The sequence below is a fragment of the Carassius gibelio genome, chromosome B22 (assembly GCF_023724105.1).
Source record: "Carassius gibelio isolate Cgi1373 ecotype wild population from Czech Republic chromosome B22, carGib1.2-hapl.c, whole genome shotgun sequence".
In the NCBI taxonomy this organism is placed as follows: domain Eukaryota; kingdom Metazoa; phylum Chordata; class Actinopteri; order Cypriniformes; family Cyprinidae; genus Carassius; species Carassius gibelio.
The window spans coordinates 33,180,189-33,324,367 of record NC_068417.1 but is presented as its reverse complement, the minus strand read 5'-3'; the positions used below and the strand labels follow the sequence as shown (position 1 = coordinate 33,324,367).

Below are 144,179 nucleotides of genomic sequence, written 5' to 3'. Positions count from 1 at the left end.
TTTACAGTATTACCTTTGTTACTATTTTACAGTAATAAATGGGTTACTGTAACAGTTATTCTATCAATATGTATAGTTAATAAGAATAAGTTAAATGCTCAAAATGTTGATCTTGAAAGATCATTAACATTATAAAAGTTATTCGAGATAAAGGCGGACATTTTGGAAATTATATTAAAAGTCCTTCGGCTTCTTGAAAAGCATTAATAATCCAGTCTAAGTATACAATAATATGTAAACATACGATTTTGTGGAAAGTATCGATCATATCATTGACGCAAATGTCTCAGAAAGCCACATGATGCTACACGCAGCACTGTAGGTTTAAGTTGATGTAGGCCAAAGGCTTTTAACGTCAATAAAATGACACGCTCAAAAAGCAAAAAGTAAATGAACTCCATCACCTTAACTTTCTCCACAATCCATAACCAATGCAAAAGTGTCAGCAATACTGGGCCTGACTAAAGTGAATCTCAAGAGAGACTCTGGTGTGACACATTGACGTCGTAGCTTTAGGCTGAGCCTTGATTGACGTGCATTGATCAACTGCGACCAAAAAAAAAAAAAAACGCAGCATCCAGCTCAAGTTTGCCCTCCATATCACTATTTTCTAGTGCTTTCCTTCCCCTAACAGTAAATTATGGTCTCCTAAGATGAATTTATACACCACGAAATGTAAATGTGTACACACGCAAAAGGTCACTACAGTTACATCAGCGTCTTGGGAATGTGGAAATCTACATGTACATCTGAGAAGAGGCTGAGAGGCGGTATATTCCACATCCCGTCTCCACAGGCGTCAGAAGGGCATGACGGAGGAGTTTTAGCGCCGGGGGATTCATTACGGACCGTCCTCAGCCGGCAAATGTAAGGGAAAAAAAGAAGAAAGTTGACCACAAAAGACAATTATCTGAAAATGGTGGAATATGAGGCATTAACTCACCATTGTGAGTCGAATCCAATTCTCAGGTGTTTAATTTGAGCGCTGGAAGTACGTTTGTGGTTTTGAATGCCAGCCCTCTTCCGCAGGAAACACAAAGGGAGGAATCGTTACGGCCTTGTAATGACGTGTTTGAGTTCGCGCTTATGGAAAAAGCCTTTATTCCACGCCTCATATTCCTCTTTTTCTTCTGTTCATGATGAGTTCTGCTGTACCGTGAGCTTTGTTCGAGATAATGATGTCTTATTAAAGGGTACTTCTATTTTCCACGCTAGGTTAAGTAGCTCTCTTCTCATAAGTACTGAGATGCGGACTTCACGATTTTAGCTTCGCCGAGTAAATCAGCCATTTTAAAATTGAATTAGTAAAACTAATGAACATGCTGAGAGTTTGTACACTTATGAGGTACCGTTGTATTTTTTATATGTAGCTATATGTAGAAACGTAGCGAATTTACTCACTCCTGCGTCATCCAAAATGTAGATGAGGTTGTTTCTTCATCAGATTTGGAGAAATTCATTATTAAGTCACTTGCTCGCCAATGGACAAATGATTTACTCAAGGGGTGCAAATGATCTTGTTACTTGGATATCAGGATTTTTCTTTTCTGTCCATGTATTTGACCCAAAAACTATGCAAACATCAATTGGAACTGAAACATGATTTTTCATTGAACTGAGAAAAAAAAAAAAAGAAAAGAAAGAAAGTGGACTTTGCCTCCTCATTTCAGGAGTTCAGAAGCAAACCCCATGCCACTGATGTGTTTGTACCCCTGTGAGCATGACTCCCTCTTTAAATCAAAGACCTGCTACAGCTGCTGCACACACAAACACAGCAGTGAGTCACTCACCTGATGGATGCTGACAGAATGAAAGATTCATGCAAGCAGCTGGGAAATACAGCCGAAGCCGCCACCTTCACATCTCACCCTTCACAAAGAGGCCATCCAAGATGTCTTCAGTAGAGCAGTGAAGATTTTTAGCTGAAACCGTAGCCCTTGGTGATTTATAAAATGAAAGCCAATGGCTACCATCTCAATAAGAGTAACAAGAGTCATGCAGTCGAGGTCAAAAGTTGACATCCCCCTTTCATAATCTGCAAAATGTTAATTATTTTGACCAAAATAAGAGGTATCATACAAAATGAATGTTATTGTTTATTTAGTCCAGACCTGAATATTTCACATACTGTAGAAGATGTTTACATATAGTCCATAAGAGAAAATAGCAGCTGAATTAAAAAAAAAAATGAAAAATGAACCTGTTGAAAAGTTTAATAATTAATAATGTGTTGTTACCTGAATGATCCACAGCATTTTTTTCCATTTCTTTTTTAATTTATTTTTTGTGATAGTTTTTCATGAGTCCATTGTTTGTCCTGAACAGTTAAACTGTGTGATGTTCTTCAGAAAAATCCTTCAGGTCCCACAAATTCATGGTTTTAAGTTTTGTGTATTTGAACCTTTTCCAAAAATGACTGTATGATTTTGAGGTACATCTTTTCACACTGAGGACAACTGAGGGACTCATATGTAACTATTACTGAAGGTTCAAATGCTCACTAATGCTCCAGAAGGAAAAACCATGCATTAGAAACCTGGGGTTGAAAACTTTTGAACAGAATGGATACGTGTATATTTTTCATGTTTTGTCTAAATATAATTTGCTAAAATCAATTCATTAAGTGCTGCCCTTCAAATGCTACATAAGTTAGATAGTTAAAATGAAAATAAAAATATAAAAATAAGTTAATTTCAGCCTGATCTTCAAATTCAAAAAGTTTTCACGTAGACTAGTCTAAACCAAAAACATTGTTAACCATAAAAGTCATAATTTTTACCCCTTCATTAAAGCATGCGTATATCAGTTGCTCATCTGTAGAAAGACGGGATGAGAAGGTGAAGAATTGTTGAATACATTTTTTGGTTACACTTTATTTCGATAGTCCACTTTAGACATTCTACTGACTGTAAGTAACTTTTTAACTACATGTCAACTACATATCAACTAAATCTCAGAATTTTGCAACTACATGTCTGCTAACTCTCAGAGTAGACTGTTAGGGTAGGTTTAGGGTTAGTGTTAGGGGTAGGTTTAGGCTTAGTATTAGTTGACAAAGAAAGTTTTAGAAGATATTAAGCAGACAGTCTACTAATATTCTACTAACTGCTAGTTGAATTTCTAAAGTGGACTATCAAAATAAAGTGTTACCCATTTTTTTTTTCTTTGCACAGAAAAAGTATTCTCATAGCTCTGTAAAATTACGGATCAACCTATGATGTAACATGGACAATTTTTCCAATGTCCTCGCTACATTTCTGGGCTTGGGAACATTGCAGTTGTGTTGCTGTCTATGCAGGGTCTGGGAGCTCTCGGATTATATCAAAAGTATCTTAATTTGTGTTCTGAAGATGAACAAAGGTCTGACATGAGGGTGAGTAATTAATGACATGAGTTTTCATTGTTGGGTAAACTAACCATTTAAGCTGTGAACTGTTTAAGATGGTTCAGTCCAATTTGGTAAAGTGGTTCAACTAGTTCATCTAAATTAACCAGTTCAAAACAATGCTTCGTTCGCAAACTGGACCTCACTCCAGACCATTTGCCTGAGGCTCTGGATTACAGGTAATAATGTTGTAAATAATGTTACATTTCTTGCACAGACCAGTTTTTTCACTTCATAAGACCTCAATATATTGTCAGGAGTCAATGGTATTAATTTTATGTTTCTTGATACGCTTTTTTTGACTCTCAAAGTGGCGATAGCCATTGATTTGCAGTTTATGAATCACCAAAATCCACAGTGTCATTTAAAAAAATGTTCTTAGTAAAAGTAATGATAATCAAACAGTGAATCTATGTTATTTCGTGGATATTCAGATTTTCTTTTTCATGTGGTCCTTGCTTGGCCTCATATGACCAAACATTACCAAACATTAAGCATTAGTCTCAACATGATGCAGTGTGCCAGTGATTCTGCTTTGATGTACCATGGCAGAGTGGAAAATCTGGGCCGACGTGAACACAGACGGCGATATCAAACGAATAAACAAAATAAAGAGTTTTAGTTTCTTATGACCGCCAAATGGTCGCTGTAAACCACAAGGCAATATTGCTGTCGGTGGTGTGTCTTATACACATCCAATGAGATGGAGAATTGCCAGGCAGGGAGAAACTGCAATGAGAGGGAAGCAATTCACCCCAACTGTCTTGTCCCATTTGAGGAAGTGTAGTTGGGTTTGGCTTGGGAGAGGTGATTTGGTCTTCTACTATGCCACAGACTCCTCTGCCTGTAATAGTCTTCAGACACACTGACATTGCCCGTACATCTGGATCCTGCCGCGCTTTTCCTCATAAGCAGGCCTGTATTGAAGCCACATGAATCGACTAGAAAGTTATGCAAATTTCCAACATCAGTGAAGTTCTTTGCATCCTTTGCTCTGTTCATTTATGAAACATTTATATCCATTGATTAAAAAATTAATTAATTAGATATATGCATGACAAGGGAAGAGCTGACATGGATTTTATGTCAAAGCAAATAAATTCAGGAAATGCTATTACCATTGGTCTCAACAGAAAAGGTTAGGGACCGATTTCTGGTTCAGATTCATTCACTCTTTCATTTAAGACAACATCACAGCATTCATTCACACTCAGAACACCGACAACATATAAACTGGTTCAGATTTATTCACTTTTTTAGCATATAGTTGCACCATGTGTTCAATATAAACCACGAATGATATTTCATAAATTATTTCAAAATCATTTACTGATTTGTTTAATGCATGATCAGAACACCTTTTCAGTGTTAAAACACCAAATAAATTTGTAAAGATTTATTAACTGATTTGTTTAGCACATCATTGCAGCATTCATTCAGACATAAAACACCAACAATACTTTATGTATATAAACTGGTTCAGATTTATTTGCCGTATCATGGCAGCATTTGTTCAGACTCAAAACACCAACTATATTTTTCATAAAATGGTACAGAATTATTCACAGATTTATTTAGCACATCATTGAAGTATTTGTTCAGACTCAAAACAACAGTTATATTTTATAAGCTAGTTCAGATACTGTACATTCAGTGATTTGTTTAGTGCACAATTCACAGTATTTGCTCATACTCAAAACACCAACTATATAAATGGGTTCAGATTCATTAAATTGTTAGCTTAGTGCATCATTTTATCATTCATTTAGACTCAAAACTCCAACAATATATAAAATGGTTCAGATTCATTCACTGATTCATTTAGTGTAGCATCATCACAACATTCATTCAGACTCAAAGCACCAACTATATAAACTGTTTCAGATTAATTCAATGATTAGCTTAGTACAACATCGCAACATCCATTAAGTCTCAAAACTCTGACTATACAACCCGATCTCACGGCAATTCGTACATATCTTACAAGGTGGCTTATTCGTACGAATTTGTAAGACCCCACTCATGCAATTTCATACGATTTTTGCCAAATCGTACGTATTTTACGAGTTTTACGAATGACCTACACCTAACCCCTCCCCTAAACCTAACCGTTAGACAAATCGTATAAAATCTGAGGTCATACAAATTCGTTCGAATAAGCCACCTCGTAAAAGATGTACGAATTGGTCGTGAGATAGCGTTGGACTATATAAAAACTGGTTCAGATTTATTCACTGATTCATTTAGTACAATGCAGCATCTGTCACAACATTTGTTTAGACTTAAAAACACTAACTACATTAGCTTACAGATTCAATTCTCTACTCAGTCCACATAATCAATCAGTATAGGGGCATATTTGCTCAGCAGGATTCTTCAGTCAATGATATTATTTTTCACAGCCTGACATATAACATACTATAATCTGTGAAGGCAAGAAAAATCCAAAGAAATCCAGAAAGAAATTCCACTGTGCATAAAAGCTGAAGAAAAAAAAAACTAACACAGCAGGTAACAAAACAAACATAATTTCAGCAAATACATTTGGTGACACTAGTCGGAAATGACACAAGTCACCTTTAACACATGCTTTGTTCGGTTTACAGGAAACAAACAAGCAGTATGGAAAAATGCAAGATGGGGCAGATTTGGCCTCTTGTACATGGGGATTCAACCAGGTAAAAGAGGCTGGGAGATAGGATATGTGTATTTACAAATGTCTCTGCATAATAGAATGGCAGTGTGGTGGGGTAGGCTAGGTTGAGTCCAAGGGCCCAAAGAGGGAAAGGGGGCCCAGAATGTGATTTATATATTTGTAATTATGGAATAACAGTATTCTATCAGTAGCATATAAATTAAATTAAAATATCATGGTTGTTCCACGTGACATTTTACATCCTGAAAATGACCTTGCATGTCAAAAAATAAATTAAATACAAAATAACCTTGTATTTTAGAATACTTGTTTTAGGGTATGTAAGGGTCCTCTCTCTTTTTTATAATGCATGCTTCTGCATGTTGATTGCACCACGTGACTTCTATTTCTCAAAAAGGGGAAAAAAAGTTTTTAATATATATTATATATATATATTAGTGATTTATAAATACAATATAAACATATGGGTGGTTGTATCACATTTTACAACCTGAATGTAACCTTGCCAAGTCATACAAATAAAATGATCAAACATTTTTGGAGACATTTTTAAGGGTCTGTAAGGATCCTCTCTCTTTGTTTTGCATGATTCTGCATGTTTGTTGCACCACGTGAGTTTTATTTGTCAGGGGGGAAAAAACACCTGCTATTAACGTATATTAATAAAATTTTAATATCTGCGTGGTTGTACCGCATGACATTTTACAATCTGAAAATAGTCTTGATGTATCACAAAAGTAATATGATTTGATATTTTAGTATACTATTTTTAAGGGTCTGTTAGGGTCCTCTCTCTTTCTTTTAATGCATGTTTCTGCATGTTGGTTGCACCACATGACTTTTATTTGACAAAGAATTTCATATTTTAACAAAACAGGTTTACCTTTTTCCTCTAAGATATGATTTAGTTCATGCAAAACTACATGTATCATCTTCCTACCACCCTGACAGACTATCAAAATTCATTTGGATTTGGAAATTTAAAGCAAATCCAAGTTCTTATATAAAACTAATGTAACTAATAAACCAATGAATATATTAACAGATCTGAAATAAAAGTGCATCAGACACAAAAACCTGCAAATGTTCCTTAATGAGTGAATCTGTTTCAATTCCCAGTCAAAACATCCAAGCATCACTAGATTTTGGAGCAGAGTCAACACCAGCGGTACCATCACACGCTATTAAGAAGCGTCTAGCTGGAGAGAAGAAAATGAGAGGAGAGTTGCTCTACAAGCACTCTATTGCCTTCTTTCATTAAACTGGCTAATGAAGCCTCTAGTGACCATGTGCGCTCTCTTGAGAAGCAAATTTATCTTCATGCACTCCTGACGTGCCGCATGATCCGCATGAAGAGTACTCATTTTTGGTAATGCAAAATATTGTACTACAAACTTCACTTCCGCCTGGCCTTGAGTAATTGTTATTAATTAAATTAGCAGTTTTCATGTGTCTTGATTACATCTACATATGATAAAACATCGGTGGCTCGCCATACGTCCATGTGTCCCGGGATGAACCCCTACAGCAAAATTGCACTCAAGTTACCCACCACCACAATGGCAGCTAAAGTTCCCATAATGTGTTTCCTGACAATAGAACGAAAGGCAGAAAAAGGGAGTGACGGAGTGAGGAGGTGACAAACGAGCACCTTAGGAGCGATGATTTCATGAATTTTAAAAGCAGGTGTGCTGCCCGGAGGGGAAGTGAAGGGTTGGGGCTTTGTGACATATATCAGAGGTGGTGCCTGACCTTCCCCGGCCTGAGTGATCGATGTTACGGCCTAAGAGCTGCTGGCGGCTTCAGATTGTGGTAGCACATCCGTTTGAGTCGCGTTCCTGGAAGTCTCATCGGGCCAAAAGCACCTTTGCCCAAAGAATTCTGGATCTTTCTAATGGAGAAGGGCTCCTGGGGGAAGATGTGGTAATCTAAAGGAGTAGTAATGTGTTAAGATGATAAACGGCGGAACATGTCAAGAAGACAGATACCTCCGAAATGAGAAACTGGAGCTGAACGATGCTTTATTTCTAGTCTCGCCAAATGGAAATATGGCACATTTCTTGAATAAACCCTTAAGCCTAAGAATTAAATGAGGTTTGGGACTCATCCCAACATAAATGATGGCTCTGAATGGTATGCTATTACTTTTTCTAACAAATAAACACAATTCTTGCCATTTGGAAAATAAACTGGCAGAAAAAGAGTCCCATAGACTTAAGGTGTGCACATTTATCGATGTTCATTGAGAGTTGTGGCCTATACCCAGTAATTTCAATTGGAATCCAAACAAATTGGCGAAAAAATTTCCCATGCGGATTTCACAATGGGTTCAAGTTGGTTGCGTAGATTCGCCGTGTTGACCAGCTGAAAGCTGCTCGGTTTGAACGTGATTTGTGTGTGTGCTTTATACATCACTACACTTCCAACACTATTTCCCTGTTTAATAATATAAAGCTGCTTTGACACAATCTGCATTGTGAAAAGCGCTATCTAATAAATGTTGACTTTACTTGACTTGACAATAGACCTTTTTTGGCTGCAAAATTTTGCTGATGTGACGCACACTAAAGGAAGATGCTGAGCTATATATAGAGACCAGAGTATCATAAAGAAAATTTTATTTGAACTTGTAAACCTGCCAGATCACCCTTCCAACTGCAAGACCCTTAAACCTGGCAGTGATTTTTGGACACCTTCAGAAAATGTTAAAAATCAAGTAAAAACTAAGTTTAGTGAGCAGACGTAGATTATTTAGAAATTGTTGAGGTATGGAATAACTAGAGCAACCAATAAAAATGCGACACAAAATCAACACGACATGGAGCTAAAACATAAAAACACGGATTGCCTCAAGCTCTTATCCCTTCCGCTTTCGCCGCTTTCACTTTTTTTTCAGCACACATTAAAATATAAAACTGTCAAAGTGTGATTTATCTTGCTCTTTTTGTTTACCACTATTGCATAGTATATCTTATATAGTAACGTGTCATACGAGTCAGTAGGTGTCATAATCGTAGTCTGCACACTTCAGCCAAGTTTATTAGATCCATGTCGCACGGTGTGACATGCAGAAATCTTATAGGATTGCTAAACTTGTGCAGTTTGTTTTGGGCCTTAGAAGATGCAACAGCCATTTCAGTAGAAAACGGCAGAGTAAACCTAAATTAGATTTTATTGTAGATGCACAATGCACATGTAATGACAAATAAAACAAGAAATGTTAGTAAAATGCACAATATTGCACTTTAAATCACTGCTAAAAAGCCAGTTTGCTGCTTTAAGCACCACTCTGAACAGTATCTGCTAGTTTTACTGTATTCTCGTGTTAATGGCAGCGCGTGATGTGTTGTGTGACTCTCTGGCCAACACGACAGCCTCGGGCTAATGGCCCCATCTTAGAGCTGCGCTCAGGGTTATTCGTTATTTTCACATCAGAGCTATTAATGCCTCTGCATGCTTCCACATTAACAGCCTCGGAGATCCACTATCACTCACACACACACACACACACACACGCTAGTCAGCTAGCATAGCCTCACAGTGACACTAATCTCTCCTGCGCACTTCTCTCTCTTCTCCATTCTCTCTCCACCATCACTTTCCATTATTGTAATAACCGTCATGAGTAAAAACAAGGGTCGACTGTGTGAGATCGGGCCATAAACAACAATCTCAAATCGCCCGTTGTCGTCATCACTGGATTATCATAAACTGTTTTGGAATCTGATTTTGCATTTATTTGTTTTTCCTTTTCTTTTTTGGAAAGATAAGACTAAAGAAGGTGCAGGATGACAAGATCAAGGGTTCCTGCATCACTGGTGACGTCCCGCAGCCTGAAAATCTCAGGATTGAATCTGGGTTTGAAAAAGAGAGATCGTTTATTGCATGCGCAATACTGCCAACTCATTATCCCTGACTATTATTATTGCATTTTTTTAATTTGATAAATTATTCTGTGCTACATTATTTCTCAAATGATCTAATCACGGTTTTGAGAGGAACCCAGAAACCAAAAAAACATTATATTTTTGTACATATAATTATAAACAATATTTAAAAAATATATAAACAAATAAAAAAATAAACCATTAAAGAGGCAGTTCTTGTGATTTAAACTTTCAATTTTGAGTTTACGTCTCACAATTCAGTTTTTCGTCATTTTCACATTAAATACAAGAATGCAATTTTATCGAATAAAAGATTACTTTAGATTACTAGAACTAGAAGATTATTCCAAAATATTTCATATCAAAAGTCAAAAATGTAATAAAATGTAATGAAATAAAATAATCATTCACTGAAATAAAATTAATTTCAGCAGATTTCAGCTAATTGCCTAACATTTCTTATTATCATTCAGTGTGCGCCGAAGTACTCAAATAACGAAAATTAAATACACTAAAAAATTTTACTTTACAAAAACTATACAGACCAACAGTTAATATATAACAAATAATAATAATTACTGAAACTAAATCAAATTGTAATGAAACAGAAAATAAAACAATATCTAAAAAAGATTAACAAAAACTCCAATAGAGTATGTGATACTAAAATAACATTGTTCTACATACAGAAAATTTGCATACATTGCAGAAATATTAGCTTGTAGGTTAGTAAGTGATTCCAAACATAGCCTCTTTGTCTCCAGAGGCTGCATTGTGTTTTGAACAGCACAGGAAATGGTTTGATGGATTCAGAACACATGCATATAAATGAATCTATTAGCGATGAGATTGTATGCAGGTTGCGTGTCTAACATAAACCCTGTAAAACAGGTTCCCATCACACATTTGGACATCACAAGCTCAGTAATTCTTCTCTGTCACACACATTTGAGTCTGGTTATTGCTGTGATGTGATGGTAAATAATTTAAAAGGTTTTAGAGGATGGGATTTTCTGAAAACGTTTACTAGGGAGAAAAATCAAGGACAAAACATGTATATTCTGATAAATACATATTTGAATAAAATACATAAAGTTAAATTATGAAATAAAAGTGGTGGACTATCTGGAAAGAATCACATTGTATTTCAAGTATCATATGTACAAACTTTTCCAAACTTGATATTTTCCAAACACTGTGAAAACATCAGCTGCTTTCCAAACTTATTACAATTTAAATTTAGTTTAACAAAGTTGCTAAAATATATAAAACTGAAACAAAAAAGCTACTGTATATAGGAACTGAAAAATACTAAACCTTTAATTAAAATAAAAATAAAAAAGAGAATAAAAAATATACAAGAGCATTATATTTATTATATATAAACTATATTTATATTCAGAATATCAATAAAATCTATTAGATTTCATCTGATACTAAAATAATGCTGAATTTATATATATATATATATATATATATATATGAAATTATATATAAAATAATATCACACATTTGAGACTTTCCAACAGAATGATTCAAGAGCGATTCAAGGAGGGTTCTCATTATTTAACTCCCTAATCTAATTGAAGACCTTAATCTCTGTTATTTAAGCATTATTAAGTTGAAATCCCACTTTGAAAGCTTGAAGCACTGAAATGCATGTTTGGAATAATTTGGGAGATTTGGTTTCCAGCACTGGGAAAACATGATTTGCTCACTTGTGTCCACTTCCTGGACTATACTAGCAGATGTTCAGCCTCTTAGGTTTGATATGAACACCAGAGGAAAGAGAGGGCCATTGAATCCTTCTCAAAACAAGTCATTAGCCAAACTTGAGCCCAAGTGCCCGTGGGAAGAAACCCAAGTGGAGCTCACAGACGAACGAGCCCAGAAGAGTCAGACTGATTCGTATCAGGTGCTCTGCTTCTAGAAGCCCATTTGCAGAGCATCACAACAAAACTCTCTTTCACGACTGCCATCCGTAGATTGTGTTTTGCTGAAATGTAACATACACTTTGAAGTGTGCTCTAACCTATATCCATGCTGCTGGGAATTATCTTCAGGTCAGAATTCTCTGATCTCATATTAAACATTTGATCAAAAAGATCTCTTTACAAGTTTCATTTTGATCAAAGCTTTTCAACTTAAGTGCTCATTGCGTTGCTAATTCATGGGTATCTAAAGATCAATGTGTGATCCTCCTCAATGCCCTCTCATCACAGATAAATAAATATATGAAGAATACACTAATACAAAATTACAAATGCTTCAAAGCAAAGGTAATGATAATTGGCCCATGTTTATGTTATAAGTCTCTCGTGGCCTGGGCTTATGAAATGACTACACTTTATTGACATCAATTCTATATAAATCACAGATCAAATGCTGTGAAAATTGGTTTGGATTATTTCCCAAAGTGGCCAGCAGTCCTTACATACTGTCATGAAGGGTTGTGTTTCAACTTCAAGTCTGCCAAGTTCACTTTTAAAGAATACAGTATAGGCAGGCAGATAGACAGACAGAAAAACTGAGAGGTAGATACAGTATGACAGACAGAATGAGACAGAATGAGAAACAGGTCGATATACAGACAGATAAAAACCAAAAAGAACAACAACAGACAGACAGAAAGAAAGAACAACAGACAGTCAAAGATAAACACAGACAGACAGAACAATAGACAGACAGAAAGAAAGAACAACAGACAGTCAAAGATAAACACAGACAGACAGAAGGAACAACAGACAGTCAAAGATAAACACAGACAGACAGAACAACAGACAGACAGAAAGAAAGAAAGAAAGAACAACAGACAGTCAAAGATAAACACAAACAGACAGAACAATAGACAGACAGAAAGAAAGAACAACAGACAGTCAAAGATAAACAGACAAAAAGAACAACAGACAGACAGAAAGAAAGAACAACAGACAGTCAAAGATAAACACAGACAGACAGAACAACAGACAGACAGAAAGAAAGAAAGAACAACAGACAGTCAAAGATAAACACAGACATAAAGAACAACCGACAGACAGAAAGAAAGAACAACAGACAGTCAAAGATAAACACAGACAGACAGAACAACAGACAGACAGACAGAAAGAACAACAGACAGTCAAAGATAAACACAGACAGACAGAACAACAGACAGACAGAAAGAAAGAAAGAACAACAGACAGTCAAATATAAACACAGACAGACAGAACAATAGACAGACAGAAAGAACAACAGACATTCAAAGATAAACACAGACAAAGAACAACAGACAGACAGACAGAAAGAACAACAGACAGTCAAAGATAAACACAGACAAAAAGAACAACAGAAAGACAGAAAGAAAGAACAACAGACAGTCAAAGATAAACACAGACAGACAGAACAACAGACAGAAAGAAAGAAAAACAGACAGTCAAAGATAAACACAGACAGACAGAACAATATACAGACAGAAAGAAAGAACAACAGACAGTCAAAGATAAACACAGACAGACAGAACAACAGACAGTCAAAGATAAACACAGACAGACAGAAGGAACAACAGACAGTCAAAGATAAACACAGACAGACAGAACAACAGACAGTCAAAGATAAACACAGGCAAAAAGAACAACAGACAGACAGGCATATGCTGTAGAAAGACAGACAGAATGAGAAACAGGTCGATATACAGACGGACAAACAGACAGACAGAAAGAACAACAGACAAACAAACAAAGAAGACCAGACAGCCCCCCAAAAATTACAGTACAACAGACAGTCAAAGATTAACAGACAGAACAACAGACAAGGACAAACAAACAAATAAAGAACAACAGACAGACATAACAACAGAGAGAGACAGTCAAAGATGAACAGACAGACAGATACAGTAGAATGACAGAATGAAAAAGGCCAATAGGCAGACAGACAAAGAACAACAAACAAAGACAGACAGACAAACAGAAACAGATACAGACAAGCAAACAAAGAAAAACAGACAGCCAGACAGAAAGACAGACAGACAGAAGCAAACAAACATAGAACAACAGACATAGAGACAAAAACAAAAAAACAACGGACAGAGAGAGACAAGTAGAAAAAAATACAAACAGAGAGAGAAAAACAGACAAAGAACAACAGAGACAGAAAAAGAGACAGAATAGATAGACAAAGAACAACAGACAGGCATAACAACAAAACAAAAACCGAAACAAATAGACAAAAACAACAGATGGAGTGAACACCAAACAAACAAACAGAAACAGACAAAAATAACAGACAGAACAACAGATGAAGAGAACACTAACAATAAGGGACAAACAGACAGATAAAATAACAGAGAGACAGATAATGTATAACAGAAAGAGAGACAGAACAACCGACGAACAGAGAAAGACAGAAGAACAGATCAATAGATCATTTTAGGGCCGACGTCACAATTACATCACAGTGCTAGCTGAAGGAAAAACAAAGGGAAAACTGGAGATGGCCAATTCAAACCAGCACAGATTCGACTACTGCCAGACAAAAAAACAACAACAACAACTATGGTTAAATGCAATAAAATGAGCGGACTGCAGTCCACACTACTTATCAGAAAAGGTTCGATAAAGTATTGTCTTTTGTTATTAAGTGTGCATCTAAAGATTCCTTATGCATATCACGACTATGTCATGTATGAAATAATGTCTGTATGCATGTGTGTAAAACAACAAACTGACAGAAAGAACAACAACAGATGGAATAGATAAAAAGAAAAGCAATAGATAGATAGACAGGACAATAAATGACAGAAATGGCAGAAAGCAATAAAAACAGAAAGGCAGACAGACAGAATGACAGAACAACATAGAACGACAGACAGATATAGACGAGGCATGTGTTGCATATACTGCAATGTGTTTTTACAATTTCTTATTAAATTCACACCTTCTATTTTTTCCTGTTTTACCCCATGAAGCAGATCAATATTTGAAGATCTTGTTAAACTCTCCTTGGTTTGCCATGTTAACAAAAAATGGGTTAGTCATCGAATGGGGATGCCAAAACAACAAGTCAAGGAAAAGCTAAGAAGAAAGAAAAATCAAAGAAGGTAATAAGTGTAGATGAAAACACTATTGTTCTCTGTAGTAAAGCAAAAACAAAGCATTGCCGACTGAAATAACTTTAGATCAAATACTGAGAATTGATTAGTTTCGATTAAAGTAGTGAAGCATGTGAATTCAGTGCTAGTTCAGAAAACAGTTCAGATTCTGATCTTACTGTGAACAATTCATCAATCCAAAGCAAATTCAAAGAAATAAACTGCTTGTCTTGATTATATTTAATCAAAACATGTAATGGCTTAATAGGCTGCCTGGGCGAGAATGTTTGCTGTTGAGTCAATGTTTTTAACTTCTGTTGAAGGTAATTCAGCCTTTCTAAAAGTAGAAATTGCAGAAATTTAATTTAATGTTAATGTAAAATAAATAAGTTCACATTAGCTTTTATCCAAAAAGCTTTGACTGTGTGGTCGTTAATAATTTTTTATGTTGATATTATGTCTGGAAAACCAATTATCAGTTAAATATTTCTATTCACATTTTATATATGTACAAATATGGTTTTAATATAATTACAATATTCAAAATGTCAAAAATTTATATAAATTATATTGTAACAATATGTGCACATTGTAATTTCATGGGATAGGTAATAAATAAATAAATAAATACTGTACCTTTAAATAAATAAATAAACATGAACAAACAAAAGAAACGGTAAGAACAAATAGAAAAAAAAGAAAGAAAGAAACATTGAAACTGAGACTTTAAAGACAAAAATATTTGCATCCATATGTTATATGCAGTATTGTGCATTACTTAGTATTGTGTTACTGAAATTAAATTACTTATCCACTGAAAAAGTAAAGTAAGGAATTACTCTCCATTTGTAGGTAATTTAATGACAGTTACTTATAAAGTTCTTGCATAACATACAGTGAATAATTCAACAGTTCTAAAATCAATATTGAATTTGAAATCAAAATTTACTGTCTAAAGATAAAACTGAATGCAGCATCTTTAACCCTCTGCAAGCCAGCGCATTCACTTTCAGTTTTTCCTGATTCACAGAGAAACCTTAAATACTCAGATACAGATAAGACTAAAATCTGTCGAATCTAAAAAGGGTCTACTTTTATTTTTGTACACTGACAATAACAACAACATTGTGCTTTTGTAAAATAAAGCAAATGGTGCACGTTCTGCCATCTCGGTCTCCGAGAGTAACTTTCTATGCATCACAAATAGGAACCAAAACTCAGCAAATACTTGACAGAGAGACATGAAAAAACATGTCTATAAAAAACTTGAAGTGTCTATTTTTAAATGAATAAATTAAAATTGAAAATGAATACTCTCTGATTATGTAATCCGTATGAAACTAAAGTGAGGTATAATCTTTCCCGTATCAAGATTCATCTAATTTTCAGGAATAAGCTGGAATTTACCTTGGAAGAATAGCACAATCTGACGCAGCTTTATTCAGCGGAGGAGATCATTACTGTAATTTATTCTTACCAACATTAGTTAACGTGTTTTTTTTTTTTTTTTTTTTTTTTTTTTCATAAACCTGTATGGATTTTATCAGTTGGGCTTTTCCTGAACATCTTGCCAAACTGAAATGAATGAAACTGAAAAGATTTTCTTAAGCTTTTTTGTTACTCATATTTTGCCTAGCAGTATTTCTATTTGTTAACCAAAGAAGGTTAGCTTTTTTTTATAAAAATGAATGTTTAAGTAAAATAGTTATTTAAAGCTAAAAGGCTAAAATATTATATGTTTGACTCAAATTGAAAGAATAAAGCATACAATTTTTTATTGTCTATGCTTTAAGGTATATAGGGATTTTAAGATGTAGCCTAATTAGCGATTTGAATAATTAAGTCACTTATTGAGCAACTTAATTACTTTTCAGACAGAGTATTAATTACTTTTTGAAAGTAACTTACCCAACACTGTTTATATATATTGATATCATGAGATATTCCTAATATTATTTGTTTTATTTTTTGTATCAAATAAGCATTGAAAATAAATAAAAATCATTGTGAAATAAGTAGGCTATATATACAGTAAATAAATAAATAAATGAGAATCGAGTCTTTTAAGACAAAAAAATTGCATTCATATATTAAACCAGTATGATATATTCATAATCTATTTTAGTCTATCAAATAAACATTGAAATTAAACAAATAAATGCATAAATTGAAAATTTTAAAACTAAAAAAATTGCATCCATATCATACCACAAAAAAATATATATATCATGGTATATTCCTAATATTCCTTTTTTTTTTTTTTGGCTACCAAATAAACACCCATTGCATCCATATATTATACCATTATTTTATATTCCTAAAATTATTATTAATTTATCCCCACCCCAAACAATTCTATACTAAATAAATTAAACTTTTTTTATGTATTTATAACAGCCCAAACATAACTATATACATATACAAGGCTCCACCAAACAAATTTGTGTAGGGAAAAATGTAAACAATTAACCAACTCTATAGGAGATTCTAAATGATTATAGGCTTAGGATGTTCCAGTTCAGCCATTGCAAGGGTTCCTCCAGTAGTGGGCACTCATACAACATAATCAATGGTACCATACATCCTAGTTAAGGATACGGAGGGAAGTTTGCGAGTAAAGGGCATTCAAAAATGGACTGGAAGCAGTCATTATATCAACAAAATACTGAAAAAGGAAGTGTATGAGTTGATGTTTCTATGACTACAAATTGAAAAAAATTAGGATGTGTTTTTGTCTGTTGCTCTGACACCAAATAGCCTCGCAAAAATACTGTTAGCCAGGCATTCATCTTCCCAGAATACGGTTCTTTCTCTTTACTGTAGTCTTTTCATTCCCATTCAGCCTTTATATTTGATTACCACTTTTTTTTTTCCTGCCTCCCTTTTAAAAGCTTGTAATGTGTTTTGCAGGTTTCTGTGACATCTTTGTCTGGTTTGGACTCAGGGAATCGATAGAGGTGCATAAAGGTGCAGCGGGTCACAGCGATGCGCACTGGAACTAATACAAACAGTCAAATAGCTGACCTTTGAGAGCCATTTGGACAACAATGCGGGCCCATGCAGGAGCAGGTTTCCCTTTTGAAATAACGAGTGTTTCTAAAGATTTCACTAACGGTCTGCGCTCAATATGAGGCGCTGGTTGACCTTTCACGACACGTTTGCCGTCCAAACCTGCAAAACACACTCCTCTGTTTCGTGGAGTTGCCTAGAAGCGAACAAACGCGGAATAAACAATGTGCGACGTCTGTGAGAAGCAGCATGCGGCGAAACACTGTGTGCTGCTGCTAGATCATACAAACCAAAAAATGATACCTTACCTCAAACTATGCTTTCACCTTGGTATACACCCTCAAACTACGTTATTAACATAGCACCATTCCCCCAAATAAAACAAGAACTAGATTTATACATGTTACATCACAGTTTTACCACAATACCTGTCCAAAAATACTTGTCTTTCCATGCTAGATGTGTGAGAAAACCGTAACATAAAGATAGAGCATATTAAACTGGAAGTGTGTGTATGTGCCTACATGTCCAAGAGTATATGAAAGTGAAGAAACATTACAGTAAAACAATCTGTGTGTGTGTGAAGATCAAACAGAACGCCTGCAGACACAATCAACAGCACCTAACACTCCTCGTCCTGATTCACCTTCAGCGTGTCATTCTGCACTGTTAGGAAAAATCCATTACGACCTTGTATAAGAGAGCTATAGGGATTCTCCAATAACACCCGTTCTTCATCCTGTCCCTCTCTTTTCCACGTTTCTTTCTTGTACTCTTTTCAGATTAAAGCACTACATTTGCTCTCTGTATACGTGTTGATGTGGTACAGCTCTCGCTGAACTCATTGAGCATATCATCAGGGAGGATCTGAGAAGGTAACAAGTAAAAACACTTCAGAATGACCTTTGAAAAGGTAATATATCGCATGTTTATGCCATGTAAAGGTTGACTCAAAATGAATACTGTGTCTTTCTGAACTTGGAGGACATTTGTTTTTTGTAGAACGCAAAAGGAAATATTTTGAACAATGTTCATGCTGCTCCATACAAATGGGATTAAAGTGTAACGAGGAGCTTTGAAGCTTAATATAACAAAACCCCCCTTTTTTTTAATTTATTACTTACGAAATCATACAGTAGCTAATTTTATCACCTTCTAAAAGCATTAATTTCACTTTGCATGACAATGACTTGTTGAAATGTGTTAAAAACTGCAACTATTAACACAGTCTGGTAAATCTGTGTGGTGTGACAGGGTCATTAGCAAGTCAAAAACGAAAAGTCTGCGGTTAACAAGTCTCAGGCTGATAATTAATTCTCAACCGTCAGTTTGCATTCACGGATTTCGAATTTTACATTCTTGTGAATAATTATCTATTCATGTTATCGTTTGTTTACTCCTGTCACCGCACCCATTTGTTTACAAAATATTGGGTTTTTAAAAAGGGTTTCGAGTATACTTCATTGTAATGAATGCACCCACATAATATTTAACATTTACATTGTGTACATATTGAATTCTTTCACTTATGTTATATAGCAACTGAAACCGGGTGGATTATCATAGATGGGTGGCACAAGACGCAACATGGTCACAAAAACAAGCGAGGCAAACGAAGCAAGACAAAACATGTATTTGTTCACGAGGGAACAAGCCGAATCCGTCAGGGTGGTGCGCGTCTGCTCACTTACGACTGACAGTTGTCTGTTTCTATCCCGCTATCTTCAGGGAAGAAGATGGAATGATATATCTCGATATATCTCAGGCTAACCTGACCATCTGTGACACCACAAAATGCCAGAGCTGAATTGTCTTCGCTGGAGGGGAGTGTGACGCTGTGTGTGTGTGTGAGTGTGTGAGACAGGAGCATCTGCAATCAAATCCCTGGATGTATCCGACACAAACAGCTTCCAGGGGAAACAGAGAAGATGCGGCGGATCTGCTGAGGGATGAAGATTCTACTGGCCGAGACGCTGCTGATTACTTTAGCACTTTCCAAACAACTCGTAAAGCATATTGTAGTCTATAAACAAACAACACAATTAATAATTAACCTTCCCCGACGGAATTCACCCACTAAAGTGAACCGAGCTCTTGAGCAGAGGCAAGGCCATTTTCCACGCCTGTTGAAAATCAGCGTTAAATCACTTCAGAAATCAATGGGCATTCCGATTGCTCACCCACAACGCACATAAACGCCGGCGATATATTACGCCGAAAAAGCCATCACTGGGACTAATGAACATAAATACCGGCTGCGCAAATAATGAAGTGTGGCCATATAAATCTCGACCTCACATGAAAGACTGCCAAGAGAATAGACAAATATTATCCATGTTGAAGAGGCTGGAGGAACAGATGTATTCAGCTGCTGAGGGATCGGTTGTATGCGCGAACCGGTTCGTGATTTACAGAGACTCCGAAGAGTCATTGTCTCTCATGAACTCACTGGCGAGGTACATTTAATTAAGGTGAAACTGTCAGGGGGGGACTACATTTCTCACAGCCTTAAATGCAAAAGCAATGAGGTGATTATTGTGTTTTGATGGTCGACGTGAAACATTCAACTGCGGTAACTTCGTGACGATCAATTGGAGTCGAGAACGAAAGCTCCTTAAGCGAATAAATGAATATCTAAATACTCATTTGTGATACGTTATTTGTTTTTGAAAAAGAAGTGCACTTAATTGTATTGAATGTGCACCTGTAGTGCACTTCAAATCTCAAAAGTGTATCACTTATTGGATGCACTTAAAGGGATAGTTCACCTAAAAATACAAACTCTGTGATTAGTTACTCACAATCATGTTGTTCCAAACCTGCAAAGGCCTTTCCACACTGTGAAAAAAGCTAAACAAATATTGGATGCAAATGACACACTGGAATAAAACAACAGATTCCTATGGATGCTTCCACATAGGCAGTGAACATTCGCGCGCTGAAAATGAAATTTTTTATTTATTTTTAAACAACGCGAAAAGTTGGGCCATCTAATAAGATTTGATCATTACATCACATGGCCAGAGCTGTTACACAAAAAGTGGCATTAAAAGCTCAGTGAAGACTGTGAGCAAGAGCATAAAACACAGAAGTACTGTAGAGGAGTTTCAGAGTTACTAATTAATATTCTCATTTTAAGTAAATTGTTCACACAATGTACTAACTTTTTAACTCGTTTTAAATAATTCGAGAGCATGTTTTAGAAATTCATTATCTCATTTTAGTAAAATCGTGGTTAAGTTTTACTAACTCCTGCATTGTAAGAAAAGACTGTTATTTCTGTCTATTTCTGCTAATATGAATAAAGTATGAAAGGACTGTAACATGGATGTAGCCTGTTTACAAAGAGCGTAGAATTGGCTATTCACAAAACATTCAACAAACAGAATGGATGTGTTTCCCAAAAGCAGCTATGGGCGCAAGTTCTGACGTTAATATTTGAGTTCATTGGAACTAATGGCCATAGTTAGCCAATGACGGTTTCGGGAAATGCATCCCAAATTAGTAAATAGTGCGCACAGTGTACCTAAACAGAGGTGACAAATTAGTAAATTGTGGGAATTAATTGTTAATTCGTAGCCACAATATAAATATATTTTTCTGCATTTCATGTCTGGGGCTCTGTACAAAACTAAACTAAAATAAAGGTTCTTTATTGGCATCTATGGTTTCATAAATGGATCTTTATAGTCGACAAAATCTTTAGAATATTCTTCAAACTAATGGGGGGGGGGGGTTCTTTTAAGAAAGATTATTTTGGGAACCCAAAAATGATTATTCTCTGGAATCACTACGAAAACCTCCTTTTGGAACCTTCATTGCTAAGAATGCGAGCACAATTTTACTTTCTTAGAAATAAAACACCCAGACAAATCATTCACAAACACCAAAAAAAAAAATATATATAATAATAGGCAACAAAGTTTACTTTATAAAAAGTCAATTTTCAGATTCAAACGAGCCAATTTCAAGTTGACCACAAACTCTTTTGTAGACAAAAAGTATACACTTTTTGTCTACAAAGAATGACATTAATTTGGATTTCAGTCATAAATGACTATACGCCACTTTTATTTTGCGTTCTTTCCGAATACTTTCAATCCATTTCTCTTTCTGAAAGAAGACTGATTTCATTACAACTTTCCTGAGAAAAGAGTGCCAGCTGACGAAGGCTTGCTGATATCAGCAAAGGATTTTGCTGCGCTTCTTCCCTCAGTCTAATATGAATATAAGCTTTGAGGGTCTGGTCATGAAGAAAATATAGTGTTGAAAATGATGCCACTGCCAGTACAGAACCCCCCATCTCTCGCAACCAATTAGCTGTCTTCCTTCACGTATTTTGATTCAAACCAAGGAGATATTAAAAGCTACTGCATTAGATCACTGTGCCATAATCACTTAAGCTCATTTCATAGCTGGTTTCGTCCTTTGTGTACTAATTGGAAGTGGCTGTCATGTGCAAAAAAGCGATTTGTTTAGATTTACGGCAGGAGACAACAGCCCGTGTGTCTGTGACGCCCAATAATTAACCCAGAAGTGGCACTAGTGTCTGCGATAATCTGCCTGCGCTGTCAGCAAAAGCTTTGCCGCTCACGATAACGGCCTTCGGTGATAGTCATCGCACCTGAAATGTGTTCATTTCACTAAAAAGTTCCTGTTTTTGAGCAGATCTGGTAAGTTGCCATGAAACAAGTTCCTTAATTTAAAAAAAAAATGCTTTGTGGTTTTACATACAGTAGAAACATGGGTTTTGTTGTTATTAACAAGTGAAGTATATTAATCAGCTGACACACACTGTAAAAAATTTCTTGTTGTTTTTACAAAAACTTTTTGGCAGCTGTGGTTGCCAGAATAATTTTGTAAAAATACAGAAAACTGTAAACACATTTACGTCAAAAACTGTTAATTTTACAATATAAAGCTGTAATTTACAAACAAGAAAATGTGAATATAAACCAGTAAATTCAACAACACACAAAATTAAATCTGTTTTGTACCTTGAAAAATACTGACAACCACCATAATAATAAAGATGGTACTGTATAAGAGAAAGCCACATGAAGTATCAAAGCTCATCACAAGTAGCTTCACCACAAGCAGAAGTATATATTAACATATAGAAGGTGCACATTTATGGAAACACAAAACACCATCATGGTAACACACGTGATACTTAAATAATGCAAAAAACTTTCATTAAGCAACAGAAGATGTAACATAAAGCTCAAATGTACATAACTGATAACAAGAACTATTTAAAAACATGATTATTTAAACAAAATACTTTCAAACGTGGAGTGTCACGCAGGGAATTCTGGGAATATCAGTTTACAGTTTTAGACTGTAAATTATACATTGATTTGTTCTTTTTTTACTTCTAAAAGCTGTATAATTAACAGAATTTTACTGTAAATTTACATTAAATGCTTTGTTAGATCTTTTACAGTTTTTCCCTGTATATAGTACGGGAACTTACTGTTAACCTATTATCAGTTTTTTTCCGTAGCGTTTTTACAAAATTTTACAGTTAAAATTACACTTATTTTTTACAGTGCAGATGTATTTTCCCATAATACAATCTGTAATTTGTGTCCTAACGAGTGAACCATTACAAACTAATAAGAGATGTGATTAAGAGCAGGCTCTTTAGGAAAATACCTAAAAAAAGACAAAGCTGCTGTGTTGTAAATGGGCTGGAGAGAATTGGCCTGTACAGAAGACACCTGAATGTACATAATGGTCCAATACACCACAGTATCTGCTGTTTAATTTTAGCAGAAATTCAAGTGTAACTCTTGAAAGCAAAGTGGTGCCACTCCAATTTTCTGAGGAGTAACGAAGAATAGCATAAAGAAAGCAGTTTTGAATGGAACCATTGAAGTCACATGGAGTATTTTAATGATGTCCTTACTACCTTTCTGGATCTTGCACAGCTTAGTTGTATTTCTGTCTATGCAGGGTCAGAAAGCTCTAGGATTTCATCAAAAATATCTTAATTTGTGTTCCAAAGCTGGATGAAGGTCTTATGGGTTTGGAATGACATGAGGGTGAGAAATTAATGAGAGAATTTTCAGTTGTTGTAGAGCTCAGGTGTATATTTCTTTGTACCAGTCAACATTTTGAATAAATGAAAATTTTCATGAATTTGAAAGTTTACATCAGAGCAGGTTTACGAACAATTTCCGCAAAAAAAATGCTCTACTCATGTTTCATGAATGATTCTCTTTGACTTTAGGATGATGGATCCAGAAGTGCTAAAATGCTGACTTGTTTCCAGTTTTGGAACATGGAAATGTTACAATTTTATCCAACGTCATTGGAGAAGACACCTTGTGGCGTACCTTATGCCCACATTCCCCACCATCTGAACCATTGTCTGCAGTCTTTTTCTTGCTGCCACATCCAATAAGGCTACCTACTGTTCCATGGGCTTTAAATGTCTTGATAACATTATGTGCGATGGAAACAGGAACATTACGGTCTCTGGACAGACTTGAGCTCACCCATGACTGTCTACAATCTCAAAAAGTCATCAAAACGGTATAATAATACAGATGAAAATCTAATTTTGTGGACTTAATATTTTATTAATCACAATAAGGCACTTGCATCGTAAATGTACTTGTTCAAACGTAGCACGAGTCTGGAGGACATTAATATTATGTTTTGACACTAGATTTAACCACTAAGTTTGCGATTCCATGCCCGTCACTACGTTCAGCATATTATGTCCTCATACTTCTTTTCCAAGTGGCTCTGGAGTAATGCGACATCTCTGTTCTCATTGGGATTTGTTGTTGTTGCTCTCCTTTTTTGGCTATTTTTTACCTATGCTGTCAAGGAATGGTCTGAAATAACAAGAACTGACAAGTAATTATGCGCAGAACTCTCCTCATTCGTCTCCAATTATCCCTCAACACCTCAAACTCAGACCAATTATTCCAAATTGTGCTGCTTTGTCTCAGATTTTCTTGTCTTATTTTGCTGAGGGAAAGCATTCATTAGCCTTAACAGGACACGTGTTTGTGCACTGGTCAATAGTATAAATTTAGTTTCAAAGGCTTGCTTCTGAACTCATAATTTTCTTTCATTAAAACCTTTATTTTCATGATTGCATGAATATCTCTGATGTGTAAAGCAATCTATTGTGAGAAGGATGTGTGTTAACGCGTCCCACACTTCTCAAAATAATAAAGCACAAAGTTAACAAAATGATACACTCCACTGTGTTGAGCGAGAGCGCTTCTCTGCTGTCTTCACATGCTATGACCCATGATTTATCTGTAAGTGTATTCAGAGCCAGTTATTATTTCAAAATAAAAAAAAAACTGTATTGACACACAATACAATAATTGTCGGCGTTAATCAGTTAATGCGCTGAATATAACGTAATTATGAGATTATAACTCGATAATAACGTGTTATCATGCCCAGCCCTATATATAATATAATATTGTTGCAAAGTAAAATATTATGAAAATAAATACATAAAATACATTTTTCCAAAGGGGGGAAATAACGTTTTGTAAAAACATAATTTTCTTGAGAATAACCACACATTTTAATGGTTCTGTAATATTTTTTATTAACGTAATATTTTAAGAACCATTTAAAAACAGTTTTTCAAACGTAAAATATTACAAAATATTATATAATAATATAATTTGATAAATTTAATTTTGTTACAAAGTACAATATTTCTGAAAACAAATAAATATTGTTTATGTTAATGCATGTTTTTTCCCAAAAAGGTGGGGGATGAGGGGGGATAGCCACACAATTCAATATATTTAATCAAAATTTTTTATATATATATATATATATATATATATATATATATATATATATATATATATATATATATACTTTTTTAAATATATAATAAATAAATAGTAAATATTTAATGTATTTTCACTGCCAATAGAAACAGCAGACGTTTGTCACAACTGCCCATCCATGCATATCTGTGACTTCTTCTTCTCTCTCTCTCTCTCTCTCTCTCTCTTCCAAAGGTTATGATTTGTAGTTATGACAAGAACACTGGTCCAAGATTAGTGTAAAATAACATCTAAAGGAGTTGAATAAGACAACTTAATTTCCCTTGTGAGCATGTATGTCTCTCCATTTGCTTTTCTCTTTCTTTCACCCTCTCTTTCTCTACCTGCTGGATTATTGGATAAAAGAGTGCGACACAGCAAAACACAGGCTCCTTTTTATGAAGTCCCCAATCTAAATGTCACTGCGACCCACTGTAGCGCTGGGCTTTGTGGGTAGGCAAACACCACTGGGCGGCTGTTTTGCGCCAACTGCCGAATCTCCTCAGGATCTGGTCTGAGTGAGCAGGAAATGACAGCGAACACGATGCCGGGGACCTCGGAGAGGTCAGCTCCGACTCGTCCAGCAGACTGTCTCTGACAGGACACACACATATATACACATTCACAGGCTCGAGCCAGGAAAGTAGCTGCTTGTGCAGCCATGTCACCATGTGACATATGGGTGACCGTGATTTCGCCATCTACAACATGTTCCTGGTTCAACATCCTTGTTGATCCTGGAACAACATTCCAATTAACCAATCAGAATTGAGGGATAACTTTTCAGGAAATATCTGTATTAGGCTTACTCTTGTTAATCAGCTATCATTTCCAGCTGATTTTAGGAATATATAATGGGTAGGATTAGGTTTAGGGGTAGAGATTGAGTTTAGTCTAGATTTATGGACGGTAATATGGATACAGGATCAACATCTTTTGTTGAACATGTCTAACTTGGCAAAATCACGGCAACCTGACAAATGCTATCATAAGCTCTGACTGAAGGGTATAAGACGGATCCCCCAGTTCCTGCACAGTGCTGAACAAATAACAGAAATAAGGGGAACGTCGAGGACTGACTCATGGTCTGGTTCACAATACATCCCAAAGATGTTCAGGGCAGTTCAGGTCATACTCTTTCTTTAGATTTGTGGTGTGGATTTTGAATAATCTGACTGATTCATATCTTTTAGCTCACCAAAATATTTCTTTAGGTTCTTCCTCTGGTTTGATCTCAGTTACAACTTTATTTCTTATAAGTACGACTTAGTATCTCGCAATTGTGACTATTTCTTGTAATCATGACTTTATTTCTCAAAATATGGCTTTATATCTTAATATGGCAGCTTGAACTTAATATTATAATGCAAAGTTTTTGTTAGATTGTTTCTTGTAATTTTGAATATTTCTTGTAATTGAGTGTTTAGATCTCACAATATGGGCTCATATCCTATATTTGCAAGTTTCGTCTTGCTTTTGAGACTTATCATTTCAACTTAATTTCTCATTACTGTCACTTTAAATCTTATGACTCTCTCCCTCTCAACTACAACTATTACATGTAACGTCTTTCACCATTATGATCAAACAATTTATTCTCTTTTCCCCCGTCACTCTACACTATATGAATGTCCTTTTCTGAAATAAATCAATCTATTTAAGATTATCTGTCACAATGATTTTTGTTTTTCATTATTGCAATGTTTCATATCTTATCATTTCAAAACATTTCTTGTAATTGCATCTTTGTATCTCACAGTTGTGAATATTTATTGTAGTTGTGACTCCAATTCCATTAATGCACTTTTTTTTATATTTGTGACCTTTATTATGTCAACTTTTTCTTGTAATTTTTCAAAAACAAAAGTTGTAATTTTTATGCCATTTCTTGTAATTGTGTTTATATCTCATAATCCAGGTTCGTATCTTATAATGATGGCTTTTTTTACTTGCAATTGCAAATGGTAATTTAAACTTTATTTCTCATTATTGTCACTTTATATCTCACAATATAACTATCTCTATTTCTCACAAAACTACAACTATCTCATTTAACCTATTTCACCATTGTATTTATAGAATATGGCTTTTTTAACTTTTTATCCCCTCCTTTCCCTATGTATGAATTTCTAAATAAATAAATAAAGAAGAATAATGTTCACAATATGGCTTTATATCTGATTATTGCAGCTTTTCACTTTGTATCTCAAAATGTTGACTATTTCTTGTAGTTTTTATTTATTTTTTTTTGCACAAAATGTATGGCTTTATTTATATTGCAACTTTTTTTTGCATTTGTGACCACCAATGTATTTTTTTTTTTCTTTTAAGTACAACTTTGTATTTGACAGTTCTGACTATTTATTTTAATAATATAACAGTGTGGGTTTATATATTATAATTAGTGTATTTTCTTGCATTTGCGATTGATAATTTCAACTTAATTTCTCATTGTATGACACTCTCGCAACTATGTTTTTGTAGCATGGGTCACAATTGTGAATTTAGGTACAGTATGCAGCATGACGAAATACTTCAGAATTGCATCATTTCATCTTAATAAAAGTTATTTTGAAATTCTTATGCAACATGGCAGTCTCATTATCGTTCTCATAAAACAATCCAAAACACTTTTTTGACCACTATTTGCAAAGTTGAAAGCACACCTTAAAATATGGCTTCACTAAGGGGGTGTTCATCCATACCCACATTGGGCAATGCAGTACAGCTCCTCAGGAAAATAGGTCACCCACCAGAACAAGCGTGGGCGACTTTGAGAAACATACACCCTTGCGACGAAAAGGGCTACACAAAAACCCTGAAGCTGCATTCAGCTGGAGGCCGAGGAAGCATTAAAAGTATCAATCGTACACTGCACTGCCATTTAAAGTTTATTGCCATCCATATTTTTTCCGGAGAGGGAATATTAGAGAAGTGAAACAGAACCCCTGTTGTTCTTTAGCCTCTTCAAACACGGCGTGGACCGAGGACAGACCGGCCACTCCTGGGAGGGAGCCAGGTCTTACGCCTTTAAGCCATAAAAGAGCGCATGACTTATGAACGTCTGGTGTTAAAGAAAGATGGAGAAAGAGAAAAGGAGATCAATATTTAGGTTTATGCAGTTGGCAGCCTTCAAACGTGGCAGCTGGAGACAGGGCCTTGGACACTTGCGGGGGGTGTCAAATTTACAATGCTGAAAGCTGCGAAAATCCCCATAAACCATTGCAGCCCATTGTATTACACCCTCCCACAGCATTCTTCTTTAAAAATAAAGGTGATGGAGGATAAAGCTCAGAGCACAATAGCTAAAGGGAGAAATAGGCTGAGCCTTAAATATATCACTCTGCAGGGACAAAACTGCAAACAGCGACACGTAAAGTCCTTCAGGAGCATATCTGCGAGGATGTGACACAGAGAATTAATAAAACTGTCTTGAGCTGTTCAATTTTAATTAAGAGCTGGAGGGGTCTGGGAAGTGAGTTTTAAAGTGAAATGATTCCACCCCTTCTTAACCCAGCCCAGACCTTAGCCTAACCCCAAAGACGGCCTTCGCTGAAAATGCATTCTGACATGCAAATAAAACCGCCAGTCAAAGTGTGGCTTGATTCTCTAAATAGGCTCTGTTGTGAGTGCTTAAAAGTGGCATGGAGGAGTCTGGGAGGTGAATTTTTAATGAAGCAGATAATTTACTCACCTTCGTGTTGTTCTGCACCTGTATGACTTCCTTTTCTTCAGAAAGGCTCAGTGGTAGAGCATTGTATTAGCAGTGCAAAAGGTTGTGGGTTCGATTCCCAGGGAACACAGGTTAGGTAAAAATTGTATAGCCTGAATGCACTGTAAGTCGCTTTGGATAAAAGCGTCTGCTAAATGCATAAATGTAATGTAAATGTAATGAAGTCACAACTGTAAAATACAGACATGTACTTGAGATTCAAAGTCGCAATTATTAGCAACAGTCACAGATGTGAGAAATTAAGTCACATTTGTGTGAAATGAACGGGCAATTACAAGAAATTAAGTAAGCAATGAATTACAAAAAATTATTTACAAGAAACAAAGAAACAATTGTGAAATTTAAACTCTAGATTATAATTAAGAGCAACAGTCAAAATTAGTTGTTGTAAGAATGTTGTATTTGTAAAAAATGAAGCCGCGATTGCGAGAAATTGAGTCAATTTATTTTATTTCTCATAACTGTGACTATTTCTCAAAATTGCAACTTTATATCTCACAAATGCAACGATTTCTTTCAAATGCTACATACTTACATTTTTGCGATGGTACCTTTACAGTGTATGTACCTTTTTTCCCAATGGTTTTGCCTTTTTGTCTTGTAATTGTGACTTATAGCTAACAGTATATACTTCAGAATAACAGCAACATAGCTCACAATTTGAACTATTTCTCGGAATTATAACTGTATTGTTCATAGTTGCCTCTTAAAGACACATTTACAAGAAGTTACAATTGTGGGATATAATGTTGCGATTGTATGTATAGTTGCATTTATGAGAGTCACAATTACAACTTCTAAAAAATGAGTGCGACATTGTATCTCAGTGATGACCCTCACAACTGAGTTCAATTACTTCTCACAGTGGTGGGAAATTAAAAGTTGCTGCCAAATTCGTTTTCTCGCAACTTCAACTATTGTTCGTAAATTGCAACAATAACTCACAAATGTGGCCATTTCTCAAAAACGCTACATTCTTTATTATTCATTATGGTGACTTTATATGTTGATAAGTAACCATGTCTTGTTTTAATTATGATGTAAAAACTAGCTTCCATAGTGTTGTGAACTTTATTAACCAATTCAGTGAAAATAACAAGCTTATAAGAACAATTTGTTTTTGAATCGGCTGATCCGCTGCTACAGTTTGAGACTTAAATTTGCAAAGTTTTCGTATGACTTTGGGAAACCGAAAACAGAAGGGAGCGTGTAAATAATGATAAGTAAACAGTAGTTTCTGGTGAACTACTGCTTAAGAATTAAATGATTCCACCAATTCCTAGCCCAGATGGACGGTCTTCACCAAAAATGCATTCTGACATGCAAATAAAACCACAAATCAAAGGACAGTTTGACGCTCCTAACAGAATCCATTCTGAGTCTTTAAAAGTAGCTTGGTCTCTTTCTGGAGATCAGTTTCCACAGTCAAACTCACTTAGACAGGCTAAGCTGTGTCCCTTTAGCGTGCCATATTGGAACGACACTATTTTTAGAACAGCTGATGTATTCCCTCTATTATTTTAAGCAACGAGACAACCATCACAGATTATATAAACACCCTCCCACTGCTTTTCAAACGCTACAGTATCTTCCTCCAAACAAATCCATAGATGTGTTAAAAGGATTTCAACCCCCCAAAATGGAAATTTTGTCGTCATTTATGCACCCTTATGTTTTTGAAAACACATATGGACTTATAGGTGAAATTTTGAAGAGTGCGCTGGCTTAAAATGTCTTGATGGCATTGTTTTCATCTCACAAGATGTTAGCTGCTGGACTGGAGTGGTGTAGGTTACTTGGGGATTCTTGTGATGTTTTTATAAGCTGTTTGGACTCTCATTCTGACGGCACCCATTCACCGCAGAGCATCCATTGGTGAGCAAGTGATGCAATGCTACATTCCTCCAAACTCATTCCCATGAAGTAACATCTTGAATGGCCCGAGGGTGAGTAAATATCCAGCAAATTGTCAATTTTTTGGACAAACTATTCCTTTAAGAGCCTGCCATTCCAAAATGATGGATTCATTCCTCAAGTCTGGAGGCAATCTAATTGCAGAACCAGTAGACGGCGAGGGTGAGAGGACAGGGAGAGGTAAAGAGATAGAAAGAGGGTTGTTTTTCCTCCTCGCGACAGTAATGTCATCTCCCAGCAGACTTGGATGCTGTTGCCTCCCAGCTGAGGCGAGCCCAGACAAACAGACGCAGGTCAATAATAACGGCGCTAGCAACTCTCTTCCACAACGCCAAGCTACGTCGCTGAGAAACGCTGGAGGAAAGACGTAAAAGAATGAAGGGAAGAGGGTAGGTTGTGAGAAGACTGTGTGAAACTGCCTTAGGAGCGAGAACATGTCTGTGAGGAGCCCTGACAACCTCAAACCCCATCTGTTAGAGTTATAAACGCACTACTTCTGCCAAAAACTACGCTTGTGTTTATATTTAATGGCTCTGGAGTACCGTAGTAAGCACAGGACTCCGCTAGGCCCTGTCCGTTTATAAAACTGAAACTGTTCCCTTCTGACACCTGCTCCAAACCACTGGCAAGGACTCCAAATAGTCACCAAAAGACAGAATGAAAGGGGAAAATGAGGGTGACTTTGGATCCATTATGAAGCAATGCTCGGTCCCTGCTGGGAAAGATTTGGCTTGACATTTTTACATAGCAATTACCGCTTATTTTCCTCTCTTTGGGTCTTTCTTTGCGGTGCCATCGTGTGATATTGATGGCTCTGCCTCTATGCAGGATTTAAATCAGACGTAGATCAGGCTGAATCTGGGGGAAACACACGGTGATGGTTTTGATTCGACTCTAATAGAAACTTAATACATTCATGAATGACAAACAAGACGCCACCTGATCTCTGGCAGCTGGAATGGAGAAAAAAGCCACATCCGATGCAATGCAACGACACTGAAAGCTGCTATTAATATATCTATATGGCCTGTTTTATGGCACGCACAGGTTGTTGTTGATGATGATGCATCATCTAATATGTTATTATAGGAAATAAATGAAAACATCTGCTAATTGTGTAAAAGTTCAAATTCTAAGAGTAAACTTAGCCCAGCTGTCATCTGATTTTTGCTGGCAGATTAATGCAAACAAAAGATTGATGATTTATTTATTATTGATTTTTAACTGATATGCAATGCAATGATGTAAGAGACTAAATCAAACATGTTATGCAACTGTATGCATTGACAATTAATTTGAATAACTGAATGAGATAACTAAGGTGAGGTAAATATAATGTTACAAGGAATAGAGTAAGTTCTAACACACACACACACACATACACACACATATATATATATATATATATATATATATATATATAATGTTGAAATAAATGCAAGAGCTAAGGTAATACTATTTATCAAATAAATGCATGCAAGAATATTTACTATGTTGCATAAATAAATACTGTAAATTAATTCAGGATGTGAGGTCATATTTATTTTTTTCAGAAAGTGAAAAATACAATTAGGAAATTATAATCTGTATATATTTTTTTTAAATATTAAAATACTTAAAATTAACAAAAAGAAAAAGGTATGGTAAACAAACAAACACATACTATATTGCAAAATAAATAAATGCAAGAAGTGAAGTATGCTTTATCATTTTTTTAACAAGCAAATAAAATGTAAGATATGAGGACATTTATAAAGTGTATACTTTTATTTTAAACATATTTCTCTTCAAATCAATCGATCAATAATGTAATAATTACTAGTTAGCAAAATAAAGAAATTAATAAAATATGTGAGTAAATATTAATTATTTATTTATTATTAAATAAAATGCAATATCTGGGAAAATTATATATATATACAGAAAGTCTGGTAACTGTATTTTTTTCAAATAAATAAATGCATGACTTGGGATAATTATCTTATTGTCAAACAAACAAACAAATAAATGTTGATGTGGTAATTATATTATTTTCAATAACAAAGCCTCTGTAATAATTTGCACCATCACTGTGCAGTTTATTATTGTAACAGCCTGCATATTAAAATGTTAAACTAGCCTGCGGCTTCGTAGCCATCACTAGCTGTATTGTGCTTTTTGGCATATGCTCGTGTGGACTGAGTGGAAACGGAGTTCAGTTTAACCACTGCGTTTAATGATTGTCTTTATGCTATATAACCACTGGTTTTTATCGTCAGTTGGACGACTCATGGCAAATCCGATGAAATTTGCTTTCTATAACTTTTTAGTTATCGCATGTGTCGCAGGCCCCAAACTGCCAAACGTTCCACTGGCGCCAAACACCCGCTGGCCATCTCGAAGTCGTCCTCACTGCGGGATCCAGTCAGCTGTGTGTTTCAGTGGAAGTGTTCAAACTATGAGTGTTTACAAGGAAGTTTGACTGCTGAAGATACATTCGGAGGATTGATGACTACTGAAAAGGCCAGGCCTCTTTTCTAAAACGCTGATGAACCAATTTCATCCCCATCCTTGTGAATAATATTCCATGGCTTTCAAACCATATGATTCATAATTATTTGCATGTAGCATATCTGGTTTCTCTCAAGTGAATAAAGTGCGGATTAAAATGAGTCGTTCCAAATTTCCTCCAGTTTATTGCCTGTTAAATGTCGCTGTGAAACCCCGAGGACTCAAAGAAGGAACACCAGCCCTGTCATGCTAACAAAACCCTATGTTAGATTTATTTTGGTAAAAAAAAAAAAAAAAAAAAAAAGGTTATTTTTATTATCTTAACTTGTCAAGCTTCATGCCAGAATTAGCCGTGATTAAAATCCCCTGCAATTTCATACTTTGTTCTAGCACGATTGTCACATTATAACACTGTTTGGGCAATTACTGCCTCTTTCACTGGGGAATTATGCTTGCATTTCATTAAAATAAGAGCTGCAGGAATAATTGCGTCTCTCTTTTCCTTCTTCTTCTTCTTCTTCAGTTCGTCTACTCTCTGCTTCACATGCTTCTTCCTATATCTGAGAAATGCGAGGAACAAACGTGCTGATGATAAATGAAATTAGTTTGAAATGAGAAAGACACAGGAGCATCATCGAGGGGATCCCGCATCAGCCGCAGGATTTCACTGCCAGAGAAGTCCAGTCTGTGGTTCGAGGAAGATTCACTGCTGCTGTAGGGCTCATTATGGCAACAACAACAAAAAAAGCTAACAAAATATTTTGGGTATTAAGTGTTTGGAAATGGTATGTGACAGGTTGACAGACAGATAAAGGCGAGGTAAAAGGCGAGCTGGCCTTCACACGATGAAGATGGCCAAATTTGTCTTTTTTTCCATTTAGTTCTGCCCTACGTAAGCAACAGAAGATACTTGTATGTTTTCCGGAAACACAAATTAAGTACAATTTCCCTTGATCTTCAAATTCCAAAAGTTTTCACCCCCAGCTCTTAATGCATTCTTAATGATTCTGCAAAGGGTGCCCAACCTTTCAAGCCCCACTGTATATTAGTAAACTAATAAATCAATAAATTAATTAATAAATTCAGCACAGGTGAGGTAATTATAATAAACGATAACATTAAATTATACAGTATATTTGCTCAAGAATTAATGGAGAATGGGATCTACAGTTAAATATTAATGACATGATAGAAAAACACAATAAAGAAATAAAGAAAGAAATCAAAAACAGAATGACTGAAAGAACGGATGATAACAATTAATCTGTCTCTCTACTTACATTTTTTTTTTGCATTTTCTTGCATTATTTTTGTTACAATTAATGACCATAATTGACTGTTAAACCGATCGACCACTATTTATTTATTTATTTATTTGCTTACTTGTTTACTTACTTGCTTGTTTATTCACTTACTCAAGGTGTAAGTTTCAAATGTTTAAATCGGATTACTAAAAAAAAAATCCATATAATATACATTTTTAACAACAGTACCATGATATATTGGTGATATAACATTGCTGTTACCACCACCTCTCTCTCTTTCTGTCTCTCTCTCTCTCTCTCTCTCTCTCTCATACACCATCTGTGCAGCCAGTGCAGTGTGATTTAGCCCTTAACGTGCTGTGCTTTTGTAGACATTAAACGCCTCGAGCCGAGTTTCTATTTATTCATGTTCTCCCGGGACTCAGAGTGACAACACAAAGACACCAAACCCACCGGAAGAGGAACAGTTCAGCCCATCATTTGAATAATAACAATAATAATAATAATAATAATAACAACAATCATAATAATTTGAATATTATATAATAATGATAATAAAAACAATGATGAAATGAGCAGCCATAATGTCTTTATACGGTGAGGTAATAATAAATGAATGAATGAATGAATGAATGAATGACTTTTTTTTTTTTTCTTGAGCTGTGCTTTTAACTCATCAATTACAAAGATTCTCGAGCAGAATATCGATCTCACATCAAAACTAATTCCGGTTTCACTCATTTGACAAATAACGGTCTCGATGGGGGACTGAATGTGCCTGCACAGATGTCAAAAGAAGCCAAAAACACTGCGGAAATAACAGAGAAGCTCCTTTAAGAGCAGATCTCTGTTCGCTGCTCGCCTCGTTCACTATTAAACACTTCGGGGCCGTTTCATTTATCCGTCCTCCTTCCAATAAAAGAGACATTTTGATACAACAAAAGACAAGCAAACGCAGGAAGTGACAAATCCTCAGGAAGAATTTAATGTAATGTTTTTTTTTTTTCCACAGGTAAACCCGGTCCGTATTGTCGAGAGTATAGCGCCCCCCGGAGGAGCGGGCGGGAAGTGCGGAAACTGCATCAGTCTTTCTGTGCCACAGAAAAGCTCGAAGCAGTCTTGTCAGTGCATGATCACAATCTCGCTAAGCATCCTTCCTCGTGGTTTTATTACAAAATGGAAGACAGACACTCATTTCGCTACAAAGGCTAGACTGGAAACCCAGCGCTCAGACTTAACTTTGCCTGATTACTGAGCGTCGAGCTGACAGATAGACTTGAGGACCGGCTGTATAAACCCAACAGGCCTTTCACAAGAGGGACGACCAGACAATTCCCTGCTCTCATTTGGGGATCAATATATACAGACGGCCCCTGCTTCATCTCCCCCGAATCCTCCATCACTAATGAGCATGGAAATGTGCTAAGAAAACTGCTTCCCAATAATATTTGCTCATTTGACAAATAAGAATGACCTAATAATAATAATAATAGCAATAATAATAATAATATTCTAATTGAAAAAAAGTGCAATATTGCTTTACATATATTTGTACTGAATGGATGAATTAATGAATTAATGAATCTTTTTTTTTTTTTTCATTTTGGCCTAATATGAAAAGCAAATGGGTCATAAATTATTATTTACATAATAAATATATAATATCTTTAAAATGTTGTGGGGTGGGGGAAATAAATATATTTTCCTTTTTTTATTATATGTACACATCTATTTTATTTTCCTAAATAAAAAAAAAGAAAATATATGAATCACGAATTATAATTATAAAATATACTGTATATTTTATGCTATTAATTACAAAAATTATGACAATAACTTGGTGGAAAGTTCTTTCAAATGTAATCATGATAGATTCACGTGGCATTAAAAACTATTCAATATATTGGTTTAATGAAATTATATATATATATATATATATATATATATATATATATATATATATATATATATATATATATATATATATATATATATTGGCTTAACACAAAGAAGAAATGGGATTAAAATGTTAAGACATTACCAATTTAATATTAACATAATGAAAATACAGTATCTTTTGTTGTGACCCCCCCCCCCAAAAAAATAAATAAATAAATAAATAAATAAAATTATATATATATATATATATATATATAATTCTTACACTCTGAATATATGTCTATATATAGAAGAAAATTCTTCATAAAAATGTGTACATATGTGGAAAAATAATGAATTATACTTAATACATTTATATGCAGATAATTAATTAATGTTGTCCTTTTGGCCTAAAATGAAAATTAAATATGATAACTGTTTTAACTTGTCTAACTACAATTATAACATCTAAAAACACTGACAATATCAATGATTAATTTTGTTTCTTTTTACATGTTTTGTGTTTGATTATGTTATGTGTGATTTTGTATAAGTACGTATGATTGATATTATTATTATCATTGTTGTTGTTAATTATTTTAAATCCTTATATTAAAATAGCTGATTACAGAAGAGGTACATATGTGTTACTTTATATATGAACTATATCTTTTATTTATTAAATAAATATACATTTGCTGTCAGCTGCGTTTGAGAATATGTATCAAGAGAACTTTTTACAACAACTTTTTTTATATTAACCACTTTTAGGTACTACTACTATTTATTATTAATGACTGTTTTTTACTCACTGTAATTGTAGCATCATGCAGAAAGGATGTTGAAATAATCTTAACTCACCGGCTGGCCATCGCAGCCATCAACGCTGACACTAAGCGCTTCAATAAAGAGCAACCTTGATTCACTGATGCCCAGGAAGTTTTCTCAGGTCGAATCTGGCTCGTAAATATCCGTGAGTAGCTTTCCACTGAAGTGATGCTCTCATGAGGTCAATGGCATCTTTTTATTGCTTTGTTAAGTTTAATGTTTGCATTGTAAAGCTGGAAATATCTAATATAATCTGGGAGCAGACAGAGTAATACCCCTCTCAACCTTGTATGTGGCATGGAAACTGACGGCCTATACACTGCTTTGTATTGTCTGGAATTGGTTTTCTATGAATAAGTATCCACGGTGAATTGGCTTGCAGAAAACATCCATTAAAAGGCCAGCCATATTGTTATAGGGACACTGTAACCCTCTTAATCTACATTTCCTTGTTATTCTTATATTCTACTTCCTCTGTACGTGAAATACTTCCTTCAAAAAAGAGCGGTGATATAAAACCACCATGTATGTCTGTAACTATATGGATGTGTCTACTAGACATTAGAAATTAGTTAATTTATAACAACCATGATAATACAGGATGGTTTCAAACTGGTTTTAGGCAGAAAATTGGATGTTTATAGCTGATGGTGTTGATCAAATAATATATATTATAATATATTATTATTAATAATAATATTTTGCTATTTTCTTTTCTGGTGGCATATTTAGATATGTTCTGAGTATAACATTTGAGAAGAAAAAAAATCGTCAAACCAAATATAAAACAAAAAGCAAAAACAGAAACAATACAAAGTGGAAATGGAAAAAAATAAATGTAGAACAAGAACTGAAACTAAACAAAACAAAAACAATGCAAAAACAAAATACAATACAAAAGCAATAAAAAGAAAAAGAAAACAAAACCAAAACAAAATGAACATAAACAATAAATATATATATATATATATATATATATATATATATATATATATATATATATATATATATATATATATATATATATATATACACAACAAAAACTGAAACAAAACAATGTAAAACAAACAAACAAACAAAAATACATAAATACAAAAGAAAACAAGAATTTACCTGATGTAAAACACAAAATAAAGGTAAGGAAACTAAACTAAAAACTGTCACGATTTTGCTATAGAGAGGAGCAAGGAACTCCTTGACAAGGGATAATCATAAACAACAGTCTTTAATAATCAAACGCAGGGAAACACAGGGCAGGCTGGAGACACACATAGCACATCAAGACGTTTAACAAGGAAACATAGGGCAGACAACACTTTAAATATAGGACTAAACTAGGTAATTAACGAGACACATCTAAACCAAATAAGACAATCACCCATGGTAGAAACTGGGTCACAGGGAGCATGTGGGGAGAAAAACACACATGAGTCCATGGGCATGACAAAACCAAAAGAAAACAAAGGTGTAAACAATTTGGGAGATAGACAGAACATATAAAATAATAATAATAATATAAAATAAAATAATAAAATGGATGTGACCTTCAAGATGAAGATGTTTTCTGTCATCCTACCTGTGTAGTTAGTTTGCCTTTATTGTGCCTTTATTGGTTAATCATCCTCACCTGTCCCTCGTTTGTCAACCAACTTAAGTTCTCCTCTCTGTTCTTGTCTTTGTTGGGTGTTGGACATTTCATGCTATTTGGATGTTATCTTCCTCTGCCTGTGGATTATCATTAAAAGCATAGTACAAAGCATTGTACATGACCACATTTTAATAATCATTTCAAAATCGAAATGTCAGCGACGTCAGACAATCTTCTCATTTCGTTTCTGCTGCAATTTGCTGTGCTTCTCTAAGAGACGGTTTAGTAATGCACATCCTTTTGCATCGCTCTCTCTGTCTGTCTGGATTTAGCATCAGCTTCTGAAGAGCCAGTGTCTTTGACTCGGATATAAAGCAGGTCATTGGGCAGGCAGCAAGATGGTTAGTTCTGCAGACGGGTTTTCGCTTCAAATGCTAGGGGTGGAAAATGTCATGATGGCGAACGGATGGTTTTCAGAGCTGCCAACCAGGCTTTAGGAGCAGTGGACCAAGAGGAGACACAGAGAACCCCAGCCCTTCTTCTATTTAACTATTTAACACCTTAGATTAAGAAAACTGTGAATTATTGAAAGCACGGTGGAGCTGGGAAGAGCACAGCAGAAAGCCACACTGTACTGTAAAAGAGCTGAATGTGTAGCAGCATGTTAAACGCTCTGATAAATGAGGCATTGCTGTGCCACAATGTAATATGTAATATATATGCAATACATTAAATACAACCAGCTATTAAAAAGACAAGAAATTTCTTACAAAGAATTACAAAGAGTGATTTTTAATATAAAACCTTACGCCATGGACATGCAGAGCAGCCGTTCTCAATCGGTTTTACTCTGAATGTCATGTGGCGACCCAACAAAAGATCAAAATGGCTATAAAGCAATATGGATTTAAGGAAAACAAAATAAATTATTGAAAACAACATTGTTGTATTGTTGTATTCAGATAATGTAACTAGATACTAATGTACCCGTTATCCATGATGCCATCATAACAGATCTGTCACCAATTATTTAAAGAGCACTGGTTCAAATGAAGTCTGTGACTCTCCCATCATGCCCAAAGCAGATGAAAAAGAGAATATATAGAGGTTGTTGATTCGACGTGAAATATTACTGTGTTGCCTAAATTGCGTTTTGCAGAAGAGATGAAGCTGATTTTGCACATCAATGCTTTTGCATTATAAGGCAGACAGAAATCATATCTGAGCTGTATCTATTTGTAACAGGAGAATGGCCAGAAATGTGCCCATCTATTTGTAAAGTAGGAACGATGAGCATTGATGCATCTTCCCACAAAAGAGATCTATTTTTTATTTTTCATATATATATTTTAACCTTTTCATTATTTTAGATCAAGCATATTCAACTAAGGTTTTTCTTCTTCTTCTTCTTCTTCTTCTCTTTTCTTTCAAAGATCTAAATTATCAATTAATAACATTTTAGGACTCAATGTGATCCTTAAAATCCTTAAAAGTAAACCAAAACCAAACAACACACACACACACAAAATAAAAATTAAATTAAAAATATAAAAAAAATTCAAATGTTCATGTGCATTTACTGACAGATTTGCAATAGTAAATCTGCACTCGTATTCATAGGACATTTTATCTTATCGCTAAGAGTTCTCCTACATAGCATTACAAATTTTTAGCTAAGAGTTTTCTCTTGAAAACTATTCACAAAACTGCTGAGACAAACCTTTATTAAGGAATAGAGAGAAGTCTCAAGCTAAGAGTAAGCATATAATCAATGAAAAACAAGCATATAATCAAAGGAAAATTTGGAGTTGGGATAACCTCCAAAACCAAAAAAAAAAAAAGAAGAAAAAAGAAAAGAAAATATGATTGGGAAAACATATATGTAAAATAATAATTGCAGCATGTTTCTAAAACGTTTATGTTCTGAGGCATTGCCAGCAACAGCTATATTAGCCCTTCTGGAAAAAAAAAAACAGTAGAAACCATCACAGAATTTGTATTGGTTTCACTGGTTATAACAGGAATTGTATTGGTTTTAATGGTAATTTTAGTGGTGCCTGTTGGTCTCTACTGGTGATTGGTCACCGTCTAATGTTAGCTTTTAAAAAAACCTAATTCCTATTGGTTTTAGTGCTAAAACGCTTTGTGAAATACTCTTAGAGCAATATTTAGGAGTCCTAAATTTAGGATTGACACACTCATTATTTTTACGATTTTCTCCTAAATCACTGAGTTATGAGCTACTTTTAGCCTTAAGATGCTTTTTGAAATATATATATATATATATATATATATATATATATATATATGTTATTAATCACTTGTCGCCACCTACTTGCGTAACTATATAACCTACAGAAACCTACAGAAAATCATCAATCATCAGAGTGATTCAAATAGAAAAGATCAAAAAAAAAAAAAAGAATAAACATCCCAGTAACACAAATAGAAAGTTACTCTTAAAAATGTTCTCTAAACATTATTTCTATATTATTTGGGGATTTTTTTATTAAATATTTTAGTTGGACATTCGTCTAATGTATACAAACAAAACAACTTACTGCTTTTTAACTTTCACAGAACATTTAAATGTAACATTCACATAATATTATGGCCTAAAATGGCCTTTTCTCTAACGCTCACAGAAAAAAAAAAAATATATATAATAATAATAATAAAAATAGACATTTTGAACATTGAAAAAACATTCAGAAATAACAGCTCATAACCTGATGAGAAATTTATCAAATCCCAGTGCTGAATATCAGCTCTCTCAACCAATCCGGTTCAAAGACGGGAACTTCCTATTGTACAACTGAGAATACAGAGAATTAAATACTTCGGAAAGACTAACGTGAGAAAAGATTTGTCCTCCGAGATGATTGTTATCGGCTCATAATTGCATCTGGATATATGGAGCACTTAACTGAATAAGGAGCTTTAGGGGAGCATTCGTAAGCCACCTGCACGTTGCAGAATTCATGGTAGGAGAACATCTGCGCGTTGAAAACAGAAATAAAAATAATGAGGGAGATTATCTTTCCATTCAAGCCCCTACTTTGCTAAAGAGAGTTCATAATTACACTGTCAGGGCACAGGGCCGCATGTGCTGTTGATAATTTAAAAATGCTTATAGATATATCCTCTGCTTCGTGTTTCTGGCCTCAATGGATTTAAATATGAAAAATAGGGTGGCACAGGAGTACTTTTAATTGCCTATATGAAAGGGCTTATCAGACATTAAAGGCAGCATACATCATAGCACACACACAAACACGTACATATGAATAGATCAAACCTGGCAACTCATAGCAACATTAATACTGCTAATTAGACCCTGCTTTCAAAAGGCTGAGAGTACCGTTTCAGGTCTTGGGGTTTAATTATGATCTCGGAGCATACGTGTGTGTGTGTGTGTTTTTGTGTGAGTTGAACTATTCGTCTCAAATGAAGTGGAATATTCTCCCCAAGTGCTATGCATCTACCTATCTGCCTTTGTAGGTCTTCACAGCAGGGCATTCTTCCATTACGCTAATGAGTGAGGAAATGAATCGCTTCTGAACAGACCTTACAGCCCCAGGTGAAAACGGGTTTCCTGTATGAGCGAGGAGATCACTGGGCCCTGTGGCGCCACATATCGCATTCCGACTTAAAAAGGAACATTGAGTCTAATGATTTTGCATTGAAGAACCTCAGCCGTGTCTGTAAAACATGCATTGAAATATTGAGGCGACAAATCAACGTTTCCTTCCGTCAGCTGATGCATCCAGGTTGTTTGGCCATCTGAAACCCAAGAAAATATATTTAGTTATTGTCTTTATATTAGTGGTCTTAGTATTACTGTCTTTTATTGTGTGTTTTGGCAAGAAAATAATCATGAACTTTATACATAGGGTTCAGAATTTTAACAAAATGTATGTAACTCTGGCATGGTTTGTGCTACGGAAATTACTTAACATCCTTACTCTTCTCAGCTTTGTAATGGCAGTGATTGGTGCCTGAGTTTTTGAAGTACTCAAAAGCGCATCCAAGTAAAAACCACCAAAAATAATGTTTACACATAGTTACATTATGATACAGGTATGTAATATCCAGTGAGAGGGGAGATGGGGGAATATCCCGGTCTATATGTCTCTTCATCTACTGAATGATTTTTATCTTATTCCCAGTTCCCACATGGGTGACACTACTCCAATAGACAAAGTACCCAAAATAATAATAATTTTTAAATATTGCTACGTTGCAATGATGCAAACAACAATAAAATCAGAGAAGGACTTTAACTGCAAGTGACATGAGCATAAGCAAATCAAGAGCACACCCAATAACATCTTGCTCAAAATGTTCAGCTTATTTTTTCTTTTTTAAAGTAATTATTAAAATGACCACACTGACAATAATGTATATCTTCAATAAACATGTATATGACCAAAAATGTAAGAAGACATTTCAGTGGACTTTTAAAATGTGCTTTTCTTGAGAAAACATTTTTTTTTTCTGATTTAGTCGAGTTGGTTTTGCATCGAACACAATGTGATTCTCTGCAATCGAGATCTGACAGCAATAGCGCATTTTTCCGCTTGGGTGAGCGCTTCGCGGACAGATTACCTCACGCATGCAATCAGCCGCATGCAGGGAAAACCAATGAAAACGTGCTACAATCCTGACGAGTCACAGTGATAGAGCGGAGATGAGAAAGCTGCAGAGAATCCGCTTGCCCGGAAGCTTCCATAACTGACGTAGATTTACAGAAAATGACTGCCATTTGACTGCGTTTTTTAGCACTTCCGTTTCTGACGCGCAGACTCAAACGAAGCTTGATGACGTCAGCAACCTGTCTGACAGATGTAAATCTTCTAGTAGCTGTGCGTGCAAACTGCCATCGTTAATCTTGCAGAGACGCCGAGCTTGAGCGGGGAGTTCTTTGTCGTGAGTGAGCAGGAGTAATTATTCTGATTAATTATTTTGTATAGTATTTTAAAATGTAACGACAGTACGCCATATTAAGTTAATTGCCTGCGAGCTTCTCCTCCTGTCTGTACGGTAATGTGACAGAGAGACGAGTGGTTATGATGCAATCGTTAGCCTATTTTTTACAAAAACTGTTTATATGGGGCCGTAATGTAACATAGAATGTAATGGAGCCCTTTATACATTGTCGTGTTTCTTTAGAAATAAATAATGGACAAACAGAGTCTTTAAACGTCTCAGATGTAAAGTTATTCGCTGTCAAAGTGACGCCAAAATGAATGGGAGTCAATGGGAATGCTAACGCAAGTGAAGTTCTGCAACAAGATGGCGGCACGCGGCCGACTTCAACTTCCGGCCGACTTCCTTGCCGCCTGCATCCTACACACACAACTTCACAGCAACCATAGAGAAACCCTAACTCCCTGGTAACCACCCACAATCCCATACAATATTTCAATCAGCCACCCCCCACACATCTCTATCAATCAGATTGAAGCATATAAAGCCTGGAAACCATCTAAAACCCACAGCAACCGCAAACCAACTTTCTGGCAGCATCCTAGCATGGTCAAACACAGCTGACATTTTCTTTTACTACTGTGAAAATGCAGTTACTTTTTTTTTTTTTACAATATTGCACCTCATTTCTACACAGTGCTTGAAGTTATGCAAGAACATGAGTGCGTGGAATGTCTTTTCTCACCAGAAACTGACCTACTGTTCAGGAAATAGAAATAGAAATTATGTTTATTGTCTACTGATGAGATGGTAACTGCCGAACTTTCAGCTGAAGTATTTGGACCGTCTACTGCATTCAAAGTGAGGTAAGCATGTAGTAGTTACAAAGGACATCATTTATTGATCTCGTTCTGTGTGGGCTCGTTGTGTCTGGCAGAGTTTAGAATAACAAAAGTACATCTCTCCAGAGAAGACACTTGGCCGCTTGAGTTAATGTTTTGCTGAAGCACGACGCATTTAACAAAAATAATAATTTGGAAATCATTGCTACTATGAATGATGAAAAGATCAACACCAATAACAACAAATTTCACCTCATTGTCTACAGCTTTACACGATTTGACGTGACAGTCAATGCGTCAACCACTCTACATGCAGAACACATTGATACCAAACTGTAAAACAGATTGTATCTTGGAATTTTAAAGGCTTGATAATGAGATTCTGGAATATAATAACCCTCGTCTTAGCCTTTTACGGCTTCTGAGCAGACAGGAACAATAGAGAAGGAATGACAGAAGGTCATGTTCAATGACTTGCCAGTGTGCGCAGAGACTAAATGTATCTACTACCCTTCTTTGTTCCAGCGTTCAGCAACTTCCCTAAAACCCTACAGGCAGTAAAAGGGAGTGGGTGGACATTACCGATAAAAAGCAATTAATACCCACAGTACATAATTAGAAGATATGACAAAGTAAGAGAACTTTTACAGCAGTCTAAACAAAAGACTCTAGTGTAGGAGGGCTCAGTCTCTTTTAGCATCACCACACAAGGGCAAAGGACTCCTGCTGAACGCCAGAATAGAATAGAACAGAACAGAATAGAATAGAACAGGACAGATTAGAATACTCATATTTTTGGAATACTACTGTATAGAGAAAGAAAATGTGTCTCATATCAAGAAACTTCAGAGGTTTGACGGTAATCAGAGGTGACGTGTTTGATCTATGGGGTTTCTGGAACACCTACACAAGAGAGAAAGTGAAAGAGAATTAATATACTGTAATCCTGTTTTTCATCTTTTTTTGCCCTGTGCTAAATCACCCTATGCTTTATATATATATATATATATATATATATATATATATATATATATATATATATATATATATATATATATATCAATGCAGTAGGGTTGCCATTACTTACTGCTTGTGCCTCTTAAAAATTGTCCTTGTGCCGATCTGTTTAACTGGCACAAGCCCACATTACCCATCAGCCCTGAGAGACCAAGGCTCCTACTTGAGCAATTCAACCCGCCACAAGTTGTGGATAAATCTCAGTTGGAGGTTAAAAAAGAGCTCCCTTATCCATAATACAGGCCCACAAGATCCCATCTATCCTGTAAACAGCTTTGTTTGGGACCAAGTTGAGATTCATGTCCCATTCGGGCATGCATTGTGCCTGACCCGTGGCCCATTGGGATCTGCAGTTTGTTTGGCCGCCGGCCAATCACTATGTCCTACCCCAAGACCTCATTGGGGCTGTGAGATGATACATCACACTCGCTCTCCAGTGCTGATTCAGGCTCTCTGTCGTAAAAGATAAAAAAAAAAAATGGCTGCATATTCAATTTGGATGACCTCTTTGAGATTGTCCATTTTATTTATTTATTTTAGCTTCGTCGATCCTAATATCTGCAAAAAGTATTTTCCAAAAGATCCACAAAACCCCGTCTGGCAGATGATGTCGCTTTTTTTTTTTTTTTTATGGAGGTCTGCCAGCGTATACATTAATGCATGTACAAATCAGACAGACCCTGCAGTTGTCAGAAACAATCTCTGTCTAGAGCTGAGGCTATGAAGTAAGTAGAGTAAGGAGACTGTCTTTCTAGGTCTCTTGAAGAAGTTTGGGAACAGTCATTTTCAACGGAACATAATTATTTAAAATATTGACATGTCTGATCATCAAGTGAACAGAGTAAACTAAGAACCTAAAAGCCAAATTGGAAGAAGAAACAAACGTCAAGTTCTGACGAAAGTGTGGGCCGCTGGTGTAGGTGTACCATAAAGCTGCTCATAAAACCGTTTGAGTCTCATGTGGCTATGTTGTAATTTCTTGAAATTCAGTAGAAGGAAAGGATGAGCAGTTTCTTGTGGGAGGTTTGTGGGGAAAGCAGGGCCCATTGCCGTCTCATGGTAGTAATTACAGTAGCTCTGTTTATGGTGTGTCCAGATGGCGGCTCCTGTAATGTTTCTGAAGTTTAACTTTTCAGTTAAAATCTGTCGCTGCTTAGAAGTGCCAGATTTGGAAGCGCATCATCTCTTTTCAATTGTTTCTATTCTACGAGCCTTGGTTGTGATTCTATTGGAATGGCGCGGACACCATCATTGTTGAATTTTCACACAGGTGTGAAGTGCTCTCCCTCGTTACCTGGCTCTTTTAGAAAGTGCAGGTGTTACACAAAGGCATGGCCGTATGTAATAATTGCATTTTTTCTGCTTGGGATGACGCCCCTTGTTCAAAAGAATGTGTTTAATCCAGTGAAAAGCCAGACAGTCTGCGAGTTGTTTCACTAAATGGATGCTGCAGACTGAGGAATAACAGGTGTACAAAATATCTTTGGCTCTTTGAAATACAGTCGAGTGAGAAGCGAGAATAGCTGGAGACCAAATGCTAGAATATTCCTTAATAAATACTGGAGGCACGCCAGAAACACAGTCATCTGAAGACCGGTTTTCTTCTGGTATCAACGTCCATCTGGAATGATCCAATCACAGTGTGTAAACAGGTTCCAGAACTTCCAGTAGGTCTCGGAAACACTGGATCATTCAAACCCCATTCCAAAATGGTTCAGGCCAGGTTCACGACATATGTGACAATGAAGTGTTTCCTTTAAAGGGATCGTTCATCCAAAAATGAAAATTGCCCTGGCTTATATTGAAATCCTCCAATATGTTTCTTAACAAATACTCGTTTTGAACTTTAAATTTGTGACTGTTGTTTTGTTTTGCTCTCTCCTCTACGCTTCTGTGTTTGTCACTGCGTTTCCCTACGTCACTCTTTCATGATTGTGTGAACAACAGTTAGCAGAAGAAAGTCATGTACACCTAATTGTAATGTTTGGGTTAACTAAAGGGATACTTCACCCAAAAAAGTAAATTCTGTTATTATTTGCTCACCCCCGTGTTGCTCCAGACCCGTGAGACCTTCATTCTTCTGGGAAACAAAAATTAAGATATTTTTGATGGAATCCGGGAGCTTTCTTACCTTTCTGCATAGACAGCAAGGATACTGTATTACCAAGATCAACGCACGGAAATGTAGCAAGGACAATAAAATAAATAAAATAGTCCATGCGACATCAGGGGTTCAACTGTAATTTTATGAAGCTACAAGAATACTTTTTGTGTGCAAAGAAAACAATAACAACATCATTTATTCAGCAATTCTTCTCCCCGAGTTACCGATTTCTGCCATTTTGGATAGTACCCCAGAACGTAATCAGCATTGTTTACATTCAGTAAACATTGCGTGCATGCAGAATGTAAACAAAGCTAATTGTTGATTACCATCCAGGGTACTCTCCAAAATGGCAGAAGATGGTAACTTGGGGAGAATAATTGTTAACCTAAATTATTTTATTACTGTTTGGTGGGCATAGGTGAGCAATTAATGACAGAATTTTCATTTTTGGCTGTACTTACCTTTTAAGTCTTCCAAGGACGTTCCTACATACAGGTTTGGATATGAGGCAAATTAATGGCTTCTGTCAGTTAACATTTAAAAGACCCAACTTACTATTTTGGTACACTCGAATGCACATGAACATCTACTGGATCATCCTAAAAAAGGTTTTTTAGTTTAATTTGAACTAAAGAAAATGTACAACACTGTTGCCGCCGGATTTTTTGATATTCAACATTTCAGATTCGACTGTCAGTTCTAGAGATTTCAGTCTTTTCACCATTCAAGAAACTTATGTCCCCTACATGAGGTAATTTCCAAGATGGCAGACAAGTGAACTGACCTGCCTTAGAAGGACCTTCTCCTCCCCTCTTCAAATTGGTCACTGGAGATGCATTCGAGACAAATGGTAATGCCAGCAAATCAAATAAACAGCAATCTTGGTTGGCTGACCGCTTGAGATCAGATCACCCAACGTGGGTGTTAACACCAGGTGTAAAGGCGGCTATGAGTCCTCAGACATGGGCTTCTGGTTGACAAGCTAGCAGAAAACAGTCATATAATGGACTGTGATGACATAGGGAATGGCTTAATAAAGTACTGGTCCTGTTCACTAGAGAAAACAATAACTGCTGTCCTTTCTTTTTTTAAGATTGGAACGCTCCTAAGCACTACTTTGGGGGACAGTTAACACATATAATGCCTGCTGACATTTTCCCTGGTTTATCCGACTTGCCTCCTGCACTCCCACAACCAAAATTCACCTCAGTTCAGAGGACTTTGTTAAATTATACCAAAACTTCCAATAATTGGAAGAAGAAAAGTTGCCAGCCTGGCCGTATGCCATTGGAGCCACCATAGAGACCGTAGACCCTCTCTTCCTACATACCTGCGGTGCTGTAATGGCTTGTGACAGCTGGCACGTCGCAGTTCAATATGATGATGTTTGGGACTAAACACCATCGCTGGGATGCTGCAATGTGCTTGTTGCAGGACAAAATATTCATGGCATGTCAACTCCATTTGCCGTTCCATCAAGAACTATGGGGAGGTTGTCAAAAGTCTCCCCAGCAAAAGATGATCGTAAAAGTAAGATTCATGAAATTACTACTTTGTCTGGTAAATTAGTACTATAACTATATTGGTAGTGTCTAAAAGTACCAAAAGTGCAAAAGGCAGTTGCTTAGAATGGATAGAGGAAAGACAGTCAATCATGAATGAAAGTCAATCTTGTATTTCAGCAGACTGGATTTCAGTAGAGACTGCCATTAGCATGATGCTAAGCTAACAGCACAAGACCCAACAGAAAGCATAAATATACATACAGTTGAACACAAATACTGCCTAAAACTATCCATTTGTATTCCTGTTAAGCTATATTTTTTCTAAGCTTCAGTGTGATCCCAACAAATGCGAACGTTAGCTAACAGTTAGCCGTTTTCATAATTTGTTAATATGAATCTTAACTGAGACCGCTACTACTGTTGTTTTGTTGTTCAAAAGTGTTTGTTTAACTTTAGGAATAAAGCATGATAAGTCTAGCTTACTATAGCTGTTGAAATGTATTGTACAGAATTGTATTGTTTTGTACTTTTATTATGTTTAATAAAAGTACAAAAGCGCTACAGAATTCACACTAATATTAACCATGGCACCAAAGTTAGGTGAATCAAATGTGAAGAACTGCAAGACAAAGAGATACACGCTAAAATGTGTATTTGGCTTTCTGTCTGTCTGTATCCTTTAATGAGTGCATGTACCACAAAACAGGCCTGGGCAAGCCAGGTGCATCATCATTCTCACTCGAACTATAATGTGGAAACCAAATCTCGAAATGAGTGTGTTGCCAAGATACACCCTGAAAAGCTCACAAAAAAATGCAGGAAAGGTTTGTGGATTAGCGTGCTAAATGCAGACTCTGCAAAGTTCATCCTGGGTAGGATTTCTGCTTGCTCAAGCCTTCATTAAAAATGCATTCTTGAACTCCAAACTGGATGAGAATTGGAAATTGTCTGAAGGAAGAGTATTCTGTAGCTCACAGATGAACGCGAGTGCTCCCGTTTCAACACTCAAAGGCAGCTTTATCAACAACAAAAAAAACACTTGACTCTGTAATTAATCCAGTACTGGATTGCTTAAGCACATCAAAGCACAACTTGTGAAGCTATATATCGCTTATACAACTTCAAAGGAAAGGTATACAACAGTCACTGTACGTATGTCCTTCTAGGATTAATAATAAAAAAAGATTCAGCGCTTTCATTCATCTTAAAAAGTCACAGAAGATGAAAGACTGACTTTAATGAAGCAATAACTGAAATTAAGCCATATTCTCACTATATATTTGCACTTAATAGCCTTTTGTGACATTCTATTTTGCACAGTAAAGGTCAAAATTTTGACTATTTTCTTTCTGATTCTGACTTCTTGCAGATGCCTCAGAAATAGCAGCCTTTAAGGACTCCTTAAATCTAAAAACATACATACACAGCCGTGTTAATAGAAAAGGCTACATCTTGGTACTATGTTCAACCCTTGACCAAGAGTTAGTATGTTAGCCCTAAAAGATGTGATAAAAGCGCCCCCTCTTGGATATGAAGTAAATTACATCTTAGAATTACTTGGGAGGACAAATTCATAAATTCATGACCAACAAACACTTAAGCCACACACACATACATATATAAATATAGATATGTGCATACTAGTTAGGGTTTTATTATTTAATTAATTAATTTATTTTTACACTCTGGACAACCACTAAGTATTGTGTTCTTTGCTTATCCAGGAGTGCCAATTTATGTCATTTGGCGCTACTTTAGAAAATGTCAAATACTAAAAGACTCATTTCTAAGAGTTACAGGCGAGCTTCCTTCAGCTGTGTGAAGTTCATTTATAATTGATTAAAGATGGTTATCAAGTACATTCCCTTTCACCGCAAACCACCACAGCCGGCATTAACGCAAGTGTCACATCTGCCACGAAATCCTGGGATTAAGATCCTTGTGCAAACATAATGAGCAACACGCCAGTCAAACTTCAACGGGAAACAAGCAGGGTGAATCAATACACTCATTTTCAACCACGGTCTGCATTTATAACAGGTACGAGAGAGAGCGTTTGAACAATGGACTATTGATTTCGTGTCAGCCTAATACATCCTTTGGCTTATTAAAGTAAGCAGAAGCATTTGAAGACAGCGTTTTCTGAATTCCAGGGGTCTCGCAAACCCTTAGGCAGATCACAGAGAGCTCACAAAGCTATAATGGCCTCCTCTTGATATGACGCCTTCATGGTTTCCCAAACAGAGCTGACAAGGTTTTATTCACTGACAGTTTATTTGAGCGAGAGCGAGTGAAATCTGCTCTTGGGTCTTGATCCGCTCCAAACGGACCTTCTTCTTGTCAATACTCCTGTCTCTGTAAATTACGAAGTTGAAGTCCTACACAGGGAAGGCTCAACTTTATTCTAAAAAAAGAAGACAAGTGAAGCGTTTGGATTAAGATGTAGACCTACGATGTATAACCAAGGTGTTTAATGTATTATGAGGGGATCTGATACATCAAAATGAAAGATTGGGATGTAGGTCACAGTTTTGTGGACATTCAGGTGGCTGTAAAGCATTTTAGGTTTCATTTAACCTTTTTTTATGACTTAATTGATGGCTTTTCATTAAACATACAAACCTCATGCAGTTGCTTCACAGATCCCATATTTTTATCAGTATGGTACAAAATTATCCTATTTAAATCAATGTGATAAACAAGATAGGTCGAAAGTCATCTAAAAATTATATTAAATTAAAATGTGTAATGTAGTGGATTGGGTTAATATATATTTTTTTTCACGTAATTTGGAATCACTAATGGATTACAATTTGTAAGTAATCTGCCCAGCTTTGTGTATATATCCGATCCCAGTTATAACTGAAAAAAATTAAAAATAAATAAACTGATGTGACTTTTGGAAAGTTAAAGAAAAATAAAATCTTGGAACATTACATTTTTTTCTTACATTATTCAGAAAGTGTAGAAAATATAAATTGTTTTTAACAAACAAAAATGCTAGATATGAAATTATCTTTAATGAGGTGAAGGAACTGGCCGTTGTTTTACAAAAATGTTGAACGAGTCGTTTCCTCCATCATCATTTCCGTGGAAATTTGGTCGAAATTACTTGAAATGACAAGAACAAAAATCGAAAAATGTTTTTTTTTTTTTTTTTCTCTACAACTTATAAGACTTTAAAGTCATGAGGTGGTTAATCAATGGTATATGCTTGTTGAAAGCCGTCTTCTTGCATTATTTCAATTATTTTTAAAATAAAAATAAGTATTTATTGGTGGAATTAGTGGTAAAAAGTAATGACGCAAAAATGCCAAAAGAACTTGCAGCGCTGCTTAAGCTCTCAAAATGCTATAAGTCTCTACAGGTTTTATATTTGACAATTTCATATATTCATGCTTTAATTAAGGCTTTTTTAAAAATCCCCATGGTATAAATCAATGTGTGTGGGGGGGGGATCAAGAACTAACGCCTCTGAAAAAGTGGGTGTGGCACTATTCTACATTCTAAATGATTGACGCATGTCTGAGTTTAGTGATTTGCATAAAACACACCCACACCATCTCCATATACTGTAAGGGTATGCTGCACACCTTTTGCCTTCCGTCAAACACATGGTGCTTTTTTCAGATATTTTATCTGTCCACAGACTCCAGAGCAATTTCAGCGGAATCCCATTCATATTTCAAAAACCTCCACTTGCTGACTTACAATCGGCTTAAATAAGATCTCACTTTCTAAAACGGCACAATTATCCATAACACCTGCACTGTGCCGCTGCGCTGACAGAGACTCCTCATCTTTAATTATTTCTAGCAAATGGACTTAATCTGCCCGCTTTTCTGCAAATACTCGGTATATTTCAAATCACACTTGCCTTAAACTGAAAATAGGTGGAAATCCAAAGCATGTGACTGGCAGATTTCTGAAAGTAGGACTTCTGAGTTCAGAACTAATTTATTAGAGCTGTATGCTATATTGTTTTAACTTTGAAGCCTATAATTAATGGTAACTTGTCACATACTGTAATTACACAGAATAACAATGCTTTTGAAGCAAAGGTCACTCTCATTATTCGTATCGGCTGGCAACACTGGATATCACTGCATCACAGTGAAATAAAAAGACTCACAAACACACCTATAGCAATATATATATAAGGTGGACGTGTGAATATAAATAGCTTCTTAATGAAAAACAGTTACAAAGAAAAAAAAATGCTCTTAAGACTGAGGAAAAAAACTAAATACCTCACATCAAATGACAATATTTCACTCCATGTGAGCAGTGGTCTATAGATTAGACATACACTGCAAATCATGACTGGATCTTAATCAGTATTTTTGTCTTAGATTAATGTTTTACCCAATTGTTGCAGGTTATTGCGTTATAAAAAACGTATTAATAAATGTTTGTAGATTAATGGTGAAACAAGAAAAATGTCAATTGGATCAGAATAGTACACGTTTCTGTGACCATTGTGCAGCCTTGCACCCAGTAGATGTCTTAATGATTTAAGGTCCTTGCACACGGAGTCCAACATTTTCATAAGCGTTTTTTCATGTTCGTCAAACTTTCCTATCAAAATGCTTGATTAAACACAGGAAATCTAACCTGATCCGAGTTTTTTTTTTTTTTTTTTTTTTTTATGATGGAGGCTATGTGTAAACGTGATTGACACAACGTGAAGTCGTGTTTATTTTTTAACGTGCAAAAATTTCGTTCATTTTGGAAGGAAATACCTGTTGTCTGGCAACACGTGAATCTGTTCTTGCTTCGTTTGGAAATAAAACAGATCATATTTAATAAAACAAGTTTACCAAATAATCCACGTTTATTTCAGTTAGTCTGATTTATTCTCAGTTGATCTGGTTCAAAATAAATCAGACTAACTGATATAAGCCTGGCTTATTTGGTAAACTTGTTTTATGAAATAGGCCCCTGGAATGTGTCTAAATTAAACGTTTTGTTTTACGTTTTTATCTTTATATTATATTTTATTATATATTATATTATATATTATATTATATATATTTTAAGTAATATGGCCCTTGCGAATATGCACATACAAATATTAAATACTTGGGAAAATTGGCGTAATTATGCAGGAATGATAGTAAACATGCATATTGTCAAATATACACAAAATTGCATGGAACAAAAGACAAAACAAGGTACAGAAATATTACAAGCAAAATAATAATAATAATAATAAGTGTAAGAATATCTTAAAAAAAAAAGCACAAGGGTTTATACCCTCATATGCTAAACTGCCACAGTTTTTATTGCAGTACAAGTGTAGGTACAATGTTTTTTTTTTTGTTTTTTTGTTTTTTTGCATACTGACTACTATTTAACCACAGTTTTACTACAAACACCATGGCTAAACTATGGTTACTGTAGTAAACTATGGTTATTTTTATCTATTTATTTAATTTATAAACATTGGTTAATTTTCGTGAGTGGTAACACTGCAATTGCTTGCAAATCTGTGGCTGTACATATTATATTAGTTTTTGATCCATTTTTAATCATATTAAAATGTATAACAAGTATCTTTGTAGAACAACAATCTTTACACATTGTAGCTCAAATGAAACTCACTTTGAAAGGAAAAAGAATTGAAGCCATTTAACAAACTACAAACTTACCATTTAAGCTTTAAAACACCTTGATTGACTTTCTGAATCAAGGAGTGAATCAAATTGCCTTTGCCAACTGATAGCAATGTCCCAATTGATGTCAATAAAGCTTAACTACCCGAAACGTTCCTTTACATCAGACCGAACTACAAAAATGTTGACTATGAGTATGTTTACTCAGCAGAAGGCAACGCCACACGACAGATGAGAACATATGCCAGCGCCGGCGGATGCCTCTTCACTGTAGGGACTGTTAAGACTCGTTTTACAGGGGATAATCAACACCTGCTTGCGTGATAATGAAGCTCCTCTCTAATGGAAAAACTGGTGTTGTGTAACAGGCCTCCGTAAGGTCAGAACGATGGATGTGGAGATTGGATTTAATTTGCAGTCTGACCTTCGCTGTCTTGAGGGATGAAGTGGTTTGGCTTGAGAGGTGTGAGCATCACTTTTGAGGAATCAACAAGCTGACAGCCAGATCATAACAATAACCTGCCAAAAGGAGAAAACTGGGACATTTCTGGTCATAATGATTCTAAATCGAAACATAACGTTATTAATCTTATTTTCTGTTAAAAAAAAATTGTATCTAAACATCATCATCAAGCCACATTTAGGCTATTGGGAGAGCAACATTTTGTAACAAAAAGATTTGTCAACATGTTATAATGGGATATAGATATTGACAGAAAATGTATCAGCTTTTTAGTGAAAAATTGCAAATCAACAGTATAAAGCAAACTAAAACAAATCCCCTTTTGTATAGTGGAAAAATGGAAAAATGATCCATGTTGGATTAGACCCGTATTTAATTTAATCATGTGGATGAAAATTAGGATTTAGATGTCCAGTCTTTACAAAGGCAAACACAGTTTTGGCTACTGAAAGTTCAGATCAGAAAGACAGCCGGACAATCAACAATATAATAACATCACGGAAGTCAATGGCTGCCAGCAACCAACAATCTACACAACATATTTTTCTATGTTCAACACAAGAAAGAAACTCGTACAGATTTGGAGCAACTTGAAGGTGAGTAGGGGAAAATGACCCCTACTTTTCCCAAAATAACCACAGAGAAAGTCTAGATTTGTATTGTAACTATGGACTACATTGACGAGAGTGATGAAGATGTTTTCACCATGAAGCTTACACTGGTGATGCATCGAAAACCGATTTTACAGTAAATTATATAATTTTCAGCAGTAAAAAGCTTGTTTTAAAGCTTGTTGTTTTGTAGAACATCACAGTTATATATTAGGCTATATAAAAACAACTGAGCCTGTAGAGAGGGAGTACAGAACGTGTTATTTGATAAAAAGAAATATAACTAAATCTTCAGACTGACATAGCCTAATATTTATGTTAGTGGGGTAAAACGCCCTCAGGGGGCAATGAACAACAACTAATTGGTTGAATCAAAATATCTGGACTTTATATTTAAAAGTCACCTCAAGTTAGCATCAGCTAGTTCGCTAGCCAGTTAGCATGAGCTAACATATATATATATATATATATATATATATATATATATATATATATATATATATATATATATATATATATATATATATTTTTTTTTTTTTTTTTTTTTTTTTTTTTTTTTTTTTCAAACAGGCTATTATAATTTTGTAATCCATAACATAGGGAAAAATGCCCCCTTGGTACAAGTTAAATTTTTGTTAAAAAATAGCATGAAGTACAGTTCATTTAACATACTTTAATCAATCAAAAAAAATGGTGGGCGACTACAGTTCCCTAAATGTATGCAAACAGAAGAACCGTATTACCATTAAATATCACTAGAGGGAGATATGTTTCCACCTCAGACCTTTTGAGTAAGACTGTGTTCAAGAGTCCTTAAAAGAAAGCTTTAAATAAACCAAAATCTGAATTTGAAGTTCAGTAAACAGCGTTTTCACCACCCAAAATGAACCAAACGTTATGCAGCTCGGCAAAAGCAACACGACGTTCCTCGTCGCCGACAGAGAATTCAATTACAATCCCTATTGTCATCATTACTATATCTGGGTCGCTGAATACCACTAGACCACTGCGTGCCTGTCATGTTGCACTTGTGTACTGTCTGGAAGCCTTCCACACCTCGACACGGTCCCCCGCCGTGTTTACACTCGGTGGAGCGCGGGCGCGTGCCGCGAATCTCAGGTATTTCTCAGGGCTGTCCGCGCGCGAGACACCTGTTCGTCTGTCTGTCAAATCTGACTCCATTTGAGTCAGTGCTGTTTGAATCGTATACATAGCTAAACCAAAATATCCTACTACATTCTTGAAAGTCATGAACAAATGCATTTTGGGTAGTCAGCGGTTATGATCGTTAAAGCACTGGGATTTTGGCATCGACGCGTTGAGAAGCAAATACAGGTGTGCGTTATGAGTGACCGTGACCAGGTAATAAATCACTCCCAGAAAACATGTCAGAAACATTTATAGTTGTTTACCAGAGACAAATGGTCGTGTCAATTAAAGTTCGTGTCAAAAAGAATATGCCAGTCATACTAAAACATAATCTACTGACACCGCCCCACGCTTTCCTTTCAACAGAACTGTTGGCTGTTTCTCACTAAAAAGGGTGTGGAGAAAACTTCTGTCATCATTTACACACGTCATTCCAAACCTTTATAGCTTTCTTCTGTGGAGACAAAATTGAGCTGAATGTTGATGCAGCTTTACAATGGCAGCAGCCTAACATGGAAACTTTTGTCAAATAAATGTAACTGCCTTTTCTTATTTATTTCAAAAATTCTATTTTTTTTCTTGCAAATTCTTCAAAATTGTAAGTTTATATCTTGCACTTTGGAGTTCTTAAGTCAGAACTGAGATAAAGTCGAAATTACCATTTATATAATAATAATAATAATAATAATAATTATTATTATTATTATTTATTATTATCATTTGGTGGAAACAGGCACCTACAATAAAGTGACTATGGACCAATAAAGATATAAAGCACCATAAAAGTAGTCAACTCACAAACCAGAGTTATTTGTTTGTAATCTTTTGACTTTACAGATAACATTCAATAAAAAAGAACCTGTTCCTAAACCACACAGTTTACCGTATGTTTACCGTATGTTTACCGTATGTTTACCAGTTTATACGACTCATTCATTTGGGAATCAGACTACAGATTGTGCTATATGGTTTTGGTTCACTAAAAGAGCTGTTTAGGAGTCAATTTGTTCGCAGTTTCTGATTCACTAAAAAGAACCAGCTCATATGAGTCATTTATTTAAGAATCAGATTCGGATTGGGCCGTGTGTTTTTGATTCACCCAAAATTGCTGGTTAAGGTTTTTTTTTTTTTTTTTCAGGAATTGGACATCACATCACGTCGCCTCAAGTTAGCTTGAGTTGATTCCCTAAAAAGAACTGGTTCCTAAACTAAATGGATTGCATTCTATTTTATTTACTAAAAAGAACTGACTCGTATAAGAGTCATTTGTTCAGGAATCGGACTACACGGATCGCGCAGTATGTTTTTGATTCACTTAAATGAACCTGCTCATCAGAGTCATTTATTTGGAAAGTGGTTTGATTACACTGGCTGGGTTATTTGTTTTGATTCACTAAAAAGAATCAGTTTTAGAAGAGTCTTTGTAGGAATCGGATTACACTGGTTGCTATTTATGATTCGGAAGAATAAGCACCTACAATACTATTCAATGTTTGTTGGGCTGGAACATTACACTCATTAGATACTCAAACCACATTTGGCATAGCTGAAAAAGCAAATGCAAAAGTGCAGTGCAAACATTCCCATTAACATGTTTGTGTTCTGTTGAAGAAAGCGAGGCATGTTTGCAACAACTTGAGAGTGAATAAATGATGACAGAATGTTGGTCATGTATTTATGCAGGCTATTCATTGCGAGCGTCTAAATTATTTATGCCTCTTATGTCTAACAATTCACTGAACAGCTCTACAACAATGGAAATAGGCGACATACGACGCCCGATCACCTGTGCCCATTTTTCACTGTCACATGACCACATTTACCATTGCCATCATTCCACATGCGCTCGAATATAGTGGATCAGTTTCAGTCCAGTTAAATATACACAGATAATTACACTGTTGTAATTAATTCAAAGAAGCATGGAACGACAGGCCAAAGCACAGATTAGCTTTTTGAGTTATAAATACATTATGTGGGGCAATTTCTGTACCACAATGACTTTTATTATTGTATAGCTAGTCAAGAAATTAATTTTGTAATTTAGCGGCACAGGTACGGTAGCAGAGCTCTGGGATGGCTTGTAATCAACTGGAGGTCTATCTAGTCTAGTGTTCAAATCATCTCTGACTGGCTGAAATGAAAGATTTCTCTGACCCTGTGTGGCCCTGCGCTGCTCGTTACAAGTCCTCCGAATATTGAGAAAGGCAGCTTCAGGCCTCCGCCGACTTTATTTCATTTTTTACAGCAGGGAAATTAATTAAAACACCCAGAGAAGGAGAACGACTGCCAATAACACCTTCAGATAGCGAGAGACTGTCTGTCTACGTGCACTTGTAGGGAGAAAGTGGAGTTATGTGACATGACTAAATACAGGTATATCTAATTGATTTTATTTGCATGTATATTATTATTATTATTATATATATTTTTTTTTTGGCTCAAGTAATTCAGATTAGAAAATCTGTTTACATTGCATAGAATAGAATTCTAAATTGAAAACATAACCTTTTATTAGTTTCATCTACAGTAATATTTCAATTTAAGTAAATTATCCGGAAAATTATTTGCATATACTGTTGTTCGTCCTGTGCTGTTCTTGATAATAATAATAATGCATTTCAGTTGTGATTCTGTTAACATATAATTACTTTTAGACGTTGTATTGCCACTAGGGGGCCGTATTTCTTAGGACATGTCCGTTTGCCCTGTTCACAATGTATTTATTCATTCATCCATTTATTGTTGATCAATATAATGAATAATGCAGAAAGTCTTGGGCCTGGATTGTAAGCACCTGAAGACTGTTTGATGAGTCCGTCCGCAGTAGCCAAATGGATTTCATTGTGCAAATGGATTTTATAATGTCTGTGAAATCAGAGCTATTCTGCAAGCAAATGAGATGTAAAGTTGATCAATCTGATCACAAAATGAGCTGAGACTCTTATTTCATCATCACAGTTTTAGCATAAGTTAACCATCATATATCCTTAATTGAAAATAATAATAAAAATACAAAAATAAAAAAGATACATGTAGATAAGTAGCACTTTATAGGCCATACAATATTAATTAGCCTACACTATAAGAGAGTATTTATATTCAAATTGACGTGTGTTCTAGAACTTCCGTAGGCTATTTATTAATTGTTCCATATAGCCTACTCTAATTTGAGGCTTGTTAATGAGTCAGTTAAGTTACTTAAGTGTTAATGACTGTTTTACAAACGGTTAAATACATGTCTAAATGGCCATAACAAAAATAAAAACATCTTCATGGTTTATGACGCAAGAGCTTCGATGAATCGAAACGAACTGTATGTTGATGACTGTTAAATCAAACTTTCATGAAGACTCAAATCTCATTGATTGATTCATTTATTCATTCATGAATGTAATATTTTTTCTGCAGCTGGTCACTGTCCAATATAGCTAATCCAAGTACGAAATTTCCCAACGTTACGTCAAATCAAATCGAATATTCGTAGGGAATCGAATCTTTTTTTATTATTATTCATCAAAGCGCTGTGGAATCCAATATTTCTCTGTCATTCGCCGCCAAATGACTTCAGAACAACTAGACCACTTGCGCGAAAAACTGTGAAATATTATGACGTACGTGACATTTTAAGAGAAAATGTCAGCCAAATCTCTTCTGAAATGATCGAGAGAGGACAATGGCTCAACTGAAGAAACCGACGCAGGGTGATTTGTCCTCTCGACATACGGTTGTGCATTGTTGTTCTTTTTAACCCTCGTTTGTCTTTTGTAATTGGATAGGATGGTCCTCTCTCTCTCTCTCTCTCTCTCTCACACTCTCTCTCTCTCTCTCTGACAGCGGGCTTTTCTCTCCTACAGTAAGCGCCTGGCACTGACATTATGTGGACATCAGCGAGGAATATATAGTGTATCATCTAAAATCGCATCGGGTTATCAGCGCATTCAACTTCATTATAACCAGGTAAGACGGCATTATTATGCCGGATATCTTTTCCCTGTATTCATTTCGTATCTGTACATGTTTTGGCAGAAGCATCCGCTGTTAATCTGATCCGGTCAGAAGTGAGAGATGGTTCAGAATCGCGCTGTTCTCCCTGAGGAAAGCGCTGCTGCTGTTGTTTTGGGAATAAAAGCGTTACGCGTTGCGTACCGGTCCGTTTCAGCACAACTGTTACAAGTTTACTAATGTAAATAGGAACGGCGAAGTTTACAGATTTGTCCAACGTTTTATGCAGTAATTTACAACGCAGCTGTTTGAACGTGCCGTTAAATTAGCATAACGCGCAATATTTACCATCCGTATCTTGTGTAGAAGACGAGACCAAGTTGACTTGTGAATTTAGATTGCTAGTTAATCGGATTAATCTGCTAATGCAAAGTAAATCTGAACCAACCCAACCCTGGCTAGTGATTTAGGATTCAAATCTGTTTATACTCGGACTGAAGAATCCTCATTGGTTCTTTGCACTACTTTAAGGTTATGAAGCACGTTTTGGTTGTATTAAGTTGTTTATGCATATCATGGCATTGGTTTCAAGTTTCGTTAAAGGTTTAGTACAAAACCTAAAAAGTTATTTCTAGTGAAAGCGCCTCCATCAAGCCTTTTTGGTTCAGTTGAAGCCTGTGTGGGGTTTGTGGTGTGGAGTGAAGTTCATAGATTGGTGGCCAAATGCCAGAGGTCTGGGTGATCACTCCTTCTGGACATCTATTTGATTTCGGATGCTCGAATTGATCAGGTTGACCGGGAGCCGAACCCCCACAATTAGTGCAAATACTAATTTGCTCGGGTCAGTGACTGAATGACTGAGCATCTTTGTAATTGAACTGACCCAGGAGAGAACATGGGCCATTTGTTATCTATCGTTCTATCTATCGTTCAATCTATCTATCGTTCAATCGATCTATCGTTCTATCTATCTATCATTCTATCTATCATTCTATTGTTCTATCTATCCAATATATTCCAAATAACTACCACTTGTGCATCTATCTATCCATCCATCCATCCATCCATCCATCATCATTTTCAGTACACTCAATATTGAATGTAATTTAATATAAAACTGTGAAAGATCTGTGTTGTATGATTTACTTTGAAACAGTCTCTTTCACTTATCACGTTTCACAAATAATTGCAAAGAGATACACTGAATTACACACACAAAAAATGGTTTATTAGTGTTTATATCATATTTCAATTTAAAGAAAGGATCTACTAATATTTGCCGGGCACAACTGTTACTGCATTATATATTTCTAAATATTATTAAGGCATTTGTTCAGTGATTGAAATTGCTCTCCATCACCAAAGAAATGAAGTAAAAGCTTGACTGCTCCAGCTGAGCTTGTAATGTAGAATAAAAACCTCATTGTGCTCATGGTATTTTCTCTGCTAAACTGTTTGGCATGTGAGCAGCTAATTCTTCTTCTCCGAATCACTGAATAGACATCTTTGTTGCTGTTCTTTTGCCTCTCAGTACAAACTAGCTTTGAAGATAACTTTGGGTATTAATAGGGTGTCCAGGGACATGTTCATAGCTGGTCCTCATCGTGTGAGATGTCCTTCAAAATAGGTTGGAAAAAAAACTTCAGTTCTTATCAAATGGCTTTTTACGAAATAAGACGTGCCGATGTAATTGTTGGCATTAAAGGTTTGACAAATCTGCACCAAAGCACATTCGTTTTGGTTCTGTGATTAAGCCCCTTGTCAACTCAAAAGCAAGTTCATAAGAAAACAAATTGCCTCTCTGGTTGAGGAAATGAGGAGGCCAAAAAAAGTGATGAATGGCTTTTAAGAGTAAGTGTAAACATCCTTCCAAAACAAAGCCGGAATCAAGAGCGGCTTTGCTTGAAGATCTTCAGACCTCCTCGTTGAAGCACCTAACTCACAATGTGGCAGACAGGCCATTAACTGCGGTTTAATCTGCACCAGGCCCTTTTCTCCTCAACGTTCTGATCTACGACACTATTTTTAGCCCCTCAAAACAACCCCGCTACCCCAACCCCCTAAAACTCCTGCAGGCGTCTGTGAGGAATCCAGCATTTAGGATAAGAGCGCAGGCTCACTTGGCGCTGCGTGAGGATGCTAAGTTTGTCAGCGTGACATGCATGTGATTCATGCAAATTCTCCCTTTGTTTGTTTCGGGCGACTCTGCGGCGCGTGGTGCATCACGAGGTGGCAGAGCTGATCGTACACAGATTCTGCGTTTAAAAAAAGATCGGAGATCAGGATATTGACCGCTCGCATGTACATTGGCATTAACAAATGCGGCCTTCGGCCTGCAGCGTGACTCTTACGACTGGGGCTTTAGTTTAAGCACGAGATTATTTTTATAAAATTAGAAACCCATATGACTTTCTTTTGTCTTTGGAACCTTAATGGAGCGATTCTGCAGCTCTTTCCAATACAATGTAATGCAAAGCATCCCCCCCCCACAAATCATGAAGAAAACGGTTTAAATTTTCAGTCATTTGAAGCTTTTATATTTATTTTTGGGCAATTTTGAGCTAACAGTCCGACCAAATACTTTTCCTTTACGACACTCATTTATTAAATTCTTTAAATCTTTCATACGGTTTGCAAATCATTTTTCAATTAGGCCTACCTATTATCTGTATTTTAAGAAATAAGGGACTTTTTTAGGGATGCACAATCAATATATGCATGTGGAAATAAAATTAAAACATTGTTATTATCAGCCGATATTATTATTTAATTTATTTATTGTATTTTTTTATGTTGTTTCAGCATATATTATTGCTATATATTGCTCAATATTTGGATATTTAACTGTGCATTTCTTTCTTCCTGATTAATTTCACGTTTAGATCATCTAGCGCAGACTTCACATGTTACATTTAACACCGATAATTGATTTTTATCTTTATATTATGTGTTTTGCTTTTAGTATGCAATATTCTTTTTGACAAATTTAAGATGAACCATTTATCAGTTATTGGTCAAAACATACAAAGTTTCTAAGGTATGTATTTTTTGAAAAATATTACTGGATTTCTTTTATCAGCCATTTATGGATTATTGGTCATAACAATTTCTTTTTTTTCTTTTTTTATATTGGTGCATCCTTTGTTTTCTTTAATGTTTTGTTTACTGATTATATTTATATTTCAGAATATACTATAAACATAAAATACTGCATTTGAATACAGCTATTTATAGATTATTGACCATGACCTGAATAATTAAAAATATTTATTGACTTAACAGTATCAAACATAATTTTAATATTGGTCTATCTACTGTATATATCTGTCTATCAGTCTGTCTGTCTGTGAATAAATCATTCGTTTTTTTTTTTTGTGAACTTCCTCTTTAAGTAAAAAGAAACCAGCATATTGACAGATTGATAGTATAATAATGGCTTAACGTCTGTCGTATGAGGTAAACAAATTAGATCCATTGAGTTTCGCAGAAAGAGAGGAAACTTGCTGTCACTGTGAGTTTGGAGCTGAAACAACTGTTCCCCCAGACTCTCCTCCTATAGCACTTCCTCCAGCTATATTTGTCAGATTACATGAGGATATTTTTCCAGTCTGGTACATTTATAGGTAATGCTAAGAATTTTATTTTTGACAGACAGTGTTTTCCAGACTGGTCCATTGGTGACTCTTTTTGCCACCAAAAAACTCAACCAATAAGAATCAATGACCGGAATGATTCGTTTTATGATTGTTTATTAATTTATTATTATTATTTATTATGTATAGTCACAATGGGCTGCAATATGGATTCTTCAGAAAATCTCCTTTCCGTTATACAGAAAAAACTACACTAAAAGCATAATAACAGCATAAACAAGTGTTTCTAAGTAACTTACAGTTTCTTTGTAATTTTTTGTATGTTTTAACGTATTTGTAGTACGTAATTTCTTTGTGACGTTGAAACAAGTTTCACTCAGAAATTGCTAGTAAATCCTACACATTTCTTTATCATTTTATCATTTTCATTCTTCTACTCATGCCGGTCTTGACAAAAAAAGGGCAAAAAATAATGAATGTTAATTTGAAACGAATATTATATCTCACTATTTCAGCCAGCTTCTACTGTATAGCGTCAAGGTTGTTGCTTTTGTCTAGAGACTGCATCTAAACTTAGAAGCGATTCTCCGTTGTGCGTGTTGTTTGACACTCATATCTGCTTCAGTCGAAGTTTTCTCCCATCAATGTCACAACAGCACCCCCCCTTTCCTCGCCCACTGTCAATGTTGTGCTTCCAACTTTTTCCGAGCGGCTTTGATATGTTTCTTTGGAAGAGAGAGTGTTGCAATTTAGAGCTCTGAGAATTTTTAGATCAAGACATGCTGCTTCTCTATCTTTCCCATTTCCAACGGTATCAAAGCCAGCTGGCAAGGTTGCAATCAAAAGCTGAAGATAATTTCCGGAAAACGCGACACGTTTGACCCGCTCGCGACAAGCGAGAGAACATTGTCGTTTTGATAAAAGAACGCAGAGATATTTGCGTCTTACTGTCGTTCATAACGACTGTTAAAGTTAGCGAGGATTGTGTAATTGTTCAGTCGATTTATACAGGCCTCCACTGAATAATTTCCAACAGAACGGTGCTTTCATAGAAAGAGAATACAGATATTGTTTCATGTGTGCTAGCGAGCAGAATGTGCGAAACGCAGCCCACTGCTCCGAACAAGCTTCCCCTTATTTGTCTGCTTTCTGAGAGATTGAGGTCATTGTTAATTGAAACACAGACACATGTTAATTAGTGTGAGATATTTTCCCCCTGAATCTCTCCAACTAACGATGTCCTTCAATTAATTACAGCGTTCCTGTCTCCGCTGCAAGCTAGTGCTAGTTAAAAGAAAAACAAATGAAAGGAATTGTTCACCCACAAATGAACATTCACTCGTGTGCTTCACAAACGGACTTTCTCTCTTCTGTCGAGCACATAAGGAGATGTTTAGCAGAATGTTCATGCTGCTCTTTTCCTAGCAATGAAAACCGTGGCCACACGCTGTTTAGCTGCAAAATGTAATTTTATTTGCGCTTCTGAATTTTCAAAACCAGTGTCATTTGGTGCCATTGATATAGAACCTGATGCAGGAGGGAAGAAGATTATAACATGGGGCTCTGGGAATTGTTTCTTGGTCGTTGTATTCATGTTTTTTTAATTTGTAGTTTGGCCACAGGCATGTTCTGTCATGTGATTCCCTTGTCTTTGTGTTATGTTCTGACTGGTTCATGTGTCATGTTCTCATTGGTTGTCTTAGTCATGTGTCTTGTTTCTCATTGGTTGGTTCTTGTCATGTGACCCTCATTGTTTGCTACAAATAGCCCTCATTGTTGCCTTTGTTCTTTGTCTAGCTTTAATGTTGTAACCTGCTGTCGGAGAGTCTAGTCTGTTTTCGTCAAGTCTGTTCATGCTGTTCATGTCTTTTTGGATTATGTTTGTCTTTATGTTACATAAACTGCACTTGGATTCTCACTTCAGCTTACCTAATTGTTACAGTGATGCAGATATTGACTTTAATTTCAGTATGTTCCTCACACACAGCTATTCTATGATTTTCAAAGTGCTATATATTACACGAATTCACACAAACCACTATTTTGAGGCTTTTATGGCCCTTTTTGTCATTTTTGGAGCAGTGTTGTTAAAAATACTTCCAAGAATTGTTTTGGTAATGTAAATACAAAAGAGATGAAAAACTTTAAATGTTGGAAACTAAACAAATTAAGGTTAAAATGAAATAAAATGACTAATATAAAAATAATAATGACTTAAATTTAAGTTTGTTTCTCACACAAGGCTATTGTATAGATTTCGAAGAGTTGGATTGTACAAATGATATGAAAAACTATTATGCTGTACCTAAATTATGATTTGTTTGGAGCAGCTGAACTAAAACTATTAAGAATACTTTTGGTAAAGAGTTCTTTGTACATGTTAAAATAAAATAAACAGAATAGATTAAACTTGAAAAAAAACTAAATTTTGAAGTAAAATTGAAATAAGTTGAAGTAATAAAATTGCTAATATATATATATATATATATATATATATATACATATATATATATATATATATATATATATATATATATATATATATATATATATATATATATATATATATATATATATATTACTATAAAATGGAAAAGGGCAGCCTGAACTTTACACTAAATATCTGCTTTTGTGTTTTACAGAGAAAAAGTATTTTCTGAATAGCATTATCTACATATTATTCAAATTAATATTCAAATTCTAGCCAATGCTGGTAAGCTGATCTTTTATTTCCTAATAATCGATGACTAGAAATATTCTTAATTATTTTGTCAAAAAACAAAAGAAACGCTAAAAGCAGAATTCTACAAGTGATAATTATATTTGTTATTAATGCTATTATCATTATTATTAATTTACTGTTATTTTTCTACAGTCAACCTAAATGTAAAAGCATTTGAAATTGAATAATAAATGATAAACTAAAAACGGCAACCAGAATATTGCTATAGTACAGCTATATATTGTGAATCCGTTTTATTTTAATGTGCTTATTTTATAGGCAATTGTGACCAAATTAAATGCCTTAATAAAGGAGTGTAAAATAAGTGATTTAGTCAAATTGTTAGTCTAGTGAAGCTGCCATCAACTCAAAAGTTTGCCTGGGAGAAATGTATAATGCTCTTTGAGATCCTCTAATAAAGCTTGAGTAATTAATTCCAAAACCAGGAGGATTTCCTGACAACCACCAAGTTTCTCCATGCTGATTTTTGGGATATAATCAATCTGACGTGTGTATCAAACACCTGTTTTCCCTAAACAGAATGGCTGCCACTTTCCATTTTAATCAGCCACGGGAAATATTGCCATGGTGTGCTTGACACAACAGCTCTTCTCCAGCCCAGCAACCCGAATGCGGATCTATCTCCTCTCCGAAGAGAGATTCCCCTCCAGCGATATTTATGAGAGGCACTATCCGCCTCCCACAGCCGCAAATGATGGTACGTGTGTACCTGAGCGTTGTGGGCACCTTGCCATGGAATTACGCCTTTACATCAAGAAGAACGCTGTCGTACAATGCTATTTTCTAAAGTAGTACTTAACAGAATGAGGAGGGGCGGGACCTCTGGACTTTCCACCACTCGTTGGGAGTCTTGATAGTAGGAAAAAAAGAGAGTTGATTTGAAAGCACTCTGTATCCTCAGAGGGACGGCTGAGCACATAGGGAAGAGCTGAAATCCTCCATTAGACTCAAAGGTTACAGGTTAATAACTGACTGTGGAAATAGGATAGGAGAATGAACGCTTTTTGGCATTTGAGCTAAGTGAAAATTGCGTTTTGAAAAACGTGCGAATCTAGCGGAAGGGAAGGGTGAGGTCTTGTCTGTAAAAGCAAGATGTTTAAGTGGACGTCAGCTCAAAATTGACCTTATTTGTTAATGTGTTTCTCGCCTTATTGTGCTTGATTTGGACGTCTGATTACCAAATGTCTTTGCAGCATTTCATCATCATTGTACTGCCTCTGAAACAACTAGGTCTAGAAGGTTTTGTAGGGCAATAAAATGTAATGGTAGATTATAAATATTTCGAACGTATTTGACTAATGCACAACTAATTTTCGGAATAAATATTTTGAGACTTCAATGAGGCCAAAACTGTGATTTTAAGATGAAACGCACTGCTCTCTGGTGACACAGGGAAACTGGTTATAAATATAATATTTCCCTAAAGTTGTGATTCATTCATAGATGAATCATAACTATAGCGTTCACAAATAATTTTTGCTAATGTGTGACCCAACAGTAGTTGGTAACATGTTATAATATTAACGTAATATTACTTAATCTAAATATATTTATATATTTGTATTGCAATTTGAATATAAATATACATTATTTTATAATATGTCATATAAATTAAACATTTTTTTTTTACTAATTATATATGTTATGCTTTGTTTTTGCTTCAATACCAACGTTTAATAACAATAGCAATAAACTATTAATAATAATATCTATCTATTTAACAATGACAATATTGCTGTCATTGACAGACATCATTGACAATTGTATCAATGATTTTTCACATTTTTTCCAAGGATAATAATACGTTTAGAATTGCATGAGGGTGATTAAAATGACAAAATGTACATTTTTGGCCAGCCTACTCTTTATAATATGCAGTCATCTTTGTCCATTGCGAACTTGAATGCCAGGTCGAATTACACAGAGCGACCGAAGCGAGACGCAGCATTCGAGCAGCCATTGAGGAAGCACTTCCACGTAATCGAGTTGTACTAAAACATGCTCCATTAATTCAAATCTAATGCGAAACTTTTAAGCAAGATCTAGGTCAAATAGTATGTCTCAAAGAAAGAAAGAAAACTTCAAGTCCGCCATTTATTTTAAATGAGCCCCCCCCCCCCCCCCCCCCATGCATTATTCGGCTTCTTCGGCTCATGCTTGGGCGCACAATTATGTCAAGCATTGCCTTGGCCCTTGAACAAGCATCTAAATGGTTCACTTGGTCGTAAAGAAGATTGCAGTAGCACTCAAGTACTTTATTATTTAAGACCCATCATCTGCTCGTTTCCAAAACTGGAGCCCTGCTGCACCTCCCGAGCTTGGATGAGGTGGAATCGTTTGTGTAATCCAAAAGCAAGAGTCCCATCTGTAGTTGTCGACGCATCTAGATGTTTGTGTCTTATGAATGCAACAAATTCTGGGAATTTTGTCATCTCATGTCCTGATATGGGAACATTAGTTGATTTCGATAAATTAAAAGCTTTTTGCCTTTTGAGCTGGAAGGGCTGGCATTGGGAATGAGGTCAAACTGGTTCTTAATTATGCTGGAGGAATATGTAAAGATGTGAAAAGATCTGGAAAGGTGGGGCAGCAGGGATGGGAAAGCTTATAGTAAAATATTTTCTTGCACATGAAGACTTAAAAGAAAAAAGTACAATAATGTACATATATACTAAAATACAATGTTTAAAACATGGCATTGTATTGGTACTATGTCAAAAATATCACAGTAATACTATGGCATTTTTTAAGATAGATTCATATTTAAATACCACAGTATTTACATGACTATTCAATGTACTTCAAATGATACCATGTAATTAGCATAATATGTACCATGGATGAATATGATAAGTAGTTTTTTTTGTTTTTACCATGGCAGTACAGAATGCTATTGTACTTCTAGAGTATTTTATTTCGGTTGCACTTTATTTTACAGTACGTTTACTGACATGTACTTATCGTGTTATTACACTGTATTTATCTAAGAAAGTTCTGGTAATACAAGGTAACTACATGGGGTAGGGTTAGGTTTAGGGGTAGGTTCAGGGTTAGTACCTAGTTATTACATAGTTATTGTTATTACTATAATAAGTACATAGTATGTACATGAGAAACAGGACTGTAAAATAAAGTGCTACCTTTATTTCTAAAAGATGGTACTCTGAGGTACTACCATATTACATCCTAAGAATATGATATGCTAACATGTACAAAAAATAAATAAACATGGTAATACATTGGTATCTTTTGTATGTGTTTACTGTCTTGGAGAGATTAATATTCCCATCTTCCTTTTATACAAATAGTCCAATTTCTTAATTTGCACATGCTATGGACATGATTGATTCCTCAAATAAGGTTTGTGCATGTTTCTAAACAAACAAAACATTTTTTTTTTTTTGTTTACTGAAAACCTCCTAGATTTGCATCGAAAAAGGGACTCAAGCAATATCTGGGGGCCAGAATATCATACTTTTGAGTTGGGACAGTAGTACCCTAGTAACAATGCAGCAATCACCCAGAATGCACTGTGGCAGTTTTGCACAGAAAATGTAACAATTTAGTTAATTTGTGTAACAGTACTGCTCTTTTTTTCATTGTTGTGTTTTCCCCGACAACAACTGACTTATGTCTCTCCGAGAAAAATACGCCCTTGTTTGGGAGACAGTTTCCCCTAAGTCAAATAAATAACAATGGTGAAGGAGCTGCCATAATGGAAGCTCACATGTCATGAGGAATGCTCCCAAGGCGGCGCGAGAGGGGGGTGTTATGCTGTGTGGGCGCATGCATGCACGTCTTTATCCTCGAACACGTCAGAATGATTCATACGATGACAGAGCAGCCACTGTGCCGGCCCCGCCATCTCTTCCTGCTCACAAGTGGCTGCTTTGTGCCTCCGTCAACCTCGGTGCAGAGACGGCAGGACACAACAAGCGAGGACCCATTCAGAGAGAGATGTCCACACTCTCTGGATTTGACCGGCCCAGGACCGGTGAGGAGGAGGAGAAGGTGTGAGGAGAGACAGCAATGGGGAGTCTTGCCAAGTCGGCAGACAGCATCCATTCCCATCCTGAATTTAATATCCTAATGCACTCTTGGAATCACAGATCTAATAAGAAAAGAGATGGGAAGGGAAGGGGGGGAGGGTTTGTAAGAGGGTGGTCCTTTTCAATAATGAAAACTGGGCAGAAATCTCTCAAGCAGCGAGAGAGAGAGAGAGAGAGCCAGAGAGAGGCCTACCATAAATTACAGAGTCAGGAAGTGACACGCACGTCTCCAAAAGCTCTTGGAAATGCCAATATCTGGACTTATTTGTAGTGCAAAGATGCGGCAGTTGCAATCCCAAGCAGTAAAAGGGCTTTGCTGGGTGGAGAACTCAAGACTGAAGCATTGCTGACTGTGAACCTCAATCCAGACGGTGTAAAAGAAACAGCCGACTGCTCAACTTTATCTCCCTCTCCATCATGCCTTTCTTTGTCCCAACTTTTTCGTAGAGTTCAGGGATTTGATTGTTGCTCCACAGCACAAGACACATTTAGAACCACATTTTTGACAGTTTTGTAGTCAAGACCAGCACATTTGAGCCCAAGTTAACAAAACTGGACCAGAAACGTGTCATGTCTAAGTCAAGTCCGAGACCAGAAGAGGATTGATTCTTAGTCAAGACCAAGACCAGAAATGAGTAGATTACGAATCAAGACAAAGACCTGAAGTGGGTAAATTCAGGGTCATGAACAAACCCAGAAGAGGGTCGATTCCTAGTCAATACTAAGACCAGAATTGGGTCGAGTCCAAGTCAAGACTGAAACCAGAAGAGGGTAGATTCTGAGTCAAAACCAAAACCAGAAGAGGGTAAATTACTAGTCAAGCCCAAGACCAGAAACGGGTCAAGTCAGAATCAAGACAAAGACCTGAAGAGGGTCGATTCCGAGTCATAAATGAAACCAGAAGAGGGGGTTGATTCCGAGTCAATACTAAGACCAGAAATGGATTGAGTCTGAGTTAAGACAGACCTGAAGATGGACAATTTAAAGTAAAGAATGAAACCAGAAAAAGGTTGATTTCAAAACAAGACTAAGACCAGAAACGAGTTGAGTCCAAATCAAGACAAAGACCTGAAGAGGGTCGATTCCTAGTCCAGACTTAAATCAGAATGGGTTGAGTCTTGGTTAAGACAGACCTGAAGAGGGGATTCAAAGTCAAGAACATTTTTTTTTAGCTTTCTTCTGTGGAAAAAATGTAACTGCATGTTTTTGTTCATACAATAAAAGTACAGTTTTGTTTCGAATGCCATTTACTTTCATTGCTTGGATAAAGACAGTTGGGTAACAGTTTAGTTTAAGGACTAATTCTCACTAGTAACTAGTTCCTAATTAGCATGCCTATTATTAACATATTGGCTGTTTATTATTACTTATAAAGCATATGTTCTACATGACCATATGCTACATCCCTAATCCTACCCAACACATATACCTAATAACTGCCTTACTATTAATAAGCAGCAAATTAGGAGTTTATTGAGGCAAAAGTCATAGTTAATGGTTTGTTAATAGCAAGAATTGGACCTTAAAATAAAGTGTGACCGACAGTTGAAACATTCTTTGAAATATCTTCTTTTACGCTCCATGTAAGAAAGCTGTGCAGGTCTGGAACAACATGAGGGTGAGTAAATTGTGTATAATGACTGTAAACAGCCAATTTTCGATTTCATGTTGACTTTAAGTGAACTTAACGCAGAACTGTTATGTCTCATGAGCTATAAAACAACATTTGAGCAATAAAATCTTCCTCCGCCTTATGGCTTTCCTTATTCTCTCTCTCTCGATCACCTCCTTGTTTTATCTTGAATATACTTGTCTGCACTGGTAATTACTGCACAGATCTCTCTGTTATGTAGTGCAGAGGATGTGGTGTCAGTATGAATTAGGGATGAGACAGCCCTGCAGCTGACGTCTGCACTCGTTTTGAAGATATAATCATCCACCCTCGTGGCTCCACCAGCACTCGGTTCCGTCCCCACCTACTCGTTACGCTAAAATACAAGCTAATTGCTATTATTAGCCTGGTAGGTTTCTGCAAAATAAATCGATTAATCTGACTTTGAGGTTTATAAACAGGGTGAGGTTTAGCGTGTCCCATGCTGGTGGGATGATGTGACTGTCGTAGTACTCCGGCTTAGTTTTAGCAGCAGGCATCTCGTCCAGGAACAAGGCTGTACCCTGCACAGTCCTCGGAAATAGTCTAATTCCTCTTTCCCGGAATAAGCAAATGAATCTCACTACAGGACAGACGCAAGCTTGGGCTCCATTGGACAGAATGGGACAGTTAAATCCCCAAGTTGTCCATTATTTCTGACGTTTTCTCTCTTTTAGTGTATTTTCCCAAAATAGGTTTTTCAGGTAAACAAGATATTTGATGTCAAAATACTATTTTATGTTTGTAACTCAAATAACTTGCCATAATTTCACTGTTTCAGATTATGTTACATTAGATTATACTGCAGTTCTTTTAAAAACATTCTACACCAAAGCTATTCAAATAAAATACCATAAAAAGTTTTCCTAAACATGACTTGCAGTTTCCGTATTTGGTTGACCAGAAATCAGCATGCAACATTTAGAAAATGTAAAATTTTTTTTGCAACTAAAATCAAACGTTTTTAAAAACGAAAGACCTACAAAAAAAAACCCATTAACTATAATAATAGGATACTAATATCCTAATAAGCTAACATTTTTGGTAATGCGTAATGGGATCTTGGATGTCAGAAGGTTTATAATCATTGCAAGAAGGCTTTCTAACAACATCATTACAAGGTTTTTACAATGTTACGATTTTTGAAGTATATTACAGATATATGATTAAAACATTATTGCAATATTATTATATATATTTGAAAAAAAATACAATGTAGTTGATCTAATGAAGTATCACTCTTATGGTATCTGTATTTAATTAGTAAACACTTTACTTTTAAAGAAATATACGGCAGATATATAAGAACATAAGAATGTAGGCCTTTTGAGTTGTGGGTCGGACGTCTCAAGGTTTATAAAACGTTGCAAGAAGATTTTCTAACAACATCATTACAACGTTTCTGCAGTGTTTTTGTATTGAGATTTGCATACATCGCTATTACAATATTATTACATCGCTTCCTACAATGTTATGAAAATAAAAAATAAATTAATAAACACTGTTAAAGAATAAAAAAAATAATAATAGCCTTGCGTAGTAGCAGGTTGGATGTCACAGGGTTTATAAAACATTGCTAGATGATTTTCTAACAATGTTTTTATAACATTTCTACAATGATATTACTTTTTTTTTACTTTCAAGGCTAAGAATGAAAAATATGATCTTTTCAGGATTTTCAAAGGAAACAGACAGACAGCAAGAAAACAACAACAACAAATGTTATTACAATTTTTTTGTCAAATTCCCATTCACGTATGGTACTTCAGTTAATTAACACTTTACTTTTAAGGAAGTTTATGGTAAACAAGATTTTGTGATGCCACGAGATTTAAAGAAATGTTGCATTTTCTAACAAAGTCAATAGAACATTTCTGCATTGTTTTTACAATAGCGGTAGCGCCCATAACAAGATTTATTGCAAAGTTTATGCATGTTATAAAAAAGGTTTTATTTATGTATTTATTATTATTATTATTTTATTATGGCTAAAAATACGGTAAATAAAACATTATTGTGGTATTTTCGGGACTTTAGGGAAACATTTTTACCATAAAGTTCTGCTAAGAAAATTATCCTTCAATTAGTAAAAAACATAAATAAATAAACAGCATTGTATAGTAGGAGTTTGGGCATTAAAAGGTTTATAAAATGTTGCAAGAAGATTTTCTAACAACATCATTACAATGTTTCTGCAAAGGTATGACTTTTTAAACTTTAAAGGCTGAGGATTAAAACAAACTGATTTTTTTTTCAGGACTTTTGAAAAAAAAAATAGCGCAAATTTAGTATATTTATCGCAAAATTGCGATTTATTTTCAAAACGCTTTCAAAAAATAACTTTTCTTGCAGCGATTGTATTCAATTAGTTAACACTTTACTTTTTAAGGAAATTTATAAGATAAAAATAAAAATTGCAATGCTACGATATTTCTAAAAACATTGCAGTAAGATTTTCTAACAATGCCGTTACAATGTTATGAAAACATTTAAATATAAAAGCTTAAGAATGTAGGATAGAAACATCATTACGGTTTAGAACTCATAGAACCCGTAGTTTTGCCAGTCAGGCGATGTGACTTTGTGTTTTTATGCAGCGTTGATTATTGTGAGAGCAGAAAAGCGGTGGCGGTGAGCAGGGTAACTCCGGGTAAAGGAGCTGGCGCACTTGCATTTGAGCATGCACATTTATTTTTACACCGCGTTTGTGTTCCTCTGCGACATGAGGCATGTCTTTGCCTCGGCACTGAGCTGCTTAGCATTCTAGAGGCTGGTTACCACTCGCTGGCTTTGATCAAACCCTGTTTCTAGACACCGCTCCGCCTTTACTCTGCTTGCCATGAAAGATCCTGACGCCCATAACCTCTGCATCTCTCCCACAAATCCTCTCCGCTCTTTCCTGATGGCCTATGGGTGGTTTTGAAGGAATGTCATAGGTTGTTATGAGTGGGTGAGAAGTGGCAAGCTCTCGGAGGTTCCCTCAGCCCTGTCCTCGCATCCCGCGCTAAGCCGTTTGTTGCTGGCGTGACAGTAGCAACCGCTAACCGTTGCTAAAAGTGGCCTGCTTTTCCTAGCACTGGCTAATCTCACTTTGTTTCGCCAAGCTCCCAGTTTCCACAAAGCACCTAAATAACAGCACTGGCTTGTAAGAGCCGGCCCGGGTCGAGCAGGAGGGATTTACAGTCCATCGCTGCAGATGAATCGATGCCCGCTAAATGTATTCATACACTTATAATTCAAGGCTGGATGTTAATCATTCAATCCTGGAGTGTTTTTGTTTGTGGCTAGGGACTTTGTTTTTTCTTCTTTCTGTCTGCCGAATGCCTAAAATATTTAACAGGGCTTGTGCTATTTTTGGATGGAAGCTCATTCTCCCTCTCTGTGTGTGTTCCTTTGCTTTTTCTCTTTTCGAACCATGATACAACCACTTCTGAAATACAGTCGGATGCAGTTTACGGCTGTGCCAAGAAGCAGAAGAGAGTAGGGCTTCGAGGTATGACAGCGTTGAAATGTAGAGATTGCATTCATATGTGATGCTGTTCTACAAAATCAAACACCAAGCAGAAAGTGTTTTGTTTGGGAATCCTTTTTTTTTTTTTTTTTTTTTTAAGGGCTGTCTAATTCTTGTCCACCTCCACCTTTTAATGTGAGGCTTCATACTTATCATTGTGTTTGTTTGTTTGAGTTGTTAATATTCTTCTTATTATTAGTGCAGCTTATTTTGTAAACTTAATAATATTAATAAAAGGTTACACTTCATTTTTAGATTAAACAAGGAAACCTAAAGTAAAGTGTTACCTAATAATAATAATAATAATAATAATAATAATAATAAATATGTATTTATAATTAAGTGTATTTAAGTTATTTTTAAACTAAATTATTATTATTATTATTATTATTATTATCATTTGCATTTTGGTTACCTATAATAATAATACTACTACTACTAATAATAATTTGTTTATTTGTTTGTTTATTTTTAAACTACATATTATTAATAATATTATTATTGTTTTAATTTGTTTTAATGTTAACTATAATAATGATAATAATAATAATAATAATTATTATTATTATTATTATTATTATTATTTATGTATTTATTTATTGTTCAGTTTATTTTTAAACTACATTTTATTGTTATTATTATTATTATTATTTATGTATTTATTTATTGTTCAGTTTATTTTTAAACTACATTTTATTATTATTATTATTATTATTATTATTATTATTATTATTATTATTATTAACCATTTCATCTTATTAAAGCTCTATACATTTAATAAATAAACACATACATGTCTATATGAATTTTTTTCTTCCAGATAATATCTCTAATTCAGAAAATATTATTATTATCCATTTATTATATTGGCCATATTCTGGAAATAATTACTTCCATTGGCTTGAGTTTTTAATGTTTTTAATACAATATAAATTTGAAGCAAAATTATATTAGTTAGACATACCTAGACTTTTTTCAGAAAATGTATTTATAATAATTTTTTTTTAAGCAAACACCTCATTGTATTCTGTTGAATTTCTTAGATCTATTTTTGGTTCAGCCACACAGTCCTAGCAGAGAATATATGGAGGCCAAAACAAGTTTGCGGTTTCGACAGCGATTGGTGCTTTGAAGATATCCTGATGCAAATGAAAGAAGTTGGCAGGTGTCACCATTCACTAAGGACATGTAGCCTATCAGCGTGCATGTTAATCACTTTCAATGCATCCTAGATCTGTCTGTTTTTCACCTCTTTCTTCTTTCCCTGCTGTGCATCTGTCCATCATGATGACAGACAGATGGGATGCACCCTGGAAAAAGAAAATCTGCATGGAAATCTGCTGTTGTGACAGACAGAAAGAGCAAAGTCCTGTATTCGGAGACAAATCTCAGGCAGAAAAGCTAATCTAAGAGCAGATTCGGTTGCTAATGCTCTTAGCCTTTGCGCCCCGTCCTGGTACAGTTTGTCCACCTCGGTGCGATTTCCCACAAGGGATAAAGATCGGATTCGTGTTGGCTCACTGTCAGTCGTCCTCATGGTGTTGATGTCAACTCACTTCTTCTTAAAGGACTGTCACAAATCGACAGACGTCATGAGACGTTTGAAGGTTTGAAGTGCCGTTTTCAGCATCAGTGATGAATGTTAAACACTTGCTTCTGCCCAATTAAATTTGAAGCCTTCAGACATTATTTTTGGATACTTCTATCCTCACCGATGAAAAGGCATTTCCTTTTTGGTTACTGCTTGGTCAAATACAGTATGCTGCTCACCGACGAAACCTGGTGAAGCCCATTAATCTGGTTGACCACGTAAGTGTAGCTAAAGATGTATCGATGTTAACATTGTCACTGATTCATTTGTACGTTTTGGTTACTAATAAATGGTATTAAAATCCTAAAAATACTCAAAACACAATCCAAATTCTTTCCTTTTTGTCGAAATAAATGAAAACGTAAAATACTAATTGTATTAATAATGAATGAACTAAAATATATCATTTAAAATCCTGCATTCTAATTTACAAAATGTAAAAATATATTCGCTAATTATTTGTATTAATAAAAGTGTTTGTAATGTTTAATAAAGTTTTTAACGATATTTAATATTATTATTATTATATTTAAAATATATTACATAAAACATTACAAAATAAAGTTGTTCAGGTATTTAATTCTAAACATATACTATAGTTTAAAAAAATATTATTATTATTATTATTATCACGTTTTGTAAATGATTGCAATTATTATATTAATAATAAAGTTCTGTTACTATTACTGCTTTTAGAATTTACTTAATTTTTCATCCGTGTGTGTGTGAATGCATAGAAACATTTATCAAATTTATGAAAATATATTTATAAATGATTATATTAACAGCTGAAACAAAGTGTATAAATCTGTATTTAAAATAATATATTTTTAATGCTATTTAAATGGTGTTTTCTCTAGTGATGCATAGGTACTTTTGCTAAGTATATTGTGCATAAATAGATATTTTTAAGGGAAAATGAGCATATGCATGGAAATCCATTATCAACTGATACAATAAATTAGGGAAATCTGTAATATCAGCTGATGACTGCTAGTAAACTGGTATATTAAACATCTCAACTTGTAGATGCCTGAGCTAGTGAAGCAACCAGTTGAGGATTTCCCTCACAGTAGACATGGAGATTGTGCTCCCTCATTATCTTCACGACATGTTTCAAAACAAATGTCACCCATAGGTTTATTACGACACTCGCAGGTCCTAAAAATCCAGCCCTCTCCGTTGCATATCACCTCAAGCGTGAGAACCAAACATGCTGTCTGGGATTAGACTCAAAGGTCATATATGTCCCAGTTAGTGTGCCGTTTATGGTGAGATAAAAGAGTGAGGTTTGAGGAATGGCTTTGAATACTCGACCTGAAGAGCAGCATGTAGGATTTTCCTCGTGTCTCGAGTGTACGAGCGCCTTCAAATGAGCTTTTTCCACACATGGCTTCCCAGAGTCCAACACAAAGCCCTTGTTGAAGCGGTGAGATGGTTTCTCATTAGAGAGCTGGCTGCTTTTCTCCACTTCTTTGACTTTACCGCGAGGGCTGAGATGTTCAACATTTGACGATTTGGTTTTCGGATTAGCGCCATGATGGATTATACAACTGGTGGTCTACACCATTTAGATTGCTTGCTGTTTAGTGTCCTAGTTTATTTCGTGATCACTTTTGTGCTGGTTAAAATGTTGTTTACTAGTTAGGAGCCCATTAAATTGAGTACTATGGATTTGGGGACCCAAAAAGGCCATCCAAGATGTAGCTGAGTTTGTTTCTTCATCAGATTTGAAGAAATGTAGCATTGCATCACTGCTCACCAATGAATCCTCTGTAGTGAATGGGTGCCGTCAGAGTCCAAACAGCTGATAAAAACCTCACAATAATCCACAAGCAATCCACACCACTCCAGTCCGTCAGTTAACATCTTGAAAAGCTTGAAAAGTTATGTTTTTGTAAGAAACAAATGCATAATTAAGACATTTTAACTTCGAAACATTGCTTAACATTGTTTCCTCCAGTGAAAAGGTCACATCAAAATCCACAAACATATTTCGTTTGAACGATTTTAGACTGTTTTTGGCTTGTAAACGGAGCTTGATCTGTACAAATTTCGCTTCTGGCAATTTTTTTTACTGGGTAAAGCAATATTATGGATTACAAACTCCTCTACATCTTGGATGATCTGAGGTAGAGTATATTTTCAACAAATCTTCATTTTTGAGTGAATGCTGTTTCTCAAGGCAGAATAACGTGCACTAGATGTGGGACTGAAGGTCACACAGCCCAGACTGGCGGGTCACGTTGGAATCATGCATATCAATTATTTTTATTTCTTGTTTTTGGCTGACGCTTGGAGTTGCCAATTTGGGTGCCCGTTTTAGATCGCTGGCATTCCAGGCAAGGTAAGCGGCCACATTTAACCACCGGTTCTGGTGTTTTATTGGTGTGGCGTCACTCCAGCATAAATGAATAGGTGTTACGGTGCCCAGCTCGGCCTCTGCTCAGTGGGTGAATGCAGCATAATGTGTAAATATAACCATAATCCAATTTAACTGTCGAGAAAATATACAGATGGTGCACTTCGATTTAAGCTTAGCACGTGAAAATCTCATGAAACCATGTCTAGGTCACATTTTAAGGTTAAATTTACATTTGTTTTGGACGTGATTAATCAGTTTGACAGCACTATCATTATTGTTGTTAAATTCTTCCTATTGGTTGTTATTGTTCAATATTTTTGGGCAGTGTTTGATATGCTATTAAATCGTAATTATTTTAATGAATGACTAATTGTTCTAAAATTAAAAGGAAAAGGGGAAAAAAAAGGAAGGGGAAAAAGTTCTTATAACCTGCTATTAACAATTTCAAGAGTAAATGTATTTGTCACACTGTAAATTTACAACAAAGGGCAATATATGTTAAACTAGTGACTGAAATGGTAACTTAAAAAAAAAAATGATGAGAAAATTGTAAAAATAAATTGTGATTTACACTTTCTCTTGTTCATATGTAAACATTAAATTAAAATCTTGAGGGTGAAATAAAAAAAAAGAGGAAAAAAACTATTATCAGTGGTAAATCCACTGAAATAAATAAACTATTTATACACCATAAATGTTTTAGAAATTGTTTATTTATGCATTAAATGTAATAAACATAAAAAGTGTATACATTAATTTAAAAAAATCATTTGATTATATATTTATGTATGTAATGCATTTATTAAAATAATAATGAATTGTAAATGGGGATTAAATATGGGATGGAAATATTCTTAATTTTGTGTAAATTCCTAAAGTATAATTCCTTAATTATTTCTTTGATTATGGGTTGAAATAGACTGTGTTCTTAAATGGTTTTGTGAGATTTAGTAACACAGCAGCTGTGCAGTGCACAGAATCAGCTCCTCTATATGTGCCGGTGACACTTGATTCAAATAAAACGAGATGAAAACAGTCCAATCCAGACTCGCTCCTCTGGCTGCACATTCTGAGGAGAGGGATCTTGACATCCGTGCACCTGCATTTTTAATTTCCACCCTGACCACTCTACAGGCCTCTGGTTCCTCAAGCAGAGATCAGTCAGAGCCAGATGGAGATGTCTTTTCCCGCAAGTCATATATTACTCTTTCATTCCCCTATCTCTCTCTGTCATGAAGCAAAGGACTTTACTGAAAACGTCTCCTGCCAGTGCTCCTCCGTCACAGGGTTTCAGGCGAGCCGAAGTGCTCCAAATGTAAAAATAGCATGACGTACTGTCTGCCGTTTGCCAATGTAATAATAAAAAAAAATGATTTGTTAGCGTCTGACTCTTTAGTGCTGGGTAAAACACAGGAGCCAATAACCAGAGACTTATGGATGTAATCGAATGAAGAATCACTCGGCTCAAATTACGACCAATCTAGGCGCAAGGACAAAATGTACATATCTGTAATGCATCCTCATTACATTTACTGGAGCCATTCAGAGATCAGGTGACGGACATTAAAACAGATAAAATCCCTTTGGATTTCATTGTAGGAGTGACTTTGGAAGGTCTTTTTTTTATTTGGGACAGTAAGAAACTACCCAGAACACTCTAGCAACTGCAAAGCAACATAAAAACCTTTTAGGACAGCCTAGCAATCACTATAACCCAATCCGAACACATTATCAACTGAACACATTATGACAAAAAACAAAAAAAAAAAACATTTAGAACACCTTAGCGATTGCACAATAATATGTTAAAAATTGAGAACAACCTAGCAACTAGTAAAATCCAACTGGAACACCTTAGTGATCAAACAACAATGTTAAAAACCATTTAGAACACCCTAACAACCGCTAAAATCCAATCGGAACAACGTAGCGATTGAACAACAATGCTAAAACCATTTAGAACACCCTAGCAACCGATAAAATCCAATTAACGATTGAACGACAATGCTAAAACCATTGAGAACACCCTAGCAACCGATAAAAAACAATCGGAACACCGTAGCGATTGAACAACAATGCTAAAACCATTTAGAACACCCTAGCAACTGATAAAATCCAATTGGTGATTGAACGACAACGCTAAAACCATTTAGAACAACCTAGCAACCGATAAAAAACAATCGGAACACCGTAGCGATTGAACAACAATGCTAAAACCATTTAGAACACCCTAGCAACTCATAAAATCCAATTGGTGATTGAACGACAACGCTAAAACCATTTAGAACAACCTAGCAACCGATAAAATCTAATCGGAACAACATACCGATTGAACAACAATGCTAAAACCATGTAAATCACCCTAGCAACCAATAAAAACCAATCGGGACACCTTAGCGATTAAACAACAATACTAAAACCATTTAGAACACCCTAGCAACCAATAAAATCCAATCGGAACAATGTAGCGATTGAACAACAATGCTAAAACCATTTAGAACACCCTAGCAACCGATAAAATCCAATTAACGATTGAACGACAATGCTAAAACCATTGAGAACACCCTAGCAACCCATAAAAAACAATCGGAACACTGTAGCGATTGAACAACAATGCTAAAACCATTTAGAACACCCTAGCAACTGATAAAATCCAATTGGTGATTGAACGACAACGCTAAAACCATTTAGAACAACCTAGCAACCGATAAAATCTAATCGGAACAACATAGCGATTGAACAACAATGCTAAAACCATGTAAATCACCCTAGCAACCAATAAAAACCAATCGGGACACCTTAGCGATTAAACAACAATAATAAAACCATTTAGAACACCCTAGCAACTGATAAAATCAAATCGGAACAACGTAGCAATTGAACCATCTGGTTAATTATGTACTATAAGTAAAAATTTATTGTTTTTATTTTGTTATTGGTCTGTTTGTAAAAATATGTAACATTACAGTTTTGTTTTAATTAGTGGAATTTCATCAAATTCATAAATGCTACAAAGTTTTCAGTGTACTATTTTTATGTAATAAACTGGGTACTGCATTTCTTATTTCCAAAAAATATCTTGCTCAAAAGTGTTAAAAGAAACGTTGATGGGGCTGTTAAGGAACCTGAATTCTGAAATGTATTCTTCTTTGTTCTCGTCACATACTCTACCTTTAATCCTCCACATATTTTACTTGACTAAACTGATCAGAGTCAAAGTTCAGTTCAGGATTAGTTGATTAGTTAGGCTGAGTTAATCGGGAGCGAGCCACTATGGAAAAATCTTTCTTTATTTATTTTAACTCTTTGAAAGTCTTATCCCAATCCAGCAGAGTTCTTTATCCGCTCTTATCCTGCTCTTAACCTTTGAATCTCCACAGACACTCATCAGGCGGCTCTGCCGGGAACAAAAGCGCCTGACAGGCCTGTATGATAACTATTACAGATGAGAAACGCCATGCCTCTAAATTTACACATCTATCTTGCTTAGGAATATTTTGAAATCTATATGCTAATTAATAGTTTTATCTTTCCGCCCAAGTCTCACAATGTCCTATTATAAAAGCTTCCAAGACCTCTTCTGGCTCTTTGAGTGAGTATAATGTCACATTACTTTTTAAAGTATTTAAGGAACAAATTCTATGCTTTTTGTGAGATCCCTGTTATTAGATAAACTGTTTTTAGATAAACCCTGTTACTGTTTCTAGAATTTGTAGTGCTGACTGGCCTGGATCTGCATGGAATGGAACATCTAAAAATAATGTATATATATATATATATATATATATATATATATATATATATATATATATATATATATATATATATATATATACATATTTTTTTTTTGTTTTTTGTTTTTTGTTTAAACATTTTTATATATTTTTTGTAATTGCATTTCTTTTATAGTCTCTAAATAAATAAATACACACATATATATACATATGTATATGTATATATATATATATATATATATATATATGTGTGTGTGTGTGTGTGTGTGTGTGTGTGTGTGTGTGTGTGTGTGCGTGTGTGTGTGTCTCATATACCCTATTTCTGCGAAAGGATTTTTGTTCTCTATTATCTTTTTTTTTGTCTCCTCTACAGTATCAAGTCTATATTCAAACACCATGTAATTTATTTTATCCTTTGCATGTTTATGAAAAATCCATGCCCTGGTCTGTAGACTCCACTGCAGTGGTTTATCAGACATGAAGAGTTCCCGAAAGCAAGCAGAGAGTAATGCGAATCTCTATAACCTGAACCGCCTGGCTATTCTAAAACTATCGATCATGGGGCTCCAAACCCCCATCCCAGCATCTCTAGTGGCTTCTCGGGTTGCTTGCATCATCATCATGGTGTGGAACCAGAGTAAAGCGACAGCTTGATAGAACGACCTTCAACCTAGACAGAGGTCAAAGGTCTAGATAGGCGTTTCTCCTAAATGACAATCCATACTCACAATGCCTTAAACTGAAGGACGAGGACTGGAGAGGGATGAAAACAAAAGGGTTACTCAACTGTATCAGTGAATAATTGAGAACACAGGAGGTAAGAAATTCATTTTCCGTAGTTTAAAAGAGGGTAAAATAAAACATGTTTCAGTTTTATGCATCAAGGGATGCATATTACATGTTTTTATTTTTTTTTATTGCATTTGAAAGTCCCTCTATTTCTGACCTACTTTTTAATGCTTTAAGTTTAGCCATACACAGCAAAATATAATTTACATAAACGGTGCCTTTAAATAACAATTCAATCCAATGGAGGGAAAAAGAAATAAATAAAACTAGAAATAGCATGGAATATTTAACAGAAGGGGTAAGAAACAAATGCACGTAAAATAATCCCCAATAGAACTGCATCGCATGTATTTTTAGTTGCACTTTAGTTTGTAGCTATGATATGTCTGTCAACGATGTAACCGAATGTATTCAGAAAATTGGTTACAATCTGAGAGAATCGGCAACATATGTAGGGATCTCGCCTGAGGGGCTAATGTGTCCCGTGAGTACAAAGTGGTCCACGCAGCAGAGCGCCCATTTACTCCTGTGTGAAGGGGAATTTAACAGACGATTGCTCGATCTGAAGAGGGCTACGTGCCATTAGCGAGCCCTGTGGGACAACGTACACTAGAGGCTAAGCCTTACTTATAAGGTTGGACTTCATCAGAGAAAAACTCCATTTGCACAAGTGTGCAAATGTGAGTTACTGGCCACAGTCTTGTTTTACATACTTAAGGTTCGCTCTGTTTGACCACCAAGTTTGTGTGTCTTGCAGTTTCTAGTGCATGACTTGGCATTTTAAAGATGCAGCGCCTAATTTAAACTAAAATTCTAGATCTTTCTTTGCTTCCATCCCATTGCCTGGAATTTATTTATTTATTTATTTTTTACACAAAAACGTGATCTGTGTGAATTTGCCATTTACAAACCTCCTTAACACTAGGGGGCAACAGAGTTGCTTTGAAATGTTCGCGCTATTAGTCAGAGCTAGCTGAAAACATGGCTGACTTCAGCTAACTCTCTTTAAACAGTTTTTTCTTTCTGTCATGAGAGTATTTGACCTGAAAGACAAGGTGCGCATTAAATATCGCATGCGATTTATCATGCAGCCCTTCTAAGCATTATGCAAAATTGCGAAGTATTTTACAGCTAATGGCGAACAAAAAAACTGAACAATAAATCCTTGATCTTCACCATTAAACGACCTATTAAATGGGCCTAGGAGGAAATTCATACGAGACACGAGAGGAAATGATGGTTCGGATCTTAACGGGATTCTGTATTGCCGTAGCGTGTTCTACAATTAGTCTTGTGAGCTCATCGATTTAAGCCCACTATCTAGCAAGAGACGAGACGTGCAGATCCATTGTGGGTGTTTTTACCCAGAGGGGCCGTCCTGATTGCTGTCCAGATGTCCATTACTTTAATTGAGAGTAAGGAACAGCAGACTGCCAACTTGAGAGAGAGAAGGAGATAAGACAGGAAGAGGTAAAGTGCAGGGATGAGATGCTATTCCTGGTCAAAACATTCCACTTTGCCTCTGTTCTAAGTGCTGGAGCAATCCTGTCGTCCTGTTGGTGCATTAATGTCTCCTCTGTCTATACAATCATATAATGGGATCCCTCTTCTGCACTATCCTAAATAATGTTACAGAAAAGGCCATTTTTATTGTGTTCCCTTGTGGATTTTTGCATAACACGACCAGTTGTTTAAATAAACAGGGTTCATTTTAATAGTATGTTGACTTTAAACTATTTTGCTATGAGTTTCAGTCACGTACAACTGCGAAGGTCATGTTTCTAGATGACGTCCGTCGAGGCTTAGTTCATTCCAGTGTCATTTAGGATGACAATATCTTTATGTAGGTCTCACAGGGACTGTAGTCTGAGTTTGTGGAGACGCCAAGCTTAGGGACAAAGCCTTGTATTTGTTTTGAAAGGTTCCCTTTTCATAGTTTGTAGTGTTTTAGATATTTCTGGGGTGATAATTTAGTTGGGTACGGTTTTATTTTACACCAGTTGCTTGTTCGGAGTATATGAGATCATTTGTCTCGGCTGCATTTTAATTGTGGTTTGTTTGTTTTTCTAACATTTATTTGATTAAGGCGCCGTGGTCAAACCGAAAACTGAAAATACATTTGTGAATTTTAATAATAAATCAGTTTGAAATGGAAGCAGTATTGTTAGGAATATACCATAGGCTTTGCAAGAGACATTTTTTTTCTTAGCAAATAAATTGTGCCTCTTAATTAACTCGCAAATTAATCCGCTCAAGACCTTCATATTTTGAACAATTATAGGACTTTTTTTTCTGATTAATAGTCAAAGTAAGCGTGGGAGTACTGCTTCTAATAATTATAATGCCTGATATAATGGATGATTTTAATCAAGGAAATTAAAATGAGACACAAACCTTGTGTCTTTCGTGATCAATTGCAGTAACTTGCCTGCCATCACTGAATATTACAGAAGCGGTTTAACTCGAGTGACATATTTGTTTTAGGGCCTGATGGCTGATTTACGATGGTTATTTTGGGCTTTCAAACAACAGGTGATATCAACAATGAGATTTATCCATGTGCGACCACTACAATCTTGCAGGCTTTGCATTCAGTTCAGCCAAAACTGTGTTTCAGTGTTTAAAAACTATTTTAAACTACTACACTCTCTATTAGATACACAATTTAGACTGCATAGATCAATATCAGAGTGAATGTAATGATATATAACAAATTATTTATTTTATTTATAGTTTATAATAATAATAATAATACTTGTTATTATTATTATTAAATATAAAGGTACATTTAACCAAATATTTTTTATGGATTTTAAATTTTTTATGATACATTTTATGGATACAGATTTATTTCATAACATCAGTAGTAATTATGTGTTGTTATTATTATTATTAATATTATTAAATATGAAGGCATATTTACAATATTTAGTATAATTTAATATTAAATAATTCGAGTGAAAATATAATGAATAAAAATCCAATTTGATAAAATATTTAATGTAATTTAAGTTTTAAATTAAATAAAGTTTTGTCAAATTATCCTTTTTATGCAAAACAATAATAATAATCATATTGTTATATTTATTATTATGAAATATGAAGGCAAATGTACAAAATATGTTGTGTAGATTTTTTATATGCAGTTATTTCATGACAGCAACAGTATGTTGTTCATTGTAAATATTAATGCACATTTACAATATTTCTTATAATTTACTATTAAAATAAGTATTAATTTAATATTAAAATAAATTTGCCTTTTTATATAATAATAATAATAAAAATAATAATGTTCATTTTTTGAATTTCATATTATTATTATTTTTATGTAGTCAAACTTAATAATTAAATAATAATGATTTCAATAATGTAAAATTTAAGTAGCAGTCGTGAAATATATGTATGTATATTGAAACTGGAGCAATGAAAAGCCAAGAAGCAGAAAATATACTTCTGCCGTCTCAGCAGAGAACCAACAGATGGCTAAATTATCTTGACTTATTGTACTAGTGAATTGCAGAAGACACAGGAAGCCTAGCATTATATTGTCCCTTGTAAATCCGAACAAGCACAATGGCTGTGGAAAGCTTGAGGATCCGTAAAATCATGGGGAGAAAAACAAAATCAATAGGTGCTGTAGGGGTTAATGAGGCAGATGCATGTTACGTAGAAGAGTTTGAATGCTATCTGGATGGCTTAGCTGAAGGTACGCGGGACAGGGGCCAGACTGTGTTCTAGCACACGATGGACCCCCCTGGAGACGGAGACAGAGTGTTCACTCAATAGACGAAAAACGGACTGACACGCTCTCGCCATGGACGGCTGAGCTAGTCAACATCGCTATAGCTTCACTGTCAGGTGTGGTTTTATTTTTACTCGTTGGAATGTAGCACTGCAAACTGGGATTTTATACCAAGTAACATGTAAATGAACAAGGGTTAACAGCACGTGAACCTCTTAACAAGCTGCCTGTGCTGTGTACTCTGTGAGGACCACATTTACCTGCTTCGCTGGCACTGATAATTGCTGACAAAACCAACAGTGGATCCAGTTGGCGGCCCTTGCCCAGCCCTCAGATGGTTAGCCAAATGACACCGCATGTATAGCGGTCAGCGCTTCCCATTCTTTGCTACAGACAAAGGGAGACATTTACTAATGAGAGCAGGCCATCCAGTCCATCAGACGCCTCCATCACACACGCATTGACTGAACAGAGCTGTAAATCACAATTAGAGTGACATGTCTTAACAAGCCTGTCTGCCGTCCCCGCTTCTTCGCCCGTTGTAGCATAAACCCCCAGAATTACAATTATATAATTAGATCATTTGTCCCTTCACTTAATTGGCACTGTGTCGCGGTGGGTTGTTATGCTGCTCCTCATTTAAGACTAATATTTTGTTGTTGAACTAATAAGATAAAGATGCGTAAATGTCAGCAGTGCATTTATTAAATCGCAACGGGATCCAGGATATTAGTGAATGGATATTGCAACCTAGGTTTACCATTTGTCATCTGAAGGATTAATGAGATTCGTCTGAGACGATACATTCATTTGCGACGAGGATTTTTTAATCAGACGTATCTGTTTGTAATATGTTTATTTATATCCCTCCAAAGCAATCTTTCTGAACACCAGGAGTGCGAGATTCGATGGTGCGCGAGTTTTAAAGCCATAATTTTGTTTATCTGAAGAACGCATTTCGGAGAATCAGATTGCTGGGTTTTGATGGATTACAGCCGGTCTTTGTGCCTGTTTTGTAATGCAGATAAATCAAAAGGCCATCTTCGTTTCATTAATGCGCACACACACACTAGCTCATTGTATGTGCAAACTCAAGTAAAACATGCTTGTTGTATTACATTTATGCATTGATTTTGTTTATGAAGATATTTATTAGAAACTGAAGTGTCTAATTTGGTGTAAGTACACTGAATAAAAGCAAAAAAAGAGACTGTTTTCGAACAAAAACACTCCCTGTCTCCTATTGTTTTCTTTAATAAGATGGCAATGACCCCAAACTCACCCCATTGGTTGAGTCAATTCTGCTGTTGCCGGGCTGTTTAGGTGGCTCAAACAAACAGAGAAAAGTTTTGAAAACTACAGAGCCAGAATTTACACATTAGGAGAACAACCAAAAGTAATAGAAAAAAAAAGAAAGAAATAAAAGGACTGTTTTAAATCAAAAAAAAAAAAAAACTTTCTGTCATTGGTCTGTGAAACAGATTGCCCCGCCCTAAACTCACCCCATTGGTTGAGTCAGTTCTGCTGTTGTCAGGCTAGTCGGGTGGCTCAAACAAACAGAACTGTTTGAAACCATAACAGAACCAGAGTTTACATTTTAGGTTGATTCCCCCATAATAACAAAAAAAAAGTCTCTGTTTTAAAACAGAAACACTCCCTGCCTGCAACTGGTCAGTGAAACAAATAGCCCCGCCTCCAAACTCATCCAATTGGTTGACTCAGTTCTGATGTCGTTGGGCTGATCAAGAAGCTCAAGTGTTTAAAAAAAAAAAAAAAAAAAAAACAGAGCCAGAGTTTATACTTTGGGTGAATCAGTCTATAAATATATTACATTTTACAATTTACACCTATATGGTGTGATGCTGCAAATGAAAGGGCAGTGCTTGAATGGATATTATAGGGCAGATGGTTGATAAAGATAGCAATCATTTATTTCTTCTACCGTGAAGTTTGGTAACGAAAGGAAATTAGGTTGTATTAGTCATCAAAATGGCTATGATATAAAACAGAGTGAAAACATCTCCATTGTATTAAAGGATAAAATGGCAAGGAAGCTGGCTGTCAAGAGCAGGGCCGAATGTAACCTTTAACTCCTGTGACATTTTATCAGTTGGGGTAATTACCACCTCCATGTGACTGAACATCAATCACCCTGGCTTATCTTTGAACAAAATTAAGAAATAAACAGTGGCAGCCAACATGTACACTGAATGGGTCATTAGCAGCGTAAATGTGTAACTCATTTTGTTTTTCTCATTTGTTTTTAATAGTTCTTGGGTCTCTCATGATGCGGTCTGACAGTATGATGGGGCAAGAGGTCAGCGCTCTTACAGAGTGTTAGGGCACAGCGAGCGAGCAGCTTTGCTCCCCGCGGACCTCATTAAAACCTTGAGGAGAAGTAGTGTGAGTCTGACCACTGAAGAGTGCTGCCTGGTAGAAGTTAAAGTGCTCAGGCCTTCAAAGACATGTTGGGAACTTCAAATATTAGAGGGAATGTTATGTGTTTCTTGTGTTTTTGTCACCCCTGTGCTACAGCTTATTATGTAGCAAAGTCAAAGGCTTGAGTGTTTTTGAACTGCTTTATACAATTACTTTATGTGAAGTTAGGTCTTGAAGAAACATTTCAATCAACTAATGGGATCGTGCTTTTTACAGTTATGGGCTTCAACCCTTGTGAATCAGTATCAAAATTAGTATTGATTGTCAAGGTAGGTTTTGGGAAGAAGTTACTCATGAGGATACGTAAATCAAAGTTTTTTCCTTGAAGGATGAACTATTCCTTTTATGCATATGGTATTTTTAAACATGTAAAAGAGCGTTGACCCTGGAATGGTTATCTAAAGAATGTTGATCAAGCAATAGGTCCTACTTGCTGACATCACATAGTACCCAATTACGCACTTTGAATAATTAAACACGTGTTTATTGGTGGAAATTGAGTAGTTGTGTATATCAAAAGCAGGACATGTTTTCACAAGGGGGAAAAGCGTGGAGTCCTGTCACCTGCACTCTAATTCGAGCAGGCTGTCTGAATCCCTCAGGGGTCCAGCTGTCCAGCACGGAACAGCTGAGGAGCTTCCCAAAGATCAGAGGCACACGCCCGAGCCGATCTGCTTGTGCAGCTGACAAAAGCCAAACCCCGAACCTCCGCCCAGCCCCACTCAGTTTGCTTTGTGCAACAGTCCTGGAATCCATTCCTGTGTGAAGGGTGGGTGGCACGTCGTGTTGTTTTAGCACCATGCTCTACTGGGCTCAGGCGTCAAGTCCCTAAACCTACCGTGTCCGAGACACATATCTGTCATTGGAAGGGCTGACGAACACAGGCCTCTAATAGCTTGGATATCACAAGCCACCCCTCAGAAGCCGTGACGGCAAATGAAGGCGTCAGTCGCAAGTCAATTCAAATGGAAGATGCACTGCAGTGCTGGTATATTATGTATTTGGGTCAGTTTGTGTCAGGAAGGCTGGGGTTGGCTCATCAAGAGCGAAGTTTCCCATAATCTCCGTGTAAGGCAAGAAACAAGATAGAAGTTCTCTCAAGTTTTCTTTTGGAAACAGTCTGGGATAAAGTGCCAGATTCATTTGACAATTACGAACTCTTTCAGAGAAGCAATCACAAGCACATGCGTATGGCTCTGGTCAAGAGGAAGCACTTACGGATGGATGTCCAACCAATAGCCGTTCCCTGTGATCTCACTGTAGTCTCACAGGAAGCAAATGGGAACTCTGAAAATCCAATAACTCCTTTACTTCCTTCCTCCGGTCCTTTTTTTCCAATCTCCATTGTATTTACTCCGTCATCCGTTGGTTTGCGTGTAATCCTTTGCCACTTCAGAACCGGGGTCAGGGATAGAAAATGAGAAAACAAGTTGGGGTAATTTTCCTCTGCCAATATTCTCGGCCGGTGACCTTCACCCAGACTGAAGTGGAGGAAGCCAGGCAAGTGGCTGGCCGAGGAATCGAGGGGTGAGAAATGAAAGCTAAGAAAAGCAAAGTAGAAATGAAGTTTCCTGCCAGCTACACCCACCGAACCCAACGGCAAAGCCGCGGTAAGGATAAGTAACTCTGCTGCCTTTTGCAGAGCATCTAATTAAATCGAAATGGGACAGTTTCCGGTTATTGCCTATACTTATTAAGTACCTACCCAGTCCTTGTACTCCAAGCTTTGATTGGAGTCTGAGATCACTGAACAAATTTAATTCGGCACCACCACTCAGCTGGAGCCTTTCACACAAAATTAGAAAAAATGATGAGTAGAATTGCACTTTAAAATTTTGAGAAATCAATAATACCTTCATATGCTAGTCTCAGTGGTTGGATTAGTGGCTCTCTGTTTGACTTTGGTAACTACGTCTATTATTCACAAAATTAGAATGTTACTTCTGGGATTAAGCAATAAGAGAGTATGCTGGCCTTAACAACCAGACAATTTGCAATTATTCCGACCATTTCTTATCAGCAAGAAATAGACCATCTTTAAAATTCAGACACTCTTCTGAAGTTGTAATTTATAGGCTGTTTTTATGGATGCGTGCATAAGATGTCCAAACAATGGTGATTTGATTAGAAAGGCCATGACTGGCACCTCCACACTGTTCGTGTGGGATCTTCCCACACACATTATAATCTGCCATCTGACTTATTGAATCATGACTCGAGCGTGATCCATGCCATCCCTGTAATTGTTGTGCCAGGTAACTGGTTATTTAGGTGGCGACACTAGCCGTGAAGTTTCTTTTGAGCAACCCTGACACGCGAAAACCATAAAGAATGAAATCTAAGGACAATAAATGTTATTAGCATAAGCCTCCTGTCTAAAACTTTAGATTTTATGTGCTAGAGATTGGTTTATTTTATCCTTTGTAGTTCATGATGCATGTCGTTATGCAAAATAAGAGAAAACTATTTAGGGGCGGCATGAGACTTTCTGGCTATTTCTCTTTTGTACCAAAGGTCTTGACACAAGAAAAAACTAAATATTATCCAGAAAAATACAAATAGGATGACACACACACACAATCAGTAAACAAAAACAACAACCTTGTTATTAGCATTAGCATTAGTGTAACTCAATCAAGCTTAATATTTATTAATATTTTTTCTTTTGAGGTGAAAATAAAACAAACAAAATACGAAGGGTGACAATTAGACTTAACGTGAGCAATGAAGAAAACAATAACCCTATTGATAGCATTAGCATATAAGCTAAGCCATATTAAATATAACCATAATTTTACAACAAATAATACAAAAACAAAGAACATTATTACTGTTGTGTGGTAACCACAAATTAACCATAGTTTTGCTACATGAGCTATGGCAGGAAGCTAAGTAATTAAACTGTGACCACTGAGTGCATGAAGTGTCCAACATGCAGTCTTAATTTTTTTTCAATGAGAGAGATAATTCAATTTTGTTATTATTCACTTACCCACTCCGCGTTTCAATCATGTTTATGTTTCTTTCTTAAATTTAGTACAAAGTACGATATTTAGAAGAATGTTTGGATCCAAAAATTTAACGGTAGCCATTGACGTCCATAGAAACTTGTCCGTATTATTTTGGTTGCTTTTCATGTTTTTTGAGAATTTTACTTTTTGGGTGAACTGTCGCCTTCGATATTTGAAGTGCATCTATGTCTTGTTGGACTTTTCCATGTGAACACACTACTTGTTTTATTTATACTACAAAACAGCCTTGTTTAGTGCATAAGCGTGTGAACTGGGACACAAGATAAATTATTTAGGTAGCAGCACTAATCACAAAGTCCCGATTGGCTATTTGTCTTTTTCACGAGAGACCCTGAAGCTATCAAATTCAACCGAATTCAAAGCAATGCAAATAGGATGACAATCACACACACACAATCAATGAGCAAAGATAATAAACCTTTAATAATAAACATTAGCATTTAAGCTAACTTGGTAGCTTTAGTTGGTGGTTTGTTTCTAGTTCAGTTTAATGCAGTCAGTAAACAGACTGCTTTTGTCCAGGAAAAATGTTCTCAAATGCAAGAAGAGACTGTAAAGGAAGAAGAGGTATTTTTGGTGCAGACAATCAATAGTATCAGATCTACATTAGAAAACCGTCCTTGTGAAACTATATGAGAATTTATTTAGAAAGATATGCCATTGTCTTTGTGGAGCTTTTGTTTGTGTCCTAGAGTACACGTTGGCCATGACTTTGCAGTGCTGAGATTCAAATGTTAGGTGTCCATCATTTGAATATTACCCAGCATTCTGCTTCTCTTCGTCCTTGTGCAAACAGCAGTTTTTGATTCTGTGTGAGCCAAATGCTTCTTTTCACTGATCTGAAGTCAGAAGTCTGTTTGAATCTCCTCGTCTACCACATATGCACATTTATTTTCTTTTTATTCTTTCTTTTGAGGAAGCTGATTCCAGATCAGCACTCAGAAAAAAAAAAGAAAAAAAAAAGAAAATGGAGCGTGACTCTGATCTCATGAGTCATGTCACCTTTTGCACAGATTTTCTCAATATTAGCATATGCTTTTGCCTTCGGTCTTTCTCTTGCTGTAGTTAAGTGAATGTTTAGATGGCAAAGAACATTTATGTACATAATTAGCAGCTGAAATTTAATCAAAACTATAAGGGGAACAAATTCATTCATTCATTCATTCAGTGTAATTATTTAATCAATGAATTAATCAATCAAGTTATTTATTTATTAGTTTGAAGTGTAAAAAATGACACCAACAACCAATCCATTAAATATTTTTTTTATTATTTATACACAATTGTACATTTCACTAATTGTAATTTCACATAATTTTACTTAATAATTTAATAATAATAATAATAAAAATAATAGGTATGATAATAATAATAATAATAAACAATAAAGAAATAAATCCAGTTATGTATTTATTTATTTGCTTGTTTGAAATGTGTAAAAATGTAATTAATTAACAACAACAAAAACAACAATTCATCCATTTTTATGTATTTATATTTTTCTACATAATTTTTTACAAATCTAATAAGAAATATGTATAACAATGTAGTTAATTAATAATAAATAATTAGAATATTATTAATGATTAATACTATTATATTGTATAATAAATCCAGTTATTTATTTATGTATTTATTTATTTGTTTGTTTGAAATGCGTAAAAACAATTATTTAAGAGGAGGAAGAACAAGAATTTAGTGTAGCATTAAATGACTGGATTTATTTATTTATTCTTTCATTCATTTAATGTTGTATTACTGTCAATTATTATTAATAATTATGTTTAAAATATTGTTTACACTAAATTATACTTGCAAAAAAACAAATAAATAAATATACTTCACTAATACTTTGCTAATATAAATATATATATATATAATTTTACTAATTATTACACACATATAGTAGCCATATTATTATTAATGATTTTATTAGCAGCTCAATATTTCAAATTATAAAATTTTCCAGCAATTCCCCAATTGAATGTGAAAATTCAATTTGCGTCTGTTTTTGTCGGTATTCACTGTTATATCTTGCGTTTGTCATTTCTATGTGTACTGCTGCACATGTGCCCGATGCAAATGCAGCACGGAGGATTCCTCCTCCAGCCCCAATCCCTGCGCTGAGCTGTTTTCAGACCCGTCACATAAATCTCCAGCGGCCGGAGCCCCTCGGCAGACAAGGTCACCGCCGCCGTTTAGCTGCCAGTCATCCGGCAGACCTGCTTCTACAAAGCAACGTTACCCGGCGCTGCACAGTCAGCTCTCTGTGACAAACATAAGACACGACGCAAATAGTAGCGCAGCAACAACACTTTGAATGTCTCGAACTCACAGTAATTATCCTAATACAGCACAAGTCTTTGACAATATAATCACTCTCGGATTCACGATAACATGGCGTTATCTTTACCTCTGAGGCATTTATTGACCTTTAAGCCGTTGTAGTAGCACGAGCTGTCAGTGAGGAAATTGATTCAGAAAAGATAGCAATCAGAAAATCCAGAAATTCATCCTTAACTGTGCTGCTCGCCGCAATTATCGCAAACCAAACGTACGATTGTGAGGCAACAGTCACAAAAGAAATCAGGCTAAGTTGAGTCTAACTGCTTTGTAGTTAAGCTGGCGCTCTTCAGAGTGGAGAACGCGGCTTCTTTCGAGAGCTCTTCAACGCCCCTGCTATCCCACTCAGCATAATTATAGTGATCATGAGCACGGGATGAGTGATGGAAGGAGAGGGAGGGCGAGACGTGAGGATGGATGGAGTGGGTGGAGGGAGGAAAGGCGAAACGCCATGATCTTGTTTTGTCTTTGTGTTCTGGCAAGGCCCCGTTAAATCTCAGACATGCTACCCTACACTCGTGCTGTTTAAATAGTGTGTGTGTGTGTGTGTCGCTGTGAGGAACCCTCTGAGCACGAATCGCAGAGAAATGCATATCAACTTGGAGTTTTTTTTAATAAATTGTTTTAGGCAAATCTGTTTCGCTTACTTTGGAAAAAAGTAGCATTTTTTTTCCCATCTAGCACTGATTGGATCCTGTTCTGTGAACAGCAAAACCCTTTTGAAACTAGATAATTGGCATCCATGTTCATAACCTGGACACTTTCAGATTTGTGTCTGATTTTCAACATTTTTTAAATAAATAAATAAAATAAATATGGATTTGTTTTTATAATGTTTTTTTTTACATTTTTATTTAACACATAAGTATTCATGCATTTTTCATGCATTTATCTATTTATTTATTTGTATTATGTAATTTCCATTGTTTATTTGTTTGTTATTTTTCCCTTTAATTTAGGATTTTGCAAATAATTCAGATATTAAAAAATGGATGACATAGACAAATATGTCATTAAAAATCCATTAATTTAACAAAATCCATAAATATTTATGTATTTGTATATTTTTCATTTAATACTAAGTGTGTATTGATGTATTTTTTATCAAATAATTTCCTTTCTATGCATGCATTTTTACATTTAGATGCAATATCTGTATGACTTATTTGGGTCAGATTTGAATATAAATCTAAACATATCATTAAATATACATTTAAAAAATCTATTAAAAACACATATGTATTAAATAAAAATACATAAGAGCTTCAAATCTGTTTTTAGTTGAGGTTTTTAGTTCATTAATGCAGTTTATAAATTTATGTTTCATGTATTTATTTATTTTAAAGTAAATTCAACTTTTTTTTTCCTTTTTTTTTGTCTATGCATTCATTATTATGTGATCTCCAAACTAATTTTCTCCCTGTGATAAGATCTTGTCCCATGTGTGTAAATAGCAAAACTCTTCTAAGATGTAATTTTAGGCATTCATATTGATAACTAAAACATTTTCAGGTGCAATATGGGATTAAATTGAGGATTTCTTTTGGGGGAAAATTCAGCTACATAATGGATGACAGATAAGAGCAATACACAAACACTGCATTAATAAAATAAAATAAATCAGTATTTAAAATGGATAGATAAGGGTTATTTTTATCTATTTTTGATATATTGTACTTAATACATAAGTGTGTATTCATGTATTTTTTTTTCTTATCTTTGCTAATCAACATTATGATTTATTGGGATCTGTTTCTGAAAACCAATTACCAATTCATTTATGACTATCATTGAACTGTAAATTAGGGAAAAACTGAGCCGTGAAACAGGAATTGAAAGTTATATTTCTTTTCTGTATCTAATAATATCCACTAGCACTTTCAAACCTCAGACTAAAAAACAACAACTTTAGATACAGTTTTGCAATGGGTTCATGTGTGTATTCTTTTGCGAATTCAATTTTTTTTTTGTCAGCAGAGAAAATATTATTTACCCACGGCCTGCTGGCTCATTGTTGTCCTGCATACGAGATTAGCTCCAGTGCTTTTAACCAGCTTCCTTTCATATCGTCAAAGCTATTCACCCAACAATGAGATTAACTCAGCCCTGTGTGATGTAAATAGAGGCTCCGGTTCAAGGACAGCCCAGCGTTTATAGAGACGGAAGCTTGTCTGTTTGATTTGGAGGAGTGATGGCCATTTGGGGGAACAACCCGTTGGGACAGGCCGGGAATCCTTCATCCGTGGGCCACTGAGAAAGAGAAAGGGAATCGGTTGATGGACGGGGATCTTAAAAAAAATGGGTTTAACCCCATCCTACAAGTATTCGAAAACAGTTCCATAATTCATGTACACTGAGACGAAGTGTCATTGGCTGTAATAGAAATTCTGTTGTGTGTTGATGGACGGTCAATGGAGTCCTTCAGAATCTGAGAATAAACCTGTAATCCACAACCTTAGATGGTATATGTGTTCAGTAAACAGTTTTTCTTGAATCAGGTCTTGAAGAAAGAACCCATAGGAGCATTTCATTGCTTGGACTATAGCTGTTTTTAGAGCCTAATAATGTAGTTAGCATTAGAAGTTACATTAGTGAAATTTCCACAAATTGTTACAGGTAAAAAAAAAAAAAGCTACATTGACAAAAGGCATATGAGCCCTATGTATGAAGTCACTTTAAAGGGTTAGTTGACCCAAAAATAAAAACTCTGTCATTAATTACTTATGCACATGTCATTCTAAGATCTAAGTTCATCTTTCGAACTCAAATTAAGATATTTTTGATGAACTCCGAGGGCTCTCTGACCCTCCACAGACAACGATGTAATTACCTGCGTCACTCTAGCGCCATTTTGGAGAGTATCCTCTGAACGTAAACAATGTGTCAGCTGCACCACACGGATTTGTTTTCTTTATTATTTATGCTTTGATCTGAACGAAAACAACGGATTCGTGGGACAGAGCTTACACAGAACAGCATTCTTTGTTTACGTTCAGTGGATACCGTCCAAAATGGCGCAAGGGTTGAGGAGACAAATTGCTGAATAAAGTCAATGTTTTGGATTTCTTTGCGCACAAAAAGTATTCTTGTAGCTTCGTAAAATTCTGTTTGAACCTCTGATGTCACATGGGCTATTTTACCGATTTCCTTTCCTTTCTGGACGTTGATCATGTTAATTACATTGCTGTCTATGGGAGGGTCAGAGAGCTTTCAGAATTCATCAAAAATATCTTAATTTGTGTTCCAAAGATGAACGGAGGTCTTAGAATGACATGAGGGTGAGTAATAAATGAAATAATTTTTTTTTATTATTATTATATTCCTTTAAAACCAATCAGCTTTCTGTTAGGAAGCACAGCGAGTTTGCGTGACCAGCTTGAACCCGTTGCCAAATCTGTGTGAGGAAATATTTTGTCCTTTCACAAAATGTTGTGGATTTTTAGTGAAATTATTTACCAATGTTTGGTGAATGAAAATGTGACTATACAATAAGGTTGGCGTATACAGGTCTGAGATATTTCTTAGGAAAATAAAAACAAATGGAGACATACAAAACAAGTATTGAGCTATAAAATGTGCGTGGCTTACTGTTTGATGAATTGAAATGGATGCTGGAAGAATTGAAAATGTTTGAGTTCATATTGAGTTTTCTCACTTGTACTATACAATTTTGGTATCTTCACAAATTGCACAGTTTGAGATATGCAGTAGTAGTACTTGATTTAAAGTCAACACTTTCGACATACATTTGAGATCCCTAGCTGGTGCCAGAAACCTTGACTACAAGTAGACTTTTCTCAGGAAAGAAAAATACAATAAACGACAAGATATGGTCTCTTTCAACAACCAAACAAATGAGGAAAGTGTTACTTATTTAATGTGCAAAGAGGGTAGCCAATCACAACAGAGCTTGTTTACATACAAAAGAATGAACTACAATGCAATGAACCACTGTGAATGACATTATTAAATAAAAACATTGGAGAAAGATAAAACTATCAATTTACAATTGTCGACTGTTTATATAAAAACAACATATTTTAAGTTTATTGCAAAATATGCTAAATATATTTTGAGAGCATGTGAAGACATCTCGATTACATCATTTGCGGTGCTTCATGGGAGTGGGTGGAGTTCAGTGCACGTTTGGTGCGATTTGCTTGCTGCGACTCTGATTGGTGGAATTTACTTTACAGCATCATGGGTAATGTAGTTTTTCACCAAGGATTAGCCTGTTAAATATAACACATATGGTGAAATAATGCAAACTGGTGGCTTCAACCAAAGCAAATAACATTAAGAACCTCACAGTAGGTAGCCTATGTTTTTAAAAGTTTATAAGTTATCATTAAAAATTAATTTCCCTATGGAGAAAATAATTGGTGTTTTACTTATGGAACTGGACTGTTGCTCTCTCTCTCTCTCTCTCTCTCTCTCTCTCTCTCTCTCTCTCTCTCTCTCTCTCTATATATATATATATATATATATATATATATATATATATATATATATATATATATATATATATATATATTATTTTGTTTATTTTTTATTGCAAGAAACCTTGACTACAATTGGACATTTTTTCCTGGAAAGAAAGATACAATAAACTGCAGTATATGACCACTTTAAAATATGAATGTTGTAAGGCAAAGCTGCACACTGCAGTATGAACTAATAACCAAGTGTCCATCAAGCCCCCAGTGATCATTAAGGCCCTTCTGGTGCACCCCTTCCATTCTCGCTTTGGTGGTTTCCTGTAACAGCTCTTGTATTCATGGAATGCACCATTATAAATATTGAAGGGTTAAGAGGGGAGGGCTGCGTGACAAGCACACAGTGAACCGACACATTAGCCTGAGCGGCCTTGACTGGCAGGGTGTGTATTTGAGCCGCGTGTCAAACATGGAAGAAGAGAGCGAACGAGAGAAACAGAGCAATGCAAATAGCAGCGCTCTGCCGTGACCTCGAACTCCTCCCTGCATACAGATGCTTTGAATGAATCCTGAGTTTGTGTTCATATTCGAACCCTCCCAGCATGAGTGCAGGTGCTCCCTAATGTCATCGCAAGAGCACTTATCGATCTCAAGCTGTGCTCTGAGATGCACTTAAATCTTGTGCATTTGGGATCGTAGCTCACAGCATGTGGTCAATATACCATGTTACATTTATGTAAGGACACATGAGACAATCTGTTTCTGATGTTTAGACATGCTTACTGTACCATGATAATATGAGATGCCTTAGATGGTAATACTATGGACAATACCATGGTATTTACATGGTACTCTTAAATAATCAATAACTGTATTTGCATGAATTACAATATTCTGATATTAATCAGAATCTTTTTATATGCTGATTATGCAGGTGTCATGTAAGAGCATTAACTTGAATTGCTATAATCAGATTAGGCTAATATTCTGGTTTCTAAAATATGAATAACACAGCTGCCTTATTCTTTTTTAATCATAATTTTGGGCCATGCAAACACCTTATTCAGAAAATCCATCATACATTTTTTAATATAAATCGATGTATGTCCAAACAAAGATAATCTAGGTAATATTAAATATACATAGCAAAAATTGAGATCATGAAGAAATGCATATTTGGAGCAGGAGGAGACTATTAACGTTTAACATTTTAAGGTAGGTCTGCATTCGCGAAATTTCACAGAAGATTATGAGGGACTAAAAAAGTTACATTGTAGTGATTTATAAAGCACTGTTCACTCAGAAGTCACTTTCAAACCATGCAGCTTTCTGTTGGACAACATGGCTTATCTGTTGCGAAATATTTTGCATAATTACCCATCACATGGATTTGTATTGAAATTGCTTGATTTTGTCCACAAAAATTCGTAAAGCAGTGGTAAATGTTATCACACCTTTACAAACATTAAATGAAATGACCTACATTTTGTGATTTATCACACTCTTTTGCATATTAGTAGCCTATTATTTAAGACACAAATTACTTTTTTATTATTATTTAAAGTGTCATTCATCCCGAAACAATGGTACATGCTTTTTTTGTCGGCCAAAATCCGATTTTGTGCATATCTGGATGGAATCTCATTTGAATGACTGACTGTCCACACAGCATATCACAACTGTTCTCATATCCGATTTGTATGTCCATAAACACTGTGCATTCATTTCTATGGTAATGGCGTTGCGTTGTTAGGCCTACACTAAAAACAACAGTAACAAAAATAAAGTTTGCAATACGGACGTTGTCTTATGACATAGCAGCATGTCATGTCGTAAGACATTCTAAATTATTATATTTAGTTTAGTCAGCGGCAGAAATGCAGGAAAGCTGTAATGTGCAGCTTTATTCCGTGCTGCCATCTCCGCTATTTTCAAAACTCAAATGCCAGGATATTGTATTTTTCCGCTTGAGTTGCACTTCGCAACAACACAAGCTTGTTTCTGGCATGTTTTCTGCAAAAAACCGTCTGATGTGTTTAGTTTTTCATGATGTGGGGGTGTGAAAAAGCTACGCCGATCTGGTCAGACTGAAACGGATTTCCAGAAATGCGAATAGGACTAGGAAATTTTGAAAATTTGCGAATAGGACTAGGAAATAGGAAATTTGAATAGGACTCTAAACCACATACAAATGTAGCTCGAAACAGAACGGATTTCATGTAGTACGCTGCTGTTCAGACTATCTAAATATTTTCGTATTTCAGTCGGATTTGCACAACAATCAGATGTAGGCTGACGGTCTGGACGAGGCTTTTTTCTGTCATCCCATTTTGATTTAGGTCAAAACTCGTCCTAGACAGTTCGTTCGATCTTCACCAAATTTTACACATATCATCGTCAGGCCATGCTGGCAAAAAAAGGAATTCAAAGCTTTTTGATACCTCCAACCATTTTCGTATAACTTATCATCAGATTTGTTGACATGATGCCAAACTGGATCGGATAATGATACCAAAATGTGTGCGCCAGATATTCGTCAAAAGCGATGAGCAATTATCTCACATTACAAGTGGCATGTATTTATGGGTTTCCAGCTATCAATACATGTCTTTAATTACAAATGTTTTCAATTGGTCTGATCCTCCTTGCAATGCTAATCACTTTATTTTCATTTCTTCTACAGAAATATTCCGGTAGCTTTTCTTTTTCCAAAATAAAGTCTTAGCCAGAATACAGAACTCAGTTGAAAGCTCTGTGCATGTAAACACAGTCACTGTGGGGCTCTAATGTAATTGACTGTGGCCAGTCTTGATAATCCATATTTTCACACACTACAGGCGGCGAAGCATCATTTAGCACTGCTAATTAGTCTTCATTAGATGCGCCATTGTATTACACATAAAGAAAAAGGAGATTTACAGGTGATTTGCATTAATTATATGGGAGATCATGTTCAAACAGTGACATTAGATATAGAGGTGTAAGTAGGAAATGTTCCTGGATAAACATCTTCGGTGGTCTAGAAACAACATTTCAGGTTGGATTTCAAGATTAGAGGTTTAGATCTGTTGTTTAGTGCTGTGGATAGATTAAAAAATGACATTAAAAACATTTTTATGTAATTGATTATTGGTTCAGTGCATGGTAACCTTAACAGTCAGCACTGGATTTTTTTTATTCAAAACAAAGTCAGGCAATTTTTTTATACTTTACATAATTTGCATGCCTTTCTTGGTCGAATGAAAACTTTGGATTGGTTAGAAACATTTTGATTTCTTCACTAACTTGACTTGCCTTCTGTTTTGCCGTAGCATCACATATTTAGCCAAGTGCATTTAGGCCTAGACATAGTCATAAACCTCTTGACTGAGGTTGTTTTAAAACCTGACATCTGTAGCAGAAGCCATTTATTATCATGATGTGGCTTGAAAAATGTACACATATTGATTAATGACAAGATGAAATTTCCATTTGGCATTTTGTAATTTGGCTACATTTGGATTAATAAATCAGAAGCAAGGCTTAAGTAAGGCACTTAATCAAAACACAACATAGACCAGTTTAGGAGAATTTTAATGAGCTGTCTGATTTAGTGTGAAGATACTATGTCAGAAATATATTCCCGTTTAATAAAATCAATCAATAATATACAGTTCAATTACATTAAGAATGATCAATTAAATTGTTCAAGTTTTATACTTTAATTTCATTACCATATTTTTAAAATAAATTTGTATAAAAACATTAAAAAACAAAAACGACATCAAAAAATATCATAGGGCCCTATTTTTTTTAAATATTATGAATTAAATTGGTTAGGCATCCTTTTTATCTAATAAAATTAAAAGAATTAAAATGGAATCCAGAAAAAAAAATGAAAACAGAAAAAAACGTAAAAATAAAAAAAGTAGTTAATTGTTGAAGTGCCATGTAGCTTTGATTTGAGTTTATTTGTTTTTGGTATTTTTAGCTAAAATGTTTTGTTTGTTTCGATAAAATTTTTATTAAACCACTAAAACGAGTCTAGAAAAAAAGTAAATTAAAATTAAAAACAGTATTTGGGGAATGTTATTCCAGTTAGTTGCCAAACATAATTTATATATATTCGATTTCCATTTTTTTTTTTTTTTCATTTATTTCAGGTTTCAGTTAAATTATTAAGTTAAGTCATTTCATGTGCTTTTCTCATTTTGATTATTTTCAGTTGAAATATTTCTATATAGCTTTGATTTAATTTGTGTTTGTTTTAATAATTTCTGCTAAACTTTTATGAATTCAGTTTATTAGACCTTTTATGATTTAATACAGTTTAATCAAACCATTAAAATTTGAATCTATTTATTTCTTTTATCTTTTTTAATGACAAATGCAGAATTTCGGGAGAAAAAATGTTACTGAATTTTGATAAGAAAAAGAAAAAGAAAAAGATCACACTGATCGACCCTAGTTTAATGTTATTTTAGAGTGGAGGTATTACGAGTCGACTATGTTTCTGTTGTTCTGGGACCAACAGAAGATCCAGAAACACATTTAACTTGGCAAAATCCTGCCGACCACAGGTGCGAACCAATGGGAACCATCATCTCACTCTCGTTCCTCTCGCTGTCTCTTCTTCTAATTGGTTGGTGAATCGCCTTGAGGGACCAGAAAAAAAATGAGGCAGGCACAAGTAGTGATGGCTCTGCACTAATGACATGCATACGCCACCACCACCACCCCTGGACATGACTATCCAACTCCTACACAGGCCTCACTGACGCCTCTCGGCTTCGCTTTTTGGATTTCTGACCTACTTTCTCAGAGCCCCAACTGACTGATGTGCCACCCCTTTGAAATCTTGACTGTCTTCCGATGTTATCTGAAAACACACACACACACACACACACACACACCCACACCTGTAACTGAGCGGCCTCGACAAACGCAGCTTTAATTAAAGTGTCGGCAGATTTCAGAAAGCGCGACGTGGGTGAATGTGGGTGGTGTTACGGCGAGCAGATGTTCTAGGAATCATCAAGCACTCATTCGTCATTAGCATGCTGTGATGCCGCAGTTTTAGCACCCGGGACGTCTGATGTAGCAGTTCCTCTGAGAGCCGAGAGCTTATTTCATTCACCCTGAAGCTTTATAAAACACTTGCCAATCAACTTTTAAATTATAACACATGCAGCCTAATTTTGGGGACGTTTAGAAGCTGATGGAAGGTTTTGAGTGTTACTATAAGTAGGCTTGATTCTGATCCTTTGGGAAATGGAAGAACAAATGAAATATTTTGCTTTTTTTTTTTTTTTTTTTATCAACCAAACTCTCCTTTTCTAAGTGAGAGACTTGCTCTGATTACTCGGAGACACAACAAGGAGTCAATGTAAGAGGATGCATAATAAAGAAAATAAAAATGTAGTTACTCTATGCTTTTAGAAACATGTTTATATATATATATATATATATATATATATATATATATATATATATATATGCATAGCATGTATAACTATTTTGCTTTAGCTTTATTTTTTGTGATTTCTTTTATCTTATTATTTATTCTATACAAGTTTTGCTTTTTATCATTTCAAATTTGATCAATTTCAAACCCGACACACTTAAAATTAGAAATGATGCCTAACTGAAATGAAAGTTAAATCATTAAACTTACTACAAACTTACTACTAACTATAAAAAAATAAAAAAATAAATAAATAAACTTGTATAGAAATATTTTAAACATAAACTAAAAGGCACATCAAGCTACTATAAACTAAAATAATTACTTAGATAATTATTCAGTTGAAGTTACTTTTTATTTATAATAAATGTATGTGCTTTTCTCATTTCTACTAGTTTTTGTTTAGGTATGTCTGTGCAACTGTGAATTGAGTTTATTTGTTTTAGTAATTTATTTACTTATATATAATTGTATTTTATTTAGTTTCTAATATATCATCTTTAATTTCTTTAAGTTAAAGTTGTTTTATTTCATATTTAGATGTTTTCAATTATTGAAAACTATTTAATTTAGACTTTAGTTAACAATAATAATGTTTGTATGTGTAATATTCTTGCACATCTTATTTTTCAAAATGGTTTTGAACTAACTTTCAACTTTGTCATAAAAAGGTAAAATTTTCTCATATATTTTACTTATAGACCTTTACACACAGTCATGAAGGCCTATTTTATTTTCATTTCATCTCATTTTATCAGAATGTTGGTTGGACCACATATCTGAAATGATCCTTCCTCCAAAAATCACCTCTGTCATTGTTTGGGCGATTCAGGGATTGTAGAATGCATATAAAATGATTATGGATCATTTGATCCAAAACAGCTTCAAATTTGCTATCTTAGATATTTCCTACTGCTCTTTACACCATTCTGCCTAAAAAGGTCTCAACATGTACAGGCACGGTTGCACAAAAACCTGCAATTTCCTGTATCAAAAAGAAAAAGAAAAAAATAGCCGAACTCAGCATCACCTCTCCCATCACCAAAAAGCGCTGTGAATGGGAGTCATTTCAGCGAGCACTTCCACTAGTCCTCTCCTTCTTTGTAAGATTGGCTAAATTGGTGCCACTGGCTTTGGTGGCCCTCATTGTCATCATTCAGCTGCTGAGCCATTGTTGAGTTGTGTGTCATGGTTGTCCTCACTTAACTGAACACTTAGCACATAAGAGCAGATGGTGTGGCTATTACATATCATCTTATTTACTGCTGTGAGACATGCTGACTCCTGTCAAGGCAAACAGAAGCCACCACGTGTTCCAATCTAGGCCGGGGTCATTTCCCAACCCCTCCCATGTGTTTCGCTCTCTCACTGTTCGGTGGCAATAAATATGGACCTACAGTTGATATCAAATATTGACATATCCACCTTTCAGAATCTGCTAAATGTTATATAGGCTATTTTACCAAAAAATAAGAATATATATATATATATATATATATATATATATATATATATATATATATATATATATATATATATATATATATATGTGTGTGTATATATATATATATATATATATATATATATATGTGTGTATATATATATATATATATATATATGTGTGTATATATATATATATATATATATATATATATATATATATATATATATATATATATGTGTGTATATATATATGTGTATAAATTTACACATTTCCCTTTTGTTCATAAGTTTTCATCCCCCCCGGCTCTTAATGCATGGTTTTTCCTTCTGGATCATCAGTAATCATTTGACCTCTTTTTCAGGTTAGTACTAAATAAACTATAACATGCATTTTTGTATGATCCCTCTTTGTTATTAACATTTTGCAGATTCTGAAAGGGGGATGTGAACTTATGACATCAACTGTAGTTGGCTTTTCTTCAACATTTTAAAAGCGTCATTTTGTTCCAGTGTTAAGATGTTGACGTATGCTTTGTGTGTTGTCGTTCCAGAGTGGTGAGTGGAAGGAGACATCCTGCCTTCCCCCCTCCCTGCCCATTCCATCATCCGAAGAGCATCTTTCATGCGTCTCCCTGGGCCCGAATCCCACGTCAGGATGAACTGTGAGCAGGATTTTGGAGATGGAGGCATGAACGTAACTCTAACTCTCCGGCTGCTCATGCACGGCAAGGTAAATGCACACACTTACACAACAAACATTGAGTGTTTTCGATGCAAGACAACCTTGAGAGAAGCAGCCCAATGTTTACATTTTGAATTTATACTGTGCTTTATACAGTAACTTCTTATGAAAACTGAAGCTGGATGATTATATTTGATATTTACCTTATGCTCAGGGGTATTATGTTTTAACATAATCTCTGATTTAACTTCAGCATCAGATAGTATTGAGAAGTGTGATTTTGTATGTTATTTTGATATATTGGTTTAAAAAAATGATGATTATGATTTCATCATTATTCAAAAATGTTCACTGAAGTTCCCATGTGAGAAAAATACATAAATAAATAGCATTTTTTTTTTTTTTTTGCATTTTACATAGCAAGAAATTCTTAATCATTTAAAAATACAATTTAGTAGGATCATTTTGTCTTCTATTTTAACTTGTACAGCTCAGAACAAGTATATTGTTTTGAATCTGCTTGAATTCTCTAAAGTTCTTAGTAAACAAATGGTTGTGGATTTCATTGCCATGTCATTACAGTGTCAACATGTTCGTTTAATTGTCAGCCAGCTGCCAGTGACAGATTTCCACCCACATGCCTAAAACTCCTTGGTTTTTCTCATTTGCATATTACTTAAAAGGAAAAAGTCATGAAAAACCAAGGAAAACATAATGAACCGTTAATAAACCACCACATTTATATGATTTATGTGCCAATTTACCTTAATTCTCCATCACCAGATTGTCATCCGATCTTCCAATGAAGATAAACACAGAGATCATTCAAGACTTAAGGGATGTCTTAAATTTTTGGCAGTTTAAAACTCACATCCTTGCTGAAAACATTTCAAGAAATTTTGGTACATGATGTCACAGTACCGTAAGTGGTACATGACATCATCCTTCAGACTTTTTCCTGCACTCTAGCCAGAGTTATAACATTTCACAAATCAACTGCCACCTGCGAGAAAACAAAGGCGACGGTTTGCATATTCCTACAGCATGATTCGTATTGGAATTTTTAGAAAAACAATCAAGCATGAAAGTCCACCTCTAAACCTAATTGTCAGTTAGAATGATCTTAATTGTACACAATCTTACGAAAATTTACAAATTACTACAAAGCAATTTAAATTAGCCACCAAAACTTACAATATTAACAAATATTAAATATTAATGACCATTTGTCAAGCATACTTTAAAGTCAACATGAAATCAACACATTTTTGGTCTTATTGTAAATGGTAAATCAGTGTATGTTACTCTAATGGTGCGTTCACACCAGATGCAAATGAAGCATTAAGCGCGAGTGATTTACATGTTTAGTCACTGCAAAGACAGTATTGCCTCTTTTTATTTTCAATTTAACATTAATAGATTAATTGAATAAAGACCAAAGATTACCCAAAACAAATTATATTTTATGTTTAACCACTAAAGAGACATCAGAGCCAGCTGCAAATGTCAGAAGGACAAGCCGAGTCGAGACTGATCTCATTAGTAACATGAGGACGGAGCTCCCGCTGATCGCGTGGAGCTGATCGTCTCCGAAATCGGCGAAACATTTTTAAATCGGCGCTGTCTTTACAAATAATCCACATATTTGAGTTTAAAACAACTACATTCTCGCATGAAATACTTTTAAAACTACATTTCATACACAATAACAGTAATATTTGGAAAATTATCCGAATAAATAGTGGTTGAAATCACAATGCTGCGTGAACTCTGGAAGTCCCTCCCTTGACGCAAATTTGTGTCCGTTCAAAAGTGAATTTCACGCACGAATGAAGTGAGTAAACTGCAAATGTTCCAGTGCCCAACTAAGTGTGAATAACGCGAATTATTCATTAAGTCATATCTGGTGTAAACACCCCATTAAGAAGAAAAATATTTTGCTGTTTAATATCTAATTAAAATGAAATCATCCAACATTCACAACCTTTAAAATAGCTTTACAACAAACTTCCATACACACTTAAAAAATAAAGGTTTCAGAATGGGTTTTTCACCGTGATGCCATAGAACAGGGGTTCTTAACTCTGGACCTTGAGATCATCTTTCTTGCAGAGCTTAGCTGCAACCCTAAACAAACATACCTAAACAAGCTAGTCAAGGTCTTCAGGATTGCTACAAATTTGCCGGTAGATGTGTTTAGTAGGCAGGATCTCGAGGTCCAGAGTTGAGGACTCCAACCATAGAAGAACCATTTTTGGTTCCCCAGTGAACAGAACCACTTTTTCTTAGAGTGAAGAACCTTTTTCCATGAGTGGAGTGGAAAGGTTTCATGGGTGTTAAAGGTTCTTAATGGAACCACTGATGCCAATAAAGAACCTTTGTTTTTAAGAGTGTATAGTAACTTTCGCAATCCAATCAAATCCCGATGGATAAAACCAAGTTTTGTCCTGAAATATTGTACTTCTTGGTCACATAAATCAAATGTGTTATGAACACCATTTTGAATTGACTTTAAACCCAAGATGGGACATTTAAAAAGTATCAAGTGCTTCCAGAGCCTGTAGGGCCCTAAACTAATATGGATAACTTATATTCCACGTGATCCCGAGTGCACAGACACTCCAGACCCAGCCTACCTCATCAAAACCCACAGACAGATGAGTGGGGGGTGAGCTTGGTAATCAATAAGCTGACATTTGCTTTTGTTTCTCTTTTCACAGGAGGTCGGCAGCATCATAGGCAAGGTGAGCGAATCTCTTTGTTCCTGTTGTCCCTGCTGTTGACTTATTAGATTTGGTGGATGCGTCTTGAGATTTTTGTCGCTATTGGGTTTGTTTTTTCCTCTGCTTTAGATTGTTCCCACAATCTTTCTCACAGACCTCTAGGTTACAATCCAAAAGCCCAGATTAGAATCCTACAGAATGTGTCACTGTGTGACATGATGTTTCCTAGCAAATGACTTGTTAAATGCAACGAGTCGTGCATCTTATGTATTAATGATCTGGATATATTACGCTGTTCAATTCTACAGCTAGCTCTGTTTATCCCTAGAGCGGAGAGGCACGATGTAGATGTCACAATGATTAGTAAACAGTGTGTCAGCTCCTGATGAGATGATTTTTGTGGGATTTTTTTTTCCTGCTTCGGCCAACTCTGGGTCCTGGAGCGACAAAACACATACACGCACGAATACACACAGTTGTTGGCATTTCCTTGGCTCCAAAGAAATCTCTTGCGACACAAAGCTCTCTTCAGAACTGGCCTGCTAATAGGTCTCTGGGCCTTTGCCAGAGTTTGGCCTCCGGACAAGAGCCAGACGGACGGATACAGAGCGCTCTGAGCTCCATTGCTGCAAATACATCTTCTCGAAAACACAATTCACTCTTTTGTCTTGCACAAAAAAAATAGCAAAATGAAGACTGTTGCAGTGTTGTAAAAGTGAATCCCCAGAAGAACATCTCATCGACAAGTCAAGAACAAGCTTAGCTGCATTTCCTGTTGCAGGAATCTCATCGACTAATAAAAAACAAAGCCTAGATGCAACAATGCCCTGAAACATAATCAACTTGAATATGTGAAAACAAACACAAACTTGATTTCATACTGTGTTCTGATTTAAACACCAAATCAATAACAAGCTTAGCTGCACTTACTTGTAGCATGGATCTCATCAACCAATGGAAACAAACGATAACTGCAACAAGTAATGGCCGAAACATATTCTGCACCAGAGCTGGGTAGATTACTTTCAATATCCATTATATTACACATTTTAATGATGTAATCAGACTACCTTTTGATTACTTTGAGATTGCTTTTGATCCAACTAGCTTATCACATTGATTTAAAAGAGATAATCTTGTACCATTAGTTGTATTTTTGATATGCAATGTTGAAACTCTTCTTAAATTTTTGTAAATCGAGTGGTCAAATGCTGTATAGCCACCTGACTCATGACTGGTTTTTAAATTGTTAAATTATAAATCATATATTGCTATTATGTGAATATGTAATCATGTTATCAATAAAATAAAAATAAATAAGTAATTTAATCTAATTGGAAGTACTTAATTTTTGTAATCTGATTACGTAATCCAGATTTCATAATCAGTTACTACACAGTTCTGGACATGTGAACGCAAGCATTCCCTGCTAAGCAAACTTGATTTAATATTGTGTTCCGATTAAAACATCCAAACAACAAATCAAGAACAAACGTGGCTGCACTTCCTGTAGCAGGGATCTCATCGACCAATAAAAACAAAGCATAGTTGCAACAAGCAGTGCCAGAAACCGAATCTATGCAAGTAGGTGAACGCTACACAAACTTGATCTCATATTTTATTCTGGTTAAAACTTACAAATTACAAATCAAGAATAAGCTTAGCTTCAGTTCCTGTAGCAAGGATCTCAACCAATAAAAAGAAACCCCTGCAACAAGTAGTGCCTGAAACATACGCAGTAATGTGAATGCAAATTTCCCTTGCTATGTACACTTAATATTTACGCAAAATTCTTTAGGCTACGCAAATTTTATATTGTGTTCTTGTGGCGCTATAGCTAACATATAAATGCCTATAAAGTTTGCAGAGAATCTACCTGAGCATGTATGCTGAAGTTAATTAAACTATCTACACGATTAGCTAGCTATCTGAATTATAACATGTTTATAACTAAATTCTGGGATTATGCACACTTTCAGTTTGCCGGCCAGGCATTGGTGTGTATTTAAATACTTGCGTAAAGTATGTTTCTGGCTGTACTTCCCACTACTGGCAATGTTCCTAAATCAAAGTGTAACATTGCTGTATCAAAACGAAAAAGTTAAAAAGCCTCCATCCTTTTGATGCATTATTTTAAGACAGAGTCAGATTTTTCATCAAGCGAGTTTGAATATTATATTCTCTCACCAAGGACTGAAATGATAAACATCTGTCCCAAGGCTTTTGGGTGACATTTATGGAATGATGATCATGTAATGCTCAATCACGTTCCAGTATAAGATCAGCTAAATTATGTATTGTTATCCTCTGTTGTCTTCTTTTTCCCTCTCTTGTTTTTTCTCTGAAGCATAGTAAATAAATGAAGGCCTATGGTGTATAACTCCCCACTGTGAAATCAATAAACCAAGGCTTGGCTTTACAGACATAGATTAAACACAGTCCTAGACTAAATCTGTGCCGTTACCGGTGGTTTTCCATCACAAATCTCCACTGGAGATATATTCGTGGGGAGGGGCAGCCTATAGAGTCAATTAATATTCATAATGCATCTTTCAGGAGAAAGGAATGAAGGTGAATAGTAAATTATAATCAGTAAAAGAGCTCAGCCACTGTGGACAATGTTTAATTTGAAATAAATTAAAATGAGGCCTCGGAAGGGACTGGAAGTACAAGAGTTCAATGGGTTTCATTCATAAAAAACACAAGCAGAACAAAACAAGCATTATGGAGTGTCAGTAAATTATAAATAATGTATTGCTATTGTGTGATAATCGTGTAATCAATAAAAAGCATCTGCAGTAGAATTATGAGTATTTCAAAATGTAATTTAATCTAATTACAAGTACCTAGTTTTTGGAATCGGATTATATAATACAGGTTTAAGTAATCGGTTACTATGAACAGAACACATTTCTTCATTCATGCTGGCTTCTGTTCAAGAAACATGCATAAAATGTTACAATGAATCAATATTCGGAATTGTATTGTATGAATGATATGGATGGAAACATTTTTTCTTTGTTATAATCTTTTTTTTTTTTTTTTTTTTAATTAGTTAATTTAAAAAAATACAAAAAGCTTAAAATATTCATATAATTGGGATGCCATCATAGGTTCTAATAATAGTTGGATTTTTTTTATTTTAGCAATTATAGTAAATAGTTCTAGTAATTTTGTTTTGTTTTTGTAATTTTAGTTTAGTTTTTTAACATATATATATATATATATATATATGTTTATATCCTTATATCCTTTTTATAATAGTTTTTATTTCAGTTTGAATTTTTACTGATTGTAGTAGATCGTTAAATTAAATGAATATGAGAAATGTTTTTTGGCAACAAGTTGTAATGAAATACTTTTTAAATGCTTCAGTTAATGTTGATTTTATTTTCAAATAACATTTAGTTAGTTAACTATAACCCAACATATATAACTCAAAACATTTTTGTCAGTCATTTTGTTAAATATGATTTTTTTATGTTCCATTGGCTGAATGACCAACACACAAGTATAACACATTTTAATAAAATCCTGTCATGAAACTCTAGATGATGCAGTCCAAAAGATCTACCTCAATCTGACCTAATGACATCATCACATGGTGATTGATTATTTTTGTATTTGCAGCCAATGAGCTTGGTGCTCAACATTCAAGTATTAACATTCAAATACTTGGCTAGTGCTTGCTGTAGCAATTGCAGTATGATTCAGAAACCCTCCACCTTCCCCAGCTCCACCTGTTTAGATCTTCTATGGGGTGATTCATGTATGTTACATAGGGGTTATTCATATACTGTATGCAGCAATATTTCCTACCAAAGCCTCCGAGAGTTGTCATGATAGAAATGTACTTCTGGTGTTCTGCAGCCTTGTTTTTGTTCATTTATATTTGGTTTCAACTCTGAAAGGGACTGGTTAAGTTATTCTTAGGTTTGTTAATAAGTATTTGCAAACATTACTACTTACAACATGTTTGATGTTTTAAATAACTTTGTGGCATGATATTTTATTCCTATTAAGGCTAGATTTATGAGATGGGTGGTCTCGAAACCGTTTCATCTGAAATGTCAATTTCCCTGATAAATTAAAACCAACCAAGCCTCGCTTCACCTTTGTTATGACATATCCAATCATCCTTTTAGCCCATCTACAGACAATGAAATGCCAGTCAAGCGTGCAAAAGCAGGTCTCGGGATCTGCAGTCATGACTATGCCATACACGTTAGCTTCTGTGTCAGAGATAGAGGGAGGCTATTTAAGTGATTCATGGACTATTGATTCCCTAGTCAGTCCAATTGCAGGGACTTCGATTGGGAAACCTGTTCCCCTGAGACCTATCCATGCAGATGCCATATTGCTGTGTGGTGAAGCAGAATTGATATTAATTTGGAGCTATCTGTTCAACTAGTCGATCTCACTTTATCCTTCACTATAAGCCATTGTGAAAGACAGTCACCCTGGGAAAACAACATATCATGCAAACAAACGCGAGACAAATGCAATAAGTGCTTTATGATCTTTTTTTCTCCCCTACAGAAAGGAGAGACAGTGAAAAGGATACGAGAGGAGGTAAGCTACAAAATAGAGTCGTTCTCAGCTTCCCAGCATGCATCATGCACACATAACAAACTGTATTCCTTTTAAGCTAGTGCGGCACTATTCCACATGGATTTTTACACATAAATGTGGTTTAATGCTGGAAAAAAGACACTGAAACGCCCTTACGTCCCACATATGTCCTCAAAACAGTTGATGTCCACCACATTGAATCTGAAAGACTGCAGAAGACATGAATATTTAAATTAAGCCTTTCATCTCAAGGGCGCATGATGCACACACACACACACAGCAGACTCTAATTCATTAGTTTGATATGAATGCGTTGGTATTTTCAAGGTAGTTGCTAATAACAATAGCTTCCAGATAAAGATTGAAGTGGGTTACCAAGGAGAAAAACCCAGGAGTGGGTGAGTGTGTCCCTCCGAGAATAAAAAATAAAATCTTTTTTTTTTTCTGACATTAATAATCAGTAGACATTCTTCCTTGTCTCTAGTTCTCTAGCTCGCCTGAACCTCTACCTAATGGTTTTTGCTTCTTAACAACATAAAATGTCAAAAATAATGTTTATTCAACCTAATTAACAGTTTGGGGGTGGCAAATGTTAACACAAGCCTGCACATGAGGCATTCTCTATTGCATTAGTTGGGACACCACAGGGGTCAATCCTGGGCCCGGTAGATGTCATAAACTGAAGAAATTCCCACTGGAGGTTTTTTTATTTTTTTCTGCTGTTTTGTGCTTTTTATTAGCAGAAGTAGAATACTTTTTTTTTGAAGAAGAAGAAGAAGAAGAAATACATTTCTATCACTCCACAACAAATCTTTTAAAATTCAGAACAGAAAAGAAATTAAAAGGTTAAACAAATTAAAACAATCATAAATTATAGTGGAATTCATTATAATCACCAAGTCTATACAAGATTGAAGCAGAACTGAAACTACTATTTTGTGGGGGGGAAATGGTAATGGTAAATAAACTTCGGCTCAACATGTTTGAGCTTTATGCTTGGTTTGCATGCTTTACAGTAATTGCATCAGATAAGCGTTTTTATTTTATTTTTTGCTATTTTATAGATAGTAATAATATATAATTTGAATAAAACGTAAGTTATACCGCAGCTTCAATACATTGTTGACTAAACTCACTTACATTTGCATGCATTTGTGCATGATTGATAGAGAGATCAGTTTAAATGAAGCTGACAGTCAGATCCCTGCAGGAGAATAAATCATGCAGTTCAGTCCAGATCTCTGCTGGAGACATCCACACATTTGGACAGAACACACACAATACACACACCTAACACAAGGCTTATGTGGGCGGAACTGGTTTCCCTGAGGAGGTCAGGTAAATTTCTGTTTTACAGACGTACGTTGTGATTTTAATCCCATCCGAATCGAACATGCCGGCGTTCTTCTCGCACAACCCCGGTTAAAAAAATACAGAACAAATTGCCTACTATTTTCTCGAACATCCTCTGAGAAATCTAATCCTGTCAGGATAGGAATGTCTTGTGGTATATTACTTTTTTTGTTTTTGTTTTTTACAATGCTGAATACAGTATTTTTTTTTCTTCATTATGGATTAAGGTGTTAAAAAAACAGTTGGTGGTTCAAGTACTGCTGGCATCCTACCTGATGTAGAAAGAAAATGCATTTTTATTGATTAATGTGCCTAAAAATGCACACATGCCTCCTGCATATTTCATTTCTGAGGTTAAAGGGTTAGTTCAGCCAAAAATGGCATAAATTACTCACCCTGAAGTCATCCTGGGTGCATATGTTCTTTCAGACAAATTCAGTTAGAATTATTTAAAAAATTGTCTTTGATCTTTCAAGCCGTTTGATGCCACTCATCGGGTGTTGCACTCCATCGGTCCATGAGAAGTTTAATAAAAACAACTCAAACATTAAAAAAAGTGTCTCACACAGCTCCAGGGGGTGAACAAAGTCCTCCAGTAGTGAATAAACGTGTTTTTGTAAGAAAAATATCCATATTCCAAACGTAATAATCACTTTAATCTAGCTTGCAATTACAGTTGTAAACGAAGCAGTTTTGGGGCAATGACGCTTTGCGCATGCGGCACTCAGAAATGACGCAGGCAGAAACAAAACAACGGTCACTGGGGGATTTCGATATAAGCCAAGAGGGAGACTGGTTTTCCTTTGCTATAGTAAAGCATCTTTGTTCACCCTTTGGGACACTTTTTTTTTTTAATGGATGCGCTTTTTATTAAACTTCTTATGGACCGATGGAGTGCACCACCCACTGAGTTGCATCAAACGGCTTGAAAGATCAAAGAATTTATGGGCTAATTTTCATTTTTGGGTGGACTAACACTTTAAAATACAATTAAAGCAAAGCCACAACTTTCCTATGCATTTGAGCAGAAATACCACTAGAGTAAATGCATAATATTTAGTTTATTTACACTGTTTTTTTATTTTACTGTCTCTTTATCAACCTCCCATCCATTTACTGTTCCTTTACACTTCCATGCTTACAGAGCAGTGCCCGTATCAATATCTCAGAAGGCTCATGCCCAGAGAGAATCATCACCATCACGGGTGCCACAGAGTGTGTGTTTAGAGCCTTCACTATGATCACAATCAAACTGGAGGAGGTAAGTACAGAAAAACCACTCTTACATATACAAGCATGCTGAGCAATAACCATACAATAAAAACATGCATGTCATTGCGCCAATATTAGAGAAACAGACCCATAAAAAACATCAAGACTGACCTTATTAGTCAAGACTAATGGAAATTGGATAAAAATCTACTTATACCTATGAATAATTACTTAATGCTATGTTAAATCTACTCACGTCTGTCACATCGTCAACAGTATGTGCAAATTACTGTTGCTATTTGTTATCGAACATAAAAATTTGATGACACCGATGAATAACCACTTGATGCTATTCAAAACCTTTTTAAATTTCTCGCATCATTAACAGTCTGCGAATAACTGACTTGTGCAGAAACTGAATGGTTTCCGAACGATTTTCAGAGATAAAGCTGTCAGGTTGAATGCGTGAACACCCTTTAACTCTGTGTGTTTGAATTTCAGCTATTTTTGGGACATGGTTTGTAAGAACAGCTGGATGAAAGCGTCGTGGGTAGTTTTCATATATTGTCAGTCGGCCCCATAGCAGTGGGGTGCATATCTGTTGTAGGATAACCTTCGAAATATAATTTGAGCCCCTACACGTTACATTCCCTTGCTGATGCCAGTGAACGATTGCTGAAATGAGACATACAGCTCTCTGAAAAAAATGTGCTAGACTTCTCAAATCACGATGGGACTTTACTGATGTGTGTCAAGTTCGCCTGACAGCAACATTTACTCAACCAATGGCATGAGTCTGAGGTTGCGATCTGTATTTATGAGCGATAACACTTTTAAGCTTAGGAAATTGGGAGGAAATTATAAAAATGAAGCTAAGTGCATAAGCAGCCAAATGTAAACCTGAAAATACCCAGTCATTTATAGACACATACATACTTATGCGTCCCACATCCGTATTTTATATTAATGGCATCAGTAGAGTTATATAACTGCCAGTCAATGAGGTGTGTATGTCTGCCTGCAGCATCCGCAAAGTAATAATGAATCTTCTCACTCCTGCTAAATTCATTATGTATTTGATATCCTTTCATAGCAGGCAGGGTGCCATTCATTAAACATCTGTTAGGAATCTCCCTGTCTTCCGCACGAGAACCATTTCCGTAACGGAAGAGTCACCATAGAAACCCCTGAGGTGGCGGCGGGGTGCGTTTATGATGAGCATTACTGGTTGAGTTTTACAAGGAGCTCTATTGAGGTCTGGCCCAGCTTTGATCCAGAATGTTTTTGCCCGCTCTTTCAGTCAGCTGAGAACATGGAGGACATCTAAGAGCCATGTTTCAGGGTTTCGGATGATATATGACAGAATAGACGAAGAATTTTGGAGCTTAGGGAGAAGACTGTGAAAGTCTAGACTAGAAAAGAACAGAGTTGGGTTTTTTAAGCTTAAATTTTACAAAATGTTTTATTTAAATCTAATGCAGACATTCCCATTTTTTCTTTCTTCAAATATATTTACTTGAAATAGCCCTGATTTTTAAATATTGGTTAATATTCACATGACATGCAGGTACACAAATGTTTAATGCACTTCATGTTGTTAATAACAACAAATGTAATATATATTTTTTATTGACTATCCTATTTTGTTCTTGTAATTTGGAATCAGTAACAGAACCCCGTTTAAATATAAAGCAGTTGTGTTAAAATAATTATAATTAAAACTAAATACATTTACATTAGAAATCTGCCATCATAGATTTGTATGGTACATTTCACAAGTAATTACAAATAAATTACATGTAACACATTGAATTAAACATTACATTTAAGCAGAAAAGTATTTTCTTGTAAAACTTCAACCAATAATCTCATGTATTCTAATATATTAGTTACATTAGAATATTTCATCCAATGTATTATTAACAACTTTAATAAAAATCATGTTACATTGTATAATAATTATAATTTATCATCATATTTTTAATGCTTGAGATCCAGGGGGAAGTCATGTCCTAATGGTTAGAGAGTTTGACTCCTAACCCTAGGGTTGTGGGTTCGAGTCTTGGGCCGGCAATACCACGACTGAGGTGCCCTTGAGCAAGACACAGCTCTTTAGTTGCATCAGATCAAAAGCCTTTACAAATTGTCATAAATTCTGAGCCAGGACCCCCTTACTCAACAGCTAATATGCAAATAAGAAAGTCAATCTGCTGAGAGTAATGTCTAAATTGATATTTTATTATCCAGGAGGGTTGTTAAATGAGACGAGAGGGATGCGGGGTAAAGGCTTTGTGTGATGTCCTACATCAAGAATGAATCAGGGGAGTGGACATTCTTTATTCACTGTAATTAAGAAAGAAGTATATTAATATCACTCCTAATTCCACTGAGAAAAGACTACAGAGAGCCACAAAAAGGCACTGGGAACAGAAAGTAATAGAGAATATAATTTCAGTCAGCCATTTGGATATTCCTTTCCACAACATCGGCAAGAAAAGATGCACAGATTTCTTTTTTTCCACCTCCCCTTTGTTCTCTGGAGGTTTTGGGGCGAGACTTTGAAAGAACACAACAACACCGTCTCCAAACCTCTAGCGCTGATGGAAACACTAAACAGAGAAGAAAAAGACTCAGTAGCTCTACTTTCTGAGACGCCACTTGCGGCATATTCATTCGACTCACGTAGGTGAGGTCTAGGTTGATGGGCAAAGAGACAGCACACGCTATTTACATTTCAAACCCGGCTAGATTCCTGCTCCCCCCTAATTGATTGCAGAAGTGGTGGGCCACGATTCAGGCTGATATTTATTACCTGGTTTAATTAAAGAGAAAGCCTCGGAAACTGCACTGGGTGAATAATGGTCGCTGAAGCTGATTTCTTGTAGTGGCTGGAATATGAGTGTGGAGCGCTAGTTGTCCTCCTCTACTTGAAGGGATAGCTCTACTTAAAGCAATAACCATAAGAAATTTCTGAAAAGACAAGATGTGCTATTTTATCGGGGTTCTGTTTTCTCACCTTGCGAATGCAAGTCACATCTTGATAGAGACAAGTGCGGCTGACAGGTGGGTAATTATCGTTTAATTTGGTCATAAAAATCAATGGGTGTCTTCGACAGCGTTGCAACTGTGTTCAGTCAACTATAACCTTTTGATAGCGAGGCACATCGATCTGCAAACTCTGAATAGGGAAATTGATTAAAGTGGCTTTGGTAAAGACCATTTCATCAGATTGCAGTCAAAAGCCACGAAGGGTCAATGGTGCACAATGGCATTTTCAAACCTTGGAACAAAGAACATACGTTAACAATCCTTGTGAATTATGAGGAAATCCTTCCAAGGGAAATCAATAGATTAATTCATGGCATGCCTCAAATCTTGTTGAGCAATGCTGTTGATAGTTTACAACCAAGCCTCGGATCTCTTGTAACCTGAATCAGGTAACAAATAACTGGTGCTTTTTATTTACTTTTGCTTGTTTCCAGCAAAATATGCCAACAGTTGGCAGCACTCATGTTTGGAAAGGCCAGAGTCGTTGATTCCCTCTATAAAGTCTTTTAGCATGAGGATATCATAGGGCCAGTTCCCTCCGGGAGTAACATGAGGTTCATTCACTTGCTCAAGGGTACAAGTGATGGATCAGTGCTTGAAGGCTCAATCCTAAAACGTTCTACTTACCAGACCAGATGGTTATGCATGGTTCCAAACCACTCAGAATCAAAATCCTTATTCTTTTGAAAGATACCATAAAAGCCACAGCACAACTTTCCGATAACACGTCATTCGTCCTATGTTTGGCTCTGAAGGACTTGGCTGCTCTTGTGGCGAATGGCACAGTCAGCAGTAAGCCTCCAGTCACGCTGCGGCTGGTCATCCCGGCCAGCCAGTGCGGTTCCCTCATAGGCAAGGGCGGCTCCAAAATCAAAGAGATCAGAGAGGTGAGTGCTTTTCTATATCCTTGTCTTTCTTTCCTCCTCCCCAAGACTTCCATGTTAGGACTGCTTTCCCCCTTGCATATTTCATGTGTTTGGATGCCAGTAAAAGCCCATTTATTTTACATTTATGGTCTCTGGGCTGTCAAGATGGTATGAGGTAATGGTGAATGGTCTGTCATGCTAAATTGGTAGTGTTCCGTAATGCAGGGGGTGTGGGCAAGGTTGTTGGAGTTCATATCAAGTGCGTTCAGCTTATCAAAGCAAGAAAGTACGTTCTGAAATGGGGTATGTTTGGTGGGTTGTTGGAGGCTTTAAAGTTAGCAGCACCAAGTAAACACAGTGTATCTCAATGTATTAGTCCTGCCTTCTTGCTTCATGGGGTTTGGTTAAGCAACTTTTGGAAATCTCAAGGGGTTTTTCCACCATTGTTTTGATTATAAATGTATGTGTGTTTTAACCTAGCAATACTTAAGGGGGGAATTGCTAGAAGTTATCTAAATCTGTTTGGAAACATTTTCAAAGAGAAACCCAAATGTGAAATTATGTCATTAATTACCCATCTTCATGTCATCCCAAACCAGTAAGACATTTGTCACAAATTCAGATATTTTTGATGAAATTCAAGAGCTTTCTGACCTTGCATAGACACCAATGCAACTACCACGTTAAAGGCCCAGAAAGGTAGTAAGGACATTGTTATAATAGTCCGTGAGACATCAGTGGTTTAACCGTAATTTTACGAAACTACAAGAATTATTTTTCTGCACCAAGAAAACAAAAATAATGAATTTATTCAACAATATATTTTCGTCCATGTCGATCTTTGATGCGCATTCATGTACCACGATGCACCCATGTGGTGCCACACAAAAAGTATTCTCGTGGCTTTATAAAATTAAGGTTCAACCAATTATTCCACATGGACTATTTTAAAGATGTCCTAACTACCCTTCTGGGCCTTGTCTATGTAGGGTTGGAAAGCTCTCGGATTTCAACAAATATATCTTAATTTATTTTCCAAAGTTGAACGAAGCTCTTATGGGGGTTTGGAAAGACATGAGGGTGAGTAATTAATGACAGAATTTTCATCTTTGAGTGAACTATCCCTTTAAGGTTTGGGTTGGTCCTCATTTTCCATTACATAGGTCAGGGGTGTCCAATCCTGCTTTCAAGGGATCAAGTTATTAATGAACTCCAACCCTAAATAAAGACATCTCAACCTAAACATGCTATTAAAGGCCTCACCTGTCAGACAGGCGTGTGGTAGCTAAACTCTGCATGAAGCTGGCATTCCAAGAGCAGGATTAGACAGGTCTGACCTAGGTAATGATCTGTTCTTCTTTGGTTTGGCAGAAAACAGGGGCTCAGGTACAGGTGGCAGGAGATCTTCTACCTAACTCCACAGAGAGAGGTGTGACGATATCTGGCAGCCAGGATGCCATCATCCAGTGTGTCAAGCTCATCTGCACTGTAATACTGGAGGTAATTTGACTCTGGGCTTCATTAACACAAGACTTTTATGCATGCATTTGCCTTGAAAAAAACTGTTGTGGATGACTATTGTGTGATATTCCTAATCTGCAAGACTTCAAAGGCTTCTGTGCTTCAAAGACCGCATACTGGTTTTCAGTTTTATCTTTAGTGGCATTGATAAATGGATATGATACATTTCTGGAGACTAAACAGATATTCTTATTAATTTTTGCATGTCAAATACTTTTTCCTAACTAACTGCATGTTAAAAATCATTACAGTAATGATTAGTGAATGTGGTCTCAGCTCTCACACAGCGTTTGGTTGAGCAATTGTGGGGGGATGCGCTTCACTGGGTTTTCATCAATTTGGCCTTATTCTGACCTCTTAATTGAATTAAATATGAGCAGGTACAGTCAGTTATCGGCGTACTAATGTTTTATTCGATAAAATATGTCCTTCAGGCCCAGATGACACCTCGTCTTGGACTAAAAGGCCATGAGTGATTTCAGAGTCATTTTGTAAATGCATTTTATTTTTTGGTTTGAACAACAGACTTGTGATGCTACTCAAAGAAAACATGCTCAGGGCACGTTTTCTACATTGCAAGTTTTCCATCTGAGGATATCATGAGCAAGCATTAATAGCATTCTGAAATAATTTGGCCAAATGACTTCCTGTGAGAGGATAATGGTATGCTTTTAAGTGATCCGATGAAGAGCCAATCGATAAATGTTACATTTGTGCACCGTGCCAGCATTTCCAGTCATTAAGATAATATGACCAAATGACTTTGCAAATGCCTTGGGTAAGACAAACCGTGATTTGTTCTAGACTTTTTTTAGTGTTATTGTCGAATGAGCTGAGAATGATAGTCAAAGTTTAATATTGAGGGTGAATTTGTAAAGTTAAAATGAATAACTGTTGTCTGTTTGTAGTCTCCTCCAAAAGGTGCTACCATTCCGTACCGCCCCGCTCCTGCTCCAGGCACGGTGCTCCTTGCTGGAAATCAGGTAAAAATACACACCAAAATGGCAAAACACATGGTTCCTTCATCAGCAATACTAACTGTCCTATTTTTTTTTTTTTATAAAATCCATAACACTTAAAGGTGCACTAAAAATGTCTTACACCCATTTTGATCTTCTAACAATACTAATGAGGTATATATATATATATATATATATATATATATATATATATATATATATATATATATATATATATATATATATATATATATATATATATTTTTTTTTTTTTTTTACTTTAACTGTTTAAAGAACCAAATATTCCATAGTGCACCTTTAATAATTGTTAAAGGAATCGATCAAAGATGTAACTTTGTTTCAAACAATTATTACCTTTTCCTTCTGGGGAATTGTTGCATATCCTGACCACTCTTCTTAAAATAATGAAAGTGAATGAGTTGTCATGCAAACAGTCACAAAAGTAGTCAACAAATCTACTGTACAACAAGTCTACTGTATTCCAAGTTAAATAATGACAGAATTTAATTTTGGGACAAACTATTCCTTCAAGGCCTTGTTCACACTGCACACAAATCTGATTTGTTTTTTCAAATCTTCAGTCTTCAGGACTGGCTGTCCAAAGTGACATTTTGCAAGGAATGGAATTGAAATCCATTTTTTTCAGACAGTATAGTCAATGTCTGGTACAGCTACATCGATTGTGAGAGTCATGACGTACGTGTCATTTTGATGCCGAGAGAGTTGTTTCTTTTACAGCTGAAATTAGCAAGTTGTCATTGTGGATGTTTATTATGGCTTCTCACCATGGTGTTAAATTTACCAGGTTTACAGTATTTAATTGTATGAATGCATGCATTTTAAAGGATGACTGTATTGAAATCAGTTTTTTGTTGTTGTTGTAGATCAGTCTAGTCATAGTGTTTGTATACATCAAAAAATAAATAAATAAAGATGCCGGTGTGAACAAGGTTTAATTGTCTCAAATATAAGCCTCATAGCTAGTGCTGGGATCAAGCAGATCCAATTAACATCACCAAAAACACCAATCCCACCTGTAAACATGCTGTGTGCACTGAAAATACTTAATATTCAGTTGATTTAATATTGTAGAGTTTCATAAAGCGCCACACAGATGACAGCATGCTGCCTCTATATTTCCTTTAATAAAGAGCGTCTGTCCATCTATGAAGGGTATTTTTGCTTTGGGACAGTCTGTGGTTATGAAATATTTCTAAGCTTGTTTGTTGTGTGTTCTCATTAATGACATGGACTGAAGTCATGTAAACAAAGCATTGCAAACATGAATATATACATCTAAGGTTTAGTTCCATTTATTAGGTTACACTGTTATGAATCTGTCATGCAGCTAATATCATATTGCGAGAAATTCTTACAGCCTCAATAGAGCTTATTCAGTGTGAATGGCATGTTTAATTTGGCACAAATGAAAATGGGATTCAGGAATGGAAGTATATTCAAAACCTGAAACGCAATCTGAACAAATGTGTGAGTAAAAAGCGTTCACAAGTCCCAGTTTTGTCTGAAGATATATTTTGATTGCTTAAACTAAATTTGTTTGTCAAAAACATTTCTTACTTAAATCATTGTATTTAATGGCCTTTGATTAAACTCTGCTTCCATCCTTCACAGCCTTGTTTTCATCCCCATCAAATAAAGTATTCTGTCTATCCTGACTAAAGTCATTTGTTTCACTTTTTAATCTATCGTTAGCACCGTTTCAAGTAATTCTCTAACACATTGCCTGAAGAGAGTAGGGGAGGCCGTTATGTTTATTCGTGTTGACACAGCTATTCATTATCAACACTACTATGCATGAATAACAGTAGCATTAAGATCAATCAGGTTTATGAATATTCCTAACCATTAAAATTATTGTGAAGTCATTTGCCAATAGTGTAATTAATTGGACTGGTAGAAACTTTGACGTGCACTTACGATGCATCGTCTGTTTAATATATTTACCTGTCTGTCATGATGAATAAGATTAATGTCTAATAATGCAATTAATGTTCATTGCTTCATCTTTTTTTAACACTTTTCTGTCTGCATTCAAATCATACCTAATGGTAACGATAGCAAAACTGACGCTAAAGTACATGCGAAATATGTATAATCGTAAGACTAAATGACATGTGAATGAAGCCTTGGTTTGTGTCTCTGTCCCCTATTTGCCTTTTTAAGGTTTTCGAAACATCAGAGTTTGCGTCTCACCCGCTTTTCTCAGTGGCTCAGGGCGGGCTGGATCTGCAACAAGTGAGTATGACTTATCCATGAAGGATAATATAGGGAGCCTTGCTTCCCACTCTTTCTTTATTTGACACTTTTGCCCCTGCATGGAGATGGGAATTCTGTTCCCCTCTATCATTCCTCTTGCCGCATGTTGCAGCCAGTGTCCTCCCCACTTGAGCAAGGGAGCGAGACTATACAGCAATTACTGTTTTTAGAAATGAGATTGTTTTTCCACTTGACATTCAGTTCAGGCATGGCTTTACCATTGATCCGCTGCAATTTTATTGATTTTTGCTGAGAACTGAGTTTTGACTTGATTTTGTGAATTTGTGTAAACTTTACAGGTATTAAATATAGGGTGTCCCCCAAGGCTGTGGCTTTGGACCTATAATGTTAACATTTTAAAAGATATAGCAATAAATATTTATTTTTTTACCCAAAACACTTACTTTTCTGTTTTTATGTAGCTCACATACACAGAATTATGAGCTCAAAAAAATAAAATAAATAAAATGCAACATTATAAAATGTATGCATTCGTAAATTTTGTGAGGAACTGGTCAAACATGAAGTTGATTTTTCATTTTACTTTCTAAGTTTGTTAAAAAAAAAATCTACTTTGCTTTGAAATGTATAATTTACAGGGTGTGAAAAAAAAATCCCTGTTCTTTAACAGTATGAGGTGCTTATCACTGACGTTTCTGTGAGAAACATTTATTCTGGATGTTTTAGTAATAAAATACTCTGCTGCTGTTGGAAGTTCATTTGAGGATACTATGATGGTGTGAATGACTGATAATCTCTCGACGTAATGTTTAGGTCTTCTGGGCAGACTGTTATCAGTGTATCTGTGCAAGTTTAACTATGAAGATTAAAAGGAATAGTTGATAGCATCATTCCCAAGTCAGCAGTTAAGCACAGTGGTGAAATCATTTTTATCATGGCCTTGAGACACAATATTAAGGTTAAGAGTGTAAAGTGTCTATAAAAGGAGTTTTTCCTAAAAGATAAAATTGACCAAGCTTTATGTGATTGCAAATCTACGAGATTTAAATTTTTCTGTGAAACCCAGAAGAGATGTTTAGCAGAATGTCTAAGCTGATTATATTTACATAAGTTTACATTTGCACTTTAACTTGCACTTGAACAAGTGGCATTTGTTGTCACTGTTTGCTGGTATGATACATATAATATTCCTGGTCTGATAAAGAGCTATAGCGGAGGGCAAACATTAGTTAAACGACTAAACTAACTGTTTTATGACTTTAGAAGTTTAATGGACTACATTTATGGCCTTTTTTGAGATTGACATTCCCTGGTCACTGTCTGCTTTCGTTGTATGGAAAACAACCGCATGAATATTACTGGAATCATCTTGTGTTTTGAGAGTGAATTCATTTTATTTTTTGGGTGAACTGTTACTTTAAGTGTCAGCCGCCTCTGACTAATGCTGATGTGAGGGCCAAAAAGGGGAACCATGTGACCTTCCAGTACACACACTCTACCTCGAGACCTGTAAGGACGAGGTGTCAAGCCCGAGCACTGACATTCCTCTTAAACGAGCGGAGATAAATGCTGTCTGCCAGGAGACAAGGGACTGACATCACCACGGCTCTCGCTAATGAAGGCACCACGTATGTGTGTGTGTGTGCACAAGGATTATGCTGCGTTAAGTGGCTCAGCCGGGCGATTAATGCATTTCTACATTATTTACGAGCGTTTTGAGCTCAGAGAACAGGAAGGAAAGAAATAATATGGAAATGACTGAAATGATGAAAGCTCTGTCTCCTTTTTGCTACCTTAAGTCCTTACCCGGCATAGCTTTTGAAACCAAGTAATAGTTCAACCAAATTAAATTCCAGTTTATGTCCTCAGCCCCCTCAAAAAGGTTAGGAGCAAAATGAGGGTATCAGGCTCCAGAAATAAAATGCCATTAAAGAGATCCAAATAACTTACGCGCTATATTCCAAGTCTCCTGAATCAGAAATAATCCAAAATTGAAGTCCTCAATAATCAGTTGTGAAGAAATGAGAGTAGTGTCATGTCTTTGGTATTCTGATGTAAATTCAATATCCAACTGCTCCATAGAAGCAAGCAAGCCGTATTTTTTACATTGTAAGCTCAAACTGAAAAGGAACAGGAGGACAAACAATAAAGATAATAAAACAAAATGGAGCCTATCAGAGACACTGAAGAGTATAGGGGTGCCAGTCACGTAGCAAACTCTTGAGCTAAACCCGTCCTGACAAAGAAGGGTCATGTTTCCCCACCCTAAACAATGTTTGTCTTGAGAGCCGTGACCAATCATTTTCATTAACTTGGCTACCAGAGACACAAACTAGGGTTGCTCCTCAACATGGACTGCCATTTCTGCATCACTGATCTTTTTTATTTTATTTTCCATTTTATCCTCCCTTGGTTTCTCTCTCTCCATCCCTCTTCCATGCGTTTAAACTTTTAAACAGGGTTATGCAAGAGAACCTCTGGGAACAGCACACAGCGTTCTCTGTAGCTTTTGCGTCTGGCTATTTGGCTTCTCATTCTCTTTGATGAAGAAGCCTTGATTCAGAGATCTTCTAGTTTCACATATGTCCCCTTTAGAAAGTTTTTGAATAATAAAGGTGGGAGGGTGGTCAAGAGGGATCTAGTTCTGGCCTGACAAGTTGACAAGTGCCCAAATATGTTCTAAAATCAGGCAACAGAGAAGAGAAGACCGGCAAACAACTCTAGGCTTGAATGTTTATATCTTGCATAGATATATACCAATAATTACATATAAACATACATTCATAATTTAACAGCTTCAATGTTTAGCGTGTGCGAATGTTATATACTTCTTTGAGGGTTCAACATTTCTTTTAATAACATTAAAATGATGATAGCTTCTACAGCTTATTTCCTGATCTGAAGATTCTGTAGAAGATGCATAATAGTGCCCCTTACTGTAAAACAGTGAAAACATGGATTGCCAGATGATGGAGAAAGAGTTAAATAGTTACGAGTCATATTATTAAATAATATGTTCTAAGTGTTTCTTTCAATTTTAACACTTGTTACTGTTTCTTTTTCAGGCTTATACTGTACAAAACCAATACGGCATTCCACACTCAGAGGTAAGAAGCTTTAAAGAGAATTTCTGAAAACCGTCTTCATTCGGCATAACTTCCATTAGTTGAGTGTTCTTTTGTAAAGTAAATGAGCTTGTTTTACAATTGTGAATGAACTATACAGTATGGTTAAATTCTCAGCTGTGTCTTTTGACAAAACCCTGTGCATTTTGATAAAACCCTTGCATAAAATTGAAATGACATTTCCCTTCCATTTTTTCCCAGTTGGCCAAGTTGCACCAGTTGTCCATGCAGCAGGGTCTTGCCCCCATAGCTCAACCAACGGCCACCCAAGTTCTGCCTGGTATGTTTTGCCGATCCGAGTCTCTTTGCGGAGGAAGATAATGGTTGGGATGGAGGCAGATCACACAAATTATGGGATAGACAGTGGCTAGACTGTAATCAGCTTGTTGCCACCTTGGTCACATAAGCAGGATTCCCCTTTTAAATCATTCACTGGAATATGGTGAAAAGGTCATATAGTTATGTTTTTAAAGGCAAGGAACAATGTGAATGCAAAAAAGTAGGTTATTTTTCCAACTTTTTCTTTACTTCTAATTAGGCGTGGTGTTGAGATATATAGATATAGAGAGAACTCTAGTGCAAAAACAACTTATATTCACCCAGAAGCACAAGTCTACATTAGCAGCGCTAAATCTCCTCGTACAGTGAGTGTGGATATGACAACAATTTCACCTGAGAACTCATGCTTAAGTACGTGAAATCAAACAGACCTCCCAAAGACCCAAAAGCCATCCAAGTTCAAGGTAACACACCTGAGCTCCATGGAGCATAAGGCACATGCAGATTGCAGCCGCAAAAATGGGGCCAAGCTTTACAAGGCTCCACAGTCAGCTCCTGGGGCTTCTCAGAGGCATGACAAATGTCCAGCTAAAGAAAAAGGAGGGACTCTCTTCTTTTCTTGCTCCTTCACCTTTTTCCCTTGCACAGAACCAGACACCCAATTATACAGCCACCCCAAGATATTCAGCAATGTGTTTTGAGTTGCATGGAGTTTCCCAACATTTGCCAAAGGTTTGGTTGTGTAGGCTCTCTAAAGCTAACAGACTGTTGAATATTACATAAACAAGCACTTTTGGAGCAAATGTGAGAATCAAGAAGCCCCTTCGAGGAATTGAGTGGTCAAAACAAATGTAATAGTTGTCCCCTGCCGCTAAAACTACAAGAGCACATCCTATCATGATATGGCTGGGGAATTCGATTATGTCTGAGGCAGAGCCATATAGAGAGAGAGTTGCGACAACGGAAGTTCGAAATGTTTGGTTGTCACGTGATTCATGTAGACTTCAAATAGTTCCAGGAAGTGCGTTGGCGGCCATTCAAACTGATAGAGTAGAGTGACAGAACTGCGATTTCTGGTAATAAGGAGTCAATAAATGCATTTATTTTATATATTTATACAACACTCTGACATATGTATGTAGCATGAATATGTAGTTACAGCGATGTTGTTTTTAAAATATCAAATCGGGTAATATTTGAGGATTAGTGTTCAATTACCGTTATTTTAAAAACGTATTTCAGGCTAATGTTAAGTTGTATAAACACGGGTTGCTGTTGCCTTTTTACGTAACATATTGTCCATTTTTTCACTGATCTAATGTTAACTTATGTCATATTGATGACTTTCAGGTAGTACAGAGACAGGCTGGTGACAGGTGATTTTCAGCTCACACCGCACCATGGGCCAATTAACTGTTAGCAGCAGTAATTAGCATGTTAAATAAATGTAAAATGAAGCTTACTGTTTATAATTCTTACAATACTTATTCAGGTACACAATATATTCAGGTTTAAAACAACTTAAGCATACTCATATATAAACATGCAAGTTACACTGCCATTCAAAAGTAATGATGCTGAAAATTCAGGTTGGCATCACAGGAGTATATTCCATTTTAAAATAGAAAACAGTTATTTTAAATTGTAATTATACAATAAACTATTTACAGCAATTCATGAATACATTTCTAATAAATTTAATAGCATGACAAGCATTTTGTATGTGTCCTTTCTTTAATGTTGTCCTTGCATAGTATCCACCGTGGTTTGCTGTGCTGCATGGGGATGCTCCACTCGGTCAGAGAAAGGTGTGCGAATGTATGGCTTCCCCGCTGACATAGAGAGGAGAAAATAATGGTTGGCTCAAGTCAGCAATCTAAAAACTAATAAAAATTACAACAACAAAAAATTGTTAGGTAATTATACTTAAATTTATTTGCACTTTTTTACATTGACAATGTTTTACTAGAAATAAGGAACAAGCAAAGCCTTGCAAAACCCAGGGAGGGGAGACTCATGGTGAGACATTGCAGGGAGTCATCAGTGTTACCTATAACTGTGCATTTAACCACCATGTGATATGTACTGTTTGTGGGTAGACAAAAAAAAGGTGTGTGTGTGTAAACTAAACTGAAGTCAGTATGCAGACAAATTGCAGCAAAGCAATTTGTCATGACCAAAAAATTAAAGAGTAGGCTGAGGTCAGATGCTATTCCCACAATCTTTGTACATCGTCCTGTGGTCAAAAAGAGGAGGGCCCTGCTCCACAATGCACCCCTAGACCTGTGAACAAGAAATGGCTGCTGATTACAGCTATGTTATTTCAGGTGATTCATATATAATAAGTACAAACTCGTACTAGTTGAAGTAAAGTGATGTGATTTTTTTCAATATTTAAAATTAGCAAAACCATGTATTCTACCTCTATCAGTTTCAAAGGTTGAGGAAAAAAGAACAAGGATACTCAGAGAAGGTAAAGTGAGAGTGAAGAAAAAGGACATGGCTAGAGAGGAGAGACAGGGACAGGTGACACTGCCCAGTCAACCAGCAGCAAGTCAGCCAGCAGCAGTCAGCATTCCAGTGAACCATCAGCCAGTTACCTGGGTCTATTAAAAAAATTTAAGAGACAAGAAAAAAAAAAAAATCAAACAATGCAAAGGCAGCACTAAGAAAATAATGAAAATTCAGCTATCAAAAAAAAAGGTCCCCTCAGCTCTCCTGACCTGCATCCTCACTGATGCTCCATCCCAGAACAGTTCAGTGGCACCACTAATCCTCCACCCACCAGCAGCCACAGAATGTTACAGTATGTTACATTTAAACACTAACACGTTTAAGTATATAATACAGTATTATTATATAATATAGACAGGTAATAGTAAATGAATCACAATAAAAAAACACTCCACCCATGTTTTTGCAAACTCAATTCACTCTAAATATATATCAATAGGGCGCATTTTATTATTAAGTAATTTAATACGCGTAATAAGGAACAAACTTTATAACCTAATTTTTACCACTTCCACTCACCGCTGTCACACGTTATATTGAACTAACGTAATAGGCTATGTAACGTTAGCTAACCTTCCCCACCCTGCAAAAAAATGTTTATACTCCTTTTTTTCTTATTGCAAACACGATGGATGAAACTGAATTATGAGAACAGATTTTACAATTATTAGGGTGTTCGTTACTAACTTTATTCAGCTCCAATCCTAGCCTAATCTGTTAGTTATCTGATAACAAACCTTAAATCTACTCATTTAATGAGTGATAATCTACTAGAAGGTTTTAATTTGCAATGTATTGTTATTGAGATGTACTGATAATATTCAATCTTATTATTTAAACGTCTTACCTTTTTAAAAGTGCGTCGCGAACGGTTTGTTCTGCTGCATCTCTACGGCGCGGCATCGGTTTGCTGCTACTTCCGGGAACTATTTAGAGGCTCCACGAGCCGCCATTGCTGTAAAAAAAGCGTTCCATTGGAGTCAATGGAGTTGTCGCAACTCTCACTCTATATGGCTCTGGTCTGAGGTAAAAAGCTCATCAGTCAAGGCAATGTTTCAGTCTATTAAATAGGCCCCTGTTGGGTTGAGAGGCGCTGCTGGGTCTGGGTCTCCTGTTGAGACAGGAAGTAGATGGAAAGAGAAACAGGCTAGCTCTGTGCCCATCCCTGTTGAAAAAAACAATCATTATTTTCTTATGATATGAATTTTTTAAATGTCAGTATACCAGTGTCTTTTAAACAACGTTCAGAATGCGACACTGTTTGAGAGGGGTCTCTTTTCACTGCTGCACTGTGGGGTGGAAACATCTGTACGTGTTACTAAGTGTCAAAGTTCCAAAACTACATGAACAAAATAAAAAAACGTCATATACCATGGAAGTGGTATAATTTTGAACAAAACCGTGATATGCATTTTTGGTCTTACCGCCCTTCACTAATTTCATCTCTACCGAGCATAAGTGGCATAATGTTGATCCACAGGCCTAGGTTTTGGCTTATAATCAAGCTAAGATGCTCTTTTGTGGTAAACCAATTTAAAAGGGTTATACATTTAGTAGTTTGGGAGGTAACCTAGTCTAAGTGTTGGATAAGTTGGACTAGTGACTGTCGGGATATGAGGGTTATTCTGATTAACCACCCTGACTGAGCTAATGGGGACTTAGTTTACCTGGTTAACCTTGTTCTGAAACAGCTTGACCACATTAGACTTTGTTTGTTCAGAATGCAAGGATAAAGAACCTTGATGATTTACACGCCAATATAATTTAAAAAACTATTTCAGGTCGTCCCAACCCAAACCATGCCATTAGTTGAGCTACTGTTGCTGTTTTGATCCAAATAAACAGATTGCGATTTGGTTTGATACAGTCCTACAGTCTGAATGATTTTAAAAAAGGTTATTATTTACAATGAACATACAAAAGAGTAAAGGGAGAAAGAAATGTGATGTGCATGATGGGTGAAAATAACACGTCTTAAAATTACTCTCATCCACATGAATTCAGAGGAGCTTCTGTCAAATTTAGAAGAACACAAATGCTGAACGAAATGAAAGGCAAATAAATAAGAAAGCAAACAGTGAATTCTCCTATGGTTTGTTAACTTGGTACCTATTCGTCTTCCAGCAGGTATCGAGTCCGGTTCCCAGACAGCATCACAAGAACTTCTCATTCCAAATGACGTAAGTTATCACATTACTCATGCTACTCACTCATAATCTGTACAACAGCACTTTTGCTTTAGTAATAATGCTTAATTATGTTTTTGTTGTTTGTGAAGACATTATTTAATCTTTGAGGATGGTCATATCTTTGATTTAGACTTAAGTGCTTTCTCTAGAAAGTCCTTTTTTAAAGAACACCTCTCATGGCACACTTTGGCCATGCAGAAATCTTTTCAGAAGTCTTTTTATCTGTCCACCCCCTGCTCTGCTAGAAGAGCTTCACAAGATCCAGTTCAATCCTGTAATGGCGTCTGACATGCTTAGCACTCCTCTGCTGTCAAAACAGAGACGGTAAATAAAACCAGAGCCTTTTGTCAGAGCTCTAGGTTGTGGTGCAGACCCCGCACCCCGGGGGCCGATGGGACGTTCCCTTCATGCCTTCTGACTGGGGCTCCCTCTCGCCTCCACGTCTCCCTGAGATCACAGGATTAATCGACTGGCGAAGGGCCCAGACATGGACTCTGACCATACTCAGATCTCAGTGTTCTGTTCTTTTAAGCCCTCATGCCCAGCTAGTAATAATCTACAATTAAGGCAGCGATAGTTAAATGGTGCTGTTCAAATCAATCTGTGTATGGTCTGACTTTTCCCATTATCGGACACCAGTTAAACAGTTTATATTCTAAAAAGTCATTGTAATGTTGTTTATCAAACTGTTTTTGAAAACAAGTGCATGTGAACTACTACTTATTCATTTTGTGGTGTTGTCAGTAAATGTGGTTAGTGAGCTTTTCATAATTACTCTTAGAATATTCCCTGAAATTTGAGAAATATTTTAGTTATACAAGCCAAGTGCTCTTATACAAATGAGTGTGAAGCTTACATAGTGCATACATCAGCATTTTTGGTTTCTTGTGTAGCTGTAATGACCCGAGTGGATGCATTATCTAAAGGGATTCCGTACAAGCTAATTCATTGACTACCTTGATGCACATGAACAAGAAACCAGCTCTTATCACACTGACACCAGCTTCAAATAAATATTGACTTCCTCAATGCATTAATTAGGTACTAGACCTCATTTCTAAACCTCAATGTACATGGTAAACTTCAAAGAAACTACACCAATTTCTCCAACCAAGGTGCTAATTTAGCATGCTTGTACATTCAAATTCCTGCGTAAAGCTATAAACAGGGCAATGTAAGGTATGTATTATTGAAGTGCCCTCACAGCGATGCAATTCCAAGGCAAGGCAACATCAAACAGACATCAAACGCCTGGCAGACCAAGTTGTTTATCGTTCGCAATCAGGTTTCTCTGTATATAGGAGCAGTTCCTCCATGGTGAACCATCCCTGTAAATGGGTAGAAACATGTCACACTTAGATTGGGATCACAGAGCACAGCAGTGGATGCGGAGACTAACCTGTGAGAGGTGGAGGCGACCATCAGCGATACCAGTTTTAGCTGGGAGGAAATGTGTACATGTTCCCCATACTTTCAAAACTAAACCCTAAGTAGACTCACCTAAAATATACCTAGTCTTCAGCATGACTAGGGTATATATACCTGTGTTTCACTTCGGACAGATTTGACCCCAAGCATGCATCTTGATGTCAATGGATACAAAGAAATCAATAAAACATGAGTATTTGTTTCGAACTGGTAAACTTGACGGTTGGAGGAAGGTGTGTAGGAGTCGATACTTTGTTTCGTTGATATCTTGCTGGAGGATGGACAATTCGTAGCGTTCAAAAAAGGAAGGATATCAGTGGGCAAATATGTGGTGCAGTGCAGAGGACATGCTGGAATCCTCTATGTCAGGGTGGCAGTGAGACCTGGAGGTCGACTATAAGCACTTAGCCACAATCAGCTGAGCCATTAATAGCCCCTGGGCACCAGGGGGAGCGGTGTGACGAATCAGGAGCTTTGACGTTCATGTGACTCGTGAGGAAAGGAATGCTTTGTGGAGCATTTCTTGCTCACATAATCCAACGCAGACTCCAAAGTGAGGGTTGGGGGCTGGGATGCAGGGTGGACAAAATACAACCTGTCAGTCATTCGAATGTCAAACTTTTAACTCATCCCAGTTGGGGTCATGCCACTTTATCATTGTCTGAGCTTGACATCAAGCCTCGAGGTCACCCAACCCCCTCGGTCCACTTCCTTGTGGACATCTTCCACAGAAGGTACAGTAATCTGGATTTATAAAGAAGGTTTTAGCTGAGTTGGATAGCCTCAAACATATATATTTAATCCCACAGTAGGATGAATTAGTTTACCACTTGCTGTTAAACTGACTGGATCTGCTGAACTATTAGCAGAGGCTTGTTATAGAGACAGTGCCATGCACAGGCACAGTCATCTTAGGCCCAGATGAACAAACACAACAAACCAGCACCTCAAAGTTAACCAAGAGAGATTGGAGTGTTTGTTAAGGGACACATTCGATACAGGCATTTGAGCACAAATACTGTCCCTGAAATCAATAGTCACTTGGGAACGGTTGCACCATCTAGACATAAAAAAGCTGGGTGTAAGCCCTACTTTGGGCTTTGCAACGTCCTGCTTTATGATAAATATTTACACCTGTTGCACCAACTGAAACTATGATCAGGCGCAATTATGCCTGGCATAGACAATGTGCATCCACGCTGACACATTCTCCTGCACTTATATAGCTGAGATGACGTTAACGCCACAATGGCTACAACTAATAACATTGAACTGAATTTCTTAAGACATAAATGTAAGTGAAGCCACCACGCCATGGTTTCATTGAGTAAACATTTCCTAACAAGTCTGTGTTTCTATATCTGAATTCACCCTGCACATTTCCATGACAGCATCAGGGTTAAACAAAATATAATAAATGTAATACAATGCTTCTCTCTGGAGTTTTTTATTTTTTTACGTACAATGAATGTCTTTCCTGAGGTAATTTTGACTGTCCATGACATGTCTTGTTTTACTCTTTCTGTGGCTGAAAATAATTCACATTTATAGTTTGTATTTTGTGATAAAATTCACAGAATATGAAAGCTGATAATTTATTTTGGAGATTCTACGTAGAGAAATTCTACGCATGACTTGAAGCGCATTTTATATCCAGCCTAGCCTTACAACCGTTGTATGTCCAGCTGGTGCAGCCGGCCCCTGGGCAATAGGACCAGTTGTATGCCATGTTTTATGAATTTCTGTATTGCAGTTGATCAAGCTCCTGGGAAATTATCCTAATGTGGAATCTGAGCGACACAATTCGTTTTCTTTAAACTGGCTAGGTTGCAATATGCACCATGAACATTGGTGTACTGTGCTGTTCCCGGGAGGACCACTGGTTTAGCTCCAATTAAACACACTTGAACCAGCTAGTCAAGGCCTTCAGGATTTCTAGAAACCTCTAGGCAGGTGTATGGAAGCGTATGGACTTTGGCCCTACAGAGGCTGGATTAGACACTCCTGTCTAAGAGAGAAATAGTGCCAAGGAATAGCTGTTTATATATAATATTTATTAAACTGATTGGTATTTTCTTTCCTCCTAGCTGATTGGCTCAATTATCGGCAGACAGGGTACAAAAATCAACGAGATCCGCCAGGTGTCCGGGGCTCAGATCAAGATCGGCAGTCAACTGGACAGCACTAGTGACCGACACGTCACCATCACGGGCTCCCCAATCAGCATCAATTTGGCCCAATATCTAATCACATCCTGGTAAGCACTGGAAGCCATTCCACCATAATTGAACTTGACCACTCCATGTGTTTACGTGGCATAATTAACACCAAAATGCTGTAGAAGACCCTGACAAAACCTCTGGAATTTTCAATCAGGGGTCTTTCCAGTCCATAGTTTGCTGGCAAAAGAAGCACTCTTGAGCAAAAGCATTGCACAACTACAAAGCAAGGAGATGTGCTAGGAAGAAGCCAGACTGAGGGATTAATTGGCCAAGTTTCAAGCCAGAAGCTTGTTAGAGCTTTAAGGCAGAGTATTTTGGCTGCCTCATAGACAGACTGTAATTTTCTCCCACGAGATCTTTGTGGTTGCAATTTGATCAAATGTTGTGTCAGGCAAGAAAGCAGTAAATTCCTGACAACTCAGTTCCTCAGTGAAGACTTCTCCATCAATGCGGGGGCCAAATTTCATTTGCTAATGTAACAAAATTAATAGTTCTGTTCTTTACCCAGGCTTATAAAAATGTCGGTTCAGTTAACATAAGGAATTTGCAAATCCCTTATAATAAATCTGAACAATTAAAACCAATCTTGTTAGTGAAGTTCAAGTCGGTAACAAAAAGACGACTAGAATATATTCTGTGGACCCGAGCAATATGCATTAATGAATACTAATTAGGAAACAGAATGAGTGGCTTCTTTATTTTTTCCCACATTTCAGTACTGGCTAGGAAAGAAATTAAGATTTCTAACAGATGCAGTGTCGTGCAAAATAATATATTAATTCTTCTAGCATATTATGACACAGCAGGTTGACAAAAGAGCCGTAATTGGGTCTTGAATGAAATATTTATGCTTGTCTCAGGTGTGTTCAACAAGCAGACCGGTGCAGAATGTCAAACTCACTCTGAGAAGCCCCTCATTATTTTATTTGAAATCTGTTACTCCGGCATCCTGCATGGAAAAATTACTATGTTGGTTTTGGGAAAGCTTTTGTTGTTTTGTTTCTGTCTTAATATTATTGATTTCCCATCAGTTGAATTCCTATCAGTTTGGTTTTTGACAAGTGACGGCAACAAACGCCGATCCCAGAGCAACCGAAGGCACTCTAGCGGCAGTATACTTCCTTAATGAGTCAGCTCCATCAAGCCAGTAGAAATCAAACATGATTATTCATGTCCTGGATAAAGTCTGGAGCCGTCACCCCCAATCTGTGTCACTCTCAAAGAATACTTCCTCCGAGACAGACGTCTCGTTTCAATGCATTGCATCAGCGCATTCTGCATATTGAACACACCCCATACTTGATAATGTCCTGAGAAATCAGTTATACGCCCTCGATATGTACGTTAATGGCAGAGCGCATTTGATTACATGCATTCGTCAACATGGTACTCAGGGCAAATGCATCTTTTTGACGAATTGATAAAAGATTAAGGAAATGCTACTGAAATTGAAATCATTTTGTTTCTTTTCCCAAAGCCCTTACCCAAGCCATCACCCTGAATTAAACAGCTCCTTTCCCATGAGTGCCAAGGTCCCCCCTCAAATAATCTGTTGCAACCACCAGCAAAACACACCTCTCTTATGATTTTTTGTTTCTGTTTTTTGATTATTTCTATTTATTTTTTATTTCTCTCAACTTTTGTTTAACATGTCTTTTATTTAACCTTCTAACCCTTCTCCATCCGGCTCCCCTCCCTTGTCCCTCCACCCTCCTCTCCTCCACCTCCTTCCTTCCCTCCCTCGTACAGTTTAGAGACCGCCAAATCCACTGCCCAGTCCTCCTCCATGTCGACCCCTGTAGACCTCAACATGAGCTTCACCCAGACTGCTCCCCATGCATCGTCCTCTGCCGCAGCCCTGGCAGCGATGGGCGGCCTGCCCCACGCTCCAATCTTGGGCGCCCCCTATACCCTTCCCCTCTCCAGCCTCCTGGGAATCAAATCCGTCCCCTTCTTGACTCTCTCGGCCCCTGCTGGCGCCGCCGCTGCCCCCGCCCACGGCACCTTGGCCTCCTACACCGCCAAGATCTCCTCTGCCAACGGCATCAAGAAACCAGAGCGACAGAAGTTTGCGCCCTACTGAAGAGGAACTACCGAGTCCCTCCTTTGTTTCCAAGAGAGGAATTAATTGAGAGTTCTTCTCTTCATAGCCAGATGTAGCGGTGTAGAAACAGACAGCACCAACTTATTTTCTTTTTGGTTTAGTAGCTTGTCCTGAAAAAAAAAACTGTAGGAAAATAATGGCATCAATTTTAATTATGACTTTTTTGGGGGGCTGAGGTAGCCGCTAAAGCCATAGACTATACCTAATCTCCTTTTTTCCCCGAAATCTTTACACACGTTTATTGTCTGCTCTTATTTATTGATAATAACAAAATATTCCCGCAAAGAGTTTATAACGTAGAACACTGTTGACTGATGCTAATCTCTTATGTATCAGCTTTTATACAATGATGTCTGTGAATGCTTCTGTATACAACTTCCTGATTTTCTTTTTTCTTTTTCTTTTTTTTTAGAAATCTTTAAATGATGTATTAAAACAAAATATGAAAAAAAAGGAAATGTTTTTAATAATGACAACAGATCTAAACCTTGCTTTCGTGTTACATTTTTACATTTTGTTCACATTCGTTTTGAAATGTTATTTATTTTATTTATTGTGCGGAGTGTTTCTTTTACAGTCAATGTTTGTTTTCTGTAATGGCTGCAGGTTAAAAAAAAATACTTCCATTCGATCATGGTTACATACGTCCTGAAAAAGACACACGTCTAAGTAACCACGAACAAGATAGTTGTTTAAGTACTGAGTTTCTTTACTTTCTATGGGACGTGTAGGGTGCCACGTTGAAATCTGGTGTGATTAAATATAAAATACGAAAATTTGATCAAATACGAAACAGCTAGCAAATTAATTTCACATTTTTGGCTAGCCATGGTAGTGTATGGACAATATAATTTCAGGGGGTGTCTTTCACCATTTCTAATGGCATAAAATGACTACTATGCATGGTGACTGCCCTTGTTGGAAACTAATGCTGCATGTTGACTTGGCCCCTCACACTAGCAAAGATAGCTAACACACAGGTCTCTGTCGATGGCGTTAAAACTAGGTTGCAATATTGATTTGGAAATACTAGAATATACACATATAGCAGACCTACACACCAACATGCTTCAAGTGTAGCTACAGTAATCATTATGCTCGATCACAGAGTATATTACATGGACTGACTTTTTGTTTGTTTTTTTTCTTAAAAAAAAATAATAATATAGAAATAATCACACTTATTTTTCTAAACCTAGATTCCTAAAAACGTAATGTGACCACTCACATGATTCATTCACTTGGTAGATGTAGGTGTAACCTTGACTCGTGTTTGTCATTTTATTTTATTTTTTATCATAATTTTTTGTTTTGTTTAGATCTTCTCAAACCTCTTTCCCATACTCATTTGCATGAATTTAACTTGGCGTCTATGCAAAACATCTCGGGGGCGGTTCAGCGAGGTATCCTATGTCATGCTTCATAGATGGCCCTAAATAAACCACCATTGGGAAAGGGCTATCAGCAAAGGCGGAACCCAAGACAAGGACAATGATGCTCTCAAATGTATGAACCATGCCATGTAAAATATATATACATAAATATATATGTTATATTATATCCATATTTCCCATTCCAAAGCCTAACAGATAACCACAGTTTAACACACTATACGACACAGTGTGGCTATGATAAACACTGTCACACTTCACAGCGATAATTCCAGGATAGCCGGACATGGTTCGAAAACTGTTGAAAAGATTGCATTTTCGGAGGTCTGGTTTTTGGATTCACATGAGGTTTCGTTTGTCAGCCTTGGCATAAATGCAACTCTTGTTTTAGTTTTATTCATCAATGCCATACAAATGAATAAAAACAATACTGTATTAACGTAATCCAGTCTCTTTTGTTCTTTCACAGCTGTGCGAAATTAAGCAACATTAACATTAATAGCGGAGTGTGAATGTGGTGGCGTTTTTTTTTTTTTTTTTTTTTTAAATAGGAAGTTTAGACCTGAAAAGTGTTTGAACTTAACACCTCAAATAAACACGCAATTAAAACTAAACCCTAAGGTACAATGTGTGTTTTATTAAAGCAATAATCCACTCAAGGCCATTATATTGCAGCGATTTTATCATGGGTAAGGGGTGTTGATAAGGTTAGGCATGACACAAAGCCCCTTAACTAAGGTAAAATCAGTGTGCTTTATGGCCTCCAGTGTGATGTTGCCTGCATAAAATGACAGCAACAGTAATATAAGACAAGCAATATTCATTTTCTTTACAGTAACTTTCTTCAAGATCAAATTTGTGAGTTGAAGCGTGCCAAATTTTGAATCAGAGCCTATATAAGTTCAATGTCAACATGAAATAGAAATTCATCTGGTCTATTTTCAAGAAGGACCTTACAGATGCTTTGACGAATTTGTAATTTTTAATCAAAATGTCATAACTTGATCTTCCAGTGAAATGACAGACGTCTCTCTGGTGACATATGTTGGACTTCTCCAATTACTTCGTCCATTTAAACTCTGCCCCTTTAATAAAATTGACTGCAAGCTTACATTTACATCCTATTC

The 144,179-nt window shown here is 35.9% G+C and overlaps 1 protein-coding gene across 5 annotated transcripts; it reads left to right on the top strand.

Annotated features, from left to right (window-relative positions):
* Positions 1-61,588: 61,588 nt before the first annotated feature.
* LOC127988287 (poly(rC)-binding protein 4-like) lies at positions 61,589-143,496 on the top strand. Of its 5 annotated transcripts, none has more exons than XM_052590945.1 (14): positions 61,589-61,713; positions 109,157-109,335; positions 112,008-112,031; positions 116,550-116,582; positions 119,080-119,196; positions 122,951-123,082; positions 124,433-124,561; positions 125,491-125,565; positions 127,747-127,818; positions 130,866-130,907; positions 131,127-131,205; positions 135,843-135,898; positions 139,423-139,592; positions 141,307-143,496. In XM_052590945.1, exons 2-14 carry the CDS (start codon positions 109,228-109,230, stop codon positions 141,638-141,640), a joined length of 1,371 nt encoding a protein of 456 aa, XP_052446905.1. In that variant the 5' UTR covers positions 61,589-61,713; positions 109,157-109,227; the 3' UTR covers positions 141,641-143,496. The 5 variants fall into 5 exon arrangements, with proteins under 5 accessions (XP_052446905.1, XP_052446908.1, XP_052446906.1 ...); XM_052590946.1 differs by lacking the exon at positions 61,589-61,713 and adding an exon at positions 85,681-85,752 and having other exon boundaries at positions 135,846-135,898; XM_052590944.1 differs by lacking the exon at positions 61,589-61,713 and adding an exon at positions 85,682-85,752.
* The last annotated feature ends 683 nt before the right edge of the window (positions 143,497-144,179 follow it).

Bases quoted from the DNA above. Each gene is read 5' to 3' on its own strand.
- LOC127988287 (XM_052590945.1), top strand. From the start codon at position 109,228: ATGCGTCTCCCTGGGCCCGAATCCCACGTCAGGATGAACTGTGAGCAG. The intron at 125,566-127,746 runs GTAAAAATACAC...TGCCTTTTTAAG, and splicing joins TGCTCCTTGCTGGAAATCAG to GTTTTCGAAACATCAGAGTT. The intron at 131,206-135,842 runs GTATGTTTTGCC...TTCGTCTTCCAG, and splicing joins GGCCACCCAAGTTCTGCCTG to CAGGTATCGAGTCCGGTTCC.